The sequence below is a fragment of the Macaca thibetana genome, chromosome 7 (genome assembly GCF_024542745.1).
Source record: "Macaca thibetana thibetana isolate TM-01 chromosome 7, ASM2454274v1, whole genome shotgun sequence".
NCBI classification, from domain to species: domain Eukaryota; kingdom Metazoa; phylum Chordata; class Mammalia; order Primates; family Cercopithecidae; genus Macaca; species Macaca thibetana.
Genome location: NC_065584.1, coordinates 30,007,385 through 30,133,504, shown reverse-complemented (window position 1 = coordinate 30,133,504; position 126,120 = coordinate 30,007,385). Strand labels below are relative to the sequence as shown.

General features: G+C 42.2%; 1 protein-coding gene across 1 annotated transcript; it reads right to left on the bottom strand.

Moving 5' to 3' along the window:
• Positions 1-6,818: 6,818 nt before the first annotated feature.
• SPTLC2 (serine palmitoyltransferase long chain base subunit 2) lies at positions 6,819-119,043 on the bottom strand. The gene is made up of 12 exons (XM_050798764.1): positions 118,729-119,043; positions 99,432-99,626; positions 80,778-80,932; positions 78,241-78,389; positions 72,858-72,982; positions 65,392-65,485; positions 59,830-59,935; positions 57,799-58,018; positions 54,567-54,693; positions 22,326-22,461; positions 18,809-18,938; positions 6,819-13,189 (listed from the first exon to the last, which is right to left on the bottom strand). Exons 1-12 carry the CDS (start codon positions 118,846-118,848, stop codon positions 13,070-13,072), a joined length of 1,677 nt encoding a protein of 558 aa, XP_050654721.1. The 5' UTR covers positions 118,849-119,043; the 3' UTR covers positions 6,819-13,069.
• Positions 119,044-126,120: the final 7,077 nt, after the last annotated feature.

Genomic DNA, 126,120 nt, shown 5'->3' with positions numbered 1-126,120 from the left:
GGAGGGGACCCTCGGCGCTCCCCGACCCATCTGGGCCCTGCGGGCGGCTGTCTTTGATCTGGCCGCCTCCCCGCCCTCAGTCCCCGCTGCTGTCGCGGTCGCAGCCCCCAGCGAATTCCTGTTGGCGAGAAGCTGCGGCCCGGCGCGCTCCGGCCCCTCGCTGCGACCTGCGGGGCCCTGAGGGTCCGACGCCATCTCTGCCCTCCCCTACCGCGCTCCGACTGCGACCTGGACCGGCGGTGCCGCGCGGGCGAGGGAGGCGCAGCCGGACGCGAGAGTGGTGCGCGTCTTCGGATGCCGGGCAGATGTTTGGTTGCGCCACGAGGAAGGATTGCTGGGGGGAAGCCAGGGCTCTTCCCAGTCTACTGCCGGAGGTGGAGACCAGAGCAGAGGCACAAGCCAGCACCTGCCACTCTGCGCCCAGTGTCCTCGGAATGTTCTCAGAGCATTTTTGAAAACCGGAGAGCCCGCCGGTGGCTCACGCCTGTCATCCCCGCACTTTGGGAGGCCGAGGCACGAAGATCACTTGAGGTCAGGAGTTGAGACCAGCCTGGCCAACATGTTGAAACCCCGTCTCTACTAAAAATACAAAAGTTAGCCGGACGTGGCGGCGCGCACTCGTTGTCCCAGCAGGTGGGAGCCCCTGGCCCATACACAGGTGGAAGAATCGCTTGAATCTGCGAGGCTGCAGTGAGCCGAGGTTGCACCATTGCACTCCAACCTAGGCGACAGAGTGAGACCCTGTCTCAGAAAACAAAACAGGAGAAAGTTGAGACTCAGATGTGAGGATAAAGTCCCAAAAGGACAGCCAGGAGTCTGGGGTCGCCTAGTGGTATCCTGGGTGAAAGAGTGAAACTGCCCACTTCCTCCAGTGGGACCCTTGGTGCAGGGATCCTCAAGTAGGCCAGCAGGGTCACCAAGATGGCCTGCCTCTGAGCAACCGACACAAAACCTTAGCTTATGGCAAAGATCAGGAACTCTGAGAGGCAGTGCCAATCTTACAGCCTGCATGGGGCAGCTAGGGAATGTGAACGAAGTGACGCCAGGTAGGGGGAGGGGTTGGGACAGGTCGGTGAAGAAGCAGTCACAAGGCATTGGGGACATGCCCACCCAGGGGCCATAGCAGGGCGCACGAAGGATGACTCAAGTTTCAGGGCAGGATTAGTGGATCCCCAGGAGTGTTAGAGAGGATGAACAGCAAGCCCAGCTACTGGCGTAAACTGCTGGGTCTGGGTCAAGTTAGAGTAAGACTGGGGGCGGGACTGTGCTTTTCTGGAACTACTGCTGTTTCCAGGGGCACAGCTGCAGGGTTTTGAATGGGGCCTCACAGGGATGACAACCTGGGTCTGAATTCGGCCATGGGGATTGGAGTCTTTCACCATTTACCAAGTAGGTGATATTATTGGACAAATTATTTGACGTCTTCGTGCTCTTGTCCTCTGTAAAGGTGTGGGGGCCCGGGAGCAGGAGGGGTTACCCATCTCACCTGGGCACCAAGTGTGAGAAGTGTGAGTAAATGAGAAGTAAATGTGAGTAAATGAGAAGCCATGTTTCCATGTTGAGAATTTGTATTAGAATGAACCATATGAAGTTGCCATGTTTTGTTCAAAAGGTCGAATATTGGCAATTTCATATGGTGCAACCTAATAGTGTGCCTGGTACATGGTAAATACTCAAATGTTAGCCTAAAGAAACCCTGTTTATGACCACCTGCTAGACCATATTGCATTTACTAGACTAAATGCAAGGCCACCTTGTTCTTTTTCAGGATTTTTTTGGGGGGGGTATAAATATTTTTACATCCTGCTGATTATTTTGTCTTTTTATCACACTCCTGCACCTTCCACCAGATCAAAGGAGACTTGGAAGACAATGAGTTCTTTCATTCATGAGCACCTATCTCCATGACCAGCAGTCACCACTGGACTTCAAGCCACGCCCCCAACTACAGATAGCCTAATTGGTCCTGCTGCAGCCACTCTTGTTTTTACCCTCCCCAACTCCCCATGAAGCTGATTGTCTTTTCTCTTTTTCTTTAAGATGGAGTCTTGTTCTGTCACCCCGGGCTGGAGTGCAGTGGCGTAATCTCGGCTCACTGCAACCTACACCTCCCGGGTTCAAGCGATTCTCCTGCCTTCAGCCTCTCTAGTAGCTGGGATTACAGGCACTCATCACCACGCCCAGCTAGTTTATTTGTATGTTTATTTATTTATATATATTTTTTGAGATGGAGTTTTGCTGTTGTCGCCTAGGCTGGAGTGCAATGGCGCAATCTCGGCTCACTGAAACCTCCACCTCCTGGGGTTCAAGCAATTCTCCTGCCTCAGCCTCCTGAGCTAGCTGGGATTACAGGCGTGCCCCACCACGCTTGGCTAATTTTGTATTTTTAGTAGAGACAAGGTTTCACCATGTTGGCCAGGCTGGTCTTGAACTCCTGATCTCAGGTGATCTGCCCACCTCGGCCTCCCAAAGTGCTGGGATTACAGGCGTAAGCCGCTGTGCCTGGCCGGCTTATTTTTCCTTTTGAAAATAACCTTCACTGAGATATAATTTACATATAATAAAACATGCCCATTTTAATTGAGCCATTTAGTTTTCATAAACGTGTACATCTGTGTAATCACCACCACAATCATGATGTAGAACTTTCCCACCATTCCAATTTCCTTCTGTGTGCTGTAGAAAAAAATTGTGCATCAGTGGAAAACTGCATTGTGTACATAGTGCAGATACTTCTAGGCTGTTTGAGTCTAGTCTTTCATTGCCTTTGAGCTACTGCTCTATAGGTTGTAGGTAACTGGTAGTAAAAACAAAATTCTTGTCCAGAGAAACATGCAGTCTGCCTGTCCTGTAGAAGTTCGATTGACTTCCTTCTCCCAGTATGGAAGAAACAAGTTTGCCTTCATTTGGACATTAATTTCAATATTCCTGATTTATACATGTTGGTTTTTCTTTTTTTTTTTTTTTTTTTTTTTTTTTTTTTGAGACGGAGTCTCGCTCTGCCGCCCAGGCTGGAGTGCAGTGGCCGGATCTCAGCTCACTGCAAGCTCAACCTCCCGGGTTCACGCCATTCTCCTGCCTCAGCCTCCGGAGTAGCTGGGACTACAGGCGCCCGCCACCGCGCCCGGCTAGTTTTTTGTATTTTTTAGTAGAGACGGGGTTTCACCGTGTTAGCCAGGATGGTCTCGATCTCCTGACCTCGTGATCCACCCATCTCGGCCTCCCACAGTGCTGGGATTACAGGCTTGAGCCACCGCGCCCGGCCACATGTTGGTTTTTCAATATCTCCTTTGAACTGGTTTTAATGCCAGTTTCCTCATTAATAAGTAAAATCTTTAACAGGTGTTCATTTTTTTTTTTTTTTCCTCGAGATGGATTCTTGCTCTGTTGCCCAGGCTGGAGTGCAATGGCACAATCTCTGCTCACTGCAACCTCCGGCTCCTGAGTTCAAGTGATTCTCCTGCCTCAGCCTCCTGAGAAGCTGGGGTTACAGGAGTGAGCTACAGGGCCTGGCCTAAAACGTGTTCATTTTTATATCCATGAGAGACATGACTTCATGCTTATTTTTTTATTTTTATTTTTTCGAGACTGATTCTTGCTCTGTCATCCATGCTGGAGTGCAGTGACTCGATCTCGGCTAACTACAACTTCCACCTCCAGGGTTCAAGTGATTCTCCTGTCTCAGCCTCCCAGGTAGCTGGGACTATAGGCACACGTCACCATGCCTAGCTAATTTTTATTATTTTTAGTAGATTTAGTTTCACCATATTGGTCAGGCTGGTCTTGAACTCCTGAACTCAGGTGACTCACCTGCCTCGGCCTGCCAAAGCACTGACATTACAGGTGTGAGCCACTGTGCCCTGCCGACTTCATGCTTTTTGGAAAATTACGTTTTAATAGTCCCTTTGTATAGTTAATCCCTACCTCCTTCTATCCTTGGCTCCTGGCAACCACTGATCCTGCTGTTACCATAGAATATTTTTGCCTTTTGTAGAATTTCGTATCAATGGAATAATATTTATGTATTCTTTTCTTTGGCTTCTTTCTCTTATCTTGTTTCTTTCCCCCTTACACCACGTGCACTAGCATCAGCATGTGGCTGAGATTCGTCCATCTCGTAGGTATCAGTAATTTGTTCCTTTTCATTGCTGAGTAATATCCATTATATGCACATACTACAATGTGTTTATCCATTCACCATTGTGATTTTTGAATTGTTTCTGGTTATGACTAGTGACTATATTCAAGTGTAAGTCCTCATGCAGACATGCTTTCATTTCTCTTAACTATCTATAAGTGGGCTGGGTGTGGTGGCTCACGCCTGTAATCCCAGCACTTTTGGAGGCTGAGGCAGGCAGACTGCTTGAGCCTGGTAGTTCAAGAGCAGCATGGCCAACATGGTGAAACCCTGTCTCTACCAAAAATACAAAAATTAGCCAGTCTCATAACTCAGTCTCAAAATAAATAAATATTTTAAAATAAAAAATTTAAATTTATCTATGAGTGGAATTGCTGTCTCAAACCTGCCAAATTATTTTCTTACGTGGATGTACCATTTGCATTCCCACCAGCAACCGGTGAGAGCTCCAGTTGCTCTACATCTTTGCCAACACTTGATATTGTAATTCTTTTCAATTTTAGCCATTCTGGTGGGAGTGGTAGCAGAATTTTTTTTTTTTTTTTTTTGAGACGGAGTCTCACTCTGTTGCCCAGGCTGGAGTGCAGTGGGCGCAATCTTGGCTCACTGCAAGCTCCACCTCCTGGGTTCATGCCATTCTCCTGCCTCAGCCTTCCGAGCAGCTGGGACGACAGGCGCCCGCCACCAGGCCCGGCTAATTTTTTGTATTTTTTTCATAGAGATGGAGTTTCACTGTGTTAGTCAGGATGGTCTCGATCTCTTGACCTCATGATCTGCCCGCCTCGGCCTTCCAAAGTGCTGAGATTACAGGCGTGAGTCACCGCACCTGGCCTTTTTTTTTTTTTTTTTTTTTTTTTTTGAGACAGTGTCTTGCTGTCTCCCAGGTTGGAGTGCAGTGGTGTGATCATATCTCACTGTAGCCTTCAACTCTTGGGTTCAAGGGATCCTCCCACCTCAGACTCCCGAGTAACTAGGACTCCAGGCATGCACCACCATGCTCGGCTAATTTTTCAAATTTTTAGTAGAGACGGGGTCTTGCTATGTTGCCCAGACTGGGGTGGTAGAATCTTATTGTAGTTTTTATTTGCACTTCCCTGACGACTAATTATGTTAAGCATTTTTTCATGTGCTTATGGGACTTTAGTATACCTCTTTTGTGAAATGTCGTTTCCATCTTTTACCTGTTTTTATGAATAGATTACTAAGTGTTAAGGGTTCTTTAGATGTTCTGTATAGAAAGCCTTTATGGAATACCTGTATTCTGAATATCTTATTCCAGCCTGGCGTTTGCTTTTCATTTTCAGTCTTTTGAAATTTTCATTTTGATCAAGTCCAACTTACCAATAATAATGCTTTTTTTTCCTCAGAAATCATTCCTAAAGTCACAGATTTTCTTTTCTGTTTTCTTCTAGAGGTTTTATAGTTTTAATTTTTGTGTTCAGATGTATCATTTATTTTGAATTATTGTATATCTGTGAGTTAAGGGTTGAAATTCATTTCTGCCCATATGGATATTTAGTTGTTCTGGGACCATTAGTTGAAGTAACTGTACTTTCCTCACTGGAACTACTTTGGCAACTCTGTTGAAAATCAACCAGCCTTCTACGTGTGGGTCTATTTCTGGACTCTAGTATGTTTTACTGTCTACTCGACTATCCTAATGCCATTGACAGTGTCTTGATCACTGCAGCTTTACAGAAAGTCTTCAAATCAGGCAGTGTAAATTCTTTTTCAAAATTGTTTTGACTATTCTAGGTCCTTTAGATTTCCATATAAACTTTATCAAATTGTCCATGTCTACAAAAAAAGATGCTAAGAGTTACCCGTTTCCATACTTTAAATTCCTCACTGGGCTGGGTATGGCAGTTCATGCCTGTAATCCCAGCATGTCAGGAAGCTGAGATGGGAGGATTGTTTGAGGCCAGGAATTTGAGACCAGCCTGAGCAACACAGTGAAATCCTGTCTCCACTTTTAAGTAATAATGAAAAAAAATTTTAAAAACTCAACCCTTTCACTGGTCTGACCCCCACCCCCTGCATAAGAGAAAGACCTCACCAAGACCTACAAAGCCCAGTGAGTCTGCCTCTACACCCTCCCCACTACCTCACCTCACCATAGAGTTTTTAATTAAGCTCCAACTATATATTTCAGATCCTCCACTGATGGTTTCTCTCTCATCCCTGTCTAAACCAGATAGTGGTTACTGTTTTTTTTTTTTTTTTTTTTTTTGAGACAGTCTTGCTCTGTTGCCCAGGCTGGAGTGCAGTGGTGCAATCTTGGCTCACTACAACTCTGCCTCCAGGTTCAAGCGATTCTCGTGCCTCAACTTCCCAAATAGCTGGAATTATAGGCACGCACCACCATGCCTGGTTAATTTTTGTATTTTTAGTAGAGATGGGATTTCGCCATGTTGGCCAGGCTGGTCTCAAACTCCTGACCACAAGTGATCCACCTGTCTCAGCCTCACAAAGTGCTAGGATTATAGGCGTGAACCACCGCGCCCAGCCTGGTTACTTTTACCAAGCTCTTTACTTTTCCTCCACAGCACTTAACAGTTTGTAAAATGACATGTATGTTCATGTGCTTGTTTACTAGCAAGTAGGAACCACAAAGCTCAGTGTGCTGCCCGGCAGAGAGAGAGCACTCAATATGTATTGGTTGAATGAATAAAGGCAGATGTATCTTTCTGAATATTTTATTAGGGCAAAACAAGATATTTGCATGGGATGCTTCTTAAGTCATCTCAAGTAGTTAGTTCCCCTTCAGTTCTTAACATGCACTCTCAAAATCAACACACCTACCCCAACCCAATACTCATCGCTTCAGTCATCCAATAAAGTACAAAATAAAAATAAAAAAAATCATCATCTGGCAAAAAAGGGAAAAGGGAGAGAGTGGCATTTTAACACATTACTAAAATGTTTAAGCTTTTATTTACACATCCCCTTCTCTCAGTTTCCCAGGTTATATGAACATTACAGCAATAGAAAGCGGTTATCATCACAGCACCCCCTTGCAAATTCCCGTTTACAGGTAACTTGGTCAGGGGAAAATATGGGCCAATGAAATAAGATCTCAGCTCTCCTATAAGCTACTGCTCTCTTCTCTTTCCCCCTTCTCTTAATGTTAGCTGGCTATTACAGAGAGGGATCATCAAGACTGTGTGGGCCTACTGGCTGAAGCGACAGGGTGGCTTCCAGTGTCCTGTGAAGAACCAGCAAGGATGCTTTTTATAACTCCAATCATCGACTTCACATCACTGAGATAACAAGACTTAAGGGTAAAGACACCACGCCACCCTAGTCAGTGACGTGTACTCCACTTTCCAGGAAGACCTGGGCCAAATGACAAGTTTTGCACAAGAAACCTGGGAATAGTGTTGGAAAAAGTCTCCTCGTGCATGGAAGCATTCACTCATCCATGCAGATGGCAACAAGGCAGGACACTCAGAAAGCGTAAGATCAAGGTACTGCTCTTATGTGCACCTTTCATTTAACTTCCCCTCAAGTGCTCCAAAAGAACAGAGCTTTGGGTATTGCTTCATTAAGAATACAGTAACTGCAGTTTAAAAGCCATTGCATTCTTTAGGGTCAGTTTATTATAACCTATCCTACCAGAAAGAATCACAGTTTAAGGCCATTTATCATGTGTACTATGTAGTAAACAAAACCTTGTCCACAGTTCCACCACCAAGCCACTCCCAAGGGTGGACTGTGAATGTGACACTTCCACACTCACCAGATATTAGAAAAAACATTTCTATTAGGGGCTGAAACTAGCCCCTTGGTTTCCTCCCTAGAAAAGAGCTGCTTGGAAAACAGATGTCACTGGAAATGACAAAAGGAACAACAGCATTTTCTATACAATTAAAAGCAAAGGGATCATTGGCTAGCGCTAGCATTTCTTCTGTGTGATAAGGGAAGCCAGCCCTCTAATTTGGCTCTCTGGCTGGGCACATGGCAATGGCTAGGGGCCTGGGCACATTTTTTTTTTTTTTTTTTTTTTTTTTTGAGACAGATTCTCCCTTTGTCACCAAGGCTGGAGTGCAGTGGCACGATCTTGGCTCATTGCATCCTCTGCCTCTTGGGTTCAAGCAATTCCTGTGCCTCAGCCTGCCGACATAGCTGGGATTACAGGCATGCGCCACCACGCCCGGCTAATTTTTGTAATTTTAGTAGAGATGAGGTCTCGCCATGTTGGCCAGACTGTTCTTGAACTCCTGGCCTCAAGCAATCTGCCCGCCTCAGCCTCCCAAAGTGTTGGGATTACAGGCATGAGCCACTGCGCCCAGCCACGGGCACATATTTCATGTGGATAAAGTCGAGGCAAGAAAAAGACATGCTTTTCTCCACGTAGAAGGTATTTTTTAAACTGGCTTAATGGATTAAGATGGCTGCTGGGCACTGAGCATCCACATGAAGCAAATAGCAGTGTATCTGTAGGTTCTGGGACTGAAAAAAAAATCCCTTTAAGTTCCCTTTAAGTTCTTTTTGGCTTAGTAGCCAAAAAATAATCTTTGCTTTTTATACCTCCCCCATTCACAACCCCTTTGGGCTAAGCTGATTTTAAAAACATTTTTTTTTGAGATGGGGTCTTGCTATGTTGCCCAGGCTAGGCTCAAATTCCTGGGCTTAAGCAAGCCTCCTGCCTCAGCCTCTCGAGTAGCTGGGATTGCAGGCTGCATGTGCACCCAGCTCCTAACAATTCTGCTTCTTCTTTTTTCCCCCTCTTATTGAGCCAGGGTCTCACTCTGTCACCCAGGCTGGAATGCAGCGGTGCAATCATGGCTCACTGCAGCCTTGACCTTCCCAGGCTCAAGTGATTCTCCCACATAGGTGGGACTATAGGCAGGCACCGCCGTGCCCGGTTAATTTAGAAAAAAATGTTTGTAGAGACAAGGTCTATCATGAAGATTCATAATCTTCATGAATGTGGACAGTTTGAAGGAAAACCACTACTCTCATCTCTTTTTCTAAGCACAAGTAGAGATTATAGCAAGTAGAGATTAAAACTCATTGGCTTACTGAGAACACCAAGAGAGGAAAGACACCTTGGGAATTAGGTCATAGCAATGCTTCAAACAAGACAACAACTGCCCATAACCCTACAAATTCTTGCAAAACAACAGTTACCCATATTCTTTCTCCATGGCCTACGGCATGACCGGCAGTTCTGCACTGTTACCCAATCCTGGATCACTAGGAACCGGAAATCCTTATCAATTTGGAAAAAGGGGAAAAACAGAAAAGTAGTGGTAAATGTCATCACTTTTTCCTCCCTGAGAAATCAGGAAATCTCTCCATGGAAGCCACTCATCCCCCTGGTTTTCACCAATAAGAAGGAAGCAAAGGGTATTACACACTAGAACATTCAGCTAGGCTGAACTAGTTGAGGAATTTAGATGCAGGCTCCCTCAGGTAATGAAGAAATTTGAAAAAAAAAAAAAAATTTTTTTTAAAGCCAAAGGAGCTAGCTTAAGCCCCTAATGAAAAGCCTCCTCCTGAAATGTAAGGCTAAGTGTACAAACAGAACCAAGGCGTCTGATATGCTATCTTCAAAGCCCAGCACCACCATATATTGGTTTTCTCTAGAGTTGGAATTTTAAAAATCAAGAACTTGAAGGTACAGAAAGAATGAAAGGCCAAGTAAAGGAGGAAGGCATTACGGAGACAAATCACTGGAAACATGTTCAACTCCTTGGTGTCTGAAGAGGCATGACACAAACATAGAGCCCTTAGTAGTTGTGTAGGATGCTTCTGTTCACCTTGACTACAGAAGCAAGAATCCTGTTTTAAAATCCTCGGCCTATCATGAATGTTTAAGATAGTGACTAAAGCACTATGATGGCTGGATTCTTCAAACAAATAAGCAGTACTTTGGGGGTTCTGGAGACTAGAAGCTTTTTTTTAAAGGTAAGGATGTCTTATCCAAAGCAAAGCAAAAAGTTGAAAAAGTGCTATAAAGTCCATTCCCCTGCTAAGTTAAAGCTTTTTAAAAAAAAAGATGCAAGAAGAAACCGCCACTGCTGCTTGGCCCACTCTTCATGTGGGCTTTTGATGTCTCCTAGCTACACATTTCCTGGCTTCTGATGTGATCTGCTGAAAGAGGTCTTATAAACCTGAAATAGGTAACAGCAATGCTGAATTAAAAGAGGAATGAGAAAAAGTGCTAAGAACTAGTCACACCTCTATAATCGACTCAGATGATCGGTTTTGGTAGTTATGGTTAACAGACATCTGTTTGAATCCTACCAGAGTCTTGAATCAGGCCATGTTAAACTGTGTATGAAACTATTCTTGTATGCCCCAAATCTCGACTTATTCTCAATGACTGTATTTATATATACACTTGTATTCCTCCAAGTACTTGGATAAACGATGATACCTAGGATATGACTGGACCCTAGATTTATATTACAGTTTCAAGAAAAGACAACCAACCATGTATAATGTATACATAACATTTTGTTCTTTAGAAAGTACAGAGGTCCTGGATAGATCACAGGAGGTTTGTCTCTTCAAAATAAACTTGTAACAAAATCACACTTATCTTGAAGTAACTTTGTACCAACAAAGTTTTGCAGTGACTTCATGCAAGCCAAAATAAAAAGACCAGCAGGTAAGTTCATTGCTTATAAGTCTGTGACTTTTAAAAACCCTACATTTACATTATTAAATAGTAACTGCAGTGCAAAGGCTATCTGGTATTCCAGTGGGATTCTATGCTAGGAAATTAGATGTGCAGGAACGGTTGACAATGTATTTGATTTTATAGTACTCCTTATTTAGTTACCACGACCTCCTTCTTACTTTAACCTATACATGCTAAATATAGTCTCTGCATCTCTCCTTGGTTCTTTCATTCATCTTTTTCTGTTCTTTAAAAAAGTAAAATAAAACTTTGGAATATCTCAGGGGCTTATTAAAGCTCGCGGATGCTGACAGTGAATAAATTTATACTCAAGACATTAAAAACAAAACTTCACAAACAATAATATTGCTTACATCCTCTGCTACATGTAATGTACACAAACATACCACAGCTGATGACAAGACACCCAGGAGAATTTGGATTGATAATCTTTACCAATAAAAGGAGCAATTTCAAAAACTAAAATGTGTAACATGACTTTTTTTTTGAGACACAGTTTCACTCTGTCACCCAGGCTAGAGTGCAGTGGCATGATCTCATCTCACTGCAATCTCTGCCTACTGGGTTCAAGCGATTCTCCTGCCTCAGCCTACCGAGTAGCTGGGATTACAGGCGCCTGCCACCATGCCTGGCTAATTTTTTTGTATTTTTAGTAGAGACGGGGTTTCACCATGTTGGCCAGGCTGGTCTCGATTCTCCTGACCTCAAGTGAGCCACCTGCCTCAACCTCCCAAAGTGCTAGGATTACAGGCGTGAGCCACCGCACCCAGCCTGTATGTAACATGACTTTCATACACTGCTTTTCCATTCTGTTCCCAATCCTTCTCCTGTAACACTTGATGGATACAAAAGGACAAGCGGATCCTGGGTATAACCATGCCAAAAGTCCGCTTCACTTACACTTTGGTTCAACTAAAAAAGAACTTTAAAATGGTGATTTTCAGATTTGTTCTTTGGTCAGGCAGTATAAAGCTCTCTGAAAAAAGTCCCTTTACCTGGTTATAGTATGAAAACAGTCAAAATAGAAAATGTCAGTTTAGGAAAGAGATCTATGTGTTCAGAATTTCTCAGAAAAAAAAGAAAAAAAATGTAGACAGGCAGACCCTAGCCCCAGATGCCAGATTCAATTGTCTTAGGACATCAAGAATAAAAGAGAACTAGCATTCAGAAGAGTAATATTTAAGTGGGTTAGCTTCCAAAAGGCCTAAATTAATAAATCTAATCCTTAAATAGGAACATGATAAATGATTTCTGAGCAGAGGATTTACCACCATTTTCCTTTATCAGTTTAAATCCTAATCTGGACCCAGACCCAGCCAGAGACTGTCATAATTTTCAAACGTAGAAATCAGTAGGAAATGCAAGCCACAGACTCTGCAAGGAGTAATCAATTCTTTCCACACTGCCCCTGCCCCTCACCCACCGGGAGTGCACATCACTCTACGGAGCGGCTTTGTACCCAACACTCAGATGTGAGAGTGGCCTTCTAACCAGCGCGGCATGTGGGTGCTTTGAAAACAGTAAGTGCTTTAAAAAAAACGGGGTGGGACGTGTTATGGCTGGAGCTTGGCAAGAACCAGAATTTGCGCACATCCTCAGACTGTGACCATTATGAAGAAATATTTGATGATAAAGGAAGAAATCATCTGGTGACCAGAACAAAATGGATTAAGACCAAACCCTTGGGAGATTACACAATAAGCCTTTCAGCAGTCATCGCTTACTGTTTTTCTTAAAAGGCTAAACTTAAGATTAAAGGGTGAATACTTCTATTGATTACTTGAATGGTTAAATAAGGATTTCAAGGCTGGCCACCTCTGAGACCTGGATGGGAAGTAAGTGGAAGGCACTTGCTCCCTAGGGAGGAGGGCCAGGTAAGTCTCCAGGCTGTGGAGACAGCGCCAGCAGTAGCTCTTGATGGGCCCAAGTCTGCGAGGTGCTGGGAGGGGAGAGTGGCCTGTGTGGTTAGCCAGAGACAGGCTAGGGTCAGTGTGATTTCACAAGTAGAATGGTTACAAAATAAAATGTTTTTTTAATGGACCGAAAAAGCAAAGTGAGTCACCTTCGTTTTTAAAGGTGAGACTTAGCAAAGGAAGGATTTGAAGCAGTTTTTTACTATTTACAAAATGTCATTTAGAGTGGAGGTGGCCACCTTCAGTAGTTGAGGCAATGTCTTTCACATGAGATGGCCATAGAAGTGTGGTTCCTGGAGCTGGCTCACAAAGGCCACAGGCTGTCCTGGGTGAGGAACAGTTCCTCTGAGGGAGCACCAAAAAGGCTCAGTCTTCTGTTTCTTCATATGTTGTCTCGTCAAAGGGCCTGTCCAGTAGAGGTACCAACCGATGGCGGGAATACTTCAGCTGCAAAAGGTCCCCAACTTCATCTATCTCCTTTAAAGCCTAAAATATGCAAGACAAAGTAGAGGTCTGTCAGAGCCAGTAGGATGCAGGCATGCCTGGTGTTTTACTTTGCTAAAAACAATCATGGCAAGATTATCCTTCAGCAGGACTTAGGTCTAGTGCATTTACACGATCAGACTACAATACAGCTGTGGAAGGACCTGCTTTCTGAACAAGGCTTTCAAGCTCACCATGAATAATGGGTTGTGAATAGCCAGGTATGCAGAATAAAGGCTATAATTCAAAGTATGATATGCTTGGTAGAAAAAGTTATATGCACTCTGAACACACAAAACCGACTAAAATTTGTCATCTCTCCCTTTTGTTTTTGAGATGGAGTCTCGCTCTGTTGCTCAGGCTGGAGTGCTGTGGCATCATCCGAGCTCACTGCAACCTCCACTTCCCACGTTCAAGTGATTCTCCTGCCTCAGCCTCCAAAGTAGCCAGGACTACAGGTGCCCACCACCATGCTCAGATAAATTTTGTATTTTTAGTAGAGATGGGGTTTCACCATGTTGACCGGGCCAGTCTCAAACTCCCAACCTCAAGTGATCCACCACCTTGGCCTTCCAAAGTGCTGAGATTACAGGTGTGAGCAAATGAGCCCAGCAACTTTTTTTTCTTTTTGAGACAGAGTCTTGCTCTATTACCTGGGCTGGAATACAGTGGCACCATCTCAGCTCACTGCAACCTCTGCCTCCTGCGTTCAAGAGATTCTCTGCCTCAGCCTCCTGAGTAGCTGGGACTATAGGCATGTGCTATCACGCCCAGCTAATTTTTGTAGAGACAGGGTTTTGCCTTGTTGGCCAGGCTAGACTCGAACTCCTGGCATCAAGTTACCCACCCACCTCTGCCTCCCAAGGTGTTAGGATTACAGGCGTAAGTCACTACACTGGGCGTCTTAAACCTCATTTTTTAAAAAAATCAGTATTTGGAGAGAGAAAACCACCAACAGTATTACTGATATATTCCAGCACAAGAAAAAATATTCTTCATTTCGAAATGTGAAAAATATAAAGCAAATAAGAGCTGAACTTCAATGCGCTATCACAACAGCGGCACCACTGAGAAGAGGTGTAAGTGAAAGCTCCATATGGAAACAATTTAAGTCTGAAATTAAGCTGGGAAAACCCACTGACCATTTATTCACCTGACCTCTGTGATAAGATTTATTAATTTAAGACAAAAGTCAAAGCTGGCCGGGCCTAGTGGCTTATGTCAGTACCCAGCACTTTGGGAGGCCCATGTGGGCGGATCACCTGAGGTCGGGAGTTTGAGACCAGCCTGACCAACATGGAGAAACCCCGTCTCTACTAAAAATACAAAATTAGCTGGGTGTGGTGGCGCATGCCTGTAATCCCAGCTACTCAGGAGGCTGAGGCAGGAGAATCGCTTGAACTCAGGAGGCGGAGGTTGCAGTGAGCCGAGATCATGCCATTGCACTTCAGCCTGGGCAACAAGAGCAAAACTCTGTAAAAAAAAAAAAAAAAAAAAAAAAGTCAAGGCTGAACACACTGACTCAAGCCTGTAATCACAGCACTTTGGGAGGCCAAGGCAGGCAGATCGCTTGAGCCCAGGAGTTTGAGACTAGCCTGGGCAACATAGCAAGACCCCATCTATTAAAAAAAAAAAAGCCAGGCATAGTCCCAGCTACTCTGGAGGCTGAGGTGGGAAGATACCTTGAGGCCAGGAGGTGGAGGCTGCAGTGAGCCAAGATCATTATCACTGTACTCCAGTCTGGGTGACTGAGCGAGACCCTACCTCAAAATCATAATAAGACAAAAGTGCACATGACTAAGATCACAAAGGAATGGGCATTTATAAACTCTGACTTCAGAAGAATCTAGAATTTTTTCATCAATGTAGAAAAGTAATCATTAGAAAAAAAAATTCCTCAGTAGCCCAAGGGGATCTAGATTACAAGATTTCCTCTGATCCCACACCAAATATTTCAGACAAATCAGTATCATGTGAATAAAAGATGCCATTCTAGTAAGTGCTGACTCTTGTGTGGGGTGTGTGGGTATGTTAGGGACAGGGAGCCTGTACATGCATCACCATTCATTAACAAATAATCTATACAGAACCTCTAGATCACAGGTAAGGTGGGTTCCTAGGAGAAAAACATGTATTCATTATAGAGCTGAGTAACCCAATCCTCTAGGATAGCCATCCTGCCGCTCCCCTGAGCCAATATCCTTGCACTTCCCATTTTAAAAAATAACAAAATTACAGCTTTGAGATACAATTTACATTCAACAAAATTCACTTTTAAAGTATACGATTCATTGCTTCTAAGTATATTCCGAGAGTTGTGCAACTTTTGTCACTATCTAGTTTTAGAGTATTTTTATCACCCTAAAAAGCAACCCCATACTCACTCCTCCCTCCTCTCAGGCTGGCTGCCACCAATCTATTGTCTGACCCTATGGATTTGCCTGTTCTGGACATCTCTCATAAGTGGAATCGTAAGTTACGTGGTCTTTGTTTTGGCTTCTTTCATTTGGCCTAATGTTTTCAAGGTTTATCCATGCTATAAGGTCAAAGCTTCCTTCTTCTGCATCCAGCTGACCTAGTACTGTTTGTTGAAGAGACTGTTCTTTTCTCATTGACTGGTCTTGGCTCCCTTGTTGAAAATAAAGGGAGATGGCCATAGATGCTTGTACTTTATTTCTGAAATCTCAATTCTACTTCACTGGTCTATATGTCCATCCTTATGCTAGTACTCGACTGTTGTAATTACTGTAGCTTTGTAGTAATTAGCTTTGTTTTAAAATTAAGAAGTGTGAGACCTCCCACTTTGGTTTCCCTTTTCAATACTATTTTAGCTATTCCCTCCCAGTTCCATATGAATTTGAGGATCAGCCTTTTAATTTCTGCAAAAAAGGGCCAGTGGCTTAGGGTCTCCCAGTCCATTTTTTTCTGAGAAATGCTGAACACTGGATCTGCAGGTTGCTATACTGCCATCTTAACAATATTAAATCTTCCAATCCATGAACACAGGACGTCATTCCATTTCTTTAAGTCTTCTTTAATTTCTTTCAGCAAAGTTTTATAGTTTTCAATATACACATCTAAACATACAGTGTGCAAGTGTAAATTAGCCAGTGGACAAGGGAAGGGCTTTCTTTTTCTTTTTCTTTTTTGAGACAGAGTCTCGCACTGTTGCCCAGGCTATAGTGCAATGGCACGATCTTGGCTCACTGCAACCTCCACCTCCCAGGTTCAAGCGGTTCTTCTGCCTCAGCCTCCCGAGTAGCTGGAATTACAGGCGCCCGCCACCACGCCCGGCTAATTTTTTGTATTTTTAGTAGAGATGAGGTTTCACTACGTTGGCCAGGCTGAACTCAAATGCCTGACCTCCCAAAGTGCTGGGATCACAGGCGTGAGCCACAGCACCCAGCCCGGAAAGGCTTTCTTGATTAAGTTTATTACTAGGTATTTTATTCTTTTGAGTGTTACTGTAAAAGAAATTTTCATTTCTTCATTGCTGGTGCACAAAATCACTAATTTTTTGTGTGCTGATCTTTTACCATGCAACTTTGCTGAATTCATTTATTAGCTCTAGCTGTGCGTGCGTGTGTGTGTGCGCGTGCGTGTGTATTTTATAGCACTTTCTATATACAGAATCATGTCATGGGGCCCATTATTAAATGAAAATTAATTTGTATTTCATAATGGTCTAGTTCATGTTAGTTCCATGAAACATCATAAGACAAAATAACTTTAACAAATCCATGGTTTCAAAAAATGCACTTTATGCTTTAAAAACTAAATGGGAGACAAAGCCCAACAATCCCTCAAGTGAATCTTACGAAAAGGATTAGAACTCTCAGTTGGCAAACATATTTGTTGGCAACAGAAATCTCCTTAGATATCCTAAGGAGATATCCTGGTTCCATCTAAATTCCTTCATGAATGTGTACAGTTCTCAGGAGTCAAAGTTGTTGTCAGAAGGCATGGATTACTGCCATAGACGCTGCTCATAGTTACATGAACTTTTTTTTTTAAGGCACGTTGAAACTCTTGAGTTAACAGGTGAACATGAGAAAGAAAAAAGAAATCTCTTAAAACATCAATAGAGTAGGAGGGAAAGAAAAGCTGAAACCTCTAGGTTAAAAAAAAAAAAAGCAGAAATTCACCAGTAACATTTCTGAGAAATGAGAAAAATCTATTGGAAAAATGTGACAGGCATAATCAAAATAAAGAAAAAAAGAAACGATATCAAAAAGCCAAATCTAATTGGATATTGTCAGAATGTGATTAAGAATAGGCTCACAACACTGTGCCTATAGTTAACAATACTGTATTCTACATGGAAAAATTTGGTAAGAGGATAGATCTCATGTTAAGTGTTCTTAGCACAATTTTGTTTTTTAAAAGGGAATACACTTATAGTCGTAGAAATTTTGCTGTGTAGAAATAGAGAAAAAGTCAAAAGTCTTCGGCTATTCAGGAATATAAAATGTCCATCAAACTGTTATAATGAACTTTTATAAAGAAGCATTCATAATGTTCTTTATTAGTAGCTCTTGCCAGGCGGTGGCTCACGCCTGCAATCCCAGCACTTTGGGAGGCCGAGGCAGGCTGATCACCTGCAGTCGGGAGTTCGAGACCAGCCTGACCAACACAGAGAAACCCTGTCTGTACTAAAAATACAAAACTAGCTGGGTGTGGTGGCACATGCCTGTAATCCCAGCTACTCGGGAGGCTGAGGCAGGAGAATTGCTTGAACCCAGGAGGTGGAGGATGTAGTGAGCTGAAATCGCACCATTGTACTCCGGCCTGGGCAACAAGAGTGAAACTTTGTCTCAAAAAAGAAAAAAAAGAAAAAAAAAGTAGTAGTTTTCTAACTCATTAACAGATATTTCTAGCAACCAATTTTATGCAAATGTCATGTTCTAAAACTTTGTAAACTCCCAGAGGGCAATACTGATTTAAACTCTGCAATCTTAGATTTGAAACAATAACATATTAAGAGAATATATAGCGATGAGAATATATTGAGATCATAAATAATTAAGCTCACTAATAATGATCCCCAACTAGATGCCTGGCAGTGTGGTGGGTGCTGGGATATAGAATGAGTAAAACAGATTTGTTCCTATCCTCAATATTTATCTAATGGAGAAGACTGCTGTTAAGTCATTATAGGTGTGAAGAATTTAGTAAGGGAGACTCTCAGGATTCCAAGGGAACACAGAGCAAGAAGTGTGGGGCATCCCTGAGCAATTTTCCTTTACGTGGAGATTGAAGAATGAGTGGCAGTCAGCCAGGCAGAGGGGAGAGAAAGCTCAAGAGAGAAAATTTTAGACAGAACAACATACGAGAAAGCTTCGTGTAGAAATAGGTAGAGTGGAAAGAGAACTGTGGAGTCCACAGTGGGGGAGACAGTGGAGCAAGACACAGCCGGAAAATTCTCCAGAGCTCTGATGATTCCGGTGACAGTGTTTTTGTAAATGCCAACGTTTTCAGTAGCACTGTCACCTCCTTTGTCTTACTAGTAAATATCTTAGGTGCTCACAAGAACATCAAGGTCAATATATTATAAATTTCATCTAATATACAGGCCCTTTTAATAAAAGGCATATTTCTATCAAGGTGAAAGTGCCTACTTACAGTATCAAGTATTTCTTTGGTGTGAGCTGCTGACAGGCAAAACCTGGCTCTGGACTCAATAATCGGGGTGGCAGGAAATCCAACCACAACGACACCGATGTTCCGCTTCAGCATCTCCCGTCCAAAGGCGCTGCAAAGGGGAAAACGAGAAACAGAAGCCAGGAGGAGTAAGAAAGCACTCATTGCAGACGACTTGCTGTCCCCAATGATTTCAACTTTTTGGTGATGCAGGCATTGGAGACTTCTAATAAGAGCTTCTTTTAACTTCTTTTAAAGTTAAAATGGATAGCTCACAAATACGTTTAAAGTCAATCCTGAGGCAGTCTTCTCCTATATGGTGTCCTTCACAAAACTGAAATAACCAGCCTGGGCAACATGGCGAAATCCCGTCTCTACCAAAAATACAAAAATTAGCTGAGTGCGGTGGCATGCACCTGTAGTCCCAGCTACTCAGGAGGCTGAGGCATGAGAATCTCTTGAAGCCAGGAGGCGGAAGCTGTAGTGAGCCATGATCACACCACTGAGCCTGAGCGATAGCCTGAGCAACAGAGCAAGATTCTGTCTCAAAAAAAAAAAGTATCCCTGATATATATAATAGTGGTTCAGAGACTTCAAAATGAACCTGTATTTAATTAAAATCTGGTCCTTGAAATGTTAAGCTTGGCAGTTTAACATGAGTCCTCGGCCGGGCGCGGTGGCTCAAGCCTGTAATCCCAGCACTTTGGGAGGCCGAGACGGGCGGATCACGAGGTCAGGAGATCGAGACCATCCTGGCTGACACGGTGAAACCCCGTCTCTACTAAAAAATACAAAAAAAACTTAGCCGGGAGCGGTGGCGGGCGCCTGTAGTCCCAGCTACTCGGGAGGCTGAGGCAGGAGAATGGCGTAAACCCGGGAGGCGGAGCTTGCAGTGAGCTGAGATCCGGCCACTGCACTCCAGCCTGGGCGACAGAGCGAGACTCCGTCTCAAAAAACAAAACAAAACAAAACAAAACAAAACAAAACAAAACAAAAAAAACATGAGTCCTCAAATTCTGAGGATTCTGCAGCTGTGGGGGATCTGGTATAACATGGCACATCTTTTCTTCTAGCAGAATGGCTGACTGGCATGAGCTCTCCAGATCACGCACTTCTTTGATTGTCTTGGGAATAACACTGCTTCAGAATTTAGGGCTTCCTTTGGTGTCTGTAAGGCCAGTTCACCTGCTGGCTTCAACCGATTACTCAGACCACACAATTCGTGTTTCACAATCCCCCACCCCTACCAGAAGCCAAACTGGAGGCCTGTGGCCTTACTCCACATCTGTGTCTTGTCTAAATAACACATTCTAACTTTTATTTAATTTTGTCTACTAAATTATTTTATTTTATTATTATTTTTTAGTCTCTTACTGTCGCCAGGCTGGAGTGCAGTGGTGCGATCTCTGCTCACCACAACCTCCACCTCCCGGGTTCTAGCAATTCTCCTGCCTCAGCTTCCCGAGTAGCTGGGACTACAGGTGTGCGCCACCACACCCAGATAATTTTTGTATTTTTAGTAGAGACGGGGTTTCACCATGTTGGCCAAGATGCTCTTGATCTCCTGACCTTGTGAGCCACTGCACCAGGCCCAAATTACATTGTTCTTTGTCTTTTCCTCTTGTTGACCTCCCTTATGTTTTAACTTCTCCTTTAAACTATTTACAGCATTTGTTTGAGAACTAAAAAATCTGGCCGGGCCAGTGGCTCGTACCTGTAATCCCAGCATTTTGGGAGGCCGAGCTGGGCAGATCACCTGAGGTCAGGAGTTGGAGACTGGCCTGGCCAACATGGTGAAACTCCATCTCCACTAAAAAATACAAAGATTAGCCAGGTGTGGTGGCACACATCTGTAACCCAGCTACTGGGGAGGCTGAAGCACAAGATTTGCTTGAACCCAGGAGGTGGAGGTTACAGGAAGCCGAGATCGCGCCATTGCACTCCAGCCTGGGCAATATAGATCCTGCACATTTGGCATTACATTAATGCCAGCCTTTTCAGCCTTTTCCCACTCTCTGTAGTACCAGTACATCTTCCTCAACATACCTCCGTTGTGTCAGCATGAACCTGGGTGCCCTGTAACTTCAGCACAGGCTCCCAAACTGTCTAGTGCCTTATTCTAATTCTTCTTCACCTTCTCTAAATCTTTCCTAATTAAAGTATACACAGTCAGTTGCACCTATATAGAATAAAGGAGACACAGCCTTCTTTAAAGAGAGAGCTCTAGACTGAGTCCTTTGGATCTGATCACTCTTCGTGTTTATGAGAATTCCACTTAAAGAAGAATGAAGAAAATCCTTCCCCATATCCCCTCTGAAGCCATAATACTAACTATCCATATGACTTCATGTTGAAACCCGAATTCCTCTTTTTCTCTCAGGGAGCACCTTTTCCTTACTTCCCTTTCATTTTCTTTGAATCACATTACTTCCAGGCTCCCTGATTTAATTTCCTCTCCCATATTCATTTCAGTAAACACTTACTGAGTGTCGGAGACTGTGGTGGACACGGGGGATTAAAAAATTTTTAAAAATTGCTCCTTCAATGAGTTCAAACTGGAGAAATGCTTTAAGATCCAGCTCAAAACTCACCCATCCAACGAGATGCGCCTTTCTTACTGAGCCTGTACTCAGCAGGTCACTCCTTTATTCTACATCTCTGCAGGGCCACTTTGCATATAATAAAATTTGTTCAGTATAATTACTGTTCATTTGCTTTTCAAATGTCTTCTGGTTTCATGATATATCTGGACTTCTCAAATACATTGAAAGCTATCGTAGGGCAAGACTTTCCATTATGTATGCCTCGTACAAACCAAAGAAGCTGGTGTAATCTGCACACCTGGCAAGTATCCAGTAACAAACACACTCTGATAAAATCTCTCTAACCTCATGGCCCATTGCTCCCCCTGGGACACTGTGCTGCAATTCTAGGGACCTCTCTGCTACTCTTAGGTCACCTAAGCAAGCGCGCTCCTGCACTGTGGCCTTTGCACAGATGCTTCTTTCTCCAATGGTTAACTGTCAGCTCCTTCAAATCATTTTTCCTTCCCATGGAGGCTTACTTACCCTGACCACGCTATTTAATAGTGTTATCTGCCCGCCCACAGGGCACTCTCAACTCCCCATATAGGTCCTGCTCTATTTTTTTCCATAGCACTTGACACCTTCTAACATAGCACACAGTTCATTTATTACGTCTGTCTGACTGTTGCCCCTACTAGACTGTAAGCTCCACAAGGACAGAGATGTTTGTATTTTATTCACTGATCTATCCCAGGCCCCTAGAGAGTACATGAAACTCAAATGTTTAATGAAAGAACAACAAATTAACATACCTAACAATTTGGAATTCACTATTTGATCTATGGCATATGTACCAAATGAAGGTTAACACAATAAGGACAAGACCGTTTTCCCTAACGAAATACATAAGCCCTAGTCTCACATCACAGATAAGTATAAGGACAGACTAGTCTGTGATCTGCAACAAAACATACCCAATTTTGGCAGGCATGTAGAGCATCAAAGGCACTACTGGAGAGTCTTCATTTCCATAGATGATGAAGCCCATCTCCTTCAGGCGTCTCCTGAAATACCTGGTGTTTTCAGCTAACTGCTGTACACACTCTTTACCTGCAAAGTCGTGGTGAGAGAAAACAAAATAATATTAAGTAAAAAGGAATGGAAAAAAAGACAGCAATCTCCTCTATCTCCATTCTACCTAATCAGTTCTGTTTCATTTTTTCCCATTTCACCATAAAATATTTTATACAGTAAACTGAAAGGACTATAAATGTAAAATGTCTCATTTTGTATTCTGTCATTCTACCTGTTAACAGCAGAAGTTATAATAATGTAAAAAACGTTTAATGGAGCGTTAGCATCCTCAAAGAATTTCAGCCATACCCCCTCACTGAGCACTCCACAAATCCCTTGACAGTAGGCAGGGTATTTATGATTATCTTCATATGATAGGTCAGGAGACTCTCACCAAGGTGGTGACATGCCTACAGTTGCACAACAGTAGGTGCCACATTACAAGTAGCAAGTGGCACAGCTTCAACTAGAATTTACGTCTTCTAACTTTAAGATTCATTCCAATCAACTGTGATGCAAATAAATTTTACACATGAGACCAGAGATGAAGCAATTTAGTCCCTCAAATTTTCATCTTCTGAGTTTCATTTTGTTGTTTCCTTACAATTTTTTTTTTTTTTTTTTTTTTTGAGACGGCATCTCGCTCTGTTGCCCAGGCTGGAGTGCAACGACACAATCTCAGCTCACTGCAATCTCTGCTTCCTGGCTTCAAGCAATTCTCCTGTCTCAGCTTCCTGAATAGCTGGGGTTACAGGCGCACACCACCACTTCCAGCTAATTTTTGTATTTTTAGTAGAGACAGGGTTACGCCATGTTGGCCAGGCTGGTCTCGAACGCTTAACCTCAAGTGATCCGCCCACCTTGGCCTCCCAAAGTGCTGGGATTACAGACGTGAGCCACTGCACCCTGCCTGTTTCCTTAAAACTCTTATCAGACAGCAGTAGCATATTTGTAACAGTATAAAGTCGTATCTTTAATCCTATTGTGCTCATCTTCCCTAAAACACAAATGGATTAAAACGCACATTTCTGTAACTGCGAACTGACTAAATAATTGGGCAGGTTTTGACATTATGGTAAATTGATCTTTGAAAAGATATCCAAATAATTGTTCTGTTATACAGAGCAATGCAATAAATTTAAAAGATCCACTTGTAAAAGGCTAAGAACTATTTTAGAATCTTCTCAACCACAAATACTCATGAATAAAAAAGGCTGCAGTAATTTTCATATATAGATTATAAAATCAGCAATTTTTTTTTCTTTTTTCTTTTTTTTGAGATGGAGTCTTGCTCTGTCGCCCAGGCTGGAGTGCAGTGGCGCAATCTTGGCTCACTGCAAGCTCCACCTCCCAGGTTCACGCCATTCTCCTGCCTCAGCCTCCCAAGTAGCTGGGACTACAGGTGCCCACCACCTCGCCCGGCTAATTTTTTGTATTTTTAGTAGAGACGGGGTTTTACCGTGTTAGCCAGGATGGTCTCGATCTCCTGACCTTGTGATCTGCCCACCTCGGCCTCCCAAAGTGCTAGGATTACAGGCGTGAGCCACCATGCCCAGCCAAAGTTCTTATTTTTAAAAATCCAAACATGATACATAAGTTCTTATGACAAATTAGCCAGACATACAGATAGCTAACAAATGTCCTTAGAATTGGAATACTAACATATCCGTCATTCATGGGAAGCTACTCTAGATAAGTTGGCCACAAATAAGTCAAAATTAATACTCTTTATGCAGATAATTTCAAGTTGATCAGAGAAAAACACTCAAGCTTAGATTAGCCTCGTGTGAACACTGAAGAGCATCATTTATGTCATCGTTTAAGTTACAAAGAAGAAAGCAGATATTAAAGTGTGTTATATTTAAGTATGTTGGGAACTGATGAGCCAAGTACCCTAATTTCCCCCTAGAAATATCAGTACCTGCTTAATCTACATTTAGAAGATGAGACTTCTTTCAGTCATGGAGTACTAGAGACTGGATTTACCTTCCTGCTGTAAACAATAGGAAACTGGACAAAGTACATAAACAATGACTTTTAGACACTGAGCCACGGGGAGTGCCAGACTGCGTTGCCTGAAGGCAGGCCACAGGCTGCTGCACAGGGAAGGAGGGCCCAGTCTTGCCAGCGGAGGACATCTGAGATTGGAGTGGAGAGCTGTCCGTTGAGATCAGAGCTGGGGAGGCTGCGGGGACTAGAATTTGCTGGGCAGTGTACAGGAGCAGGGAGCAGGGGTGTGATGAGAGCACTTTAGGGATCTGCAGAGGGGTCCCTTTGAACTTTGGGAAGAGAACTGATTTGTATACACACGAAGGGAAGCTAGCAGAGGCTGGAGAAAAGATCCATCAGAAAGCAATAGGCCAAACAATCCTGCACTCACATGGAGCTGGGAATAGTTTGTATTTTTATCCACCAAAATGTAAAGATCTTATAATATGTGGGTTATCTAACAGAGTCCTCAGAAGGGGACTCCACTCCTATCACCTTAGTAGTGGAGACAAATTAACCCTAGACTAAAAATTGGTCTGAACCCACCCTAACCTTAAAAGCAAGCCTTGCAAGGATCCTGTTGATTCCAGGAACAAAGTCCAACATTACCTAAAGGAAAACAACAAGATATAGAACCTACCAATGTAAAATTAACAATGTCCAACACATAATTTTAAAATTCTAGGCATTCAAAGAAACAGGAAAATATGATGTACAACCAGCGGAAAAGTCAGTTAATAAAAACTGACCAGAAATAACAGAGTGTTAGCAGATACGGATGTTAAAGGCCATTATAAATATGATCTATATGTTCAAAAAGGTAGAAGAAACATGAGGAGAGAAATATATAAAAAGGAACAAATGATTACTAAGGCAATAATGCTGATGAATCTCAAAACTTATATAACGTTCATTGAAATAACCCAGACATGAGACTGCATACTGTATGAATTTGTTTGTATGAAACTCTAAAAAGACATACTATAATGACAGAAAACAGATTCATGGTTGCCAGAAAGTATGGGAAGGGGGCTAATAGCAAAGGGGCAGGAGGGAACTTTCAGGAGAGGCGATGAAAATATTCTAACTTTGATTGTGGCATGGTTATAAGATTGGATACATGGGGCTGGGCGTGGTGGCTCATGCCTGTAATCCCAGCACTTTGGGAGGCCGAGGCAGGTGGATCATCTGAGCTCAGGACTTCGAGACCAGCCTGGCCAACGTGGCGAAACCCCATCTCTACTAAAAATACAAAAATTAGCCAGGCGTGGTGGCGGGCGCCTGTAATCCCAGCTACTAGGGAGGTTGAGGCAGGAGAATTGCTTGAACCTGGGAGGTGGAGGTTGCAGTAAGCTGAGATCGCCCCACTGCACTCCAGTCTGGGTGACAGAGGGAGACTCTGTCTCTAACATAACATAACATAACATAACATAACATAACATAACATAACATAACATAACATAACTAAAATAAAATAAAATATAAAAAGACTGGATATATGTCAAAACTCAGGGAATTTATTAGTTGAGTGTACATTAATTTTTTCTGCATCCAATTTACCATTTTACAACTCACCACCCTTTTTTTTTTTTCCTTTTCTTTTTTGAGACAGGGTCTTACCATGTCACCCAGGCTGGAGGGCAGTGGCACAATCTTGACTCACTGCAACCTCTGTCTCCCGGGCTCAAGGGATCCTTCTGCTTTATTCTCCCGAAGCTAAGACTACAGGTGTGTATCAACACGCCCGGCTAATTTTTTGTTTTATTTTTTGTAGAAATGAAATTTCACCATTGTTACCCAGGCTGGTCTGGATGTCCTGGGCTCAAGTGATCCACCTGCCTGACCTCCCAAAGTGCTGGGATTACAGGTGTGAGCCACCATGCCGCCCAGCCATCACCTTTTAAAAAAATCACAAACCTTTTAGCTATCTAATCACAAATTAACTAGCCTCTGTTAAAAAAAAAAAAAAAGTTTTTTCAAACTAAAAATGGAACTACCATACAATCCAGCAATCCCACTACTGCTGTTTATCCAAATAAAAGGAAATAAGTGTATCAAAAGGATATGTGCACAGCTGTATTTACTGCAACACTATTCACAATAGCCACGATACGGAATCAATCTAAGTATCAGCAGATGAATGGATAAAGAAAATGTGGCAGATACACACAATGGAATACTATCCAGCCATGAAAAGAATGAAATGCTGCCATTTGGCCGGGCGCGGTGGCTCAAGCCTGTAATCCCAGCACTTTGGGAGGCCGAGACGGGCGGATCACAAGGTCAGGAGATCGAGACCATCCTGGCTAACACGGTGGAACCCCGTCTCTACTAAAAAATACAAAAAAAAAATTAGCCAGGCGAGGTGGCAGGCGCCTGTAGTCCCAGCTACTCGGGAGGCTGAGGCAGGAGAATGGCGTGAACCCGGGAGGAGGAGCTTGCAGTGAGCTGAGATCTGGCCACTGCACTCCAGCCTGGGCGACAGAGCAAGACTCCGTCTCAAAAAAAAAAAAAAAAAAAAAAAAAAAAGAAATGCTGCCATTTGCGCAACATGGATGGCACTGAAGGTCATGATGTTAAGTGAAATGAGCCAGGCACGGAAAGACACATGTCGCATGTTCTGACTCATGTGGGAGCTAAGAAAGTTGATCTCGCGGAGGCAGAGAGTAGAACAGTGGTTACCAGAGTCTGGGAAGGGTAGGGAAAGGAGGATTGAAGAGAGGTTGGTTAATGGGTACAAACATATAGTTAAATAGGAGGAATAAATTATAGCATTTGATAGCACAGGATGACTACAGTTAACAGTAGTTTATCGTGTATTTCAAAATAGCTAGAAGAGCTGAAATGTTCTAAACACAAAGAAATAACAAATGTTTGAGGTGATGCATATCCTAAATACTAGATTTGATCAGAGTATTTGATACTGTATGCATGTATCAAAATATCATACGTACCCCATAAATATTATTATGTATCAATTTTTACAAAAAGGAAAGCCAGGCACAGTGGTGTGATTCTGGCTACTTGGGTGGCTGAGGCAGGAGGATCTCTGGAGTCAGCAGTTCGGTGCTGTAGTGAGCTATGATTGCACCTGTAAACAGCCACTGCACTCCAGCCTTGGTAACATAGTGAGACTCTTGTCACTTACGAAAAATTAGCCAGGCACAGTGGCTCATGTCTGTAATCCCAGTACTTTGGGAGGCCAAGGTGGGTGGATCACCTGAGGTCAGGAATTTGAGACTAGCCTGACCAAATGGAGAAGTTCCATCTCTACTAAAAATACAGAGTTAGCCAGGCATGGTGGCACATGCTCGTAATCCCAGCTACTCAGGAGGCTGAGGCAGGAGAATCGCTTGAACCTGGTAGGCAAAGGTTGCTGTGAGCCGAGATCGCGCCACTGTACTCCAGCCTGGGCAATAAGAGCGAAACTCCATCTCGAAAAAAAAAAAAAAAAAGAAAAATTAAAAAAAATGTAAAAAGGGCTGAGCTCGGTGGCTCACGCCTGTAATCCCAGCACTTTGGGAGGCTGAGGCGGGCAGATCACGAGGTCAGGAGATTGAGACCATCCTGGCTAACATGGTGAAACCCCGGCTCTACTAAAAATACAAAAACAAAATTAGGTGGGCGCGGTGGCGGGTGCCTGTAGTCCCAGCTACTCGGGAGGCTGAGGCGAGAGAATGGCGTGAACCCGGGAGGCGGAGCTTGCAGTGAGCCGAGATTATGCCACTGCACTCCAGCCTGGGCGACAGAGTGTGACTCCCTCTTAAGTAAGTAAGTAAGTAAGTAAGTAAGTAAGTAAATAAATAAATAAATAAATAAATAAATAAAGTGGTCTGTTATCCTTTAAAATTGCTAGGCTGAACCATCAAACTGCCAATATGCCACCATTTTTGACCTTAAAACAGGCAATTTCTTACAGTTTAACCTATTAATTTCAAAGAGAGTAACAGGAAAATAAAACTAGTAAAATAAATGTAGACAAATCAGTAAACCCTGGCATTTACACATGTTAGAAAATAGTTATCCCTTGCTCTTGAAGTGAAACTGAATCTTAACAGACAACACAGTTACCCACTTTGACTTGAATATCATATAAAATACCAGTTAATATTTATGCAAGAAGACCAATTGCTATTTAACGCCAATCTAGTAGCTCAGTCCTAACGATTTTTCACTGCAGAGTTTCAGCAAGTATCTGGTCTAATACAGACTTGAAACAAAGAAGAAAGTTTCGCATTGTTTAAAAAAATACTAACTCTTAAAAGGTTTTTATCTTTGGCTCAGAAAGAACACAGATGGAAATATAAGAGGTCAGAATTCTTTCCTACTTTTCAAACATAAATCTTTACTTTTAAGGGTGATAAAAAGCATAAAAGCAATTTGGAGGAGAAAAATCTGTACTGACTCTTGAACTTTACAAATAAACTTCACTGTGTGGCTGTCCTTTTGGACTTCTTCAATATGGTTTGTTAGAATACAACTATTTTTAGGAACTCTACTGTAAAAAATCTACAGCTTGGCATGCAAGAGAGAGAGAAAAGTAAATATGTAGTTAATTTCTTGGAAAATGCAGATAACCTTAATAGGTCATTTTTAGTCTTCAACCTCTTTACAATAAATTTTATTCTCAGGAAGGAAAGAACAGATATAAAAGATCAATAGGCTGTAACAGCATCATTAGATTATTTAGTTCTTTTTTTTTTTTTTCCGACAGAGTCTCACTCTGTCACCCAGGCTGGAGTGCTGTGGCGTGCTCTTGGCTCACTGCCAGCTCCACCTCCCGGGTTCATGTCATGCTCCTGCCTCAGCCTCCCGAGTAGCTGGGACTACACGAATCCACCACCACACCCGGCTAATTTTCTGTATTTTTAGTAGAGATGGAGTTTCACCGTGTTAGCCAGGATGGTCTCAATCTCCTGACCTCAAGATCCACCCACCCTGGCCTCCCAAAGTGCTGAGATTACAGGCGTGAGCCACCGCACCCGGCCTCTTTTTTTTTTTTTAATTGAGACGGAGTGTCACTCTGTTGCCCAGGCTGGAGTGCAGTGGTGTCATCTCAGCTCACCGCAATCTCTGCCTCCCAGGCTCAAGCGATTCTCCTGCCTCAGCTTCCTGAGTAGGTGGAATTACAGGCACACAGCACCATGCCTGGCTAATTTTTTGTATTTTTAGTAGAGACAGGGCTTCACTTTGTTGTCCAGGCTGGTCTTGAACTCCTGACATCAAGTGATCCATCACATCCGGCCTAGATTTAGTTCTTTTAAGGAACTAGAAGGCCTTAAAAAGGATGGAGGGTAAAGGTTGAAGGAGCACCACAATTATCTACCTACTGGTCACCACTAGATATTGATAACCTTCAATCACGTTTACAAAACAGAGTTAGATTTAGAGAACTATCTTTATTAATCACTGCCAAACAGATTTAAGGTGTAGCCATTGCATTTCAGTTATTTTTAAAAGGAATACTTTATCAAGTCTTAATCCAAATTTCTCAAGATTCTCAGCCATGCATATAATCTTAAAGTTAGAAGGAACTACTACAGTATTACTGAAATCAACTCCATACGCCCTCCTAGATAGGTATCACTTAGAACAGACAGTGTTCTATAAATTTTCTGTATGCTCAAAACTGTTTTTTTTTTTTTTTTTTTTTTTTTTTTGGAAACCAGGAAAAGATCCATGTAATAAAGAGATATAAAGGCAGCAGACATTTTTGTCTTAAACTAGTACTATTTAGCATTATACTTCAAAGAATAGAGCGTGTACTCACCTGCTTAAGTAGTAATATGATTTCCAGTTTAGCTGATGAGCTTTTATACAACTTATACCATAACCAACAAAAACATGTTTGAGCCTGCAGCTTCAAAAATAACATTTCTGGTGTTAACTGAAATCTTTCAAAATAAAGGACACAAATATTAAGGATGTAGGCCAGAGCTGATCCCCTAACTCATATTATACTTCATTACACGCTTCTAATCTTAGATTTTCTGAATATGCTGATATCATCTGTCTTCCAGGGGAAAATAAAATCACTGCTACTCCTCCAACTTACACTTTCCAATTAATTACGGTGCACTGAAAGAGTTAGAAATTGAAGAACTTCCCTGTCCCTCTTTTCTTCTTTTTTTTTTTGAGATGGAGTTTTGCTCTTGTTGCCCAGATAGGAGTGCAATGGTGCAATCTCGGCTCACTGCAACCTCCGCCTCCCGGGTTCAGGCAATTCTCCTGCCTCAGCCTCCCAAGTAGCTGGGATTACAGGCATGCACCACCACGCCTGGCTAATTTTGTATTTTTAGTAGAGACGGGGTTTCTCCATGTTGGTCAGGCTGGTCTCAAACTCCTGACCTCAGGTGATCTGCCCGCCTCAGCCTCCCAAAGTGCTGGGATTACAGGCGTGAGCCATGACACTCAGCACCCCCCTTTTCTTCTTAAAGGTTATATTCTCAAAGCAGGTAAAAGTTTTCTATACCAGTTCAGCGTCCCACAAACAGATAGCTCCAAGAATGGTTTCGATTAGTTTTCAACATTAACTAGGAATTACAGATATAAAGCAGGATAAAATATGGAAAAATATTACCCATCATCTAGCTCTAATATATAATAGCAAACCGAGGCTGTTTCATATCTCTCTCATTTAATAATTTATTATAAGAATTGAAGCTAACTGTCAACATTTTACTTTAACCATCTGTTTCAAAGGTCTTATTTTTGTTGTTTTTTTGTTTGCTTTTTGAGACAGTCTCACTCTTGTCGCCCAGGCAGGTGTGCAATGGTGCCATCTTGGCTCACTGCAACCTCTGCCTCCCAGGTTCAAGAGATTCTCCTGCCTCAGCCTCCTGAGTAGTTGAGATTACAGGTGCCTGCCACCACGCCTGGCTAATTTTTTTGTATTTTTAGTAGAGACAGGGTTTCACCATGTTGGCCAGGCTGGTCTTGAACTCAAGTGATCCGCTTGCCTCAGCCTCCCAAAATGCTGGGATTACAGGCATGAGTCACCATGCCCAGACTTATTTTTGTTATTTAGAATTCTATACCTTTTCTCATATTTTACTTTGGTTGGATTATACTATAGAGAGAAAAGGAACACATTTCATTCCTGTGATGTTTCTCTTTGAAAACTTTTTTTTTTTTTTTTTTTTTTTTTAACAAATATGCCTTTTCTAGGACAGTTGAAACCAGGACATGACAAAGTATGTAGAAATACACTTACATAACCTTGATGTTTAACTTCGCCTGTGTTGTGAGTGTGTCCATATTGAAATCTAAAACTGGAACTTGTATCTTAAAGACCTCTTATACAAGTGTTTATAACATCAGATAAGTCAAAGCAAACTATATTTTCAAAGGCTATTACCAAAGTAATTATGGAAGGTCTTAGTACTGACTCCCTTTAAGCAAAGTGAGTAAAGAAAATAGAAAGCGCAGTGCTAGTCCCCATTAATGTTTGTTCTTTTCACTTTTTCCAGGAAAGCAATTTCTTTTCTTTTTTTTTTTTTTTTTTTGCGACAGAGTCACTCTGTCGCCCAGGCTGGAGTGCAGTGGTGCAATGTTCACCCACCACAACCTCCATCTCTTGGATTCAAGAGATTCTTGTGCCTCAGCCTCCCAAATAGCTGGGATTACAGACATGTACCACCATGCCTGGCTAATTTTTTATTTTTGGTAGAGATGGGTTTTCACCATGTTGGCCAGGCTGGTCTCAAACTCCTGGGCTAATGTTATCCATCTGTTTTGGCCTCCCAAAGTTCTGGGATTACAGGCGTGAGCCACCTTGCCCGGCCCAATAAAGCAATTTCTAAACAGGGGACTATTACATTTTGCTTTGGTTACTACATCTCTAAATATTACTAAGTCAACTACTAGCCTGCCTTATCTCCTGATAAGATGGTACTTTATAGTCTATCATAAACAAAAGAAAGAATATGTTGATTTATATTAAATTTAAATTAACTAAGCATTCTTTTGTATTTATGCTGCTACAGCTAACTCCACAAGTTAGAACAACAGCTTAATCTCATCTTAACTGGAGGTATCTTGGACTTACGTGCAAGAGGAGACAGGAGTGACTGTTGTTATTACATCATTTCCAAGAACTCCAAATAGTGTGCATAGTAGAAAATCTCAGATGAAATCAAGTAACACTTTCAAAAAAAGATAACCAAACCTAGGCTAAAAACATTTCAAATTTCTATCACGCTCAACATTTAAACCACAGGATCCTTTTTTTTTTTTTTCTAATTTTATTTATTTATTTATTTTGAGATGGAGTCTTGCTCTGTTGCCCAGACTGGAGTGCAGTGGCATGATTTCAGTTCACTGCAACCTCCACCTCCCGGGTTCAAGCGATTCTCGTGCCTCAGCCTCCTGAGTAGCTGGGATTACAGGTGCACGCCACCAGGCTTGGCTAATTTTTGTAGTTTTAGTAGAGGCAGGGTTTTGCCACATTGGCCAGGCTGGTCTCGAACTCCTGACCTCAAGTGATCCACCTACCTCGGGCTCCCAAAGTGCTGGGATTACAGGTGTGAGCCACCAGGCCTAAACCGCAAGATCTTTCAATACACCATATAAGTAACTTCTGAGAGGAAGAACAGACTTAGTAGGCTTTTCCACCTCTCCCTTTTAGAAACAAGGCATATTTCAGAGTTATGTTACAGCTAAGAAACTAAACTGATGCCCAGTGAGGTTACATATCTTAAAGTAGAGAAACCAAGACTTGACTCCCTGGTTCTTCTGGTTTCAAAGACTGGACTCTTAACCATGACTCAATGATGTACTCTAGCTCCTGTATTGCTAGGATTGACTAAAAGGGGATGTTAAGTACTTAACATAGGAATTTAGAAGAGGAACAAGTGAGAAACTGTTTCATTACAAATAATCGACAATGCATGTTGGCTCACCCTGTTGAGACTCATCTACCTACTGTGAATTCTTTCCTAACACTGCCTCCGCCACATCACACTGCTTCTCCTTCACTCTCCGGCTCTACTACATCGTGCAACATTCCAGGGAAAGAGGTGGTGCCCACAGATTTCCTTCCATCCTGCATGTTCAAAAGAGGGCACCCTGCAAAATTTCAGTCAACCATTTCCAGTGTTTCTCAGTAAGGTTGTTGTTGGCATTTTGGGCGGGACAGTTCTTGGTTGTTTAGGCTGTTTAGTGCCTTGTACAACATTTCGCATCATTGGCCTCTGGGCTGTGCATGCCAATAGTGCCACAGCAATCTAGTCTGTGACCAAAAATACCTCTAGCCTGTTCCACATGCTTCTCAGGAAGGCGGTAGTCTTCCTGGTTGACTGAGAACTACCATAGGCCCTGAAAGTTATTTCCTCACAGGGGCTATGACTTTTTCTTCTTCTTCTTCTTCTTTTTTTGATGATGGAGTTTTGCTCTTGTTGCCCACGCTAGAGTGCAATGGCGCGATCTCAGCCCACCACAACCTCCACCTCCTGGGTTCAAACGATTCTCCTCCCTCAGCCTCCTGAGTAGCTGGGATTAAGGCATGCGCCACCATGCCCAGCTAATTTTGTATTTTTAGTAGAGACGGGGTTTCTCCATGTTGGTCAGGCTGGTCTTGAACTCCTGATCTCAGGTGATCCACCCACCTTGGCCTCCCAAAGTGCTGGGATTATAGGCATGAGCCACTGCACCTAGCCTGAAATGTTTTATACTGCAATCTGGGTGGTGATTAGATGAGTATATTTATTTATGAAAATTGTAAGTCTAAGATCTGTACACTTCATTGTGTGAATGTCAATACTTCAATAAGAATAAAAATAAAATTTAAAATACTTGGAAAATCACCCAAAGTTAAACAAAAATGGAATTGAGGTTAAATTTCTCATCTCTCTATTCAAGATTTTAAATAGAGCCAACTACTACTTAATAATACTGCTTTTACTAAAAAACAACAACAAAACAGAACCATCTAAATAGTACAGGTGTGGGCTCGGGAACTCTCCTCTTAGCCTTCGGTTTTAAGACAAATCTGGAAAAATACTGAAATTTTCAGTGCTGGGTATTTCAGGAATTTGTAAGATGGGGTAAGTGTTAGGAAAACAGCACTTCAAACTTAAACGTCCTGAGGCGAGAAATGAAAGCTGGCCTTCCTTTCTTTTCCCTTCTCTCTTCAAATGCTCATGTGAATGAATACACAGAATAGAAAATCCTGGTAATAAAAATATCCATTTTTTATCTGTGCATTTGCTTTAATTCCCACGAAGACATTTTCCCTAGATATTTTGCTATTAGATTTTTCTTCTGTATACCCTGCCAAGATGGGGAGGCTGATGGACGGCTGGCACAAAAAATTAGCAACTTAATATAAAAATCTGATTTTGACTGCCTTTTCTGGAGGGCTACGGGACAACTGAAATTATGAGGGTACAATGGAGTACAAAATTATTCAGCAAAGAAAACGTTAAAATGACACCACCATAGTAGCAAAGCATGAACAAATGCTTCGTGTTAACAGAAAAGGTCGATTTCAGATTAAAAAATGTAAATGTCAGCTGGGCACAGTGGCTCACGCCTGCAATTCCAGCACTTTGGGAGGCCGAAGTGGGTAGATTACCTGAGGTTTGGAGTTTGAGACCAGCGTGACACATGGTGAAACCCCGTCTCTACTAAAAAAACACAAAAGTTAGCCGGGCATGGTGGTATGCGCCTGGAGCTCCAGCTACTTGGGAGGCTTAGTCAGAAGAACTGCTTGAACCCGGGAGGCGGAGGTTGCAGTAAGCCAAGACTGTGCCATTGCACTCCAGCATGGGGGACAAGGGCGAAACTCTGTCACACACACACAAAAAAGAAAAGCAAATGTCTCTGGGTGAGTATAATAGCAACGTATAACAAAGTCCTCCTAAAACAGTTTTTGTAGAAATAATATGCTCTCTAGGATGACTGGAATCTGAAATTCTGAAAAGCAAATATGGTAATATTAACAAAGTAATAATTTCTCAGGACCTAACACCTTTACCAAATTAGAATGTTTGACTTTCATTTTAAAAGGGGCGAAGCTGAGCAGGGAGTGTACATGCAAGCAGACAGTTTTGGGAAGGCTGGACTTGTACCAGGGCTGACGGTGTTCCTGAGCTAAATAAACCTTAGGTAAACAGACCATTCTTTACGTGTGCAAGCATGTCCTTTAACAGTAAGAACTGCTGGGATTCCCGACTCCATTTATTGAGGAAATCAGATTTCCAAAAGTAATTTTTACTTCTTTCAAGAAAGGGGAAGTGGGTTGGGCAAATGAACGTTTAGATTTGATACCAAAAGTAACAAAAAATATTCCTAAGTCTCTGGGGTTTGCTGGTGCCAACTGAATTTTAAATTCCCATTATAACCTCTACTTTCTTTCAGAATAAATATAGGCTACGCACAGTGGCTCATGCCTGTAATCCCAGCACTTTTGGGAGGCCGAGGCGGGAGGATCGCTTGAGCCCAGGAGTTCAAGACCAGCCTGGGCAACACGGCGAAACCCCATCTTTACAAAAAATACAAGAATTAGCCAGGCGCCTGTGGGGTGTTCGCGCTCGCCCCGTCGTGGGCAGCACGCACGTCTCCCCGTGGAAGTGAAACCTTCCGACCCCTCTCCGGAGGGCCGGGCGCGGTGGTTCATGCCTGTAAGCCCAGCACTTTGGGAGGCCGAGACGGGCGGATCACGAGGTCAGGAAATCGAGACCATCCTGGCTAACACGGTGAAACCCCGTCTCTACTAAAAAATACAAAAAAGTAGCCGGGCGAGGTGGCGGGCGCCTGTAGTCCCAGCTACTCGGGAGGCTGAGGCAGGAGAATGGCGTGAACCCGGGAGGCGGAGCTTGCAGTGAGCTGAGATCCGGCCACTGCACTCCAGCCTTGGCGACAGAGCGAGACTCCGTCTCAAAAAAAAAAAAAAAAAAAAAAAAAAACATATGCTGAGTACTCACGATGCACCAGATATTACTCCAGGCCCTGGACATACTGCAGCAAATGAAACAGACAAAACTCCTGACTTCACGCAGCTTACATTCCAGTGTGGGAGACGGACAACAAACAAAATTAATACTCACTAAAGAAATGTTTCAGGAAAGACCTGATGCAGCCAAGTGCTATTTCTTTTTTTTTTTTTTTTTTTTTGAGATGGAGTTTCACTCTTGTTGCCCAAGCTGGAGTGCAGTGGCGCCATCTTGGCTCACTGCAACCTCCGCCTCCTGGGTTCAAGCGATTCTCCTGACTCAGCCTCCCAAGTAGCTGGGATTACAGGCATGTGCCACCACGCCCGGCTAATTTTGTATTTTCAGTAGAGACAGGGTTTCTCCATGTTGGTCAGGCTAGTCTCGAACTCCCAATCTCAGGTGATCTGCCCGCCTCAGCCTTCTAAAGTGCTGGGAGTACAGCCATGAGCCACCACACCCAGCCCCAAGTGCTATTTCTATAAAGTGCCAAGGCCCAGAAGCAAAAAGCACACTCAAGCATATCTAAGCAAAAAGCACACCCAGCATATGCAAGAAATATGAAACAGTGAGTGAGGGGAAGGGTGGGACAGAGGAGGTCAACAAGGGCCCATAGGTAAGAAGGCCTCTGGGAGGGTTCTTAAACAGAAGATAGACAGGATCTCCCATCAGGATCACACTGAGAGCTATCTATATTTAGAATAGATGCAAAGAGGGAAGCAGAGACACCACAGGAGGAAAGATGGTAGCTTGGATGAACATGGTAGCAAGTGATAGAAAGTGGACTGAGGATACATTTAGAAGGCAGACAGAAGTGTTACAAACAAGGTATGAAATAAATATTTAATGAGTGAATGAATCCTGCATATGAGGGATGAGACCAACATGGATCAGACTGCTTAGGAAAGGGGTCGTGGACTCATAAAATTTTACTGGAACTCTCTGCATGGATATCTACAGTTCTGGATTTTCAGCATTGCTTATTTAAATCTTTCAAAGCATTTTTGCTTGACTGATTCCTCTACTATTATGATTGGCTGGCTATTAAAACCAGGTGAAAGTAGACAGAAATCTAAGTCAAGCAAATAACAATGAGATACTGAGAAGTAGACAGGTTCAAAGAGACTAAGGAGGCATGATCCATAGGCACTGGTGACTAAATACAGGCGATAAAAGAGAGAAAAGATGACAGGGATTTCTTGTTTGGACAACTTCATGAATAGTAATGCCATTACCTGAGATAGGAAACACGAAAGAAAAAGTTGGTTTGAGGGGAAACAAGCAGAAAGGCTAAAAACTGTGGAGACACAACTCAATTTTGGTGGAGCAAGTATTTCTAGAGCCTAGAATTTGAAATGCAGTAGGTCAAGACTACTGCTTCCAAACTTGAACTAGAATATTAAAAATTATTTTCTGAGATGATGAAAAGGGTCTATAAATGGATAGTGATGATGGCTGCCCAACACTGGATGTATGTAATGCCACTGAATTGTATGTACGTAAAAATGGCTAATTTTGTTATATATGTTTACCACAATAAAAAAGTTTTAAAGTTATCTATTATAGGTGACACTGTTTGCTCACTGTAAGTCAGGTAGCTTTTTTTCTCTTTATTTTTGACCAATGGATTCATGTCACCAGGTGTTTTTTTTTAAATAGCTTTATTGAGATATATATTACACGCCATAAAATTCACCCATTTAAAGCATACAGTTAAATGTTTTTTAGTATAGAGTTCTGCACCCCTCATGACAATAAATGTTAGAATATTTTCATTACCCAAAAAGAAACCAGTACCCATTAGCAATCCCCCTTTTCACCCCAGTCCTTCTAGCCTATAGGCCGGGTTTAAGCAAAACTTTTGTGGGAGGCAGGGCGAGTAAAATAATTTATTGCAAAGCCACACTTTTCTGTGTAAACAAAAGACAAGTGATAACTTTAAAAAAAAAAAAATTCTCTTAGAGCTCTATTTATTTTTCTACCATTAGATCAGTGGTAAAGATAAAATACTACTAGTAAAAACTCCTGTGGACAATTTTCTGCAGTTTAGATTAAAATCATGCAAATCAGTAAGCACAAGCAATTTTTAAATTTTAATTTTGTTTTTGTTATTTTCTACCAATGTCTATGTATTTCCTTTTTTTTTTTTTTTGAGACAAAGTCTCACTCTGTTGCCCAGACTGGAATGCAATGACACAATCTCAGCTCACTGTGACCTCTGCCTCCCGGTTCAAGTGATTCTCCTGCCTTAGCCTCCTGAGTAGCTGGGACTACAGGCACCTGCCACCACACCCAGCTAATTTTTGTAATTTTAGTAGAGATGGGGTTTCACCATGTTGGCCAGGGTGATGAACTCCTGACCTCGTGATCCACCCGCCTCAGCCTCCCAAAGTGCTGGGATTACAGACGTGAGCCACTGCACCTGGCCTATGTAATTCTTATCTTTAAAAACCCCAAAGGAACCAAAGAGCACTGTGAAAGACAAAGGGCACAAGTTTAAAAAAAAAGTTATGGAAAGATTCCCTATGGCACATTTTAAGACATGTCTCTACTTTGTAATTCATTAACTTGCTCTTGTTTATAAGTTCCTGTTACTGTACTTATGCCGTTTATGTGTGGTCTAGTGTTGCCAGAACAAACTGCAAACTCTGAGGACAAATACTGTTATATTATTTTCCCTAGTACCTCCCCCAAGAATACTGAGCAGATAAGCCAAGTTGAAATATGCTGGGAAAATGAAAACACTTTATGTATTCAAACTAATTTAAATTACAAAGCAAAATGACCTATATATTCAATTACATTAAGGCAAACAATCATCTAATACATTAGTAAATATCAAGTACACAAAAAGCATTCTGGAACTTGGATCCAAGAGTTCAAACTGTTTCCACCACTAGTAACTATGTGTCCTTGGGTAAGCAACTTAACCTCTTTGTTTCCTTAACCTCTCAGTTTCCTCCTTTTGTAAAAGAAGGAAAATAATGTTCAACGTTTAATATTTTTTTTTTTTTTTTTGAGACGGAGTCTCGCTCTGTCGCCCAGGCTGGAGTGCAGTGGCCGGATCTCAGCTCACTGCAAGCTCCGCCTCCCGGGTTCACGCCATTCTCCAGCCTCAGCCTCCCGAGTAGCTGGGACTACAGGCGCCCGCCACCTCGCCCGGCTAGTTTTTTTGTATTTTTTAGTAGAGACGGGGTTTCACCGTGTTAGCCAGGATGGTCTCGATCTCCTGACCTCGTGATCCACCCGTCTTGGCCTCCCAAAGTGCTGGGATTACAGGCTTGAGCCACCGCGCCCGGCCCAATGTTTAATATTTGCTCTGAGAATTTAATGAAAAGCAGTTAGAACAGTGCTAACTACATGGTAAGCAGATAATAAATGGCCACTGTTATTTCACTTGTTTATGTATTCTTCCCTTAAAATCAAGCTATTCGTATCTTCCATACAACATGTTCTGACCCTTTGGCTTAGCTTTAACTTTGAAAAATGAAATGAACAACTATCTTACTTCCCTTGTTGTTTCTAGTTCTCCATTTTCTATTTCCTGTGCACTCTTATTAATTTTAACACGTAACACAAGGACACAGCTAACTTTACTAACATATAATCACTTCATTCTCTAACGCTCTGATTTACAGTTTATAAACAAGCTTCATATATTTTACCCTCTACAATGCTACGAACTTTCCAAAGCTTTTGAGGTTTTCCTTTATTCTCCGATTTAGAATATCTCTACCATCACATCTCCCAGTAATTATCACCCAGGTGAGGCAAATTACCTTTGCAAATCTGAGGGTTCAAGATGGAAAGCAGACATCCTCCTTTTCTGAAAACTACCACTCATGCACACCCCATCATAACAGGGATGGAACCCCATCTCTACCTGAGCTAATTTTATTTTCACATCTAATAATCTAGAATAGGCATAGAGATATGCTTGCACGGAGGACATTTTTAACTTGAAACAATAAGACAGTCATTCTGGATGTCATACATCAAAGCAGTAATGCAGTTCTCAGAAAGAAAGAGAGAACTAATAATTCCACTATCTTCCTGAATTTCACTTATTATTAACTTTAATTTGGTTCTTTGGTGGTATATAAACTTTTATTTATTTATTTATTTTTGAGACAGAGTCTTGCTCTGTTGCCCAGGCTGGACTGCAGTGGCTTGATCTTGGCTCACTGCAACCTCTGCCTCCCGGGTTCAAACGATTTTGTGCCTCAGCCTCCCAAGTAGCTGGGATTACAGGCATGTGTCACCACGTCTGGCTAATTTCTGTATTTTTAGTAGAGATGGGGTTTTGCCACATTAGTCAGGCTGGTCTCAAACTCCTGACCTCACGTGATCCATCCGCCTCAGCCTCCCAAAGTGCTGGGATTGCAGGCATAAGCCACCGTGCCCAGCCTGTGGTATATAAACTTCCGAAGTCAGACTATCCAGGTTTGTATCCTGGCTTGAGCATCTAGTAACTGTATGGCTATGGACAAGTCACTTAACCTCTGAGTTTGGTTTAAACCAAAATAAAATGGGAATGGCAATGGGGATGATGACGATGACGATGATAACTACCTACTTGACAAGGTTGTTTTAAGAAAATGGGATACTCCATTAAAGCACTTATTGAAATGTTTAAACACGTGGTCTTTAAAAACTCATTATTTTATATTTACATATGTAAGATCATTTATATTATTATTTTTATTTTCTATTTTTGTTATTTTACCTATAACAAGACCTATCTATTTTAAGGCCTATTCTTCTATCATCAAATTGGGAAAAAACAGAACTAAATGGGCATATATCCTTTTTATCTTCTAGGGAGATATTAAAGACGTTGAGGAAAAAGAGAAAAGGCAAGCCAACAGGAGACAGTTTTTTTCTAACTCTAAGGCCCACTCAGATACCAAAAAGAAAAGAGAAAAAATGAATAAAAAACATAGAAGGATCTAAGTGGTATTAAGAAATAATTGGAATCTAGCACTAAGAAACTCTTGTTTACTCTGAGAATTCAAAAAAATGAACATTTTACCTTAAGAAGCTTTTTTTTTTTTGAGACGGGGTCTCTCTGTGTCGCCCAACCTGGAGTACAGTGGCGTGATCTCGGCTCATTGCAACCTCTGGCTCCTGGGCTCAAGTGATCCTCTGGCCACAGCCTCTCAAGTAGCTGGGATTACAGGCGCCCGCCACCATGCCTGGCTAATTTTTGTATTTTTAGTAGAGATGGGGTTTTGTCATGTTGGCCAGGCTGGTCTCAAACTCCTAACCTCAAGTGATCTGCCAGCCTCGGTCTCCCAAAGTGCTGGGATTACAGGAACGAGCCCAAACCCTTAAGAGGCTTTTGAAGCTGTGTCATTTTTTTGTAGCTAGCACATGGTAAGTAGTCAAAGATTGCTGGTTGAAGAAACTTCTTAATTGTGGCTTGAACTAATAAAAGAACAGAATCAAGCCAGGCAAGGTGGCTCATGCCTACAATCCCAGCACTATGGGTGGCTGAGGCAGGCGGATCACCTGAGGCTAGGAGTTCGAGACCAGCCTGACCAACATGAAGAAACCCTGTCTCTACTAAAAATACAAAATTAGCCAGGCATGGTGATGTATGCCTGTAATCCCAGCTACTTGGGAGGCTGAGGCAGGAGAATCGCTTGAACCCGGGATGCGGAGGTTGCAGTGAGCTGAGATCATGTCATCGCACTCTAGCCTGGGCAACAAGAGTGAAACTCTTGTCTCAAAAACAAAACAAAACAAACAAACAAACGAAAAAACAAACCAGAATCAAATGAAAGTAATAAGAAGGTCCCTCTGGATATGTTTTGAAGATCAGATAGCAATAAAGGAATAATATACCTTAAAAGGTCTCAAACATACAAAAAAAAAATTAATGGGCAGAGTTCTTATCTGCTACTAAAACAAATTTAATACCACATTCTCAATTAGCTGTGCATATGTGGGAAGAGGAAGGCACAGCAGCCCAGATCATCAAGAAATGGTCTCCATTTGATTTTGAAATACATTTTATTTATTTTTAATTTTTAAATTTTTTAAATTTTTTGAGACGGAGTCTTGCTCTGTTGCCCAGGCTGGAGTGCAGTGGTGCGATCTTGGCTCACTGTAACCTCTGTCTCCCAGGTTCAAGCGATTCTCGTGCCTCAGCCTCCCGAGTAGCTGGGACTACAGACAGCCGCCACCACACCTGGCTACTTTTTGTATTTTTAGTAGAGATGCGGTTTCGCTATGTTGTCCAGGCTGGTCTCGAACTCCTGACCTCAAGCGATCCGCCCGCTTTAGACTCCCAAAGTGCTGGGATTATAGGCATAAGCCACCACACCCAGCACACTTTATTATTTTAAAGGTAGAGTTCTCTCATTGCTAACATTTAATTCTGGCACAAGTCCATATAAACCAGTTCCACTGAGAGGGGAAATGAGTGATAACGCATGTTTAGTTGCAGAAGCAGTTTAGAATTACAAATGGGCCATAGATAATCTGTTCACGGAACCAAAAATATGTGTAGCATATAAAATCTAAGAATAAGGCAAAGTGTAACTGTACTGAGACGGTATGTTTGCAAAACATTATATATTTTTTTTTATTCACTTTGTCCCCCAGGCTGGAGTGCAGTGGTGCGACCTCAGCTCACTGCAATCTCCACCTGCCAGGCTCAAGTGATCCTCCTGTCTCAGCACCTCAAGTAGCTGGGACTATAGGCATGAGCCACCGCGCCCGGCTAATTTTTGTATTTTATTTTATTTTATTTTTTCGTAGAGGCAGGGTTTCACCAGGTTGCCCAGGCTGGTCTCAACTCCTGGGCTCAAGTGATCCAACCGCCTTGGCCTTCCAAAACGCTAGGATTACAGGCGTAAGCCACCAGGCCCGGCCTACAAAACAGTTTAAATATAAGTAACAAACTAATTCTTACCAAAAGCAGCACATTCATCTATCAACAGTAACCTCTTCTTAACAATGCCTTATGATGGCCTACTTTCATTTAAATTACAGTTTTGAACTTAGAAATGCAAGGACTCTATGTACACAGACTGGATGATCTGGATATCCACCCATTTAGAAGGGGTGGGGTCCATGTGGAAATGTGTTCTAACACTAAGTAATCAAATTTTCTTTTTTTGAGATGGAGTTTTGCTCTTGTTGCCCAGGATGGAGTAAAGGGGCGCGATCTCAGCTCACCGCAACCTCCGCCTCCCAGGTTCAAGCAATTCTCCTGCCTCAGCCTCCCGAGTAGCTGGGATTACAGGCATGCACCACCATGTCTGGCTAATTTTGTATTTTTAGTAGAGACGGGATTTCTCCATGTTGAGGCTGGTCTTGAACTCCTGACCTCAGGTGATCCACCCGCCTTGGCCTCCCAAAGTGCTGGGATTATAGGCATGAGCCACTGCACCTGGCCGCCAAATTTTCTTTTTTAAAAAAGAAGCAGTCTTTCCTTTGATCATCTTTTAAAATGATCAATTGTCACTTTCTTTGAACAGCTCTAAAGTGGGGGGAGAAGGCAGTAGATAACACTTTAAACTCTTGTCATTATACTTTCCAGATCAGTAAATTATATACTCGTCGCAAGTATCTAGATGGGATGTATCATGAATATATCCAAGAATATCTAGGCCAGGTGCAGTGGTTCATGACTGTAATCCCAGCACTTTGGGAGGCCAAGGCGGGTGGATCACCTGAAGTCAGGAGTTTGACACCAGACTGGCCAACATGGAGAAACCCTATCTCTACCAAAAATACAAAAAGTAGCCAGGCATGGTGGCATGCGCCTGTAGTTCCAGCTACTCAGGAGGCTGAGGCATGAGAATAGTTTGAACCCGGGAGGCGGAAGTTGCAGTGAGCCAAGATTGTGCCACTGCACTCCAGCCTGGGCAACAGAGCGAGACAGACTCTGTGTCCAAAAAAAAAAAAAAAAAAAAAAAAAAAAAAAACCCACAAAGAATATCTTTTTTTTTTTTTTTTTTTTTTTTTGAGACGGAGTCTCACTGTGTCTCCCAGGCTGGAGTGCAGTGGCGTGATCTCGGCTCACTGCAAGCTCCGCCTCCCGGGTTCACGCCATTCTCCCGCCTCAGCCTCCCAAGTAGCTGAGACTACAGGCGCCCACCACCACGCCCGGCTAGTTTTTTGTATTTTTAGTAGAGACGGGGTTTCACCATGTTAGCCAGGATAGTCTCGATCTCCTGACCTCGTGATCCACCCGCCTCGGCCTCCGAAAGTGCTGGGATTACAGGCTTGAGCCACCGCGCCCGGCCACACAAAGAATATCTTAAAGTACCAAGTGAAAAGTGAAGAAGGAAGTAGGGTAAGAGGGAGAGTAGAGCATGTAAAGAAAAAAAAAGTCAATGAAGATATTTTAAAAACCAGAGTATACTGGTATTTGAATTTATTTCTTCTTTTTTTTCTTTTCTCACATTATCTCAGAGAAAGATAATCTTATCTAAAAGCTCAAAATGAAAATAAAAGAAATATTAGCTAAAAGACAGGACAGATTGATTTTAACAACACGTTTCCCGTAAGTCCTAATTAAAAGGCACTGGAAAATCTTTCTGTTAAGAAAAGGAGAATAAATGGACCTTCAACGGGCTCTTTACAAGCGAAGGCATTTTCGTGACCCAGTGAACAGTCTTGTAAAAGGGAGATTTATAAGGGACTTCCAGGAAGCAAGAGTTCAGTAATTTTCTAACACTGAAGCAAAATAATGGGAACTAGGTTTACCATCTCCAAGACACAACCCCTATTTTGCTAGACTGGCGACAAATATCAAAGTGCTCAGCCAGGGCCACTGTCAAGCTAAAGAACATCAAAGCCGACAGATCTGCCTCTTCATATCCTAGGGATACTGTTCTAAAGCAGCCCCTGGTTTCCTATCTCCCTGTAAGAACTAGAACTGCTTTTGCTAACACCAAGTACTGCACAGTAAATTCCTCTCAAAAGCACGGTTTATCACCCCCACCCTCTTGTGGCTTAATCCTTTAATTCATTTCAATGCCAAAAACTAGGATTTCCTGAGGACTGCCACAGGACGTACAACAAGCAGCAGGGGCCAAGCTTAAAGCTGCTGGTTCAATATAATCAGAAGTTTAAAAGAACGGTTGCTAATGCACAGCCAGAAACAGAGCGCCCTCTATAAAAGGCAGAAAAGAGACCAAGTGCCTGTGAAAGATCAAGGAACTGAGTTTTAACGGGTGCCAACCCACAGGCAGGACAGAAAGTCTTTTGTTTGTTTTTGAAACCAAGTTCCACTCTGTCGCCTGAGCTGGAGTGCAGTGGCACGATCTCGGCTCACCGCAACCTCCACCTCCCGAGTTCAAGTGATTTTCCTGCCTCAGCCGCCTGAGTAGCTGGGATTACAGGCGTGCGCCACCACACCCGGCTAATTTTTGTATTTTTAGTAGAGACGGGGTTTCACTATGTTGGCCAGGCTGGTCTCCAACTCTTGATCTCAAGTGATCTGCCCATCTTGGCCTCAGAAAGTCTTAATAGACTATTCTACTGTCCTCTGTTGGGGCCGGAACATATCACAGGCTACTCTGAGACAAAGAGATAAGGAATGTGAACACTGTAGTAATGTATCCACCCACAGATGAAGACAGCTAGCAAATAAACGTAATCTCTGGTAAAGGCTTGGCTTGGATTTAAATGAACAGTTTTAGAGGTAGAAGGCAAGACAATAAGACAATCAGAGTTTCACAAAACGATTAATACTAAACATTTTAACAACTTCATAGTGGGCAGGGCCATTTGTAGGTTATATACTAAAGAATTTGAGGATTAATAGGTTATAAAAATACAAGTAGCCAAAAAAAAAAAAAAAAAAACAAGTAAAACAAAATAATTATTTAGTTATATTCCAACTAGCCTTAGGAACCATGACCACAGATCTCTGAATCCTTAGTTCTGTTTTCTTCCTGCACCTAACTGGTTTCTAACTTCTCCACCTATGCCACTGATTCAATCAGCAAGAATCATCAGTTGTTCGGAAGGGAGTGTCAGCATCCCAGGCATTTAGAGTTCCAGAAACAACCAGCAACTTAGCTCTGCCACCAAATGCCTGTCTTACAAGCCAAACATTTCCCTCATTTATATCTTGACATCCAATTTATTTTCCTTTTTCAATTACCATCAATCAGTAGAGTTGCTTTGGTTCTCTCTGAGGTAAACAAAAGAAAAAAAAGAGTTGTCAAAAAGACAATCCTCTTTTTCTTCTTCTAGTCCTCATCCAAGCTGGAATGCAGTGGTGTGATCATAGCTGGGCTTGTGCAATCCCCCCGCCTTGGCCTCCCAAGTAGCTATGATTCCAGACATGCACCACCATGCTTGGCTAATTTTTAGAATTTTTTTGTAGAGACAGAGTCTCACACTATGTCATCCAGACTGGTCTCAAACTCCTGACCTCAAGTGATCCTCCAGCTTCAGCCTCCCAAAATGTTAGGATTACATCTCAAAATGTTAGGATTACCACATCCAGCCTAAGGTTTTCTTTTCAATGCATATTCTAGGGCCTCATCCACCAAGACTCAGTAGTGTGGGTGGAACAAACTAGAATCTTCATTTTTAACAAGCAGCAATGGTTCTGAACTGGGGCCTTACATTAGAAGCATCCGAGGTGCTTTTAAATAATACCATGCCATGGCAGGGAGGCCTCGCCTTGAGATATTCGATGGGTTTGCAGAAGGTCTCTAACATTGGCACTATTTTTTTAAGCTTTCCTATGTGTAAGCAAGGTACGAACCACTGTACTAAAAGTACCGCTGATGCAGGTGGTCCATGGACAAAGTTTGAGAACCAGGGCTTCAAAGAGTTCATGTTAATGAGGTCCTTCTGAACCTCTGACAAAGACTCTCTCCGTTAACCAAACTTGAGTCAGGCTCCTCTTGGAGTCCTTTCTGGTAAGGGCTCCTTATCAGAAGGAGACCTTGGGCCTCCTTCTCCATTCTTGTAGAATCCAGTTTGAGCAATAATCCTTCCAAGTCAGATTAGAGAAAATCCCCTGTATGACTACCCCTGGTATCTTATCACCCTGGCCTACCTTCAACAAGAATGCTGAAGGCAACCATCCCCCTTACCCTGATGTTTTGTCTGAGTTTCTATCCACTCACTCACACCCTGTTCCCTGGCTGTAAATTCTCACCTGTCCTTACTGGAGTCAGACTACAGCCCACCCTCTCCCCTACTGGAAGACCCCACTGCAGTGGTCCCTATGCTTATTATCATGGCCCTCTTGAAGGAAGTCTGTCTTATCATGTTTCACAAGTGCCAGGAATAATTTTTTCTTTAACAGCTCACTCTACTGCCAAAGTAGATGGCAGGGAGATAGATACAAATAAAATATTTAGATAATTAGAAAAACCATAGGTGACAATTTTAAAAAATCAATTCCTTTTTGGAAAGCTTTCTAATCTGGCAAGCTCTTAGAAGGATCAGGCTCTTTTCTTTTCTTTTCTTTTAAGATGGAGTTTCGCTCTTTTCTCCCAGGCTGCAGTGCAATGGCATGATCTTGGCTCGCTGCAATCTCCACCTCCCAGCTTCAAGCCAGTCTCCTGCATCAGCCTCCCAAGTAGCTAGGATTACAGGCAGGCACCACCATGCCTGGCTAAATTTTTTTGTATTTTTAGTAGAGACGGGGTTTCGCCATGTTGGTCAGGCTGGTCTCAAATTCCTGACCTCAGGTGATCCACCCGCCTCAGCTTCCCAGGGTGCTGGGATTACAGCGTGAGCCATCGCGCCCGGTGGGGTATCACGTTCTTACTGAGAGCAGATTCCATCTATTAGGTCACTTGTTTATACATATTAACTACCTGCTATAAAGTTGGGGAACAGCTAGGATCAAGTCTATCTGATGAAAAATAAAGCCCTCAGACATAATTCCGGGGGGGGGGGGGGGGAAGCAATTCCAATCATGTGAAGGTTTAGAAAGTTAGAATTATTCTTCAACAAACAATAGATGCTGGGCATCCTAATAGCTAGCTTCAAACTAACTCTGAAACAAGACACAAAAGGAGAGAATGCTCTTGTTGCAAGAAACTTTTAATAGCATTTGGATCTGGAAGAAAGAGACAGCAGTGGAAGAAAAAATAGACATACCATGTTGCAAAAGCTCTTGAGTATTCGGAATCGATTTCTGATCCATGGAGAGAAAACCTGGAGGCAAATGCCCAAAAGGGCTTTCATTTTTTGGGCTGATTACTCACAATTAAACTTTGGAAAATTAGCAGATTTGGAAAATTAGCAAAAATTAGAGATTATAAAATAGTCTTGTTTCAACAAAATGCTAACTATCATCATGCAACCTCAGAAGAAGCAGATGGAGTTAGAAAAGCTACATTCTAGTTGGAGACAAGATATTGAGGAAACGTGTCCCATACGTGAGCCCAAACTTCTCCACCTGTAAAGTGGTCATATTGCTTGCTGATTTCAGAAGGCTTAAGCCATTGGTTAAAAGGCCTTTTGTGCTCAATAATGAAGCAGCTACTTCACAAAAGGAAAATCTTTTTTTTTTCTTTGATTGCTGATAATTTACTAGAGTGACAGTATCCACAGAAAAATTTCATTTATATAGAAAGTTATTATATAAGAAACCTAAAATATGAGTTTGCTTCAAAAAATTAGCTGGTTTTAAGGAAGTTGAAGGTTTTAGGGGAGTGGGAGTGAGTGAAGGAGGAGGCTGTAGAAGGGAATGGAAGAGGAAACTGAGAAAAGACAAGCTGAACAAAGGAAGAATTTATCTGTGGCTCTGAGACTAGTTCTTCCCAGGAATCTTACCTCTACTACTGGACTGTTTTTTCAAAGGCAGAGAACAACTATTGTTCAACTCTGCATCTCCCACACAGCATATCTACCACTACGTATAGTAGTTGCTTGATAAATGTTTAACAAATGGTGACACACTTTTTTTTTTTGAGATGGAGTTTGGCTCTTGTTGCCCAGGCTGGAGTGCAGTGGCACATCAGCTCACCGCAACCTCCTGGGTTCAAGCGATTCTCCTGCCTCAGCCTCCTGAGTAGCTGGGATTACAGGCATGCGCCACCATGCCTGGCTAATTATTGTATTTTTAGTAGAGATGGGGTTTCTCCATGTTGGTTAGGCTGGTCTTGAAAGCCCGACCTCAGGTGATCCACCCGCCTTGGCCTCCCAAAGTGCTGGGATTACAGGTGTGAGCCATTGCGCCAGGCTAAAACAAGTATTTTTTTTTTTCCCCAAACAACAGCATTCTAAGCAGAAAGTCACAAAACAGGAGGAATCTAGTCTGATTCGTGGCATCAGATAAACTGCTAAACTGTACTGTGGGTAAGAACAAAACAGTGCTTACCAGAAAACTTAATTTTCATTCCGATGAATTTCTAATAGTGAAATAAATAACTTTAAAGCACAACAAAGAAGAAAGTCAATACCCAAAACTTCCTAGGCTCAGGAAGCATGGTGCTTGATGGGAGAGTTAAAAGCTGTCAGCCCGAAGACAGGCAGGGAAGTCTCTATGACCCCCTCCTGGAAAGGCTGCGTTTTCTCAACACTTCTAACCCTTCGGCACGGGAATCTTGGAAAGCTTTTTTCTTTTTTCCCCAAAGAGACAAGGTCTCACTATGTTGCCCAGGCTGGAGTGCGGTGGCTATTCACAGGCGTAATCCCCCTACTGATCAGCAGGGGAGGTTTTAACCTGTTCCATTTCCAATCCGGGCCAATTCACCCCTCCTTAGGCAAGCTGGTGGTACCCTACTTTCGGGAGGTCATCATACTGATGGCTGAACTTGGTGCAGACATGTCTCTGGCAGAGTGTGCTATAGCCCAGGACTCTTGGGCTCAAGCGATCCTCCCGCCTCAGCCTCCCGAGTAGCTGGGACTCCAGGCATGTGCCACCGCACTGTCCTGGAATGTCTTTTTTAAGTATCTCAGTTCTCTTAGTTTTTGACAGTTCCCTGGTATTCTCAAGGTGATCATTTAACACTTCATTAACAAGTCTATTACTGGAATTAATTCAAATGAGCCAAACTTAGTTTTAATTAAACCTCAATCTGCTCAGGGTAGTCTTTTTTCTCCTGTATCAGTAGCTGCCTGCATGGGCCCAGTTCCTTTCAAAACAAGGAAGTATAAAACTCTATAAAAGTGTTCTGACATTATTTAAAAATTTATCTATTAAAATATACCTATCTAGTTAATTTGGTTCTGTAATTTGGTCATTCTGGCTCAACATTCAACTATTCAAGCAATGTTACAATAAAGTACTTGAAGAACCCACTGATTTTCTGGTATTTCCAATCATGCGTGCATTCATTCAGTCATTCAATAAATTTACTGAAAGGATCCCAGATGTCACACACTAAGCTGGGTGCTATGCATGTTATTATTAACTACACCTTTGGACAGAAATAAAATGCATCAAAGCACAGCTCTGGAAAATGGAAAAGCAAAATTTTAGTTGATTTGGTCAAACATTTTGCCTTGACTCGTACGTAGATATTACAGCTAAATTTCCGTTAGTGGACATGGATTAGTGATGTGTAAAGTAAAAGTCAGAATTTCAAATGTCTAGTGGAATTTACCAGAATTTCCTAGGCCTCATTTTTTCTACTCCCTGGCCTATGCTAACTCAGTATTCCCACTCCAGGTACAGGCAACCGGGCAGCACAATTCCCATTCATTATTACCTCACCTGGAATCCTATTGAAGTTGCCTTGCAATATCGGTCAACCTGGTCATATGTCCTGTTCTTCCTTGGGAAAAGGATAGAAACTGGAGGAGAAATGTGGAAAAAGTTGGGAGGAAGGGGAAAGGAGTCTCCGCTCACAAAGTCGCGTGGAAACTGGATCTCACCTTCCCTTGCATGCTGCAGCTTTTCTGAAGGCTCTGTACTCTCACCAAAGAGCAACATTTCTTCACACAAAAAGATGAAAACATTTAACAATAAGCAACCACATACTGTCTATGTATGTGTTTAAGCCTTACTTTCAATACCAGGTGCTTAATGTACTCTGGAATCCCAACAAGACAGGTCATCCCTGCTGTGCCCTGACCGAATTCCTGACCTGTGGCACCTGTGAGCATAATCAGATGGCTGTTGTGTCACACCACTAAGCTTGGGGGGTGGCTAGAGGCAAAAACTAGAAAACGGGTGCTGATAACAAAGTTTTCATGATAAAAGTAATACATTCACTGACATGGTCTGGATGTTTGTCCTCTCCACATCTCAGGATGGAATGTGATCCCCAGCGATGGAGGTGGGGCCTGGTGGGAGGTGTGTGTGTGGGTCATGGGAAGGATCCCTCATGAAGGCCTTGCTGCCATTCTTGGGTAATGAGTGAGTTCTCGCTCTGAGTTCTCCCAAGATCTGGTTGTTTAAAAGAGCATGGTACTTCCCCCTTTTATGAGACTCCATCTCAAAAAAAACAAAAAAGGCTACAAATTCTTTGACATGCCTCCACTGGGGAGGTGGAATCTAGTTCCCCACCCCTTCAATCTGGGATGGCCTTAGTGACCTGCTTGTTAACAACAGGTCAGAAAAGGTCATGCGGCTTCCGCCAGGTTCTTTGGAATGCTTGCTCTCTGAAGCGTTCTTTCTGGGTACCCAGTCACGATGTTATGAGGAGCCTAAGCCACATGGAAAAGATACATGCATGAAGGTGCTCTGGTCAACAGCCTCAGCTGAGGCTGGCTCCAAGTCACTCCAGCCCAGGTGACGAGTGGAGAAGCCTCCAGGTGATCCCAACCATCGGCTATCTCAATCTTTCCAGACACTTGAGTCTTCCAGGCCAGCCCCAGACAACGGAGCAAAGACAGGTCATCCCTGCTGTGCCCTGACCGAATTCCTGACCTGTGGCACCTGTGAGCATAATCAGATGGCTGTTGTGTCACACCACTAAGCTTGGGGGGTGGCTAGAGGCAAAAACTAGAAAACGGGTGCTGATCCAAAGTCTATATATAATCACCATGTTTCATTTCCTCACTACCAGCACAGCCCAGATTTTATCATTTAGTACAGGTAAGTCATTTATCTGGGGGTAATGTGTCACACAGATCCATGTTCTAGAACAGGGCAAATAAATTATCCAGTGTTAACTTTGATAGCTCTTAGCCATTTCTTAGTCACCTAAACCTGTGTGCTGAATCAGTTAAGGTAAGTGTGCCTATGTGAAGTACCTAGAGAAATGATAGCTATATGTATACATATGTGTGTGTATATGTCTGTCTCTCAGATTCACACACACAGTTTCCACTAACACCACATCAGAAGGAGAGCAGATATAGTTATAGCTGTTATCAACAGGGAGCTACTCACAGGCTCCACAATGTGTTTGCAACATTAATAAGACGACTTCTTCAAGAAATTAATTCGCAAAACTGAAAATGATCACATTTCACTACTTCCAAAAATCTCTCATTAGAGATAACAAGGATCTAGCACAGATCAGAAAAAATGTTAACGTAAAATTCTGATTTAAGAAAACAGTCGACTGGGGGTGGTGGCTCACGCCTGTAATCCCAGCACTTTCGGAGGTTGAGGCAGGTGGGTCACCTGAGGTCAGCAGTTTGAGACCAGCCTGACCAACATGGAGAAACTCGGTCTCTACTAAACATGCAAAATTAGCCGGGTATGGTGGCACATGCCTGTAATCCCAGCTACTCGGGAAGGCTGAGGCAGGAGAATTGCTTGAACCTGGGAGGCAGAGATTGTGGTGAGCCGAGATCACACCATTGCACTCCAGCCTGAGCAACAAGAGCAAAACTCCGTCTCAAAAAAAAAAGAAAACAGTCAGCTGGGCACGGTGGCTCACACCTATAATCCCAACACTTTGGAAGGCCAAGGCAGGCAGATTGCTTGAGCCCAGGGGTTCAAGACCAGCCTGGGCAACATGGTGAAATCCCATCTCTACAAAAAATACAAAAAAAATGGCCAGGTGTGGTGGCAGACTCCTGTGGTCCCAGCTACTCGGGAGGCTGAAACACGAGAATCATGTGAACCTGGGAAGTGGAGGCTGGCGTGAGCTGAGATCATACCACTATACTCCAGCCTGGGAGACAGAGCAAGACTCTGTCTCAAAAACAAAAACCAAAAAACCAAAAAACCAAAAAAACAAAGAAAACAGTCTTAGACCAATCAAAATCAGACGTGCCACTTTATTCGATGCAAGCCAAATCAATCTTACAATAAAGTATTACATAACTGTAGAGTGGAGAGCTCATGGCTGATAATGTGAAATCTTTTACAAATGCCAAACTGACTTTATAAGCATTAAAAAAGCAACAAGTGAAATTATTGTCTTATACATGCAATGAAAATATTTTTTAAAGTAAAAACAGACACCCAGTTGGCTCCCCTTTTAGTATCACTGTTCTGCAGTCAATACTGCCCTCTGGTGTTGCAGAATAAAAGTCAAATGTCAGAAAGTGAACACTGCACTTTATTGTTCACAGTAGTGTGTCTAAATCAAGGCATCTAGTTGGGACTACAAATCCCATCAAAGACAACAGATTCAGGATGTCATTTATTATCTCCCGTATATGAAATTAGAAACTCTTTATAAAGGCATTAAATCAGGAATACTAATTTATGAAAACAGCAGCTCTAAACCATGCTGTTAATGAAACATCACTAACAGTGAATTACACCATCACATAAAATTATGCAATTCAAGAAAAACCCCAAAGGCATATTACCTCTGAGTTAAGAGGGTATGTAGGATAGTAAGAGTAAAGCCTCCCATCTATAAACAAGAAAATTCCATAGGAAGTGAGCCAGGGTCGTTCTCATGGCATATGTATCAAACACACTAAAAAAGTGTCCATGGAGGCCGGGTGCGGTGGCTCATGCCTGTAATCCCAGCACTTTGAGAGGCCGAGGTGGGCAGATCATGAAGTCAGGAGATCGAGACCATCTTGGCTAACACGGTGAAACCCCATCTCTACTAAAAATACAAAAAATTAGCCAGGTGAGGTGGTGGGTGCCTGTAGTCCCAGCTACTCGGGAGGCTGAGCCAGAAGAACAGCATGAACCCGGGAGGCGGAGCTTGCAGTGAGCCGAGATCCTCGCGCTGCTGCACTCCAGCCTAGGCGACAGAGCGAGACTTAGTCTCAAAAAAAAAAAAGTGTCCACGGAAACCACACACCAGCCAGCTCTGCCTATCAGTAAACCTGACTATTTATTTTAGGAAAAAAGCTCAAGAAAAACAGCATGTTTGGCCGCTAGGTGGACTTATACAATGTTTCAAGAAAAGAAAGACTTACCAAGGCTGGTGCCATCCTGCCCCATGATGCACTTCATGGAGGTGATGATCTGCTCCACTACAGGAGGTGACAATGACGTGGCATACACTGCACTATGAGAATGTGTGCGCAGGTAGTCTATCAGCTCCTGGGAAGTTCACAGAGGCAGATAAATAAAGACAATTCTTGCATTCACTGGCAATGTCAGTGCTTTCCTTCTAAGTTCTAGAGGACTCCTTGTTTCAATGGCACTGGAACAGGGACACTAATCTGAGATGCAAGGTCAACCAACATGGTCGAAGCATACCGCTGGCAACAACTGGGTCAGAAACATGGCAAAGTTCTTAGGTTTGGTTTTGTTTTTTAAACATGGAACAACATAGGAAAAAAACTAGTTTTAAAACAATCCTTCTAAATTTGGAGAATGTATCATTTAAAGTTAGAAATATGGCCGGGCATGGTGGCTCATGCCTGTAATTCCAGCACTTTGGGAGGCCAAGGTGGGTGGATCTCCTGAGGTCAGGAGTCCAAGACTGGCCTGAACAACATGGTGAAACCCCATCTCTACTAAAAATACAAAAATCAGCTGTGCGTGGAGGCGGGCACCTATAATCCCAGCTACTCAGGAGGTTGAGGCAGGAAAATCACTTGAACCCAGGAGGCAGAGGTTGCCGTGAGCTGAGATGACGCCATTGCACTCCAGCCTGGGGGACACAGTGAGGCTCCATCTTAAAAAAAAAAAAAAGTTAAAAATAAATGAACAAGGCTGAGTTAAACAGCCTTTGTTTGGATTGCTGATGTGTTTGGATTGCTTTTTACATATAATGATTTAATTCCAAGTATCATAGAAAATGTCATCTGCAGCTCTCTGTGCCTGTAAAGCCCATCCTTCCAACCCTAAGTAACAGTTCTCTAACATCAACTTTAAGAGCATTAGAACTTCCTCCAGATATGCAGAAATGTACAAAATGATACAAATGTGAAATAAAATAGAAATGTATAAGGTCTTTCATTAAAATGCCAATGACATCTCACCGAATAAAGTAAAACTGTCATTTACAAGGATTTCAAAAAAAAATTAATTGTATATCCCTATTCTCTGATATCTTTTAATTTCACCAAATCTTTAAAATGTACGTACAAGAAGCTTATGTACCAGAACAAATTAGGGAGACACAAATTTGGATATAAAACAGTTTTATCTCAAAAACATTAAAAATTGTACTAAAAAAACCAAAAGCACAAATATATTGTACTTAAATGATCTCCCAGAGTATTATTTTTCTATCCTTTGGTTCACAGTCACAAAGTTTACTAAAAAACAACAAACTCTCCAAAGTGAGCCTTGTCTCATTAACAAAAAGGAAAATTTGAGATAAAAAAATCTATCAAACCTGGCCGGGCGGTGTGGCTCATGCCTGTAATCCCAGCACTTTGGAAGGCCGAGGCGGGCGGATCACGAGGTCAAGAGATCGAGACCACCCTGGCCAACACGGCGGTGAAACCCTGTCTCTACTAAAAATACAAAAAAATTAGCTGGGCGTGGTGGCACGCACCTGTAGTCCCAGCTACTTGGGAGGCTGGGGCCGGAGAATCCCTTGATCCCGGGAGGTGGAGGTTACAGTGAGCCAAGATTGCGCCACTGAACTCTGGCCTGGCAATGGAGTCAGGCTTGGTCTCAAAAAAAAAAAAAAAAAAAAAAAATCTATCAAAACTGATTAAAAGTCACTGAAAATAAGTTCTCTCTAAAAGACAATCAATTATTAAACGAATGACCTTTTTTTCTGAAATAGGGTCTTTTTCTGTTGCCCATGCTGGAATGCAGTGGTATAAATACTCACGGCTCGCTGCATTCTTGATCTCCCTGGCTCAAGCAATCCTCTCATCTCAGCCTACCCCGTACTTGGGACTACAGGCATGTGCCACCACACCCAGCTAATTTTTTTACTTTTTTGTAGAGATGAAGTCCCACTATGTTGCCTAGGCTGGTCTTGAACTCCTGGGCTCAAGTAATCCTCCCACTTCAGCCTCTCAAAGTGCTGGGATTACAGGTGTGAGCCACTGTGCCCAGCATAAACATTCTTTAAGACTCCCAATATTGAGTTTTGAAGCAAAATTAAGAACATTTATGAGCACCTCCTCTGTGTCATATACAAACACCTGACATACATACATTATTTTTTCCCTAACACTGCAGTGTTCAAAAATAACAGCTTCGTTGAGATATAAGCCACACACCACAGAATTCACCGTTTTAAAGTACAATTCAGTGGTTTTTAGTATATCCAGAGTTGTGCCACTTTTACTACTAATTTTAGAACATTTCCATAACCCTGAAAGGAAACCTCATACCCATTAGCATTCACTTTCCATTTCCCCATCCCCTCTGCCCCGGCAACTACTAATCTACTTTCTGTTTCTATGCTTATTCTAGATATCACATATTTTAAAACATGCAATATGTGACTTTTTGTGACTTTTTTCACTTACCATAATATTTTTAAGGTGCACCCACGTTGTAGCATGGACATATATTACTTTTTAAACCCTTACTACAATCTTACAAGCTGGGCATATTTACTTCTATTTTACTGACAAGGAAACTGGGAGGTTAAATGTTTTCCCTGAGGTCTAACAAAGTAAGCAGAGAAACATTCAGACCCAGGCCTGTGTCCTTATGGTTGACCACTTCCACCACACCACAGATTCTTACCTACATCAAAATTCACCATATGATTTTTTTCTGACTACAAAGACCCAGCAAAGGCAATTACGTCGTTAAAAAATTGAAAATACAATGCTTTGTAGTACCCCACCGCTGGCACAACTTTTTTCCTTCCTGTCTCCATGTTCACTCATGATACGTTTGTGTCCAAGAGCAAGGTGACCTGCTATTCCCATGCGCTCCCATGACAACCCCACTGTTTTTGAAACTGTGAGCACAATGCAAACCCAACAGAAGGCTGGGGCGGGCAGGGAGCACCACTGTGTGTTCTTTCACACAAGAGGGTATTCTATATCTCAGATCAGCATGTAGCTTAGAAAGAAGCTCAAATAAGAAAACAACAAACAATGAACAGAACCAGCCTTTAGTTCAGTGAGGAGACATCAGAATCACTCACTGGTATTAGAGCCTAAACCACAGGCAAATTTGGGGACATCCCAGTTCAGGGCCCCATCTGCTAGGCTTGAGGTACCAAATCTAGTTGCCAGTGATTTTATCTCTAATCGCTCATTCTCACGGCTCGTTTACCTTCTTGCCTCCAATATATCCTCCAGAAGCACCAAAACTCTTTGTGAATGTTCCCATCATAACATCCACATCCTCAGGATCTAGGCCGAAATAGTCCACCACACCCCGGCCTGTGGGGCCCAAGGCGCCAATGCTGTGAGCCTCATCCAGATACAAGTATGCCTTGTACTTCTTCTTGAGGGCAATCACTTCAGGAAGACGAACAATAGATCCCTCCATGCTGGCAAAACATGAAAAAAAATATATATACGCATGTACACTGAGACTTTTTAAATCAAAATTAGGAGTTTGGCATTTCGTTATTATTGAGTTTACTGGTTTTTTTTTTTTTTTTTCTTGAGACAGAGTTTTGCTCCGTTGTCCAAGTTGGAGTGCAGTGGCGTAATCTCGGCTTACTACAATCCCTGACTCCTGGGTTCAAGTGATTCCTGTGCCTCAGCCTCCCAAGTAGCTGGGACTACAGGTGCCTGCCACCACCACGTCCAGCTAACGTTTGTATTTCTGGTAGAGATAGGGTTTCACCATGTTTCCCAGGCTAGTCTCGAACTCCCAGCCTCAAGTGATACACTGCCTTGGCCTCCCAAAGTTCTGGGGGTTACAGGCATAAGCCAAAATGCCCGGCCGAGTTTATCTGTGGTTTAAACTGACAAAGGCAGAGGAAGCCATGGTAAGGCAAAAGACTAGGGGAAAGAAAACTGGACTTTAAAAATGAGCACTGGCTGGGCGCGGTGGTTCACACCTGTAATCCCAGCACTTTGTGGGGGCTGAGGTAGGCAGATCACTTGGGGTCAGGAGTTCGAGACCAGCCTGGCCAACACAGCGAAACCCTGTCTCTATTAAAAATACAAAAATCAGCTGGGCGTGGTGGCGCACACCTGTAATCCCAGCTACTCAGGAGGCTGAGGCAGGAGAACCAGGAGGCGGAGGTTGCAGTGAGCCGAGATCATGCCACTGCACTCCCGCCTGGGCGACAGAGCGAGATTCCATCTTAAAAAAAAGCCCACTGGCCGGGCACGGTGGCTCAAGCCTGTAATCCCAGCACTTTGGGAGGCTGAGACGGGCGGATCATGAGGTCAGGAGATCGAGACCATCCTGGCTAACACAGTGAAACCCCGTCTCTACTAAAAAATACAAAAAAACTAGCCGGGCGAGGTGGCGGGCGCCTGTAGTCCCAGCTACTCCAGAGGCTGAGGCAGGAGAATGGCGTAAACCCGGGAGGCGGAGCTTGCAGTGAGCTGAGATCCGGCCACTGCACTCCAGCCTGGGCGACAGAGCGAGACTCCGTCTCAAAAAAAAAAAAAAAAAAAAAAAGCCCACCAAAACCACCAAAAAACAAAAAACAAGCACCAAACACAAGCGATCTTAATTCACAACAAAAAGAATTAAGATCACAGCAGATTCTTCTAAAGCTTGTAATTACAGGCAACAAGAGACTTTGCATCACATTGCACAGGCAATGAGAATGACACAAAAGAACAAAAAAAATTAGGTGGTAAAAATACGTGCAAAAGCTGTAAATGTTAACCAAAATAAAATATTTCTTTTTAATTTTTATTTATTTTTTATAGAGACAGGCTCTCACTATGTTGCCCAAGCTGGTCTCAAATTCCTGGCCTCAAGCGACCTCCCACTTTGGCCTCCCAAAGTGTTGGGATTACAGGCGTGACACACTGCACTCAGCCTAAAACAAAATATTTATTAAAATTAAATGATGTATAATTTGTTTTGACATATTAAAATATATATTCCAATTCTTGCCCTTACGTATACGTTCCCTCTACAAACTAGAAAAATAAAAGACCCAAATAGAAAGGGAATTTGGTGACCATGTAGTATAATGGAAAGAATAATGAAGAACCAGACAAAAAGACTTCTGTTCTAATGCTGACTCTGTTTCCAGGTATTTTAGCGATTTATAAACACTGTCTCCTTAGTTTCCAGAGGGGGACAGACTAATGTTGCCTTCAGTTAAAAAATTCTATGACTTCATGGGGCCAAGTCATAAAGGTAAGAATAATAAAGTAGGATTACCTATATATTCCTTCCACAAGGATGAGAATTTTCTTCCAGGGCCTTCGTGTCCGAGGCTGACCATAAACAATGGCATCTTTCAATAGCTTCTCTAGGCTTTGCATATCTACGACACACAAAAAAGAACAGAGTCATACCACATCTTCCTCTTTCCTAACTTTATTCTGGAAATGCAGAGATATATTTCTCATTTGGAAAGTATTCCTCAGATAGCAAAGGACATAATTAGAGTTAGGCAGAAAAAATCAGGGCAAAATTTGTGCATTATTGCCACCTTGAATTGAAATCCAAAACGTGACAAATGTTCAAAACCATCGAAACGTGACTGAAGGACTGTGGTGGTTGATTCAGTTCGTTAGCTTGCTTATGAAATGACCGGTGTCTCATGTTAAGTACCCTGCCATTAAGTTAGCTTCTCTGTGTTTATCGAAAAATATAGAATCAAACTGTATCTCTAATCCTAGTGAGTCATTCGGAAATAAATGCGTAAAAAAGACAGAGAGTGTGAATAAACCATCACAGATACATACACCTCCTAAAAAAACAAATGCAAGGGGTAAAAAAAACTTCACAGTGTATGCTCCATTTCCTTTCACCTAGGACGTACTCAATAAATGCTTGTTAAAGAGCTCTGTTTTGGTACTGGGTTACAAATACACCCGTCTGGGGCATGTTTAAGTCTGTGTGTTAAGCAAGCCTGACAATTGGTTGAAATTGTTCCATGTTTGACTTCATCAGTTGTCTATTAACAACCAAGTTCTTGTGGTTCTCATGGTGGTTAATGGGCCTGGAAACAACTTGGCTGCTACTGCCATTAATGATGATCACAATTTCCCTGTTAAAGACAACTGCTTTGAAGACCATTGTTGCCACACTACAGATTTCATACTTAAACTACCTGCCCTGAAATGAAGTCCTTAAAAAAAACTCCCCAAAATTTAAGCAACATTAAGTCTGGGGAATACTTAATAGGGATGGGAGACATCCTATCATAAAATCTTTTTTTTTTTTTGGAGATGGAGTCTCCCTCTGTCATCCAAGCTGGAGTAAAATGGCGCAATCTCGGCTCACTGAAGCCTCCACCTCCAAGGTTCAAGCGATTTGCCTGCCTCAGCCTCCCAAGTAGCTGGGATTACCGGCACCCGCCATCATGCCAGGCTAATTTTTGTATTTTTGTAGAGATGCGTTTCACCATGTTGGCCAGGTTGGTCTTGAACTCCTGACCTCAAGTGATCCGCCTGCCTCAGCCCCCCAAAGTGCTGGGATTACAGGCGTGAGCCACCAAGCCTGGCCCCATCATAAAATCTGATTTTGTATTCTGTATTGCTTGTCACTGGAGGAAGGGGTTATAAAAGCATATGATTTTGCTCTTTGCAGAAAACAATTTTGACAGAAAAAGAAATAAGGTAATAAAAACAAAGAACACAAACACAAATAAGATAGTCTATGGTTGTGATTGTGCTTACGCATTCAGTAATTTTTAAGAAAAAAATCTGCATATGACCTAATCAAGATTCAGCACATGTACCCTACAGAAGTAAATTATGTCCTGACTCAAAAACTTTTTTTTTTTTTTTTTTTTTTTGAGACAGAGTTGCCAAGGTGGAGTGCAGTGGCGTGATCTCTGCTCACTGAAACCTCTGCCTCCCGGATTCAAGTGATTCTCTGGCCTCAGCCTCCTGAGTAGCTGGGATCACAGGTGTGTGCCACCACATCCAGCTAATTTTTTTATTTTTAGTAGAGGCGGGGTTTCATCATTTTGGCCAGGCTGGTCTCTAACTCCTGACCTCAGGTGATTCACCCGCCTCGGCCTCCCCAAGTCCTGCAAAGCCTCCAGTTCTTAGGCAGAGAGCAATGTATGGCAATCAGTTAAAGACAAGTAAAAACACATGAATTATTTTAGTTTTCTATGCTTATATACAGAAGGAGGAGAAAAATAATACTGGTCAAAATTTTAGATAAAAGAAATATCAGCCAGGTGTGGTAGCTCACGCCTATAATCTCAGCACTCTGGGAGACCGAGGTGGGTGGATCACTTAAAGTCAGGAGTTCGAGACCAGACTGACCAACATGGCAAAATCCCGTCTCTACTAAAAATACAAAAAAACTTAGCCGGGTGTGGTGGTGGGCCCCTGTAATCCTAGCTACTTGGGAGGCTGAGACATGAGAATCGCTTAAACCCAGCAGGCAGAAGTTGCAGTGAGCTGAGATTATACCACTGTACTCCAGCCTGGGTGACAGAGCAAGACTCTGTATCAGGAAAAAAAAAAAAAAGAAATATCTACAGCAGAATGCTTAACCGTATTATCTACTCAGAAAAAAAAAAAATTCAACCTCTCTCCAATGTTATGCCCCCAAATTCCACATAAATTTAAATAAAAAATATATCGCAAAATTTCCAGAAGAAAACATGAAAGAATCATCTTGTGATCTGAGAATGAGGAGGGTACTGTGTAAAATCCAAAAGTTGTAAGACAGTAAGTGTGGCAACAAAAGCATTTTAATGAGTCTGCACGAGAAGACACTGAAAACAAAGTCAAAAATATAAAAATAGTGCAGTCTGGGCATGGTGAATCACTCCTGTAATCCCAGAATTTTGGGAGGCTGAGACAGGAGGATCGTTTGAGCCTAAGAGTTCAAGACCAACCTGGGCAACACAGAGGGACTTTGTCTCTATAAAAAATAAAAAACACTAGCCCGGCATGGTGGTGCATGCCTATAGTCCCAGCTACTTGGGATGCTGAAGCAGGAGAATCCTTTGGGCCCAGGAGGTCAAGGCTGTGGTGAGTTGTGGTTGTGCTACTGCACTCCAGCCTGGGTGACAGAACGAGACCCTGTCTCAAAAAAAAATTAATAAAATAATGCAACATAAAGGAAAAGCTAATTCATATAAAGGGCTCTTATAATCAGTAAAAAATAGAAACAATTTGAAAATGGCCAATTTATAAGGAAATACAAACACATTAACTTACAAGTAGGGTTTAAAAAACAGATATAAAAATACAATAAAAATGTAAAAAGTTGCTCTATACCTAATAAGCAATGAAATAAAAACTAACATAATATTTCCTCATTAGATTTGGAAAGATTTAAAATGATTCACTGAGTGAATGGCCAGTGAGCAGGAACAGTCAATCTCACACTGTTGAGTAAAATTCATACAGGATGCAAGCATGTGTATGTTCATTGTAGCACTATTCACAACAGCAAAGACACAGAATCATCCTAAATGTCCATCAACAGTAAACTGGATTAAAAAAATGTGGGGCCAGGTGCAGTGGCTCATGCCTATAATCCCAGCACTGGGAGTCCAAGGTGGATGGATTGCTTGAGCCTAGGAATTCAAGACCAGCCTGGGCAACATGGTGAAACCCCATCTTCACAAAAAATACAGAAGAAAAAAAACAAACCAACCAACCCTGGCCAGGCATGGTGGAATACACCTGTAATCCCAGCTGTTACGGTGGCTGAGATGGGAGGATCGGTTGAGCTGGGGAGGTGGAGGTTGCAGTGAGCTCAGTTCATGCCAACGCATGCCAGCCTGGGTGACAGAGCAAGACTCTGTCTCAAAAAAAAAAAAAAAAAAATATATATATATATATATATACACACACACACACACACACACATACACATACACCATCGAATACTATGTAGCTATAAAAAAGAATGAGATAATGTCCTTTGCAGCAACAAGGATGCAGCTAGAAGCCATTATCCTAAGCAAACTAACACAGGAACAGAAAACAAAATACCACATGTTCTCACTTGTAAGTGGCAGCTAAACACTGAGTACATACAGACACGAAGAAGGGAACAACAGACACTGGGGCCTACCTGAGGATGAGGCAGGGGAGGAGGAGGGTAAGGTTTGAAAAACTACCTATCAGGTACTACGCTGATTACCTGGGTGACAAAATAATCTGTACACAAACCCCCGAGACATGCAATTTACCTATATAACAATCCTGTACATGTACCCCTGAACCTAAAATAAAAGTGAAAAAAAGAGTTCATATAATGCTTAGAGGCAATTCGGAAAACTATTAAAAATGTATACTCTTTTAACCACGCATTCTGAGACTACTAAAAATTTATCCTAAGGCACTAACCAGATGACTGTACAAAACTGTAAGTGTAGTGCTATTCCCAGTAGAAAAACTTAGAAATGCCCTGATGTCCAATTGAGGGAGCAATTAAATGAAGGCACATGCAGGCACTGACTGCCACACTGGCATTTAAGAATGAGGTAGAGTCACATGTAATGACAAACAACAATCACAGTGTATTGTAAAAAGGGGCCAGCCGTGATGGCTCACACTTGTAGTCCCAGCACTTTCGGAGGCCAAGGCGGGAGGATCAACTGAAGTCAGTTCAAGACCAGTCTGGCCAACACAGTGAAACTCCGTCGCTACTAAAATACTAAAAATTAGCCAGGTGTGGTGGCGTGCCCCTGTAATCCAGCTACTCAGGAGGTGGAGGCAGGAGAATCGCTTGAACTCGGGAGGCGGAGGTTGCAGTGAGCCAAGGCTGAGCCACTGCCCTCCAGCCTCGGTCACAGAGCGAGACTCTTGTCACAAAAGAAAAGGAAAGAAAGAAAGGAAGAAAGGAAGAAAGGAAGAAAGAAGGAAGAAAGGAAGAAAGGAAGAAAGCAAGAAAGCAAGAAAGCAAGAAAGCAAGAAAGCAAGAAAGCAAGAAAGCAAGAAAGCAAGAAAGCAAGAAAGCAAGAAAGCAAGAAAGCAAGAAAGAAAGAAAGAAAGAAAGAAAGGAAGAAAGAAAGAAAGAAAGAAAGAAAATAACAGGTTACATAGGGATATTTAATAAGATCTCATTTCTCACTGTAAAACATTTTAGACAAGATAAAAACAAAAACAAAAGCAAAAATGATGTTATCATCTATGATCCTTCCATCCAGGGGTACACACCTAACATTTTGGTATACATTCTTCCAAACCTGTCTGTGCCTGCACACCATTCTGGGAAAAGATGATATTAAACATACAGTTGGGTTATCTTTTCTGCCTTTGTGTGTGTTTTAACTATGAAAGTTATACATTTTTATTCTAAATAATCATTTTGATAACACGCAAAGATATTTCCACTTAGGGAGGAAAGGTCTGGCTCAGGGGCACCCTCCTCCGTGCTCCCACAGCATCTATTCATGGCTGTACTTCAGCACCTGTCTGCTGTACTGTAAACACTGGCTTATCTATTAAGTCTCTTCATTAACCAGTCAGAGACCTTGATTTATTCATCTAAACACCGCTAGTCTTATGGCAAGATACACTATAGACATCGAGTAAATGTATTTGAGTAAGGGATTTGTAAACAACGAAATGGGATGGAAAACTTAATGGTCAAATAAAAGAACGGTATTATATTTGTACAAGAGGCTTCCTTCAACCTCTAATTTTAAAAGACTGGACCAGAAGAACATTTTAAAAGTTGCTACTTTGGCTTCATTTATATTTTCAACTGCTAATATAACTCATGTTAATTCCCACCATGGATCCAAAGAATAATAAACACCAAGGCCAGCAGTGAATTCCGCAGCAAACTCACTGTTGTGTTTGAAGATTCGAATGGTTGCTCCTGACAGTCTGGCTCCTAGAACCAGTGATGCATGGTTCAGCTCATCACTCAGAATCAGGCAACCCTGCAATATCACAGGAACAGAAAGGTAAGAAGCTGGAAGGGAAAGGGTTAGTTACACAAATCACAAAATGCCACACACACTAATAGCTGTATCTTATTAAGGAAATCGTGCACAACAGCACAGTGATCAATTTTAAGAAGAGGAAAAAAGTATACATGATCATTTGCTTTTTGTAAAGACACCTTAAAAGTAGATGCAAAATTCTAGCCTTTTAATTTAATATCTTCAGTCCCATGACTGAGGTAAATAGTCAGATATATGGCAACAGGTCTTTATTTATATTTAAAACATGACACATCAGTCTCTAAAATGTTTTGGTTTCTTTACGTGAGAGAATTCCATGTAGTTTTAGTATGATGTTCTGTTCATCTGTGGGAAATGGCAGCTGATGGGGTCATGTCTGTGGAAATGGTGCATTCTCTCACTACTACTCATATCCAGAGTCCAGGGAAGAACCTACTTGGAAGATCCTACTTATTAACCTTTTCCCCACATAACACGGACTGTAGGCTTCAGTTTTATCTTAAAAATCTCCAAACAAGCTTTGCTTTAACACACAAACATCAGTTTCTGCTAAGGCAACAAGGCTGAAGGTCTCAGCTTTTTTTTTTTCACTGCAGTTCTTACTCTTCCATCTCTCAGGGGGCCCTTCAACCTGTCAGATCGGAACCCAGAAACAGGTTTTTCTCTGTCAAAAATGGCCTCAAAATGTCCAATTAGATGAAAAAGGTGCAGAAAGTATCTAGCATGCTCCCATGAGAATAAAAAGAAGAGAGAAGATACACAGACACACAGTCATCCCTCAGTCTACAGGAGGACTCGGTTCCAGAACTGCCTCACCCCCACACTTATCCAAATCCATACATGCTCATGTCCTGCAGTTAGCCCCGTGGGAACTGCTTATAGGAAAAGTAGGCCCTCCATATACTTGGAGTTTGTGTTCCATAAATACTATGTTTTGTGTGTGTGTGTGTGTGAGACGGAGTCTCACTCTTGTTGCTGGAGTGCAGTGGGTGCAATCTTGGCTCACTGCAACCTCTGCCTCCCAGGTTCAAGCAATTCTCCTGCCTCAGCCTCCCAAGTAGCTGGGATTACAGGTGCCTGACACCACGCCTGGCTAAGTTTTGTATTTTCAGTACAGATGGGGTTTCACCATGTTGGCCAGGCTGGTCTTGAACTCCTGACCTCAGGTAATCCACCCGCCTCGGCCTCCCAAAGTGCCAAGATTACAGGCGTGAGTCACTGTGCCTGGCTGAATACTGTATTTCTGATGCATATTTGGTTGAAAAAAATCCATGTATAAGTGGACCTGCATAGTTCAAACCACGTTGTTCAAGGGTCAACTATATATATATATATATATATGCTTATTTATTACAGAATATTCTTAAAGGAATACTTAAGAAACTTGTAACAGTAGTTGTGTTTGAAATTTTTATTAAGCACATAGTATTTATTAAGATAAAAAAGCTACCCTGGTTAAAAATATACAGATTAAAAATGAAGTTGCCAGGCATGGTGGCTCATGCCTGTAATCCTGGCAATTTGGGAGGCCAAGGTGGGTGGATCACTTGAGGTCAGGAGTTTGAGACCAGACTGGCCAACACGGCAAAACCCCATCTCTACTAAAAAAAAAAAAACAAAAAAAACAACAAAAAGAAAACCCCCCAAAAATTAGCTGGGCTTGGTGACGGGCACCTGTAATCTCAACTACTCAAAAGGCTGAGGCACGATAATCGTTTGAACCCAGGAGGCGGAGGTTTCAGTGAGCCAAAACTGTGCTGCTGCACTCCAACCTGGGTTACAGAGGGAGACTCTGTCTGAAAAAAAAAAAAAAGAGGAGGAGGAGCAGGAGGAGCAGGAGGAGAAGACAGAAGATGGGAGGAGAGGAAGGAAGAGGAGGAGAAGGAGGAGAAGAAAAGCAGAGTTGGCAGTATCAATATAGACTCCTGGCTTTCAAATCTTTATGCATGCGCACACACACACACACACACACACGCACACGTGTATGTATGAGTTAGCATACATACATACATACATTTTCTAGCTCTAGTCACTGAGAGGTGAGAAGCAGTGACACTCCTGCAGCAATACACACACCTAGTTCCCAGACCTTGGTTTCTAAATACCATTCTCCAATAAAAAGAATCAGGGCTTCTTGGAGAACTGGTTAATTCCAAAACTGGGATAGGGAAAACATAAGATGATCCTGGAGCATTTTATTATGTCAGAAAGTATGAGAATGCTTAAAAAAAAAAAAAGTTATTATATAGTCCAAGGACACAGGTACCCACCTGAAGGAGCTCCCAATGGCCAAAACTAAAAGTCCAGCAACAAAAAAGAAGCAATTGTGTTGAATTATAAGCCAAATAATAAAAATATTCACAAACCCATAATTACACAAATAAATAACGGAGAAGCAAGAACTCTTCCTTACACAAAAATTCTAATTAGTAAGTATAGAAGGAATGAGAAAAATAGAAAAACCACCATTAGAACACCAAGGTAATAACTGCCACAGGCAAGATCAGAGACGCCTACTAAAGTTAGTGGGTGAAAGTTTAATCCAAAATGCTATATACAGTCCCAAAGTATCTCTGCCACAATATATGGTGATTACAAAGGGAAAAGCAGTACGTTGGTAGCAGAAAATCCCTGCTGACACCTGAGCCAAGTGATTAAGATTTACATCATCAGTAATACATATTGAAACCACAGTCTCTCGCATGATTTACTGAGAAGGGTACCACCTCCGTGGTAGCTTTCTCAATAATGCATGGGCTCAATCAAACCATAACAACACAGCAGACAGACCCAAATTGGAGACATTCTGCAAAATAAGTGACCAGTACCCTTCAGAAGTATCAAGGTCATGAAAGACAAAGAAAGACAGGAACTATTCCAGATTGGAGGAGACCAAGGAGCTACAACAGCTAAAGGCAATGTGGATCCTCACCTGGATCCTGAAGCGGAAAAAGGACATCAGTGAAAAACCAGTGAAAACCAAATACGTCCTGTACTTTAGTTATAGTATTGTATCACAGTTAATTTCTAAGCTGTAAGAAATGGTTCCACTGTTATTCAAGATGTTAACATAAAGGGAAGCTGAATGAATGGTATACAGGAACTCTCTGTACTCTTTTGTAACTCTTTTTGTAAGTCTAAATTTAAGTTTCAAAAAACGTGTTAAAATTGAAAAAGTGAAACTGGGGGAGGAAATAAGGAGAGGTCAGATTTCTCTTCAGCAAGTCTTCAAATTCTTTACTTACCACTCTTGGCAATCAACTCTATCTGAAAAGGTATCCTCCCTTCCCTTCCCCTCCACACAAAATTTTATTTTCTCCTCTTTCCAGCTAAATATTTTTCTGGCAAACCTGCAAAAGCATTATGTTCTTTTCTTCTGGCAAAAAGGAACTCTTTTTAGACAGTCTCTTTTAGACAGCCTTATTCACCATTTCAATGTATCAATCTGTCTTTTTCCTTTAGAACTTATTCTGAAAAGCTTTATTAAATATTTGGTTCAAAAATAAAATAGATATTCACACTAGTAGTTAACATCTAAGTGCTTAAATGTTTCAGGTATGATGTTAAAAGATTTAAAAGCATTATTACTTGTAATCCTCACAACAACTCTATGTAATAGACCCTATTATCACTCCCACTTCACATATGAGGAAACTCTTGTTCAGGAGTTTAAAATCTTGCTCTAGGTCACAAGCACAGTAACAAAATAATAATACTTATATTATTATTATTATTATTATTTTGAGATGGAGTCTTGGTCTGCCACCCAGGCTGGAGTGCAGTGGTGCAATCTCTGCTCACCGCAAGCTCCACCTCCCGGGTTCACACCATTCTCCTGCCTCAGTCTCCTGAGCAGCTGGGACTACAGGCGCCTGCCACCACGCCCAGCTAATTTTTTGTATTTTCAGTAGAGATGGGGTTTCACCATGTTAGCCAGGATGATCTTGATCTCTTGACCTCGTGATCCGCCCGCCTCGGCCTCCCAAAGTGAGCCACTGTGCCCGGCCACAAAATAATTATTAAATAAGACAAGTGTCTGCCTCCAGAACTTATGCTTTTAATCAATATACTGCCCCATCCTGCCATTAAACTGAGCAATTAACCACCTCACATGGAAATTCAGTATCAGATTCAAAGGATCATTTAAACTGGATAAGTTACTGTCTTTAACAGATTAAATGATATTTAATAATATTTCAACTATAGTCTGATTTGGAATATAAATCTTTATGGTTGTATCTTTCAGGTCTGTGTAGAAAACATCTAATTATAGATAATCCTTTGTTAGAGTTTGTAGGCATACAGAGAGAAGAGCAAGATGAGATCTTCTAATCCTCTAGTGTTAAAAATTCTAACAAAAAAGAATCTCAGGTTTGTACTTCAAAATGCAGGACAGCAACGTATTATAATGTGAAGTCACGGAGCCATACATTTATGTCTTACAAGGAATTTTGTGTATTTTATCTAAGTTGTTGAATTTATTGGCATGAAGTTGTTCTTAATATTCCCTTATTATCCTTTAATGTCCATAGGACGTGTAGTGATGTCCCCCTCTCTCATTCCTGTTGCTGGTAATATGAATCTTCTCTCTTCTTATCCTGACCATTCTGGCTAGAGATTTATCAACTGTATTCATTTTCTCAAAGAATTAGCTTTGGTTTCACTAATTTCCCTATTACCTATTTTCTAATTTACTGGATTTTACATTTATCTTCATTATATTCTTCTTTCTGCTTAGTTTGGGTTCAATTTGTTCTTCTTTTCCTAATTTTTTAAGCTACAAGCTTTACTTTTTTCTAATACAGGTTGAATATCCCTTATTCAAAATGCTTGGGATCAGATGTGTTTCAGTTCAGATTTTTGTGGATTTTGGATTATTTGCACTATATTTACTGCTTTAGCACCCCTAAGCATTTTCTTTGAGCTGTCATGATGACACTCAAAATATTTATGAGTTTGAAACATTTTAGATTTCAGATTTTGGGATTAGGGATGCTCAACCTGTATAAACATTTAATGCTATACATTTCCATCTGAGCATTGCTTTAGCTTCATCCAACAAATTGTAATAGGTTACATTTCCATTTAGTTCAAAATATTTTTATTCTCCCTTGTTTCTTCTTCTCTGGCCCATGGGTTATTTACAAGTATGTTGTTTAATTTTCAAATATTCAAAGATTTTCCAGGTATCTTTGCGTTATTACTTTCTCATTTAAATTCCACTGTGATCACAGAACATACTTTGAATAATTTTAATACTTTAAAATTTACTAAAACTGGCTTAATGGCCTAGAATATGGTCTTTGGTAGTAAATGTTTTGCTGTTGTTGAGTGAAGTGTTTCAAGACTCTCAACTAGGTCAACTGGTTGACAGTGTTTTCCAAATGTTCTATATCATTACTGATTTTCTGTTTCATTCCTCTGTCAATTAAGAGAGAGGGGTTAGGGCTGGGCGCAGTGGCTCACACCTGTAATCCCGGCACTTTGGGAGGCCGACGTGGGCAGATCATGAGGTCAGGAGATTGAGACCATCCTGGCTAACACGGTGAAACCCCGTCTCTACTAAAAATACAAAAAATTAGCCAGGTGTGGTGGTGGGCGCCTGTAGTCCCAGCTACTTGGGAGACTGAGGCAGGAGAATGGCGTGAACCCAGGAGGCGGAGCTTGCAGTGAGCCGAAATCACACCACTGCACTCCAGCCTGGGTAACAGAGCAAGACTCTGTCTCAAAAATAAAAATAAAAATAAAAGAGAGAGACGGGTTAATGTCTGTAATTACAATTTTCTATTTGTCTACTTCTTTTAGTTTCATCAATTTCTGCTTCATGTACTTTGAAGCTCTGTTCATAAACCATTTATGCCAGAGGTTACAATTTTTTGAATTGCAAAATCAGACCTTGGCGATGACCTTGAGCAGTAGGATATAAATAACTCCCACATGCTTAGTGTTCCAATAATGGAACATTAGGCATAAACGGGATAAGCACCCATACATTTAAAATTACATTATCTTGATGAATTAATTCCTTAATCATTACACAATGTTCCTCTTTATCACCAGAAATAGTTCTTGCTCTGAAATCTTTGTTTATATTAATACAGGCACTTCAAATTTCTTCTGATTACTATTTGCATGCTGTATATTTTACTATCCTTTTCCTTTTAACCTGTGTCTTCATATTTAACATAAGTTGCTATTTTATATTAGGAAACCTACTTAATTTTATCTGACAATCTTTGTCCATTCTCCCTGGAATGTATAAACCATTTATATTTAATGTTTATCAATACAGATGGGTTTAAATCTCCTATCTTGCTGTTTGTTTTCTATTTGTCCCACCTGTACTTTACAGACCCATACATTGCATAACTAAAAAGGACTTTAGAGTTAATCTAGCTCAACCACCTCATTTTACAAAAGAAATGTGGAGGATCAGAAAGATTATTTGACATGCTCACAATCACACAGCTAAGAGTGACCATATAAACAACCAAGAAACAAAAACTCAATTCTCCTGCTCGAGTTAATCCACCGTATTTTCAATATACCATTCCTAGATGTCATGTTAAACATGAAAATAAATAACCTCAAAGGGCCTTTCAGGATGAGAGCACCAATCTGCTGAGACATAATTTACATTTACATACAGATTGTGCCCTCTCACACACGCTACCCACTTGGGGATATATATATAAAATATGTATATGTAATACGTATATCATATATAATATGTATATCACATATGTGTATATTATATATATCATATATAATATGTATATTATACGTATATATAATATGTATATTATACGTATATATAAATATATAAACACAGGCTGGTCTCAAACTCCTGACCTCAGTTGATCCGCCCACCTCGGCTTCCCAAAGCACTGGGATGACAGGTGTGAGCCACCGCGCCCAGCCACAAATTGTTTTTCATTTAAAAAATAAAATAGAGATGAGGCCTCACTATGTTGCCCAGGCTTGCCAACGTGGTGAAACGCCGCCTCTGCTAAAAATACAAAAAATTAGCCAGGCGTGGTGGCACACACCTGTAGTCCCAGCTACTTGGGAGGCTGAGGCAGGAGAATCGCTTGAACCTGAGAGACTGAGGTTGCAGTGAGCTGAGATGGCACCACTGCACTCCAGCCTGGGCAAAAAAACAAGACTCTATCTCAAAAAAAAAAAAAAAAAAAAAAAAAAAAAAAAAAAAAACAATTTGTGGTAGAGATATCTTTGGCTCAACTATGTTTAGTCTAAAGTTTACAACAGCTTTTAGCTCACTCTGAATGCTTTTCAAAACAAAAGAAGATATACATGAGTGAGTTTTCATAAATCACAGAGTTCTTACTTTGCCAACAAGAGCAGGAATGTTCATTGAATTCGTTGCAAATCCCATGCCATACGCCATAGCAGCTTCTACTCCTAAGAACCTTGCTACAAGCTCCTCTAGTTCTTCATGCTTGTCCAGGTTTCCTGTGTGAAGAAGTTAAGAAAGTCAGTATCACAAAATCCTGAATTTAAGAATTACTCATCACTTTATTGAAAGAAATCATAGTGTATGTGTTGTGTCCTTTTCAGACTAAGATCTATGAAGGAGTCAATATTATGAAGAGTAATATTCTTCAAAATATTGTGAAGAGTAATATGCGCTCATAAAGAACACAATAGTTGAATAAAACCTGATTCAGCACCTGCAGTGGAATTTCCCCAAAGGGGGTTGCCAATAATTTCTCCCATTCCTGTTTGTGCATACTAGTTCCAGGTTTAGGCCTCAGGAGGCCTAGCAAAATCTGCTTTTATACTTTTGAAGTCAGCTGCTACATAAAACAATCTAACTGGCCTGTTGCAAAAACAGAACATGGGCGGGGGGTGGGAACTGGAGGATAAGAGACTATGGAAGGAGGAGAGAAAGACGTAAGGAGAGGGGGAGACAGAGAGAGAAAGAGAAACAGAGATGCCCAGCCAGCCTTTAGCCCCTCCTGCCACCCAGCTGAGGTGTCAAACATGTGAGTTAAGACATCTTGGATCCTCTGTACACAGTCATAACTGCCTACCCAATACCACATGGAGCTAAGATAACATTAAGCCCTCCCTAAATTGCAGAATCATGAGCAAATAAATCTGCTGCTGTTTTAAACCACTAAGTTTTGAGATGGCTTTTATACAGCAAGAGATAGGTAAAAACGTTTCTTCCCGGCAGGGTGCAGTGGCTCACGCCTGCAATTCCAGCACTTTGGGATGTCGAGGAGGGCGGACTGCCTAAGGTCAGGAGTTCAAGACCAGCCTGGTCAACATGGTGAAACCTTGTCTCTGCTCAAAATACAAAAATTAGCGGGGCGTGGTGCTGGTGCCTGTAATCCCAGCTACTCGGGGGCTGAGGCAGGAGCATCACTTGAACCTGGGAGGCAGAGGCTGCAGTGAGCTGACATTGTGCCACTGCACTCCAGCCTAGGCAAAAGAGAGAGACTCTGACTCAAAAAAAAAAAAAAAAAAAAAAAAAAAAAAAAAAAAAAAAAAAAAGTTTCTTCCCTCACTGTGAACTGACTGGTAAATTTGTACTGCAATTTTATATTGGTACTCAAATCTTTAAGGACTAAATGATATTACAGAGAGAAAAGACACTGGGAAAGAAGACTGCTAAACTTGGATGCTATGTGTCCTTACGGCTTGCTTAATCAAAGCCCTTAGGAAGTCTCTGGGCTAAATACTTCTAAATAGCAGTAATAATTTGCCCTATCTACCTAATGACATTGTTGTGAGGATCAAAAGAGATAATATGTTTGAGCTTTTTTTTTTTTGAGACAGAGTCTCACTCTGTTGCCCAGGCTGGAGTGCAGTGGCGCAATCTCAGCTCACTGCAACCTCTGCCTCCTGGGTTCAAGCGATTCTCCTGCCTCAGCCTCCCAAGTAGCTGGGATTACAGGTGCACGCCACCATGCCCGGCTATTTTGTATTTTTAGTAGAGACAGGGTTTCACCATGTTGGCCAGGCTGGTCTCGAACTCCTGACCTCAAGAGATCTACCCACCTCGGCCTCCCAAAGTGTTGGGATTACAGGCGTGAGCCACTGCACCCAGCCGAGTACTTTATAAAATATAAAATGCCATAAAGGTATAAGGTATCCTTACTATATGTCATCACTGCACAATGCTCCTTTAACCACAGGATTAGATCAAAAGGCTTGTCATTTCTGGAGTGCCAGTTAGAAACTCTGTTTTAAAGATGGGGGAAATAAAAATGTTCTACTCCCATCTTCCTCTTGAAAATCATCACAAAACAGCTGGATAACCAAGAAATAAAAGCAAAAAGCTCAATTTTTTATTAATTAGTGGACATCTATAATTCTGAACACAATTAATGAAAATGGAAAATATATAGAAGGATAGTGTTATGGGTTCAATTGTGTCCCACCAGAAAGATATTTTGAAGTCCTCATTCCCAGAAGAATGTGACCTTCTTTGGAAACTGGGACATTCCAGCGGTAATCAAATTAAAACGAGGCCATTAGGGGGATGCTAATGTCTTTATAGAAAGGGGAAATTTGGACACAGAGATAGACATGCACAGAAGGAACACAGAAGACGACAATGCTGCTTTTTTGTTTTTTTTTCTTGAGACAGTCTCACTCTGTTGCCCAGGTGGAGTGCAGTGGTGTGATCTCGGCTCATTGCAACCTCTGCCTCACAAGTTCAAGTGATTCTCGTGCCTCAGCCTCCCAAGTAGCTGGAATTACAGGCGTGCACCTTCCATCATGCCCGGCTAGTGTTTGTATTTTTAGTAAAGACAGGGTTTCACCACGTTGGCTAGGCTGGTCTTGAACTCCTGACCTCAAGTGATCCGCCCGCCTCGGCCTCCCAAAGTGCCGGGATGACAGGCATGAGCCACTGTGCCCAACCAGAAGACGACAATGTTTGACACACAGGGAGACAGCCATATGGTGGGGTGATGCACTATAAGCCAGGGAACGTCATCGATTGCTGGCAACACCAGAAGCTAGGAAGGATTCTCCAGAGCGTCAGAGAGCATGGCCCTACTGACACCTAGACCCCAAACCTATAACCCACAGAATTTTGAGACAAGACTTTTTTTTGTTTTAAGTCACTGTTTCTGGTATTTTGTTACAGCAGCCACAGGAAACTAATACAACTGGAAAATGACAGAGTTAGAAGGAGGTCATATCTATGCCCTTAGAGAGTGGAATTCTTTGAAAACCAAGTAAATTCACTGTATGGAACCCTAGAGAAGTTTAAAAACTGGAGGGAACAGGCAGCAAAGTAAGCAAGGGTTAAAGTTGGGCTACATACAAGATGACTGGAAGACGATATAAAAATGAGCAGGAACCCTCACGCATTGATGGAGAGATTGTAAAACAGTGTAGTCTCTTTGGAAAACAGTTTAGCAATTCCTCAAAAGGTCAAACACAGAGTTACCATACGACCTAGCAATTCCGCTAGTAAGTATAAACCCAAGAGAAACAAAAATACATCATACAAAAACTTGTACACCCACGTTCACAGCAGCAATGTTGACAATAGCCAAAAAGCAGAAACAACTCAAATGACCATCAAGTGATAAGTGGATAAACAAGATGTGGCACCCTCACACAAAGGATTATTATTCAGTCATAGAAAAGAATGGAGTGCTGTTAGATGCTACAACATGGATGAATTTGAAAATACTGTGCTAGTGAAGGAAGCCAGACAGAAAAGACCAAATGTTATAGAATTCCTTTTATATTTAATGTCCAAAATAGGCAAATCTACATAGACAAAAAGTAGACTACTGGTTGCCAAGGACTTGTAGGGGGAAGGGAAACAGTACCCAATGAATGCTACTGAGTATAGGGTTTCTTTTAGGAGGAATGAAAATATTTAAAATTAGATGGTGGGGCCAGGCATGGTGACTCACACTTATAATCCCAGTGCTTTGGAAGGCTGAGTTAGGAGAATCACCTGAGGCCAGGATTTCAAGAATACCCTGGGGAACACAGCCTCTTGAAAGAGATCCCCAGCTCTACAAAAATTACATTTAAAAAATCAGCTGGGCACGGTGGCGTGCACCTATAGTCCTAACTACTTAGGAGGCTGAGGTGGGAGGATGGCTGGAGTACAGAAGTTTGAGGCTGAAGTGAGCTATGATTGCACCACTGCACTCCAGCCTGGGCAACAGAGACCCTGCATCTATCTATCTATAAATCCATGTATCCATCTATCTAAATAAATAGATACAAAAATCTGCACAATTTTATTTTTCCTTTTTCCTTTCTTCATTTTGTTTTAAATTTCCTGAGTTGACAGAGTTGCCGTGGAAGATTAAATAAGGATGCAAATTCTTTGTTACTCTTCCCATTCAGAGTTTGAGGAGGGCAATCCCCACAACCCTTGAATCTGGGCTGACCTTAGTGACACTTTGACCAACAGGAAGAGGCATAAGCGATATTCTGGACCTGTACAGCTAGTGCCTAAAAAGCCTTTCAGCTTTCAACTAGGTCTCCTTGTTTTTGTTGTTTTGACACAATGTCTCACTCTGTCACAGGCTAGGGTACAGTGGCACGATCACAGCTCACTGCAGCCTCAAACTCCTTGGCTCAAGGGATGCTCCAGCCTCAGCCTCCTGAGTGGCTAGGATCACAGGCGTGGGCCACTATGTTCAGCTACTTTATCTTTATTTTTTGTAAAGACCAGGTCTCACTATGTTGCTCAGACTGGTCTCAGACTCCTGGCCTCAGCTGATCTTCCTATCTTGGCCTCACAAAGTGCTGGGATTATAGGCATGAGCCTCCGTGCCTGGCCTCAGTCAGGTATCTTTGCATGCTTGCTCTAGAGGGCTGCTGCCATGCATGATGAACAACTCTCCAAGACCACCATGGTATGAAGAAGCCCAAGTAAGAAACATGGAGAGGCCACACAGAGCTCCAGCCACCCCAGCCTAGGTGAAACAAGTGAATGAAGAAGGCTTCATATGTCTCCAGCCATACAGCCACCACTGAGTGAACCGTGAGAGGAACCTTGAGTAAGAACCACCCAACTATGCTTGCCAATCCCTAGAACCCTGAGAAATAACTAACAATGAACTGTCCTTTTAATCTACTGTGCTTAGGGATATTCACAGTAATAGGCATTTGGAAAGTTTTCGTAACTTCTAGGGTTATCAGTTCTCTGAAACAAATTAGAAAAATCTGAAATCTTCCTCTGAAGTAAAATAAATTGAATCTCTTTATATAAAGCTATTACTCTATATTTTATAAATTTAAAACAATAATAAAAAGAGTTTATATTTATTGTCTACTATGTTCCAAGTGCTCTACATGGATTAGCTTACGTAAGTCTTAAAAGAGCTCTATCAGGCAGCAATTATTATTAGCCCCAATTTACCAGTATGAAAGCAGATTAACTCTCATATGCCCAACATCCTAATAAGTGGCACTCAACCACTAACATTTGCAAAAGCCAATGAAATCAACATCAAAGTTATAAATGAAACAAACAGTGGCAGGACTTTTCGAGAGACAATCTATATGTATAACACATTGGGAAAGATAAACACATCTCAAAATGTGTTGAAAGCATTAAAATCATCCATCACACTTCAGAAAAACAAAGCATTCTTCACCTTATCTAAATGACATGACAAAGTGTGGATACTTAATACTTTAGGTCAATATCACTATTATTTGTCCCTGACTAAAACAAGGTCAAAAACAGCAGCTGGCCAAATATAGCTTTCACTTACCAATTTCCTGCCGAGTACTGCACACTCCAACTCCATATTCCTCTAGGATTTTGGCGGCTGCTTCTTGACATGATCCAGTATTCCGTGCAAATCCAAGATAGTTATAGGAACCCATGTTTATAACACCTTTTATTATATTCCCTGTATACCTGTGTATCAACAGCATAAAACAATGAAACTCATGAGCAAAAAAGTACTTAAATGTAATAGCAAATCCACTGGTAACACAAAAGGAAGCAGAGAGAACAAAGTCTATATAAAAAAATCTCAAACACACTACCAATTATGGAAATGGAAGTTAAAATAACCAATTTTCATTTATTAATAGTGATAAAGATTTTAATACTAATGATATCCAGTGTTGGCCAGGACAGTCACTTATCTTACAGGACACTGTACATAAGAATATCAGGTTTTCTCTTGTTCATTCTTTGGAGGGCAGTCTGGCAGTACTTATCCATTAAAAGATATACATACTCTGGCTCAGTGACTCCCATACATGATCATATATACACATGAGGATCCTTTGAGAGTCACTGCACAATTTGCCACATCTGTTCCCCAGGTACAGGGACCAGTGACATTTCATACAATGGAAGCTGAGGCAGCCTGGGCCCCTAAGGACTAAATGGTTCAGGGGCCCCACCGATCTAGGATGAACATGAAGTATGGACAAGGATAAATTGTCACTGTTTTAATTCCCTGAGATTCTGAGATTATTAATACAGCCCAACCTGTCGCACCATGGCACATCTATACTGTAAAATACGATGTAGTCATTACAAATAGTAAACGTGCTGTGAATATACACATGAGAAGGGGTGTCACCAATATGTGACCAAGCTAAGAAGGCAAGGTGTAGGCCGGGCACGGTGGCTCACGCCTGTAATCCCAGCACTTTGGGAAGCCAAGGCGGGCGGATCATGCGGTCAGGAGATTGAGACCATCCTGGCTAACATGGGGAAACCCTGTCTCTACTAAAAAAACACAAAAAATTAGCTGGGCGTGGTGATGGGCGCCTGTAGTCCCAGCTAGTCGGGAGGCTGAGGCAGGAGAATGGCATGAACCCAGGAGGCAGAGCTTGCAGTGAGCTGAGATGGCGCCACTGCACTCCAGCCTGGGCGACAGAGCGAGACTCTGTCTCAAAAAAAAAGAAGGCAAGCTGTAAAATAAATTTTTGTTTTTTGACATAGAGTGTCACTCTATCCCCACAGAAAAGATCTTGAAAAACAATACAAAAAACAATACAAAATAAAGTGATAACAACAGTCACCTCTGGGGAGTGAAGGAGGATCTGCAAGGGGGTGGACGTGCAGAGGAAATGGGGTTAGCTGTCATAGGAACTAACAGTTTATCTGTATTATTTATCTTTTTTTTATAATGGCAATTCAATCATGTAATACTTGTGCAATCTAAACAATACAATGTTAAGGCCAGACACAGTGCCTCACACCTGTAATCCCAGCACTTTGGGAGGCCAAGGTGGACAGATCACTTGAGGCCAGGAGTTCGAGACCAGCCTGGCCAACATGGTGAAACCTCGTCTCTACTAAAAATACAAAAAGTAGCTGAGTGTGGTGGTGCATCTCTGTAGTCCCAGCTACTAGGGAGGCTGAGGTGGGAGAATCACTTGAACTTGGGAGGTGGAGGTTGCAGTGAGCTGAGATCATGACACTGCACTCTGGCCTGGGCAACAAAGTGAGACTCCGACTCAAATAAATAAACAAACAAACCAATACAATGTTAAAAATACAAAAAGTTTTCTAAACCATTCAATCCATTTAAGTAAAAACACTCCACATATCATCCTTAATCATTTGAAAAATCAAAATATCCAGAAATAAATTCAGATACTTAATTCTGATAAGTGGCATAATGGAAAGGAGAGCTTTTCTTCCTTTTTTTAAAAAAAAATAAGACCAAAAATAAAACAGACTAAGCTTTTGTACACTATTTATTATCAACAGGAGTTATTTTTAAAAATAAATAAGCCAGGAAAGGCGCGGTGGCTCACACCTGTAATCCCAGCACTTTGGGAGGCTGAGGGGAACGGATCACTTGAGGTCAGGCGTTCGAGACCAGCCTGGCCAACATAGTGAAACCCCATCTCTACTAAAAAAAATACAAAAATTAGCCAGGTGTGATGATGTGTGCCTGTAGTCCCAGCTACTTGGGAGGCTGAGGCATGAGAATTGCTTGAACCTGGGAGGCGGAGGTTGCAGTGAGATGAGATCACACCACTGCACTCCATCCAGCCTGGGCGACAGAACAAAACTCCGTCTCAAAATATACATACATACATACATACATAAATAAGCCAAATTTTGTTCTGAACTATAATCCAACACAGTATCAAATGTAATAGAAAGATGTATCTTTAAAAGCTCAACAATGAAGAATAAGGAAACCAATCGTACTGTATCCTCAGCTGCTACTCCTATTTTGAGAGAATACTCAATTTACAATAACATATTTTCTCAAATGAAGAAACCCTTTTGTAGTTGTTGTCAAGAAATAATTTCCCAACCAAGACTCACTTGAAGGACCAGTTATAATCATGAGACTGTCTCTCCATGATGTCCACCCTGGCTCCAGGCACACTACAGATTGGCCGATTCCAGTTGTCTCTTATTCTCATGTACAGGTTCCTTGTATAAAAGTTTTCAAAATCTTGATACAATGACACAAAGTCCTGCCAAGAAATGTTGACATACCATAAATTTACCTGAGTTACTTTATTAAAAATTTTTAACAGATGACATGACTTTTTCTTTATGTAAATTTATGGGGCACAAGAGCAATTTCATTATGTTCAAGATTGTGTAATGGACAAGTCAGGGCTTTTAGAGTATCAATCACTCAAATAACACACATGGTACCCATTAAGTAATTTCTCATCATCCACCCTCACTCCCTCACCCTTCTGAGTCTCCACTGTCTATCATTCCACTGAGTTACTTTAAAAACAATCTTTACAACTTCCATTTTCATACTGTAAGAGCACCTGAGAATGAGAGGCCACTTATATTTAATTAACTCCTAAATCAGGATAGGCTTGGTGGCTCACACCTGTAATACCAGGACTTTAGAAAGCCAATGCAGGAGGATTGCTTGAGCTCTGGAGTTTGGGACAAGCCTAGGCAACATAGCAAGACCCTGTCTCAACAAAATCATTTTAAAAATTAGCCAGGTGGCCGGGTGCAGTGGCTCAAGCCTGTAATCCCAGCACTTTGGGAGGCCGAGACGGGTGGATCATGAGGTCAGGAGATCGAGACCATCCTGGCTAACCTGGTGAAACCCCGTCTCTACTAAAAAATACAAAAAACTAGCCGGGCGAGGTGGCGGGCGCCTGTAGTCCCAGCTACTCGGGAGGCTGAGGCAGGAGAATGGCATGAACCCGGGAGGCGGAGCTTGTAGTGAGCCGAGATCCGGCCACTGCACTCCAGCCTGGGCGACAGAGCAAGACTCCGTCTCAAAAAAAAAAAAAAAAACAAAAAAAACAACAACAACAAAAATTAGCCAGGTGCAGTGCACCTGTAGTCCCAGCTACTAGAGAGGCTGAGGCCTGAGGATCCCTTGAGCCCAGCAGGTTGGGGCTGCAGTGAGCTATGATGGCACCTCTGTACTACAGGCTGGATAACAGAGACCCCATCTCAAAACAAAAACAACAACAACAAAAACCCTGATGTATCACGAAAACATCTGGAAAGGCATCAATTCTCTGTTTACTTTAACACAACTCTTATCAGATAAAAGTCACTTAACTTTGATAGCTGACATACATTACATGGTTTCAAACAACTGACTTCATGAATGTAGAGCAAATGAATGTAAATTAACAAAGTAGTCCTCATAAAAATAAAATGTAGATGTACCATTCTGTCATTAAATGGTTTCCCTTCCTAACAATCTCAAAAAGACCACTCCTCCCTCCCCACAAGCCTCCCCCCACATTAAAAGATTAGGAGAAATGCCCTAAAAACCACTATAATTCCAATTTCAACCAAGAAAAATAATTCCCAAATTAAGATTCCATCCTTTGCATATCGTCAAGGATCAAAATGAAACAAATCCAAAGAGAAAATAATAAACAAGAAACACTATAAAATAGGATATAGGGGCCAGGTGTGGTGGCTCACGCCTGTAATCCCAGCACTTTGGGAGGCTGAGGCAGGTGGGCGGGCGGATCACCTGAAGTCTAAGGAGTTCAAGACCAGCCTGACCAACATGGCGAAACCCCGTCCCCACTAAAAATACAAAAATTAGCTGGGCATGGTGGCGTGGGCCTGTAATTCCAAATACTCGGGAGGCTTGAGGCAGGAGAATCGCTTGAACCCGGGAGGCGGAAGTTGCAGTGGGCCGTGGTCACTGTACTCTAGCCTGGGCAACAGAGTGAGACTCCATCTCAAAAAAAAAAAAAAGGGTTATAGGAAGCCACCCACCTTAGGCTCTTTTCTCTTCAGAAAGAAATTTTTTTAAAAAGAAAGAAAGGAAAAAAAAGAGGCCAGGTACAATGGTTCATGCCTGTAATCCCAACACTTCGGGAAGCTAAGGTGGAAGGATTGCTTGTGGCCCGGAATCTGAAGTGACAGTGAGCTGTGACTATACCACTGCACTCCGTCTGTGCAACTGAGCGAGAGCCTGTCTCAAAAAGAAAAGAAGGCAGGACACAGTGGCTCACACCTATAATCCCAACACTTGGGAGGCTAAGGCAGGAGGATCACTTGAGTCCAAGAGTTCAAGATCAGCCTGGGCAACATAGTGGGACCCTGTCTCTACAAAAAAAATTTTAAAAAGAAAGAAAAGAAAACACATTCCCAAAATGAATTCCTATGCTCAGGAACTTAAAGGCTCTGAGAGATTAAGTTGTACTAAAATAAAACTTAAGTCTGTAAAAAATCAAGTCACAGTGGAGAAGAAATGCTATGCCTGGTGTGGTATGACCACTACTCAGAACACATGTGACCAGACCACACGAGATCTACTTAAACTCTTGAATGTAAAGGGGAAACCAAACAAGAAAACGAAACTACAGTTTTACTATATCAGCCAACTACTGAGTTTACAGCCATCAGATCTAGGCTTGGTGCCAATACAAATTAACCTGTTAACTAAATTAGTCAAAAACATTGAAAAAGCTTAAGTCTTATTCTGTAAAAGATTTTCATTGCTAAAGAAGGCTACATATAACTCTGAAATTAACCACTTTCTATGACACCAGACTCTCAAGTGCCTACTAAATGAGCCTCCCAGTAGATAAATCTTATAAATAAGGCTGAGCAAAGTCAGAAGCTACTCTAAGAATCTGCAGTACCTGATACCATCTCTCTTTTTTTTTTTTTTTTTTTTTTTTTGAGGCAGAGTTTCGCTCTTGTTGCCCAGGCTGGAGTGTAATGGTGGGATCTCGGCTCACTGCAACCTCTGCCTCCCAGATTCAAGCTATTCTCCTGCCTCAGCTTCCTGAGTAGCTGGGATTATAGGTGCCCGCCATCACGCCCAGCTAATTTTTTGTATTTTTAGTAAAGACGGGGTTTCACTATGTTGGCCAGGACACTCTCAAACTCCTGACCTCAGGCGATCTACCCACCTCAGCCTCCCAAAGTGCTGGGATTACAGATGTGAGCCACCGCGCCCAGCCGCCATCTCTCTTACAACTGGTTCTAATAGTTAATTTTCCTCAGGACAGAAAATATCCATAAATAACATGTCTATCACAATTGGAAATTTTTCATTTAAATGGTATGTCTGTTTTGATAGCCTTCCAACAAGTATACTGGTTGAATTAAAATAGGAATAGAGATATCCAATTCTAATTAAAACTTTTTATTTGGCTGTTATTACCCATGCATTTATTTCCCAAAGGAAAAAAAACAAAAAGTAGTCTTCAATCCTTTTCATTCACATCAAAAAGGATAACAGTAGTAATCCTTCTAACGAAGGAAATGACAGTACTGATTATCTCATCTCTCTTTTTTTTTTTTTTTTAATTTTTTTTTTTTTGAGACAGAGTCGCTCTCTGTCACCCAGGCTGGAGTGCAATGGTGTGATCTCGGCTCACTGCAACCTCCGCCTCCTGGGTTCAAGTGATTCTCCTGTCTCAGCCTCCCAAGTAGCTGAGATTACAAGTGCCCACCACCACACCCGGCTAATTTTTGTATTTTTTAGTAGAGACAGGGCTTCACCATGTTGGTCAGGCTGGTCTTGAACTCCTGACCTCAAAGGATCCGCCTGCCTCAGCCTCCCAAAGTGTTGGGATTACGGGCGTGAGCCACGGCGTGTGGCTGATCTCATTTCTTTATAACCTTTCTAAACACTGCACATTAATGTTCGAAGTATTAACTCCAATATTAAGAGAAATATTTCCTTACAGACAAATTTCTATTTAGCAACAAAAGCAATATTTTTTTGTTTTTACTATACAAAACAGAAAAATCTTAGAGTCTGCTCCAAATGCCAGAGGGGTTATCAAACCCCAAGATAGAGAAAAGGCTGCAGGACCGAATGAAGTAGAGCTTCACCCCTCAGCCTTGAGCTAAACAAAGAAAACCAGAGGCACAGTTGTCTGAGGTTAGGAAGGAAGCAATGGGTTCCAATTTCCTGAACAAAGAATTGTGCCTGTCATGGTCACGCATTTCCATCTCTCCTTAACAAATGATTTAAGTCACATTAGCACAGGGTAAAGGAGGAGAAGCTGTCACAATGAGGGATGTTAGAGACCAAAAGCAGGTGGCATAGAATGGTAGGAGAGAGGGACTCATGGCCGAAGTCTCCGCTCCCCTTTACTCCTTAGCTAAGCTCCAGGGTGGTAGCTCTGATCTCAGTCAGTAGGTTCAGCAGAAAGATCTGATGGGCATGGCTGGGTGCAGTGGCTCATGCTGTAATCCCAGCACTCTGGGAGGCCAAGGCAGATGGATCGCTTGAGCCTAGGAGTTTGAGACCAGCCTGGGCAATGTAGCGAAATTCTGTCACTACAAAAAATACAAAAATTAGCCAGGTGTGGTGGCACGTGCCTGTAGGCCCAGCAACTCAGGAGGCTGAGGTGGACGGATCACTTGAGCTCAGGAGGTTGGGGCTGCAGTGAGCCAAGATCGGACCACTGCACTTTAGCCTGGGTAACAGAGTGAAAAGCTGTCTCAATAATAAATAAATAAATAAATAAATAAATAAATAATTTTTAAAAAGACGCGAAGGGCAGCAAACCAAACTCCCCGCAGCTTAGCCATGAGAAAAAGGAGGGGAGGCGTCACTACTTGCAGTTCCAGTTCTAGGCAATGGGAGTGTATTTCCAAAAAGATCAGGTTAACTTCAAATATTCTAAGACCACAGTTAAACTGGGGGGGGGGGAGGGAGGGGGCACGCAGGTATCTTTTCATTCATTCATTCAAATATATTTTACTAAGTACTTGATACATACCGGATTGTATGCTAGACTTTCAGGATACATTAAAGAATAAGACAGTTCTCTCCGCAGAGTAATACCCCCACGATTCCAACCCTCATTCCCCCATCTCCACCACTCTTTTCCTCCTCCTCAGTTTGGTCACTGTGAAGTGACTTTAGTTAAGGCTTACTCATCATCATTGACCTAATACTCAGTCGCTGAACAAACATTTACTGAGCAGTACCTTCCAGGCACTAAACTGGGCACTGGGAATAAAAATGAGTAAGAACAACCTCTACACTCCCTAAGAACTCTTAAGTGTAGTGGAGAAACACACAAATAAATACAATATAGTAAGTACTATAAAAGAGTGTTTGTCCAGAGAAGGAGCAAATACCTAACTGATAAGGGAGTGACAACGATAAAGTCAAGTTCAAGCAGCCTTAAGGATATACTCATAAACATTCTTCCTGAAGATCCTCACAAATCCCATATCCTAGCACATGTAAGTGGAGGAAAAACAACACCTACTTGCGACTAAATCCTGTATCACTGGGCTTGAAACACTCCTCACTTAAGAGCCTTCTCAACTGAAGAGAACAATTCCAACTCTTGGATTTGCTGCTTAGAGACTGATGAAGACCTCACCAAAAGTAGTCCAGGGACATCTCAATAACAAGCCAATAAATACTCTTTACTAGTTAAGCCTATTTAAGGTGAGCCTTCTAGAAAATATCCTATATTGTTTAATATAATATACATGAGTACCACCTATTCTAGTGCCTATACAGGCATTAAGAACACAGGGGGCAAAGCTGGATGCTATCACTTTCTGAAGTCCACTTTTTAACAACTGTCCCTTTGTTAAGCATCATTCTGGTCCAATACAGAGAGCCAAATATGTTTACATGATAATGATAAAGATGATGAATAATCACAACAGCAGCAAGAGTGCCCATCTACTGAGTATTTATGACATAACAGGCACTTGCCAAGTGCTTTATATGCACCTATATTTATATACTTATATATGTAAGTATGTAAATATACATACCCTGCACATTCTTACGGAAGATATCATTTCTTTTTTTTTTTTTTTTTTTTTTTGAGACGGAGTCTCACTCTGTTGCCCAGGCTGGAGTGCAGTGGCCGGATCTCAGCTCACTGCAAGCTCCGCCTCCCGGGTTCACGCCATTCTCCGGCCTCAGCCTCCCGAGTAGCTGAGACTACAGGCGCCCGCCACCTCGCCCGGCTAGCTTTTTGTATTTTTTGGTAGAGACGGGGTTTCACCCTGTTAGCCAGGATGGTCTCGATCTCCTAACCTTGTGATCCACCCGTCTCGGCCTCCCAAAGTGCTGGGATTACAGGCTTGAGCCACCGCGCCCAGCCGGAAGATATCATTTCTTACACTTTCAGAAAGGCTAAATGGCTTTCCCACTTAGGAAAGCAGCCAGAGGTAGAGCCAGGAACTGATAATCCAGGCCTTCTAATTTTACTCTGTGCTCCTAACCCCAATGCCACACTGCCTCTCATTTGGTGATGCTACTAAATCAATCTGAAATACTTTGATAGTGTTCAAAGCACTTCAAGACCACTGTGCTATTGTCCTTCCCATTCTTTTCCTATGTTCTGCATATGACCAACACACACATTACAAACCCCCTACAAGACACATAGACACACACACACACACTTAGGAGCTGGAAAGCTAAAAACTGTATTTCCTGGACACCCTTGTGATCGGGTTGTAGATGTGATGCAGTGTCTACCAGTGAGAAGCACACACAAGAGCTGGATGGCAGGGGCCACGCTTTGCACCAGCGTAGGAGGGCAAGCCCCCGCAGACCTTGGTGCTGGATTGGCACCAGCGCGATTCTATGTGCCACTGCCTATTCACCAGCCTCTGGCAGTGCGACAGTTGTGATGCCAGCACTCAGAGTACTCACAGCAGGAGCAGTTTCCTAGTTTGGGGCAGCTGCCTAGTTAGGAGAGGGAGGCCCTAACCTCACTGCTCTTGCCCCTCCACAAAGCCATAAATGCCTAATTCCCTGTTTGCTTGAATGACCTACAGTGTTTTTGGTAACTCTACCAAAAATTTGACGATTTCAACAACACGGTCATTGTAATTATTGTTGAGAAACAGATGTTTAATAACTTATTAGCTGTATTTTACAGATTCACTGAATAAAATTTAAATTATTTGTCCAAGTCACATAACAATACAGTGACAAAGCCAAAACTGAAACTCTAGTATTATTCCAAACTAACACTATTAGTGGTAGTGCTACTACTAATTCCATTAAGAATTCTCAATGTCAGTTCTAATTTAATAACTTTTACTTATTTTAGAGTCTGGGGCACTAATCTCAACATAACAAAAGGCAAAATTTCTCTCAAACATGAGCATTTGAGGCAAACAATCACTGCTTTGATGTTAGGATAAAAAGCTTGGAAAACATGCTTAGAACTGTCTCAGCGTCTTCTCAAGGTCAGGATGATTTAAAGTTCGACCCTTGACCTATGCATCCGGTGCAGGGGAAAAAAACTGGGACAAGTAAACCAACTCTAGCAGTCTTTAAGGGACAAATTTATTTCAGCTTTACTTCTATTCAAAACTTGCTAAGTAAAGGAAAAAGTGGGAGAAAAATTAAAATCTACAAAACTATAAACCTTCACAGATTACTTTTAAATGCTATACTTTTTTTTTTTTTTTTTTTTTTTTGAGACGGAGTCTCGCACTGTCAGCCAGGCTGGAGTGCAGTGGCGCGATCTTGGCTCACTGCAAGCTCCGCCTCCCGAGTTCACGCCATTCTCCTGCCTCAGCCTCCCGAGTAGCTGGGACTACAGGCGCCCGCCACCTCGCCCGGCTAGTTTTTTGTATTTTTTTTTAGTAGAGACGGGGTTTCACGTGTTTGCCAGGATGGTCTCGATCTCCTGACCTCGTGATCCGCCCGTCTCGGCCTCCCAAAGTGCTGGGATTACAGGCTTGAGCCACCGCACCCGGCCTGCTATACTTGTTTTAAAGACACTAAGGCAGCTGGACATCCACTGGCCAAAAAAATGACCCGACCTAAACCTCATACCTTATACAATTAACTCAAAAGAAGCACAGACCTAAATGTAAAATATAAAACTATAAGACTCAGAAAAACCTTAATACATTGCTGGTGGACATGTAAAATGCCACAGCCAAGGTGGAAAAGTGTGTTGGTTTCTCAAAGGTACATGTAGACTTTGACAATGAAGAACCTGATAAAAAATTTTCTTTTTTTTTGAGATGGAGTCTTGCTCTGTCACCCAGGCTGGAGTGCAGTGGTGCAATCTAGACTCACTGCAATATCCACCTCCTGGGTTCAAGCAATTCTCATACCTCAGCCTCCCGAGTAGTTGGGATTACAGGCATGTGCCACCACGTCCAGGTAAATTTTGTATTTTTAGTAGAGACAGGGTTTCACCATGTTGGTGAAAACTCCTGGTCTCAAACTCCTGACTTCAAGTGATCCACCCACATCAGCCTCCTAAAGTGTTGGGATTACAGGTGTGAGCCACCTCACCCAGCCAAAAAAAATTCTTCTAAAGGTAAATATATACTTTCCATGTGACCCGGCAATTCCATTCTTAGGTACATACCAATTGGAAACAGACACTCAAACAAGTTACTTGTGTGTGAATGTTCATAGAAGCACTATTCACAACAGCCAAAAGGTGGAAACAAAATGTGGTATATCCACATAATGGAATAGTATACAGTGATATGGGAATGAAGTACTGTTACTTGCTACAACGGCACATGAATCTTGAAAACATTACGCTAAGTGAAGGACAAGTCACAAAAGAGGGACTGCAGATGCAAAATACTTCTAGGATACATAAGTATTTCCTAAAAACCACTTAGAAAAATACACAAACCCAGTAGAAAAACGGACAAAAGATTTGAACAGGGGCTTCATGAAATCAGCACTTCCAATGGTCATTAAACATATAAAAAGCTGTTCAGCTTCACTGGGCAATACAGAATTGCAAATTAAAACCACAATGAGATACTAGTACATATATACCAATGGAATTGGCAAAAATGTTAAATTCTGGCAATACTGAGTGTTGGTAAAGAGATGTGGAACAAGAATTCTCAGTTGGGTGTGGGGGCTCACGCCTGTAATCCCAGCACTTTGGGAGGCTGAGGCAGGCAGATCACGAGGTCAGGAGATCGACACCATCCTGGCTAACACAGTGAAACCCATCTCTACTAAAAGTACAAAAACAAAATTAGCTGGGCGTGGTGGCAGGCACCTGTAGTCCCAGCTACTCGGGAGGCTGAGGCAGGTGAATGGTGTGAACCCAGGAGGCGGAGCTTGCAGTGAGCTGAAATTGCATCACTGCACTCCTCCAGCCTGGGTGACAGAGCGAGACACTGTTTCAAAAAAAAAAAAAAGAATTCTCAAACACAGCTGGTAGATGTACAAACCAGTACAATCACTTTGGAAAACAATTTGGCACTATCTAGTGAAACTGAAGACATGCATACTCTATAACTCTGTAACCCAATAATTCCAACCCTGGAGAAACGCATATTTACATGCAGGAAATGCATCTATCAGAACATTTATAGTAGTTTTATTCATCACTGACATAAAATGAAAAAAGCCTCAATATCCATTATTATAAAAATGAAGGAAGGCCAGACACGGTGGCTCATGCCTGTAATCCCAGCACTTTGGGAGGCCGAGGCGGGTGGATCACCTGAGGTCAGGAGTTCGACACCAGCCTGGCCAACATAGCGAAACCCGTCTCTACTATAAATACAAAAAATTAACCGGGTGTGGTGGTGGGCACCTGTAATCCCAGCTACTCAGAAAGCTGAGGCAGGAGAATCGCTTGAACCCGGAAGGTGGAGGTTGCAGTGAGCCGAGATCATGTCATTGCACTCCAACCTGGGCGACAACAGCAAAACTCTGTCTCAAATAATAATAATAATAACAACTAATGCTGTTTGCTGGTACTATAGTACTACTGAAAGATTTCAAGACATTTCATTATAAACATAATATTGCATACCAAAGACAAGATAGCAAAAAAAAAAAAAATCTGTAACGTTTTGAATTTTTTATTTGGGCAACATTTTTATTTTTGTTGTTGTTGTTGTTGTTGTTGCTGCTGTTGTTAGAAATAGTGTCTCACTCTGTAACCCAGGCTGGAGAGGAGTGGCATGATCATAGCTCACTGCAGCCTCAAATTCTTGGACTCAAGCTATCTCCCCACCTCAGCCTCTCAAGTAGCCAGGACTACATACAGGTGCACACCACCATGCTTGGCTAATTTTAAAATTTTTTGTAGAGACAAGATCTCTCTCTGTTGCCCATGCCAGTCTAAAATCCTAAGCTCAAACAATCCTCCTGCCTCTGTCTCCCAAACTGCTGGGATTATTGGTATGAGCCACCACAACCCAGCTGGAAAATGTATTTTCTACTAAAGAAGGAAACAGCCTCATGAGATAGATTTAGAAATAACTGAAACATGACAAAGTTGTTTCAAAACTTAAATTAAGCATTTTAAAATCCCAAATAATCCCCACCTGAGGAAGTGTTGAAAATGGAGTCATCACATGGTTAAAATGCATTATAGCTGGGCGTGGTGGCGGATGCCTACAATCCCAGGATTTTGGGAGGCCAAGGCAGGTGGCTCGCTTGAGCTCAGGAGTTCAATATCAACCTGGGCAATAAGGCGAAACCCTGTCTCTACAAAAAAAATACAAAAATTAGCCAGCAGTAGTGTGCGCCTCTAGTCCCAACTACTCAGGAGGCTGAGGGGGGAGAATCGCTGGAGCGTGGGAGGCAAAGGTTGAAGTGAGCTGAGATTGTGCCACTGCACAACACCCTGGGCAACAGAACAAGATCCTGTCTCAGAAAAGGAAAAAAAAAAAAAAAATCTGGCCCAGGCACAGTGGCTCACGCCCATAATGCCGGCACTTTGGGAGGCTGAGGCAAGCGGATCACTTAAGCCCAGGAGTTCAAGATCAGCCTGGGCAACGTGGCAAAACCCAGTCGCTACAAAAAAAATACAAAAATTAGCAGGGCATGGTGGTACGTGCCTGTAGTTCCAGCAACTCCGGAGGCTGAGGTGGGAGGATCACCTGAGCACAGGGAGGTTCAGGCTGCAGTGAGCTGAGATTGTGCCACTGCACTCCAGCCTGGGTGACAGAGTGAGACCCTATCTCAAAAAAAAAAAAAAAAAAAAGAAAGAAAAGAAAAAGAAAAAGAAAAGAGATAGCATTATAAATTCTAAAAGTATTTATTTTATAAACCAACAATTCTGTTTTTACCTCTACTTAATGAGGAAAAGTAGGTAAAATACTCAGTGAAAGGTTTTCAGACTGCAACTTTTAAACCCTTGAACCATGGTTAATTAACGACTTTCCTTACTGTTCATATTGGTCATACCACTGTCTGTCCTTTCCTGTTTTTAATGTTAAAAACAGGAAGCCACTTCCTCGCTACTTCTGTGCTGTCCATGAAAGTGTAGAATGAGATTTCAAGATAAAAAACAATGGTTTTTCCTACATCTAAAACAGCCATTTGCATGTTTGCATGTGCATGTGTGTACGTACACACCCACCTCAACTACAAATACTTCAAAATCCTTTACATTGTTATTGTTACCACCACTCACAATTTCATTCATATCTTAAAAATTTTTTTTTTTTTTTTTTAAAGAGACAATGGCCGGGCACGGTGGCTCACACCTGTAATCCCAACACTTTGGGAGGCCGAGGTTGGCAGATTACCTGAGGTTAAGAGTTCAAGACCAGCCTGGCCAACATGGTGAAACCCCGTCTGTACTAAAAATACAAAAATTAGTGATGGCGGACACCTGTAATCCCAGCTTCTTGGGAGACTGACGCAAAAGAATCACTTGAGCCCAGGAGGCAGAGGTTGCAGTGAGCCAAGATCGTTCCATTACACTCCATCCTGGGCAACAAAGCGAGACTCTGTCTACACACACACACACACACACACACACACACAAAATTAGCTGGGTGTGGTGGTGCATGCGTGCAGTCCCAGCTACTCATCAGGCTGAGGCATGAGAATCACTTGAACCTGGGAGGCAAAGGTTGCAGTGAGCCGAGATCATGCCATTGCACTCCAGTCTGGACAATGGAACAAGACCCCATCTCAAAAAAAAAAAAAAAAAAAAAAAGACAAGGTCTCTGTCACCCAGGCTGGAGTGCAGTGGCACAATCACAGCTTGCAACAGCCTTAAACTCCTGGGTACAAGTGATCCTCCCACCTCAGTCTCCCAAGTAACTAAGACTATGGGTGTGGGCCACCACACCCAGCTAAGTTTTCAAATTTTCTTGTTGAGACAGGGTCTTGTTACATTGCTCAGGTTGGTCTCAAACTCCTGCGCTCAAGCTATCGTCCCACCTCAGCCTCCCAAAGCGCTTGAAATTACAGGTGTGAACTATCACACCTGGCCTCTGGCCTCATATCTTAAACATTTACTGAGTGTCTAATATGTGCCAAGCACTCTGTAGTATAGAGTAGTAAACAAAAAGGTAATAATCCTTGCCCTCTTGGAATTTGTATTCTGGTGGAAGAGATAAACATATAGAATATAAAGTTTGCTAGTCCAGGCTCAGTGGCTCACACCTGTAATCCCAGCACTCTGGGAGGCCGAGGTGGGCAGATCACATGAGCCCAGGAGTTCAAGACCAGCCTGGCCAACATGGCAAAACCCTGTCTCTACTAAAAACACAAAAATTAGGTGTGGTTGCACATGCCTGTAGTCCCAGCCATTCTAGAGGCTGAGGCAGGAAAATCGCTTGAACCTGGGAGACAGAGGTTGCAGTAAGCCAAGATCGTGCCATTGTACTCCAGCCTGGGCAACAGAGCAAGACTCTGTCTCAAGAAAATAAAAATAAATAAAAATAAAAATAAATAAAGTATGCTAGACAGTGACAAATACTAACAGAAACAAAAGCAAGCAGGAAAGGGGGAGTCATGCTGCAAATCAGCTGGGGTGCCCTGGGTAGAACAGAGGACAAAACGCAAGTGAGGGAGCTAGCCAGGGACTATTTGAAGGAAAAACTTTCCTGGCATGAAAAACAGGGAAAACAGGTTACAGGGAAACTCTTGCAAACCTAACACTGGCACTAGTCCAAATGGATACAGTGGTAAACCTACTACACAACTTCTTTGAAAGGTTTGAGTATCGTTTCGTACCAGTGAGAAATCCCTACAGTAAATAGAGATGGCTGCTCCATATGATGAAATATTATTCAACAATAGGAAGCAATGAAGTACCGATACACGCTACAACATGAACTTCAAACACATTACACCAAGTGAAAGGAGCCAGGTACAGAAGAACATACCCTGTATGAGCCCATTTATATGAAACGTCCATTTACATGAAATGTCCAGAATAGGTAAATCTATAGAGACAGAAAGTAGATTAGTGGCTGCCGAGGGTGGGGAGGGTGGATGAGGAAGGAGTGACCGCTAATGGGTTCATGAGAAAAACTCAAGAGAGGGGGTTTCTCTCTTTTTCAGAAGAGAAAAACATTACAAAATTAAATTGTGGTGCTGGCTGCACAACTCTGTAGATATACTAAAAACCATTGTATTGTACGCTTTAAATAGGTAACTTTTATGATACGTCAATTACTTAAAAACACTACTGCTGTCCTGAGCTCAACTAACACAAAACAAATGTGGTGCTCTTTATTTATTTTTTATTCTTCTTATGTTTTTTTAGACAGTCTTGCTCCATTGCCCAGGCTGGAGTGCAATGGTGCAATCTCGGCTCACTGCAACCTCTGCCTCCCTGGTTCAAGCGATTCTCGTGCCTCGGCCTCCCAAGTAGCAGGGATTACAAGCATGTGCCACCACGCCCCAGATAATTTTTGTATTTTCAGTAGAGACGGGGTTTCACCATATTGGTCAGGCTGGTCTGAACTCCTGACTTCAGGTGATCTGCCTGCCTCGGCCTCCCAAAGTGCTGGGATTATAGGCGTGAGCCGCCATGCCCGGCCAGTAGTGTTCTTTTTAAATGTAAAATCACACACAGAATTAAAGAAGACAAACCAAATGATCCATCCCCTAGCTTAATGCACCAAGCAATTATACTACATTAATAGTTTACTAGGATGCTGCTAAAATGACAGGTACCAGAATATTCTTAGTACTTTTTTTTTTTTTGGAGACACAGTCTTGCTGTTGCCCAGACTGGAGTGCAGTGGCAAGATATCAGCTCACTGCAGCCTCCACCCTGTGGGTTCAAGCGATTCTTCTGCCTCAGCCTCCTGAGTAGCTGGGATTACAGGTGCCCTCCACCATGCCCAGTTAATTTTTGTATTTTTAGTAGAGATGACGTTTCACCACGTTGGCCAGGCTGAACTCCTGACCTCAGGTGATCCGCCCACCTCGGCCTCCCAAAGTGCTGAGATTACAGGTGCGAGCCACTGCCCCGGCTGTATGCTACTTTTTGAAGGAGGTCAAGAATAAAATCCCTCTGGGAATTCCTAGTAATGTATTTCAATTAATTTCTTTCTTTTGTATCTTGAAAATAAGCATATTGGGATATAGACATATAATGTCCCTTCCCTGTATCCTATCTCTCCCATTTTTTATCTACTTATTTTTTGTAACTTTTATTTTAGGTTCAGGGGTACATGTGCAGGTTGTACAGGTAAACTCGCATCACAAGGGTTTGTTGTACAGATTATTTAGTCACCCAGGTACTAAGCCTAGCATCCAATGGGTTACTTTTTTCTAATCCTCTCCCTCTTCCTACCCACCACAAGTGTTGTTTTTCCTCTTTGCATCCATGTGTTCTCATCATTTAGCTCCCACTTACAAGTGAGAACAGGCTGGACACGGTGGCTCACTCCTGTAATCCCAGCACTTTGGGAGGCCAAGGCAGGCTGAGGTCAGGAGTTCGAGACCAGGCTGGCCAACATGGTGAAACCTCGTCTCTACTAAAAATACAAAAAATTAGCTGGGCGTGGTGGTGCATGCCTGTAATTCCAGCTACTTGGGAGGCTGAGGCAAGAGAATCCCTCGAACCGTGGAGGCGGAGACTGCAGGGAGCCGAGATCACACCACTGTACTCCAGCCTGGGTGACAGAGTGAGATTCCATCTCAAAAAAAAATATATATATATATAATATATACACACATATATAACATATATACATATATAATATATACATACATATATATAAATATAAAAAAATAAGTGAGAGCATGGTATTTGGTCCTCCCATTTTTAAGTATCTGATCATGAACAAGCTGTGGAGGCAAAATGTTAGTTTAAAATGTAGTAAGTGTGTGGTAACTACTTACCATAATTTACTCCTTACATTCCTAGCAATTTCCTATCTAAATATTAGAATTTTTTTTCTGAATTAAGTTTTTTCATTTTGTAGAGATGTTTCATTATGTTATGTCAGCTGGTCTCAAACTCCTGGCCCTGAGTGATCCTCCTACCTCAGCCTGGAACATTTTTATTAATTCAAGCTTTTGCTGTTATCTGTCACGTACATGTTTCTGAACTACTAGCTTCACCTCACATCACAAAGAAATAAACCATAGACTGAGAAAAACAACATTCTCATCCAAAACACCACGAATAACAGAGGATTAAGGGGTAAAAAATTCCAAGAATTGTATGCAATTTATATAAAATAGAACAGACTCATGGTAACTCATCTTTATTGGTATGACCATGTGATTTAGTTGTATTCAAAGCAACATACGGTATTTCCCTGCAACAAAGAGAATTAACATAGTTAAACTGGGCTCTCTTTTAGAATGAAATGAGGAAGAAAACCAGGATGTGGTTATGGATACCACTCTCTCGGTGAAATGAGGAAGTAGCAACATTATATTTGCATTTTATGATCCCAAGCAACCACTTTCCCTCACCTCTTTCCAGTTTAACACTTAATTTGCCTCCCTCCTTCGCCATACCTAATCCAGCATTAGAAAACAAACATGATCTGTCACAGGAAAGGAATGACATTCCCTTTCCCTCTACGAGCTGAATTTTTGTAAGAAAATGGCAGAAGCTGGCTGTTTTAACTGCTAATGTTATCTACTGGGAATATTCTATTGAAATGAATTTGAATAATTTAATACAATCCTCTCCATAACCTGCAGAGGCAAATGCTCTCCTCAGCACCCCCACATTTCCTTGTATTACTTCCTCCAAGAACTGTTTCCTGATTAACCCTATGCTACTCAGATATTTTTTTGTTCTATATCTTCATATAATCTAAGCATTATTTACTTGTATAATGGTTTTGCAAAGGCCCATAACTTTAAAATGTTTGTTTCCTCAACAAAATTAGAAACTACTTAAGAATGAAATCTGTGCGTTCTAATTCTTTCACACAAAGGATACACAGGCAGCTCCCAACACTTAAACCACCAATTTACTTTCTGTAAACATGAAACAAGTTCCAAAGATAATGTACTCACAAACAAAGTAATTCAGATGCATCTTGTTGGTTTCATTCATTCATCACACTTTGAGCACCAGCTGTGCAAGCTCTATGGACAATCCCCTGATCAAAAATTGCCCTTGGGGTCATGGTGGCTCACTCCTGTAATCCCAACACTTCGGGAGGCCAAGGCAGGAGGATCCCTTGAGTACAGGAGTTTGAGACCAGCCTGGGCAACATGGCGAGAGCTGTCTCCATTTAAAAACAAAACACAAAAAAACTACTCCTCACTGCCTACCAAACTTCTTTCTTTGATTTTCAAAACACAATTTCTCTTCTATCTGCATTCTAGATTCTCCCAAACATTCTTCATGCCTTTGCCTATCCCCTCATCCAGGAATGTGCTGTCTGCACCACAATCAGCACTTGCCTCACCACCAGCTAGCTATACATGTCAATTATTAAGTTTCGACTATGCATCTACACTAGGAGAGGTCCTTGCAGACGGAGTTTTTAGTTTGAATATATAAATAAAACTTCAGCTACCATCGGTCGTAACTGCCATCAACTCAATCTAGTAGGAGGATATAGGCCTGTGAACAAGTAACTGTAATACTACACAACCTAGGAAGGGTATGGTAAGCTGTCACTGAGGGCTATACAAAATCAACGTACTGTAGATGCACTCTGGGTGGACAAGCTCAGGGGTAGAAGGGGGATCAAAAAGTGTTAAAAATGTGGGCTGGGAACAGTGGCTCCCATCTGTAATCTCAGCACTTTGGGAGGCCGAGGCGGGTGGATCGTTTGAGGTCAGGAGTTCGAGACCAGCCTGGCCAACATGGTGAAACCCCGTTTCTACCAAAAATACAAAAATTATCTGGGGAGTGGTAGCACATGCCTGTAATTCCCGCTACTTAGGAGGCTGAGGCATAAGAATTGCTTGGACCCAGGAGGCAGAGGGTGCAGTGAGCCGAGATCACACCACTATACTCCAGCCTGGGTGACAGAGCAAGACTCTTGTCTAAAAAATAACAATATTAAAATAAAATTAAAAATGTTAAAAATGTGTTTGGGTTTTAAAAGATAAAAATTAGTTAGGGCCACTGGACCAATTTCTGAATGCAGGGCTTTGCCTGCATTAGGTATTCAAAAAACTTATTTACCTTGTTTGTAAATTAACTTGCAGGGCAATGAGTAGGATGGCCAACTTGTGCTGGGGCTCAGATGGAGTACAAGATGGTTGAGATGAAAGGAAGAATGCCTAGTCTTGAGTTCTCCCAGGAGCTACTTTTGAATCCATATATCTCCTGACTGGTTTTGTCTTCCTAGTAACTGACAATGTTTTCTTGATGCACTCTTCCCATTTCCACATGACCACTATCTATTACCTGAATAACTGTTTCTTCTACAATCAATGTTCACTGGCTCGTCTCAGCGGTGACTGTGCTCACCCCACACCTGCCTCTTTTCCTCAGACACACAGGGACCACAAAAAAACTATAATGTCTTAAGTCCTTCTCTAATCTGGTACATTCCCCTGGGCTAAAAGACAACCTTTTGCCATGGGGGACATGCCAACAACACAGAGGTTTTATTTTTAGTAAAATCAAGCATCGTTAACCCTCATTTTATTTATTTATGGAGATTAAGTAACACAACAATAATGTATAAAACTCCAGAAGTGAACTTCAAGTCAATAACAAGTTAAAAAAACAAAAAACCCTTCAGAGGTACAAAGGAACATGCAGAGAAAAATGAAGTGAATGAAGCCCTTTTCACCAGAGACAACCATGCTCATAGGTTTACCATTCCTAAAATAAGAGTGTTTTTTACTGTAAATAGAACTGGTTGGCCATATTCTGTATTACAGCTTGTTTGTCTGGGGAGAGGAGTTGATGTGTGAATCACCCAACTATGTATAATGTATCTATGAGAAAACACATTATTAATTCCAAATCATACAACCTTTTCAGAAAATTGTAAACACAACCTGGGATTCAGCACAGGGGTACGAATAGAAAGAGCATGGCTTTTTCACTTCACAGTCCTCTGTCCACACAGCAGCTCTGACACCAGGCATCTTAGGAAATATTATTTAACTTGTGACTTTTTGATTTCTAATCCATAAAATAGGGATACTGCTGCCTACCTCCTTAGGTTCTTCTTGATTAAACACATGTTGAATGCTTTCATATCTTTAACCTTGTTTTCAGCTTTCTTTGTAGAATGTTTTCATTTAACTACATCTGGAATATTTTAATTTTTATGTGTACCCAAATTTCCAAGAAAAAACTTTTGTGCAAAAATACTAAGATTTCTATAAAAGGTTTTCATTTACAGAATCAAAAACTTCCTAATAATTACCTTTTGTTCTTCTCTTTCTGTTGCATGGTGACACTTCTCAATTCTCCAATGCCTCAAGAAATCTCGAAGGTATCCAAAGAGGGTGAGTACGCCATACCCCACATATGTGAGCACAGCAACCAGCATTGGTGTTTCTTCAAAAGCTTCATTAAACGGTCTTTTATATAGTCCTCCATTTTGTGTAACATGATGGATCTAAAAGAGAGGTTAAATATGTTTATTTCCATCATGGTAAGAAAAACATTCCTACCTAAAATCTAGGTCCTCAGAGATTTGCTGAATTATACCTTAAGAATTTTTTTTTCTTTTTTTTTTTTTTTTTTGAGACGGAGTCTCGCTCTGTCGCCCAGGCTGGAGTGCAGTGGCCGGATCTCAGCTCGCTGCAAGCTCCGCCTCCCGGGTTTACGCCATTCTCCTGCCTCAGCCTCCCGAGTTGCTGGGACTACAGGCGCCCGCCACCTCGCCCGGCTAGTTTTTTGTATTTTTTAGTAGAGACAGGGTTTCACCGTGTTACCCAGGATGGTCTCGATCTCCTGACCTCGTGATCTGCCCGTCTCAGCCTCCCAAAGTGCTGGGATTACAGGCTTGAGCCACCGCGCCCGGCCACCTTAAGAATTTTCTAAGTTCCACCAGGCACAGTGGCTCACACCTGTAATCCCAGGACTTTGGGAGGCTGAGGCAGGCAGATCACTTGAGGTCAGGAGTTCAAGACCAACCTGGCCAACATGGTGAAACCCTGTCTCTACTGAAAATACAAATATTAGCCAGGATTGGTGGCACACACCTGTAATCCCAGCTACTTGGGAGACTGAGGCAGGAGAGTTGCTTGAACTTGGGAGGTGGAGGTTGCAATAGGCCAAGATCATACCACTACACTCCTGCATGGGCAACAAAGCAAGACTCCACGTCAAAAAAAAAAAAAAAAAAAAAAAAAGAATTTTCTAAGTTCCAACCTCACTGGAAACAAGGAAAAAAAAAAGAATTTTAGGCCAGGCACAGTGGCTCACACCTATAATCCCAGTACTTTGGGAGGCCAAGGCGGGAGGATCACCTGAGGTTGGGAGTTCAAGACCAGCCTGACCAACATGGAGAAACCCCATCTCTACTAAAAATACTAAACTAGGCGGGTGTGGTGGCGCATGCCTGTAATCTCAGCTATTCAGGAGGCTGAGGCAGGAGAATTGCTTGAACCTGAGAGACGGAGAGATCTCGATGAGCCGAGATCACGCCATCGCACTCCAGCCTGGGAAACAAGAGCAACACTCCATCTCAAAAAAAAATTAAAAAAAAAAAAAAAAAAAGAATTTTGTAAGTGATAGTCAAATGTAACACTAAGAGGTGATCCCAAAGAAAACACTACTTGTTTTCTTTTGGATCAAGGCCAGGATGGTCTCGATCTCCTGACCTTGTGATCTGCCCGCCTCAGCCTTCCAAAGTACTGGGATTACAGGGGTGAGCCACCGAGCCCGGCTGGGCTACTTGTTTTCAATAGAAATAATTTATAAATTATATGCATTTCAGATGAACAGTAAAGGAAGGGGAGCAAGAAGGGCTGTAAGAACACCACCTAATACTGATCTTTACCATTATTTGATTTTCTTAAATAGATCCTAAAATGCTAGCGTAATTTCTTTTGTTCTAATAAAAAAAGCAAAAAACGTAAATCAACAAGAGAAAGCCTATCCCAAGAAAAGTACTATATTAGCTTACAGACGAAGAGATCAAAAGTTCAAAAGTAAATTCAGCTTTAGAATGTAAAATATTTGTAAATGTTTTACTACCACACATTCTCAAAGCCACCCAGCCATAGTATTCCAAATAATTATCAGCAGTAGGCCCCTGTAGAAACACGTAGTTCAAATTAACCTTTGTCGGTAGTGATAACACAAGTAAATCATGCAAAAAACTAAGATGTTATATTACATAAGTGTGGTCTAGGCTGGGTGTACTGGCGCATGCCTGTAATCCTAGCACTTTGGGAGGCCAAGGTGGGCAGATCACCTGAGCCCAGGAGTTTGAGACCAGCCTGGGCACATGGTAAAATCCTGTCTCTACAAAAAAAAAAAAAAAAATACTAGTTGGACATGGTGGCACATGCCTGTAGTCCCACCTCCTCAGGAGACAGGTGGGAGGATCACCTGAACCCAGAAGGTCGAGGCGGCAGTAAGCCATGATCGTGCCACTTCCCTGCAGCCTGGGTGACAGAGTGAGACCCTGTCTCAAAAAAACAAAAAACAAAAAACAAAAAACAAACAACAACTAAAAAAAACCAAAGTGTGGTCCAGCATTATATAAAAGTAAAAAGAAAGTGAAACCCAAAACAAGGGGAAAAACTATTAGTAACCGTCGTGAATTCTTCTGTCCCCATTCATCTTAAGTATTCATTCCCAAAAATTGTGAGATTATCCCTTGTTTTAACTTTTGGGACACTTGGACTTTAATATACAAAAATCAAGCTACTTTACTTTTGATCTCATAGATGATAACTTTTTGCTTCTTGGTCAATTTTAATGGAAATCTTGCTTTATAGAAGAAATCTGCTAGACAAGTTTGTGTGTTGACTTTAATCTTAACTTTGGAACAACTGCAGTGAGGATGGTTAATCAAAATTTACCGGAGGCATATTGTCAATTAAGCATCATGAAAAGTCCCAAAGAACTAAAAGATCCTTTCTTGCCCTCTCAGGCAATCTGATCAGAGATATGACATAAACAAATAAAAACAAATTAATGAAATTTACATAACTATACAATCGATTGTTATACATATCCAAGGGGTAAAGATATTTTAGAGTATCCTATCCTGGTAATGTTAGTTTTGGAAAGCTGCTTCAGTGTTACAAATTGGAACAGTTTGGAAAGACACAGTTGTATGTGACAAAGGACAGGCACTCAGATAGGCAAGGCAGATGGATGGAATCTGTTGGTACTGATTCAACTTGATGATCTAAATAACTTCTGAAAACTATTCACAAACTCATTTAGGTCTTCATCAATCTCTTCCACATTGGAGAAAGTTTGGTGTCAATATTTAATGCTTAAACATTTATGTGGGAGTAAGGTTGTAATGTGTTTAGAACAGAATAGCTAAAATTGAGCCAGTATCTGAAGACAGAAAATTGTTTAAAAATTAACAACATAACAATATAAAAAAGTTATTAAGCCGGACAAAGCAAAATGAAAAGCAATTTAAAAGACAAAAAAAATTAACATTCTGATCATCTCTTTAAAAACTGTATCTGAAAATATTTTGCCTTAAGAACTCTGTTTAATACCAGTGCCAAACTCTCCCTAACTATGAAATTATTTAAACTATTTACTCTCAACTGTACACATCATTAAAAAGCCTGGAAATCACAGAGCCCCCCTGCAGTCTCTAACCAACGTGCAGCGAGTTTACAGGTCAGGAATGCTGTGGGTGGGTCTCTGAAAGATATTTGCCTTAATTTCAGGCACACTCACACGGGCAGGATCAAGTCAATTCATACCGTAGGCTGGACTCTCTAGGGAGGAGGATGCTAAACCATTATGAAGAACGGTGTGATTTTACCAAAGCCTTATTCAAAATTAAATGTATTTTAAAGAATTAAGGTTCAACTAGGAAGTGGGTGGGGTTTCTTTTTTTCCACCTTTAGAACCTGTGAAAAGAAGTGACTCTGGAATGTGGTTTCAGTCAAAACAGAGTGACTGATGTTGGGGGGGGGCGGGGGGGCGCAGATGGGCACGCCAACTGACACACGGGTCTCTCAAAGGTGAAAAGTCTTTAAACTCTGAGAGAATAAAATCACTTCACCTTTAAGAACTGATGCTAAATCGTATCTTTCACATGATTCAAACAATAATAATGGTATTGCTCTCTTATACATAGGTAATAATCCTTGAGGAAAAACACCAGGTCTGTTTTGCTCATCATTGCACATCTAGCACCCGGGGTAGTATTTATGAAGTCTTAATAAATAGTTAACACTTAATAACATTTCGTATCAGTCTGTTCACAGTCTGCTCACGTTAAGCAAAGAAGAATGTGACACTATCTTAGCACTATTAATCAAGGAAAGATTTAGGAATATCAAGAAATCTTTGCTTGAACAGTAATATTACTGTTGAAGAAAATACAAACGCAAAGGAAGAAATTTTTTTCAGACAAGACTACAAGCACACCACCGTAAAACACCTTACAGAACAAGAGAAGGAAAAAAAAAATCAAACTAATGAGCCATTTTGTCCACATGCCTGTGGGCTGTCAACTATGTTTATTAAGCAGCTGAAAAGGTACTCCTAACCAAAGCAATAATGGGAAGTATAATAAAAGATAAGCCATATGCGTAATACATATATTTCCATGTGACTAAAATTGTCTGGAAGGAGACACCAGAAACTAGGGTAAGGAGTGGGGTGGGAAAAGAAGGCATATTTTTTGTTCATAACCTTCTAAACTGGTTTGATTTTTCTTCTTCTTGTTTTTTACGAGTATGTATTACTGAATTTTTACTTGCCTTTTTTTTAATGCTTAAACTAAATTTTGTCATTGACTTAATTCACCATTTGGACTAAAACAGAGTTAATAAAAGCAAAACATGCCTATTATCACAACCTCAGTCACCTCACTATCGATAGCCTCTCTAGTGAATTCTCATCTACTTATGAGTTCTCAGCTAGACCTTCCATGCTACGAGTAAGCTCAAGCCTACACTGCAATCCCAGATTCCTTTCCAGAACTCCACACTCACATTTCTACCTGCCTCCTATATAGCTCCACTTAGACTTCATGGGCACCTCAAACTCAACAAATCTAAAGCTGAACTTCTCACCATCCTAACCCTCCCTCTCGGTGAAAACCTGACACTCCTCTTCTATTACCTATTTTGGTCAACAGCATCACTATCCAGTCTACCCAGTCTCCCAAGTTTGGAGTCATCTTTGGCTCCACCTTATTTTCTGGCTTCCAGATAGAATTAGTAATGACTTTCTGTGCTTCAGTCCAAGAGCTTCTTGTGGGGCACAAGAGAATTTTAAGGAGGTAGAAAGTTGTTTTTTTGTTTTTGTTTTTGACAGCATCTGACTCTGCCACCCAGGACGGAGTGCAGTGGTGCAATCATGGCTCACTGCAGCCTCTACCTTTCAGGCTTAAGTGATCCTCCAGCCTCAGCCTCCCAGGAAGTTGGGACCACAGGCAAGTGGCACCATGCCCAGCTTATTTATTTACTTATTTATTGTAGAGATGGGGCTTCACTACATTGCCCAGGCTGGTATCAAACTCCTGGGCTCAAACTATCCTCCTGCCTTGGTCTCCCAAAGTGCTGGGATTATAGGCATGAGCCACTGTGCCCAGCCTAGTCTACAACTTTATTCAGTTGTAGACTTATTCAACTTATTCAGATTTTGCCAGACGTCCTAATGATATCCTCTATAGCAAAAGAAAACCCTGGATTATATGTTGCCTTCTGTCTTTCTCAAGTCTCAGGAAAAATTTATTTTAAACAATTAAAATAAAAAAGTTTTTAGTGCACTGTAAACTGACTTAGGAGAAATGATCCTAAGCAAAGGTTTCAAGAATCCCACGAAAGGACAGGGAGTAACTATGTTACCATGCAGTAACGGCGAAGTAATTATTAGGAAACAGAAGCACACATTTCTGATATGAATACAAAATCACAAAAGCATGATCTCCTTAAGCAAATAAGCACATTCCAGCTGCATGCTACAGCAGGATAACAGAACCTGCCTAGCTGGTGAATGGTTTGGAACATTATTTTTAAAAACTGAATGTCTAATGTGAACCACCCATTATTCTTCAGCAATCAAAGAACTGCTATCATGCTTTGTCCATTAAACGAACCCTACTCATTTTCAAGTGGTGTGTTCCTGTTGCTCCTTAAAATCCGTTCTGCTGAAACTGTCCTTTCTTGGAATTTTACTGAAATGTACTGGCCTCTCCCTACTGCATACCACACATATTAAAGAGAACAGTTTGGAGCTTTACACAAATCACATAGGCTATACCATGCTCTGAATGTGTATGTTCAGAAGTGTCTCCTTTTTTCAGCAAGGAAATTTTGAAAAGGAGGAAGTCCACAGTTTTTCTTGTAATCGGCATAAATTTCTTAATTTTTGTCAGTAAGTATCTCATGCAGAATGGAATGAAAAATGTTTCCAAAACTAGCTGTGAAACACATTTATATTTTGACATTATCATTTTCCTATTGAAAACCCCCAAAAGGAGATCTTCAAGCATATATGGAGTGGAACATTTCCATTTCAGTTCAGTGGCATCCCGTATGCACTGGGCACTGATGTCTGCCCAGGAGTTATCACACTCACTGGCCACCCAAGCCTCTGCTGTAACACTTTTCCATCTCTAGATAAGCATCGCACTGTAAGAGATGCAAGAGCCGGAAGACTGGAGTATAAGTGCAGCTCTGCCACAAATTCTGCATCTTCATCTGAGCTCTCCTCCACTGCTGACATGTTCTGAGCCTGTAATACCATACCCTCCACTCTGCCCCCTCCACGTGCTCCAATCTGGTTTTGTGGTGCACACCACTGCAGAGGCAACCCAGTTTGTGTCAATTTCCCTTCTCTGGAAATACTCCCTGATATGCAGGGATGGGCCCCTGGTGGTCACGTGTATGCTTTGTGATCATATTTCCTGAACCATAACTGATGGACACAGCACTGACACCTATGCCAAAAGAAATCCAACAACCCTCTTTTATGGGGATTTAAAATGTCAGTGGGGAGAGAGTCTGAAGGGCAGTGGGTCTCCAATGTCCTGAAGAAAGGGTTCACAAACTCCTGCCGCTGAGGTCCCAAGAGCTGTGGCAACTCCTGCCTTTCTGAGACCAGTTCAATTTCATCCCCCATCCCTTTTTTGCATACCTATTGTCCTTCCAATAAATCACCTTTTTGCTTAGTTTAACCAGAGTCAGTTGCTGTTACTCTCAACTAAAAAAGTTAACAGACAGAGATTCTATATTAAAATCTCTTAGAACTTCTTTTCTACATTTTTATTGGGTATTTGTCATGTTAGCAGAGCCTGTCAACTTTAAGGGCTTCAAGAAATTTTTAAAAAATATTTCCCGGGCGGATGCGGTGGCTCACGCCTGTAATCCCAACACTTTGGGAGGCCAAGGCGGGCGGATCACCTGAGGTCGGGAGTTTGAGACCAGCCTGACTAACATGGAGAAACTCCATTTCTACTAAAAATACAAAATTAGCCGGGTGTGGTGGCACATGCCTGTAATCTCAGCCACTCAGGAGGCTGAGGCAGGAGAATTGCTTGAATCTGGGAGATGGAGGTTGCTGTGAGCCAAGATCCTGCAACCACATTCCAGCCTGGGCAACAAAGCAAGACTCTGTCTCCGCCCCCCCCACCAAAAAAAGGTAAAATGACAAACTCATGTACACACATGCTAACCTGGAATGCTACAAACCAAATTAAAAACACTGGTTATCTTTAGTGGAATGGCTGGCCACCTTGACTTCCTACTTTAAACATCTGGCCTATTTATTCATTTTGAGACAAGGTCTCACTCTGTTGCTGCCCAAGCTGGAGTAGAGTGGCGTAACCATTGCTCACCGTAACCTCAAACTCCTGGGTTCATGTAGTCCTCTCACCTCAGCCTCCAGAGTAGCTGCGACTATGCAAGTGCTCGCCACCATATCTGGGTGATTTTTTTTTTAGATGAAGTTTCCCTATGTTGCCCAGGCTGGTCTTGAACTCCTGGCCTCAAGGAATCCTCCCAGTCTGGCCTTCCAACATGCTGGAATTGCAGGCATAAGCCACCATGCCTGGCCCAGAACAAATTTATTCTTATGTCATGTTTGTGGTAACAAAAATTCAAAAAACAATGAGACTTCCACTTCTAGGTTAGCTTTAATAGAGAGAGGAAAGCTATTGCTTTCACAGTAACAACTAGATAAACCATATAGATTATTCAAATAAATAAATGGCTTTAAAGATTGAAGAGCTGTCTTCTATGCATAGCAAAGAGGACTAGCATAATTAAAATTCCACAGGGGAAGAGCCCTTTCTAGGTGAGCTGAAAGTGCCAGCCATTTTCTCTCTCCTTGTGGTACTTGCAGAGCTTCAGTGTGAGTGATGATAACTGGGGCTTGCCATAGGCAGAACTCCAAGAGAAAGAAAAACCAGCAGAACTTTTGACAGCTGTATGGGTTGGCATGACAGACTAAATTCCATAAAAGCCCTAAATTTATGACCAGTTTTCTACACAGGACATTTTCCTCCAGCTGGGGAGGCTGGAGGCCTGAACTAGAAAGGCAAAGTGAAATCAAGCACAATCTCACAGTGCTTAGCAGATAAAGCTAGAGGGAGTGGCCTGTAACAAACATACAATGGATCCCACCCTTGAGATACTACACTGAACTGAAGGACTTAAATCTTCAGCCCAGTCCAACTCAGGTGTTTGGATAGAGGTGTTTTACACCTCACTGTATCTGCCTAAGACTGCAAAAGGCAAAAACATTAACTTTAGAGTCTAAAGGTCTTTACACACATTGTCTAGAAATCTTCAAAAACTTCTGCTGCCGGGCGCGGTAGCTCACGCTTGCAGTTCCAGCATTTTGGGAGACCAAAGCGGGCTCCCTTGAACTCCTGATCACTAGGTCAGGAGTTCAAGACCAGCCTGACCAACATGGTGAAACCCTGTCTCTACTAAAAATACAAAAATTTGCCAGGCATGGTGACACACGCCCATAATCCCAGCTACTCGGGAGGCTGGGGCAGGAGAGCCACTTGAACCTGGGAGGTAGAGGTTGCAGTGAGCCGAAACTGTGCGCCACTGCACTCCAGCCTGGGCAACAGAGCGAGACTCTGTCTCAAAAAACAGTAACAACTTTCGCTTTCCCAGGAGGTAGGGGACTCTGTGTGTGTGTGGGGTGGGGGGGTGGGTACAGAATACAGCAGTCTACATGTTCACCTTCTTGCATCACCACTGCTAGTCTAGGCAATCTCTCACAACTTGATCATCCCTCCCTTTAATTTCACGTGCCCAGAGAAGTGGAGATTTCTCATGTTCAATGTTTTAACATTTTCAAAACTACAAAATAATTTTTTGACATTAAAGTTTCTCTAGGAACCCAAAGCCCTATTCCACTGAGAAACTCAAAATCAACATAATCATTTCATTTTTTTTTTTCACTCATTCTACAAATACTTAATTTCTATCTATACGTCAAGAACCGTACTCTAGGCTGGGCACAGTGGCTCATGCCCGTAATCCCAACACTTTGGGAGGCCAAGGCGGGAGGACTGCTTGGCTCCCAGGAGTTTAAAACCAGTCTGGGAAACACAGTGAGACCCTATCTCTACACAAAATGTTTAAAAATTAGCTGGATGTGGTGGTGCATGCCTGTAGTACCAGCTACTGGGTAGGCTGAGGTGGCAGGATCTCTTGAGCCCAGGAGGTTGAAGCTGCAGTGAGCCATGATGGCGCCACTACACTCCAGCCTGGGTGATAGAACAAGACTCATCTCAAAAAAACAAACAAACAAAAAAACTGTACTCTATATTTGATGATACAAATAAGAGGTAATCCTTGTCTTCAAGAATTGTGCAGTATTTCTTTTTTTAAAGAGAACATGGGCGTAAATATAAAAGGGAGTTAGGAAATCATTTTAAAGAATATCGCCTAAAGGAATTTATATTTAATATGCAAGATGAAAAACACATACAAAGTAATAAGCATTTCTCTTACAAATGTTTCTCAAGCCGGGCGCGGTGGCTCAAGCCTGTAATCCCAGCACTTTGGGAGGCTGAGACGGGAGGATCACAAGGTCAGGAGATCGAGACCATCCTGGTTAACACGGTGAAACCCCGTCTCTACTAAAAAATGCAAAAAACTAGCCGGGCGAGGTGGCGGGCGCCTGTGGTCCCAGCTACTCCGGAGGCTGAGGCAGGAGAATGGCGTAAACCCGGGAGGCGGAGCTTGCAGCGAGCTGAGATCCGGCCACTGCACTCCAGCCTGGGCGACAGAGCCAGACTCCGTCTCAAAAAAAAAAAAAAAAAAAAAAAAAAAAAAAAAAAGTTTCTCAAGCTGTCTCTTCCTCTTCACTTGACTGACAAAATCAAGGAAAGTAGATTAAGCAATTTGTCAACAGTTGTGGGAAAGTTAAATACCAAAGTTGGAACTAGAGTCCAATTATTTATAGTTTGGCACAAAAGTAACTGACATTACACGGTTTTTGCCATTAAAAGTAATGGCAAAAGTAATTACTTTCAATAGCAAAAAACGTAATTACTTTGCACCAACCAATACATATTCCATTTGCCATTCCTTAGTTTATATTGCCTGAGATTTTCTTTTTTTATTTTATTAATTCCATGGCCTTCCAATGAATTGAGATGTTCTAAGAATCAAATTTTCCTTTAATTATTTCAGAGGTACAACAATTTAATCGGATTGTTTTAAAATAATCAGTGGCTTAATATTAGAATTTTACTTCACATTCATCTTCCATACTTATTTTTGCTATTTAAATAATTAGCTCTTTTTGTTATTCATGTTATTAGCTACACTTAGATGGAAACAGACGGTTATATGGGTTTCCTCTACTAAGAAAATGTCTGTTTCTAGGAAATGAGGTTTGGCACCAACTAATTTAGTTGTCCTGGAAATAACCTGCTTGCCTCTAAAAAAGTCAAGCTTATACAGGAGGCAATAAAGACACTACCCTTTAGCACAACCCGCAGAGTTCTTCAGCACGTGGTGGACTGCAGTCCAACCAGGATCACAGGCCCGGTTTCTCAGCCCAGCTTCTTGGCGTTTGAAATCAATGTGAGAAAAGAGCAGAGAAAAGAGCTGACGCATTTCCCCTTCCTTGTAGCACCAGCCGGCGTCTCATAGCTGAAGCCCTTGGTAAGACAACGGAGAGGGTGCTGCAGAAGTCACCACTGGCCCCACTGCCCTGTAGGGAGAGCTCAGGGAGAGGTGATGAAGTATACCAGAGTGTGCCAGACCCCCGGGACCTTCTCTGGCCTCTTCCTATTTCTCACAAGCTGTCCCCTCATGCTAGTAAGAACATTCAACAAACCGCTATTGTTTTAAACCACTTGCAAACCTGATATACTATAAATAAGGCTGTGGGTTTCTTTAACGGCTTACGTATCACCACAATTCATTTCTTTCTTATGTCTATAACATTATTTTAGGGAGCTAGTTTTTGTCAACCAGGAGCGTATGTATGAAATACGACACAAAAATTATCATCAAAAAATAGAAATAAAACTGTACTCAACATCTAGCTTTATCAAAACTTAAGATTTAGCTTATATGCTTTAGATCTTTTTTCCATTAAATAAAACACTGAAGTTATCATTCATTCATTTAACACTTATTGAGTCCCTGCTATGAGCTAGGCATGATCCGAGCACTAGAAATACACTCCTGTGAGAGAGGCAGACATTAGATAAGCAAACAGATACACCGTATCAGGTCACACTGCTACAGTGAGAATAAAACCGTGGAAAAAGAGCATTTTAAACAGGGTGGAGGTAAGGTGTAAGCAGATGGACTTGGAGTAGGGAAGAGAACTCTGTAAAAAAGCTTTCCAGGCTGAGGTAACTGTAAAGGCTAAAGTCCCAGGGACCCCAGGCATGGTGGCTCACACCTGTAATTCCAGCACTTTGGGAGGCTGAGACAGAAGAATCGTTTGAACCCGGAGATGGAGATTGCAGTGAGCTGAGATTGCACCACTGCGCTCCAGCCTGGGTGACAGATTGAGGCTCCATCTCAAAATAATAATAATAATGATAATAACAATAATAATAAGGCCCCAGGGAGGTGTGCTTGATGGCAACGTGTTTGGGGAACATCAGAAAGCCCAGACTGGCTAAAAAGCAGCGACCTGGCAGGATATGAAGTCAGAGAGGGATGGGAAAGTTCATGGCGGGCCTTGTAAACCCTATTTTGGATTTTGTTATCAGTGACAGGAGGCCATCCTGGACATCAGGACAGTGTCAAGATCTGACATGTTTAAGTAGTTCTCCAATCCTTTTAAGAAGTTTGTCCTGGGGAAATACTGTATTTCCTTTCCTCCCCAGAGGAATTGGGAATTTGATGTTTATCATTCCCCTGCATTTTTAAATATTTTTACTATACAAACATATGGCCATAAACAAGGTAGTATTCTCCTGCATGTATTAGTACTGCATTCCTTCAATAGTATTGCTGAATAATATCCTTTTATATGGATATACCATATTTTATCTACTCATCAGTTGATAGACATTTGGATTGTTTCTACTTTTTGGCTATTATAAATAATGCTGGGCTAGACACAGTGGTTCACGCCTGTAATTCCAGCACTTTGGAAGGCCGAGGTGGGTGGATCACTTGAGGTCAGGAGTTCGAGACCAGCCTGACCAACATGGTGAAACCCCGTCTCTACTAAAAATACAAAAAATTAGCTGGGCGTGGTAGTGTGTGGCTGTAGTCCCAGCTACTTGGAAGGCAGAGGCAGGAGAATTTTTAACCGGCGGGGTGGAGGTTGCAGTGAGTCACACTGCACTCTAGCCTGGGCGACAGAGTGAGACTCTGTCTCAAAAAAAAAATTGCCACTCATGGTGGCATATGCCTGTAGTCCCAGATACTTGGGAGGCTGAGTGGGAGGACTGACTGAGCCCAGGAGGTGGAGGCTGCAGTGAGCCATGTCATGCCAGCCTGGGTAACAGCAACACCCTGAATCAATCAATCAATAATGCTGCTATTAGAATTAATATAAAAGTTTCTGTCAGAACATATGTTTCATTTTTCTTGGGAGTAGAATTACTGGTCCACATGCTAACTCTATGTTTAACTGTTTCCCAAAGTGGCTGCATCATTTTATAAATCTACCAGCAATGTATTAGGATTCTAATTTCTCTATATCCTCATGAACACTTAATACCTGGTTTATTATTTTAGCAATCCTAGTGGTGTGAAATAGTATCTCACTGTGGTTTTGTTTAGTTTTGTATTTTTGAGACAGAGTCTCACTGTCGCCCAAGCTGGAGTGCAGTGGCACCATCTCAGCTCACTGCAACTTCCACCTCCTCCGTTCAAGCGATTCTACTACCTCAGACTCCCAGAGTAGCTGGGATTATAGGCATGCGCCACCACACCCGGCTAATTTTTCCATTTTTAGTAGAGACGGGGTTTCACCATGTTGGCCAGGCTGGTCTCAAACTCCTGACCTCAAGTGGTCCACCCATCTCAGCTTCCCAAAGTGCTGGGATTACAGGCGTGAGCCACGGTGTCTGGTCATATACCTTAATATTTTTTAATTAAATAGAGATAGGGTCTCGCCATGTTGCCCAGGCTGATCTTGAACTCCTGGGCTCAAGCAATCCTTACACCTTGGCTTCCCTTAGTACTGGGATTACAGGTGTGAGCCACTGTGCCTGGCCCTTAATATGTATCTTTTGGAGTAAGACTGGATCACACCCATAGTCTCTGTACAACTGCATATTTCACTGCACTTAGAAATTATCACAAAATAGTCTGGCACAGTGGCTGTAATCCCAGCACTCTGGTAGGCTGAAGCAGCAGGATGCTTGTGGTCAGGAGTTTGAGACCAGCCTGGGGGGCTGGGTGTGGTGGCTCACACCTATAATCCCAGCACTTCAGGAGGCCAAGGCGGGAGGATCGTGCCTAAGAGTTTGGGATCAGCCTGGGCAACACAGTGAGACTCTGTCTCCCTCTCCTTTATATTTATTTATTTTTTGTTTGTTTTTTTAAGTAAAAAAGAAACTAGCCTGGGGAACACAGCAAGACCCATCTCTCCCAAAAAAAAAAAAAAAAAAAAAAAAAGGCTAGGCGCTGTGGCTCAAGCCTGTAATCCCAGCACTTTGGGAGGCCGAGGCAGGCTGATCACGAGGTCAGGAGATCGAGACCATCCTGGCTAACACGGTGAAATCCCATCTCTACTAAAAATACAAAAAAAAAAATTTGCCGGGTGTGGTGGTGGGCACCTGTAGTCCCAGTTACTCGGGAGGCTGAGGCAGGAGAATGGTGTGAATCCAGGAGGTGGAGCTTGCAGTAAGCCGAGATCGCGCCGCTGCACAAGTAGCTGGCATTATAGATATGAGACACCTGGGTGACAGAGCGAGATTATAGGTATGAGCCGCCTGGGTGACAGAGCGAGACTCCATCTCAAAAAATAAAAATAAAAAAATTAGCCCACTGTAGTGGTGCACACCTGTGGACTCAGCTTCTTGGGAGGCTGAGGCGGGAGGATCACTTGAGCCCAGGAAGTTGAGGCTGCAGTAAGCTATGACTGCGCCATCACAGGCCAGGCTGGAGTGAGACCCTGTCTCGCAAACAAAGAAAACAAACAAACAACAAAAAAGAAATTATCAGAAAGCAGCAGACCGATTTACAATAGACCACATTAAAAAAACAAACTTCCAGCTGGGCGCGGTGGCTCACGCCGGTAATCCCAGCACTTTGGGAGGCCGAGGCAGGTGGATCACCTGACGTCAGGAATTCGAGACCAGCCTGGTGAAACTTCCACCTTGTCTCTACTAAAAATGCAAAAATTAGCTAGGCCTGGCGGTGCATGCCTGTAATCCCAGCTACTCGGGCGGCTGAGGCTGGAGAATCACTTGAACCTCGGAGGTGGAGGTTGCAGGGAGCTGAGATGGCGCCACTGCATTCCAGTCTGGGCGACAGAGCGAGACTCCGTCTCAAAAAAAAAACCTAACACAGAGATTATCCCAATGCTTTACAATCCCACATTAAACGTATTATTTCTATAATGAGAAGTAAAAATGATTTTTTTTAAAAAAAAGGAAAAATAGACGCGTCAAGCTTTGTAATAAAAAGTAGTCTTAAAGACAAACTTAAGATAAATTTTCTAACAGTAAATGGGTCAAGAGCAAAGGATTTACTTTTTAATCGGTCACAAATTGTGAATTATATTACAGAAGCTTCTCAGAAACTACCCAGAAGGGAACTGCCTTTGAGTCCACAAACCATTTATTTAATCAAGTGTGGCACACCCACTCAGAATGCAAACGCTGCCTCTACCCATCCCTCTGAATTGCCTATTCTACCAATAAACACTGCTTCTTTCTTTCAAAAATTGAATCTAATTAAATCAACCAATTAACTGTCTTGCTCAAAGCACTGCAAGTTTCTATGGCACCTGGGCAAACCCTAAAAAGTGGGCAAGTCTGACTTTTCTGAATATCCTAGTTCTAAAATACTATCTTAAGAACATAGTTGCTTATACATTTCCCAAGAATTCCTGTTAAAGAAAATTCCTAAGTACCTCAAATAACTGGAATTCTTCAGCTGCAGTTATGTAAAAATCAAGATATGCTTCCCCTCAGAGCAAAAATTGAAACGAAAATGTTGTCCTGCAAGTTGTAATTACATTATTTCTGAAAAGCCTTGAGGAATCTGAGGTATCTTATCAGAACCTGCTAAATCTAAACAGGTATATGACCATTCTAACGATTTCTACTGTTACGGCCTCATAACTATCTTCTCCTTTTCCTTAACTATCACGTTAAATCCCCAGTTACTGTTTCCCCTCAGTGGAAACAAAAGCTAGTAGCTTTTGTTAAAAGCTAATCAGCTTTCATTAGTTATTTATTTTCCTCCTCCTAAGAAGCAAGACTAACACTTTGTTCTTTCTACTTTGCTTGTCTTATTATTTAATATAAGAACATAACTTTTGCCCCAATCCCTCGAGATAGAATTTTTTATTCTGACAGCCAGAGAGCTCTCATCCTTCTAATATCTCATTAAAACTACACCCAGGCCGGGCGCGGTGGCTCAAGCCTGTAATCCCAGCACTTTGGGAGGCCGAGACGGGTGGATCACAAGGTCAGGAGATCGAGACCATCCTGGCTAACACAGTGAAAACCCGTCTCCACTAAAAAATACAAAAAACTAGCCGGGCGAGGTGGCGGGCGCCTGTAGTCCCAGCTACTCCAGAGGCTGAGGCAGGAGAATGGCGTGAACCCGGGAGGTGGAGCTTGCAGTGAGCTGAGATCCGGCCACTTCACTCCAGCCTGGGCGACAGAGCGAGACTCCGTCTCCAAAAAAAAAAAAAAACACTATGCCCAAAGGGAACAAAGTTAGGGTCAAAATTGTCTCAAAGGTAATTAATTTTTTTTTCTTTCATACTTATTAACTAATAGAGGAAAGTAAAAGGAAAACCTAAATCTCCAAAGTTCTATACAGAAATGGAAGCTCTTTTAAAAAGAGCTGTTAACATGGAGTTTTAAAAACAAACACACAAACAAACTATTGTATTTCAGGGACAACCAAAACATGGCATTTACTTAATCAAATGTTAAATCCACAGGAAGAAATTTGGTAATTAAGATCACGGAATAATGCAATTTGCTATAGAGAAAAACTTGCTGCAAATTCCCTGGAGATCTTTAAAAACAGCATAGAATTTTCTCTCAGGGCTGATTTTAATAAAGTCCTACAAAGAGATAAAGGACTGAATTACATAAACTCTCAAAGGTTCTTTCCAATGCTAATGTAAAAGTTTCCCTTGGGCAAATTGCCACACTTTACCTCAAATAAAGGTTTGTGCTCCTCCCACTCATCTGAATAGCAAAGAGGAAAAATTACTGCTTTATTGTTCAGCTGCTACTATTGTGAAAACTGTGTGTCTACTGTCATCACTAAACAGCAATGTCTGATTGTTTCATAACTCCTTAACACAGCATCTAGCTAATCAAATTCTAAACCCAAATCCAAGAGTTGTTCTTTTACTATATACATTCATTCATGCCTTCAAGCATAGAAACATACTCCAGAGTGTAAACTGATCTTAGACGTTTCTGACTTCTCTCCTGTTCATTAAAAGACATGGGAGATGGGAGGAAAATAATTTACATCTCAACCATGTTATACTCTAAATTCATATTCTAGTAAAAGCATGACACACAGCTGTTTGCGTATTTTTGATGGCACAGTTGGCAACATTTCCCTCAGAAAAATGGGAAAGACAGGTAGAGGTTGGAGCACAGGCACATCGCTTTAATTAAAATGAAAACAACTTTTAAAAAATGTTAAGATATTGTATAGCTCTCATGTAGTTACCAAGATCTCTCTTTTGTATAAAAAAAGAAAGAAAAAAATTCACAGACAATATTCCTCCATCTGAGAGTGTAGAAAGCTCCAGATCTGAAGTCTGTTTAAAAAATACTGGTGAGAAGTAAGTTTTCTAGAAGGGATACTGCAGCCCTCACAGCATTCCAACAGACCATTCTTTTAAATGCCACCAATGTGCCTTGAGTGAAACTTTTATAAAGCATGTCCCCAAAAGTCAACCAAATGTTATTTATACAGATTTTAAAATGTCATGTTAGTACCTTGATATTTATTCACCTTATTAGTTGACAAGCTCTGAAGAAATATCATTCTACAAATGCTAAATTGTTAGAGATTATGGGAGAAAGGTCCTTGATTTCCTACTAAATCAGAACATAACTCACAGGGATTGAAAGCAGCATTTTAACACAAAGCACCTCTGAAGCGTGAACACCTCTCTTGACTTCCTTTTTCATTAAAAAAAAAAAAAAAAAATCATACCTCGGCCGGGCGCGCCTGTAATCCCAGCACTTTCAGAGGCCAAGGCAGGCGGATCACCTGAGGTCAGGAGTTCCAGATCAGCCTGGCCAACATGGTCTCTACTAAAAATACAAAAATTAGCCGGGCGTGGTGACGGGCGCCTGTAATACCAGCTACTCGGGAGGCTGAGGCAGGAGAATCGCTGGAACCCACGGGGTGGAGGCTGCAGTGAACCGAGATCGCGCCACTGCACCCCAGCCTGGACGACAAGAGCGAAATTCCATCTCAAAAAAAAAAAAAAAAAAAAAAAAAAAATCATACCTCACTCATTCACCTACAATGTATTTTCTAACTCCTACCCGTTAAATTTCCCTATTACATTCTATATCACAACAATTTTGTCTTATAAGTCGTTTACATTGCTAGGAAAACGACAAACTATTCCACTGCTTATAATGAGCTCATTGTTATCACTTCCTCCCTCACACAATTATTTCTTTAAAAGTGAAAACAAATCTTTTGATCTGTGTATTACTTCGTTTTGACAACTTACAACTTCAGGGGAGGTCAAGTCTGTTTTACTTATTTTTCCCCTCAACTCTCAGTCTCAATATCTCACATGACCTGGAAAAATGCATTATTTTCTGCTTCACACCAAACAGTAACAGATCTATCCATCATAACTACTCATCTCGGGTGGAGCCTGCCAGATATTTCTGTTAAAGCCAAATGAAGATCACCATCCTATCACACTCCTGCTAAAGGGGAACAGGGCACTTTCTAAATGTTCCTGAGTATCTGTACAAGACTTAAACGTATTAAAGTCAACTGGAAATTATCCCAACACTCTCTTCCAGGAACACCGATCTTGCATCTTTTTAACCAGCTCATCTTTAAAAACACATTTCAACAGAATACTTGTCAGTCTAGAGCACTGTAAGGTTGATAATAAGCACTGTCTTGAATTTAGAACTTTTCAAAATATTTTAGAACTGCCTGAACTTGGTTGATGATTCAGCATGGTTAATTAGTACAGAGTCATCGCAAGTCACCACCAAGCTAAACAATCCCCTTGTGTGATAGCACTCGTGTTCAGAAAAGGGTCGAAAGGGCCACCCAATTCAATCTGGAGCCTGGGGTAGAGTCACACCACGGGCAGAGTTAAGAGAATAATGCTTTCGAGGGACCAGCTTGGATTCCCTGCCAGATCTACGGACCAATGTCCTGCTTGCGGAGCGAACGTGGTAGTCCAGAATGTGGTTGGGAGAGGCTGGGTGTGTTTCCATCTGACACCACCGCCTAACTTTCTTTGCCTCTTAAGGACCCCATGGGTGGTTTTCTTTGGAAGGCTGCAGGACTTTAAGAGGAAGCAACAACCTCGGGGGTTTGAAGGGACCCTCGGGAGCCCTTGGGTGGCTCCCACTGGGGTCCGAGGGGTCCCTCATTGCTTCCCCTGGGGGTGGCATACACTTCTGGCAGGATGGGTCAGAGAAAGGTACCAGGGGCTCTGAGCAGAACCCAGAGCTCCGGGGGGAAGGGAGGAAGACCTCCAGGCGCGGGGACGTGGAGGAGCCCCCGAGTCGTCCTTGAGCCTCTATGCTCGTGGAGGTCGGGCCAGCGGCCGGACACTGCCGCCCACACCTGCGAGCGGCGCCCACCCGGCGGATTGCCCAGCGGATGGCCAGGAGACCTCGCCCTGCCCGGCCGCCCCTCCGCTAGCCCGCACCGCCACCCCGGCCCCGCCGCGCGGGCCCCTCGTACCTGGCTGGCGGCGGCTGCGGCGCTGGTCCTCACGTACCCGTTCCGTACTTCCCCGTTCGCCACGCAGCCATTCGCCCGCACCGTGCGGCGACAGCAGCAGCCTCCGGGCCCCGGCCGCATCTTCCTGGCAGCACCAGGCGCAAGGCAGGCTCTGTGGGCGGCGGCAGCGGCAGCAGCGGCGGCGGCTCCAAGTCCCGCTCCGCACCCCACCCACCTCCCCGAAACCGGAAATGGCTGCAGCGCCGCCGCCAATTCCCGGGCGGGCCTTCACAGAGGGCGGGGCGCTCTCCGCAGAGGACCGGGCTCGCCCAAGGCCACGCAGCGAAGGGAAAGAGCGGCAGGGACCGGCCGAAAGGGATGTGGTCCTGAAGACCGCTGACCTATCTGGAAGAGAAGGAGGCGGACCCCATGCTGCTGCCTGGCCAATCACGGACGAGAGCAAAGCGCCTCGCCGGAGAGGGGGCTTCTCTAGAGGGATTCCAGGGCCTGGCACTTGATTGGAGGCCGCTTCCAGGTCCTGGGTAGGGCTTGCCTGTTTAATGGTCCAGACAGAGAAGGAGGCGGAGCCCAGGGAAAAGTAGCCAATTAGAGTGTGAGGAAGGAAAAGGGGCTGAGCCCAAGTCTCTAGAGCGGGTTCCCAGGTTCTCCAGGACAGGTGGCGCAGTCGGTGCCTTTGCCTCACGGGAAGTTCTGGGCTTTATGTCCTAGCCCAAGACCCGCAGCTCCCGTATTTAATTAGCTTATTCCTCTGTGAGTATTTACAGAATAGATTTTTTGACAATCTCTCACCATTCTTCAATATGCGCCACACATTGACTATTTCTGAATTATTATAAGTAATAATTCAGATGTCTTTTCACGTGCCCTTCACATTTGCCCTTGGCAGGGTTTTCCATACAGTCTCCTTTAAAGTCTTTCCTTCAAAGTTAGAAAACCTGGTCTAATTCCAGCTCTGCCCATAACTGGAAGCTAAAACTTGAGCACTGTATTTAACCACTTTAGAAGCCAAATTCTTTAAAATGGAGTTAATACTTCCTGCTTCCTAGACTTATTGCAAGAATTATATCATTAACCCATTATGCATCTCTTATAATACTTGACTCATAGTAGGAGTATAATAAATATTATTTTCTCACCCTTTTAGTTGCATCTTCCCATTGGGTTAGAAAGCAAAGAAATTGATCTACATTACAATTAGAGGCTTTCTGTTACCCATAAAGAATTTAGTGTCATAATTAAGAGGATGGACTCTGGAGTCGGTCTGGGTTTTAAATCCTAGCTGCGCCACTTACTAGCTGAGTGACCTCTATGTGTCTTCATCTGTTCAGTGGGGATAATAATAGTTGTCATGAAGATTGAATAAGTTTATGTATGTAATGTATTTTGTACAGGACCTAGCAATTAGTAAGCATTCATTAAGTGCTGGTTACTAGTAATTGCTAAATGCACCTATGGGAATCCGTGCATTCTTCCCCCACCCTGCAGGAGCTTTAGAAAGGAGGTCCACAAGGTATGGGTTTTGCATGACTTAGGAGCTGAATAATCTAACAGGAGGTGGGATCATGCATCCCACACACCCTATTTGAGTTGACAAACACTATTGATCCTAAAGTGAATATACGTCTGAGTGTATAAGGCTAAAAAAGAAGCATGTGGCTGTGCTTCATGGAGCTTACATTTCAGTGAGAGACAAGAAAACAACAGTTAAAGACCAACCTAAGGCTGGAGAGATTTGGCAACAGGAGTTCTGATGAGGGAAGCTGAATGGCAGTGATGAGTCTAACCATGTAGAAAGTTTTCAGAGCAGGAATCTGGATGGAAGCAAGGCTAAGGGATTTAACTGAAGCTTAAGGAGTGAGCTGAATGAATTTGGAGAAGGCTTGCGAGGAAGATGCGCAATGAGATAGATCTTGGAAGATGAGTGGTACTTGGAGAGCTGGAACTGAGAAGGATGGGGAAGGTATTCTGAGGAAACCTTCAGAAATTCAGATGCCACGTCTGGAAAGAGCAAAGCCTGAACTGCAGGCTAAGAGGAGTAAAGGAGTCTGGCTAGATTAGAGGAATCCTGTTAGCCAATCCCTCCTCAGGGGGCTGGCCCCTTGTCTTGTTCTACCACTTACTCACCATGTATAGTTTTGGACAAATCATGCAAACTCAGCCCTGGTTTCCTCACTCATCGTACAAAGTGTATACGTGTACTACTTACCTTACAGGCTTCTGTGAGCATCGGTGATATACAGATGATCTGATTACTTCACATGCCATTGCTAAATCACAAAAATGATGCTGCAGTAGGCAGTAGGAAACACCCCAGGCTCCATGTAAACAGGAAAACAACTCCTTCCAGAAGCATAAGCTGCTTAATCATCATTTTACAGTGTTCATATGCAAAGTTCTATGCTAGGCACCAGGAAGACAACCCTTCTCTTCCTTCAAGATTACTCAAACCTCTTCAACTGTGAAGCCTATTTTGAACCCCAACCTCCCCACAAAATTAGTTGCTTTCTCCTCTGTGAACTTTATACACACCTGTGTAAGCATATATCACACTGCTTTGAGATTCTTTGAGAGGGAGGTTACACACAATGCTTAGAAGCAAGAGCTCTGCAGTCAGATATACCATAATTGAAGACCAGTTTCGGCACTTAGAATCCTTATGATTTAGGCAAAGCTGCCTAACCTCTCCATGACTCAGTTCCTTCATCTGTAAAATGGGATATACCTCATAGAGTTGGAGAATTAAGAAAAGCATTTAGGGCTGGGCGCGGTGGCTCATGCCTGTAATCGCAGCACTTCGGGAGGCCGAGGTGGGCGGATCGTGAGGTCAGGAGATCGAGACCATCCTGGCTAACACAGTGAAACCCCGTCTCTACTAAAAATACAGAAAATTAGCCGGGCATGCTGGCAGGCGCCTGTAGTCCCAGCTACTCGGGAGGCTGAGGCAGGAGAATGGCGTGAACCCGGGAGGCAGAGCTTGCAGTGAGCCGAGATCGTGCCATTGCACTCCAGCCTGGGGAACAAGAGCAAAACTCCGTCTCAAAAACAAAAACAAACAAACAAAAAAACCCAAACAAGTAGCCAAGCCTCAGGCAATCACAGAAACCATACTTCAGCCGCTCAACAGACAGCCAACTGTTCAGTGTTCAAATAACGCAAAAGCCAAGCTATAACCATTCCAACTGTTTCTGTGTCTCACTTCTGTTTTCTGTATGTTTCTTTCCTTTTTCTATTTATAATTCCTGTCTGACCATGTGACAGTGCTGGAATCTCTCTGAACGTTCTGATTCTGAATGGGGGCTGCCCAATTTGAGGATTATTATTTGCTCAGTTAAATTCTGTTAAATTTAATTTCTTTCTTTTTTTCTTTTCTTTCTTTCTTTCTTTTTTTTTTTTTTAGATGGAGTTTTGCTCCTGTCACCCAGACTGGAGTGCAATGGCGCGATCTCGGCTCACTGCAACCTCCACCTCCCGGGTTCAAGCGATTCTCCCGCCTCAGCCTCCCAAGTAGCTGGGATTACAGGTGCCTGCCACCACGCCCGGCTAATTTTAGTATTTTTAGTAGAGGTGTGGTTTCACCACATTGGCCAGGCTGATCTTGAACTCCTGATTTCAGGCGATCCACCCACCTTGGCCTCCCAAAGTGCTAGGATTACAAGCGCGAGCCACTGTGCCCCGCCTAAATTTAATTTCTTTGAATTTTTTCTCTTAGCAACACCCCTGCCAAAATAAATGACTTCCAACTATCCCTTCCATTCTTGGGTCACTTGGTCGAGAGTCAAATACTGGAGAGAATATCTGCTCACTTGAGTTTAGGTCGCATTGGTCCTTACAGGTGCAAACAGAAGAAAAAAATTTCCTTCACCTTTCATGGTGGGAGGTGCCTACCAAGACGCACCCTCTTAAGAAGAGTACATTAAATGAGAACAGATGATTTCCTAAAAGGAAATGGGGGACCTAATAGAAAAAGGGAATGGACACTGGGCAGGCAAAAATGGCCAATGTCCTTTATATCAGTTAATGCTGCAGATGAATCACAAGATAGAGCTGCGTATTTTGGTATGCACCTGTAATCTTAGCTCTTTAGGGGCCTGAGGCAGGAGGAACACATGAGCCCAGGAGTTCAAGACCAGCCTGGGCAGCATAGTAAGACCCCATCTCAAGAAAAAACAAAAAAAGAACCACAAGATGGAATGGAAAGGGCCCTTCAGAAGTAATCTGCTTTTGCACAAAAACCAGAGATAGACAATGCAGAATATTATTTGAACCTGACTCTGAGAGCATCATTTGGTCTTCCCTTTTCTTTTTCTTTTTTCTTTTTTTTTGAGATGGAACCTTACTCTGTTGCCCAGGCTAGAGTGTAGTGGCGCAATCTCAGCTCACTGCAATCTCTGCCTTCTGGGTTTGAGTGATTCTTGTATCTCCCAAGTAGCTGGAATTACAGATGCCTGCCACAATGCCCAGCTAATTTTTGTATTTTTAGTAGAGACAGGTTTTTGCCATGCTGGCCAGGCTGGTCTCAAACTCCTGACCTCAAGTGATCCACCCACCTTGGCTTCCCAAAGTGTTGGGATTACAAACATGAGCCACCGCACCTGGCCTGGTCTTTCCTTTTCAAACTTTTCATGCTTCATTCATTCATTTATCTATTAGGCCAATCGCACAACAAGTATTTTTTGCTGGCCATCATGTTGGGTGTCACAAATACAATGATAAATAGAAAGAAACATGGTCTTTGCGCTTGTGCAGGTTTCAGTCTTGATTTACAAGAAATGCATCTGCTCTTTCCCCTTTCATTATTCCTAATCTAATAGAGTAAGTGAAATAGACTAATTCTCTCCCTGGGTTTCTGACCCTACTTTTGCTGGAAAATCTTGGATAATGTTTTTGGATTATTTTCAGTGGCAATATTTGCATCCACAAAACTGGGCAGGTCCTGGGACAAGAGTTTAGAATTGCATTATGATCTTGAGGCCTGAGCTATTTAAATGAATGTTTGCATGCAAACATGAAGCTTTAAGAGGAATGATGGTTTCTGATTATACACCTCCAGGGTGCCAGCTGAGCACTTAGTAGAGATTTTAATCTGTACCCAACAAAGCATTTGCAATGGGAGTTCTGCAATAATACAGATGAGTACTCCAGGAATAGGCAGCCAGAGCCTATGTCTCAATGGCAGGTCTCTGGCCTTGAGTTACCTCTGCTCCAGAAGCACCTGAGAGCTTCCTCCACCACACCCCACACTGCCACCCTGGACTTCCTGTGGGCACTCACCTGACTGAATGTTGCAGTCATTTCAGGTTCTGCTTCAGGAAGCAAGTGGACTTTTGCTTCTGGCTTCAAGAGGGAGGAGAGAGGATGGTGATGTAGACTATGATAATGGTGGTGGTGTTAGCCAAGACTCTGAGTTGCAAGTTTTGAAACCGAATTTAAATTGGATTAAGCATAAAGATGATTTACTGACTCACATAACCAAAAACTAAGGGTAGATCTGATTGGACCAGGTACTCAAATGATATCATCAGAAACCTAGCTCAAAAAAAAAAAGGAAAGAAATCTATCTCCATCCCCAGCTTGGGGTCCCTCTGAATTAGCTTTATTCCCAGAAAGGCTGCCACCATGTGATGGCAAAGATGGCTTGTGGTGGGCAAGCTTCCATTCAGTCAGCTTTAAAACTTCAGCCGAGGCCGGGCGCGGTGGCTCAAGCCTGTAATCCCAGCACTTTGGGAGGCCGAGACGGGTGGATCACGAGGTCAGGAGATCGAGACCATCCTGGCTAACACGGTGAAACCCCGTCTCTACTAAAAAATACAAAAAAACTAGCCGGGCGAGGTGGCGGGCGCCTGTAGTCCCAGCTACTCGGGAGGCTGAGGAAGGAGAATGGCCTGAACCCGGGAGGCGGAGCTTGCAGTGAGCTGAGATCCGGCCACTGCACTCCAGCAAGGGGGACAGAGTGAGACTCCGTCTCAAAAAAAAAAAAAAAAAAAAAAAAAAAACTTCAGCCGAAAGACACTGCCTGTTTTCTGTAGTCTTCTCGAGATTCCTAAGTAGACTCCTGTTGGCCCAGCTTGGGCCACATGCATCAGGTGAGTGTTGAATTGATTGGCCAGGCCTGAATCTTGTGCCCACCCATTCCACCAATTCTGAGCCACAGGCTCAGAGAAGGGAAGACCAATGGTTTTCCAATGGGAGAAGATGGATGCTGTTGTCAGAAAACACGGTACTGAGTAGGCATAAGTCACAGATGTCCATTGCACTGATCATGTTACATATGATTACGACAGTAAGAAGCAGGAAGTAGGAATGCCTCGGACGGTCTCAACATTTTCAGATGATATTACTAGGAACACTGCATTTCAACTCTCCCTCTCCACAAATCCGACCTACAAAATGTATCTCAAATTAATCCCTCCCTATGGTCACTGTCTGTTCTGTGTGTTTACTTAACTGATTTAAGTGATTAATATCTTCATCTTCATCAAATCATTATCCTAAAGCCATTAATAAACATTCTTTGTATATGTAGTTGTATAAGAAAAATAGAAATACAGACAGAGAATTAACTCTCTAAGAGAGCAATAAACGGCAGGCCACAGTGGTTCACGCCCATAATCCCAGAACTTTGGGTGACCGAGGTGGGTGAATCACCTGAGGTCAGGAGTTCAAGACCAGCCTGGGCAACACGGTGAAACCTCATCTCCCTAAAAATACAAAGAATTAGCTAGGCATGGTGGCACATACCTGTAATCCCAGCTACAAAGGAGGCTGAGGCAGGAAAATCACTTGAAGCTAGGAGGCAGAGGTTGCAGTGAGCCGTGATGGTGCCACTGCACTCCAGCCTGGGCAACAGAGTGATACTTTGTCCCCACCCCCCCAAAAAAAGAGCAATAAAGGACTCGTAAGACAACATACCACCAACTCTGAATGTTATATATTGTGAATGGCAAAAATTGAGTTGCACCGAATGTGAAGTATATCTCCATAAAAAAAAATTGCTTTTTTTAAAAAAAAGAAGACATAAATAAGAAATTGCATATGTTCCTAGGCAATGTGACATATGCATTCAATGGTGTAATGGAATTTGCATATTTAAACAGAGTAAGTGGAAGGTAAAACTGTCATTCTTTTCCACTTCATCATAGAACCCTTAGAAGATTTAGCTATTGTCCCCATCACTTTCTTTATATTTACTTTGCAATGTTACATATTCATGGACAACATAACTTCTTTTAAAATGGCCTTTGGGGTTCTTCCTCTACCCTCAATATTTTGCTAACTTTTTCTCACATTTTTTCTCTATCTTGTACTACTTCCAAAACCAGTAATTTTTGGTGCCTAATATTTTGGGGGGTCATTTTAACCTATATCTAGAAGAAGACTATTCTGATGTTTATG

Bases quoted from the DNA above. Each gene is read 5' to 3' on its own strand.
- SPTLC2 (XM_050798764.1), bottom strand. From the start codon at position 118,848: ATGCGGCCGGGGCCCGGAGGCTGCTGCTGTCGCCGCACGGTGCGGGCG. The intron at 58,019-59,829 runs GTAATCCTACTT...ATGTTTTGCCAG, and splicing joins CTTGTGGAAGGAATATATAG to CATGGAGGGATCTATTGTTC. The intron at 13,190-18,808 runs GTAAGTAGGCAC...TGCATATTTTAG, and splicing joins CCAAAGAAATACTTGATACT to GCTTTAAAGGAGATAGATGA.